We start from the raw sequence: 123,146 nt of genomic DNA on the forward strand, positions 1-123,146 counted from the left end.
TGAAGCTTTAAGATTAAGGGAGGAAAATTCAAACATTTTTCAATGAATTTCTGGTACTTACAACTCCATGATTGTTGAGAGACACATTAAAGGGGTCTGAGACCTAGACATGATTTCCATTCATCCAATCAAAATAGTATCAGCAAATACTACTACTACTCTCTATATATATATATATATATATATATGCTTTATTTAGGCTTGCTAGCTAATAACTCATCACTGTAGTGACCACTGAGTTCTTGCTAGTTGTTAGCAAATACTAAGTTGTAGTGTAGGCTTGTGTGGTGGCTTGGGAGTAGTTTCCTCAACTAGCTTAATATCAGTCTCAAAATCATATAACGGCAGAAAGGATCGAGTAATTAAACTACTTTTAAACTTTATGTGTGATTATCCGTACTGATCAGCTGTCGCTCACTCTTTTTTTTTTTTTTTTTTTGTTGTTCTAAAAAATCTCTCAAAGATCAAGGAAAGGGCCTGTTGGCCCCAAAAGATCAGTAAAGAGAGAGAAAAGAAGATCCTCGAAATCTGGGAGCGGAGTGCTCCCCCCCACGGACCTCATCTACCTGGCTTGCTTTAGCTTAAGGGCCCGTACTTTCATACAGCATCTCGACTCACTAGCCATTCTATCTTATATTATTTAATTTTAATTAAAAATTTCATTAGTATTTATAAATCATTTTAATTCATGTTATCTTGTTAGCTAAACGGATCCTAAATAACATGTCACTTTTTGTATTATTTAGAAGAAAAATTATTTATAAAAATTTTAATTAAATAAATTTTGTACAAATTTTTGCAAAAAAAATTGAATTTTATTTTAAAAAAGTGTAAAAATAATTATTTTTTATTAATTGAACTCACTTTTTATAAAAAATTTGTATGATCGAAACTTATCTATTTAGAATTTATAACTAACGTTACTCTCCTTAAAAACTACTTTCTTTGTGCACTTTCTTAATGATCATTTCACTGATCATGGAGCTCGATCGTAAGATTTACAATTTAAAACAATGGCAAATCAGGTAGCTAAAACTAAGGGCGGACGGTTTTTGATAAGAAGTTTCAGCAGTAACGTCTGCTTACTTTAACGATCCCACCATTCAATTTCAGTCTAGCCTTTCCATTTTTCCTTCATTAAAAAATGGGAAAACTCGTGGTATTCCCATGAAAATATTGTGAGCAACTCTATTCAATGGGCAATCACGCATGCACACGCACTAGATTTTGAGAATCTTGTTCAATATGGACAGCTCGTGCAGTCAGAACGGCGCGCTAGCCATATCGGCAAGTGAAAAAAAAAGGGTTTTACCACTCTGAAGTAGTAGTTCAGGTTCCAATTTCCTTATAGAAACAGTAGGGTTCAAACCCATCATCATCATCACAATATTATAACAAATGAATAAGGACTTGCAGCAATGCGATTTTCCGCAAAATGCATGATGTTTTTGCGTAATCTCCAGAACATAGATCGACGAATATATATTTATATCTTTTTGTTCGCACTAGAGATTCAGAAAGTTTGACTTCAAACAAAATCAAGTTACTTGGCTTACAAAGGCCATGAAAAAAATAAAAAATAAAAAAAAGAAGGAAGGAACAGAAGTAATGGACAGATTTAAAGTTGAAGTATATATGGCCGACACTGATTTGATGGGGCTAGGGCAACCGAGGAGCATCTGGGCCAGGGATGCACAGTCGAAGGTCTAAGTTTTCGTGGTCCTTCTGGGTCACTTGGCATTTTCTATACGATTTGTTGTCGGTAATATGGCTTTTCTCTACATTACAAACAAGCAGTAGTACTCTAGCTTTTCCCTCTTCTTAATTTTATAAATTTCCCTTTCTTGTTTTCGTCTGGTTAATTTGCATTTCTATACCTTTGATCAACTTGCATGTGGAATTTACAGACGGAAACCAGCTAATTGCTAAGTCAAGGGTTATTGTATCAAAATTTTCTTCTTCCTGGCATGGGTTAGAGCATGAGTAACGTGGGTTCTAGTTTTCTAAAAGCTTTTACTTTGATTACAGAATTTTGAGTGCGAGGAAGATAAATTCAGAGAGCAGATCACTCTATAAAAATCTATTAAATATTTAATGACATTTAATTATGAGAATTCCTATATAACAGTATTTAATTAATCCTTATGCATTCTCCTAGCTCTATGCTAATCAAAGGCCAACTTCACCCATCTCGAAAAGAAAAACAAAAGAAAAGAAGTACTTTTGTGGCATATATATATCCATCACCTTGGTGACTAAATGGTTGGTTTGTTTACACAAAATTAAACCATCTCATAAAATCATTATAATTGTTTTTAATTTTCACACAAAATATAATTAACAATTTAATTTTTTTAAATTTTAATACAAAAATAATATTAAAAATTTATATTATAATAATATTTTATTCAACTTTTAATAAAATATTTGATCTCATATCACCTGAAATGAATAACCAAACGAGACCTAAATAACTTGAAGGTTATGCCTTATCGTAGTTAATTAAAATCTCCTATATATATGTTCTCGATATGTAGTTCTAATCATTAAATAAATAAATAAATATAATAACTTTCTTGTAGTAGTGGTGATCTCGAACTCTATTATAAGGTAATCAAACAGCTTAATGCATATAGAAGAATATTTTAAGAGTGAAAAATAATAGATATTATCACTCTTTTCTGATCTGTATAATTAATAGGATTTGATATCTTCTTATCTCAACCAATTATATCATGATCAACATACATACATATATGTATGTATGATACTGATCTTGAGAAACGAGTCAGAGTACTCCGATCCTCCTCTGATCATTGTATATTAATTCTAGCAGTTTTTTCCTCACAATCCAACGTATAAAAATATTTAATTAAAATGAAAGAAATATGTAAAAAAAAAAAATGTGGAACTGATCTAAAGATTTCTATTTCGATAAGTAACCAATCATACATTCTCTCCACGTCTACTTCGCAATTCATAATTCCGCACGAAAAACGATGCACGTGTTTGATCAAGCTGCGAGTCTTTGACCTTGGAACGGGAGAATTCTCAGGCTGCCCGCCACGATATATAGTTTCTGATCAGGCAAGAAGATGAATTAGACAGAAAACAGAGTGACAAGACGGAACATAAGACTTGTACCATTAAAAACGTGAATTTGTGATGAATTATTTGTGTAAAAAATTATTTTGGAAGGAAATGATATTTTAACTGATCGTTTTTCTTATCATGTTAATTTTGAACTCGTTTAGATAATAAGAAAAAATGAAATAAGATGTTAAAATAATTTATAAATAACAGTAAAATTATTATATGGGTTAAGAATCTGATCTGTTCTAACTCAATTAGATTAATAATATACGGGAATTTATATCCGGTTCTGAGCAACACTACTTTCCACGAATGGTGGAGGTTCGGGAAAAACTCAAGAGATTTAAGAACAGAAAACAGAGTAAAAACCCAGGAGGTTCAAAAAGTCTCTGATTATTTCTTAGGACGGTGGAGAGTGCGGCGAATGCGCGCATAATGTTATCGACGACATAATTGTTTGTACAAGCTAGAGGAGGTCCTGTCGCTCTACTTGCTAGTCATATCTACGTGCCACGTGGCATTCCATCTACTCTCTCTATATATATATACCCCTCCACTACACCAAGATTCCAATCCAAAGTTTAAACCCTTCCTTCCTCTCTTTCTCCCCGACATTGTTTTGTTCTTTTGAAAAGAGCTAGTTCTCTTAGCTTCTTCTTCTTCTTCTTCTTCTTCATTGCTAGCTTGATCACACAGACACCCAAAAAAAAAAAAAATGAGCCTATTGTCTAGAAAGGCCATTTGCAACACTCACGGACAAGATTCATCGTACTTCCTAGGGTGGCAAGAATACGAGAAGAACCCCTTCGATGAGGTTCAGAATCCAAATGGGATAATTCAGATGGGTCTCGCAGAGAATCAGGTTTGAAAATTAAACCAGACTCGGACATTACATGCCATCTCTATCATTTTTGTTTTCTTCCTTCATTTTGATGTCCCTATCAAATTAAAGTAAGTGTACGTGGTGGCTTACGTCGTTTTTAATACAACTTTCACAGCTGTCCTTCGATCTTCTTGAATCGTGGCTTGCTAACAACCCGGACGTAGCTGGATTCAAGAGAGATGGAAACTCCATATTCAGAGAGCTTGCTCTCTTCCAAGATTATCATGGCCTCCCCTCTTTCAAGAAGGTATATATATATATCTCTCTCTTATATATGTATATATATACAGCAAATTATTTTTACTTATTCTCAAGTGTCAAAGCTAGCTATATATCTTGCTAATTCTGCTTTATGATATCTTTCTTTTAGGCATTGGTAGAATTCATGGCAGAAATCAGAGGCAACAGAGTGACCTTTGACCCCAGCCGCATAGTTCTCACCGCCGGCGCAACTTCAGCTAACGAGACACTCATGTTTTGCTTGGCTGAAGCTGGCGAAGCCTTTCTCCTTCCAACTCCATATTATCCTGGGTACGTATATATCTTCCTGTTTACTTTCCCTTTCTGCTAAGATATTTACTTCCACCACTAATATATTCCCAAACACTGACCCATTCTTCATATATATATATATATATAATAAATAAAATACATTTCCCTGATTTTGCTTGCACTCCGTGGCTTGCAGATTTGATAGAGATCTCAAGTGGCGAACCGGAGCTGAGATTGTACCGATACACTGCACTAGCTCCAATGGCTTCCGGATTACTGCATCAGCTCTCGAAGAAGCCTACCAAGAAGCAGAAAAACGTAATCTAAGAGTCAAAGGCGTTTTGGTCACGAATCCATCAAATCCATTGGGAACAACCATGACTCGAAGTGAACTGAATCTCCTCATCAAATTCATTACCGCCAAAAACATCCATCTTATTAGCGACGAAATTTATTCCGGGACTGTTTTTAACTCCCCAGGCTTTGTAAGCGTCATGGAAGTTCTAAAGGACGGAGACTATGACAAAACCGAAGTCTGGAATCGAGTTCACATTGTTTACAGTCTTTCGAAGGACCTAGGCCTGCCTGGTTTTCGCGTTGGAGCAATCTACTCCAACGACGACATGGTCGTTGCCGCGGCAACCAAAATGTCCAGCTTTGGCCTGGTTTCTTCCCAAACACAATACCTTCTTTCCGCATTGCTTTCGGACAAGAAATTCACGAAAAACTACATCTCCGAGAACCAAAAAAGGCTTAGAAAACGACAGAGAATGCTCGTCATGGGTCTTGGAAAAGCCGGTATTAGCTGGCTTGAGAGCAATAATGCAGGTCTATTTTGTTGGGTAGACATGAGACACCTGTTGCACTCCAACACATTCGAAGAAGAAATGGAGCTTTGGAAGAAAATTGTTTACGATGTCGGGTTAAACATCTCTCCGGGATCGTCCTGCCACTGCACCGAACCTGGTTGGTTCCGTGTCTGCTTCGCCAACATGTCCGAAGCGACTTTGAACCTCGCCATGCAACGATTGAAGAACTTTGTAGTAGAATACTCCACCGCCAACGGCCACAAAAGATTACACCATTCTCCCAAGAACTCGAAAAAAAAGTCACTCACCCAGTGGGTTTTCCGGCTATCGTCTCGTGACCGTGACCGCGAGTCCGATCGATGAACAATAGTCTGGTGTGAAGATCAGTATTAATTTACTGTCCCTTCGAAAAGATTTCTACATGACTCCTTTTTTTTTTTTTTTCTCTTTTGCTCGAGTTCCATTATTATTTTTCCCCCTTTTTCTTTTCTTCTTGAAAAGATTGTAGAAGGTGCACTCTGTCCTTGTGGATTAGTAGTGTCTCTATAGTTTCGACGTTTGATTGTACAAGCAGTGATGATCTGTGTCATTAATTAATTAATTATCCAGCATGAAATCTTCTTCAAAACATTAGTACTACTACCGAAGCGTGACGTGATTATTATCAACTAATTATCTTGATAAATAATTAGTAGATAATTTATGCATGGTTTAATTTAATTAATAAAAACTCTTGTCTTCTTTTAATAATTATGACGTGTGCGGATACAAATATTTTTTTGCCTTTGCAATATTGAAAGTAAGTAATACAGAAATAATATATAGGCTAGGCAATTGCGCGCGCCGGCGAGATTAGCGGCCAAAGACGCGCAGTGTACTTGTGCTTGATCTTGCCGAAGTTGGGCGGTTCATTAATTGTTTCGTAATCTCAACCGACCTTATCATTAACACTGTTTTAATTCATTTGTGGTTGGCTATAATATTATTTTCTTTAAGCCTTGTGAGTAGCATGTATGCAAGAAGATCGAATTAGAATATGCTGCATGTGGTGTTTTTGTGGGTCAGAGACCAAAGAATTAGCAAATTAAAGACGTCATTTGTGTGTGTGTGTGTGTGTGTTGGTATTAGGGTTTCAAACTACGTACGTACATTCCCTTTTTAAGTTGAGATATGACCATATATATATATATATATAGGGACTGCCGCACTTATCCCATATCTGTCTTCCACTGAAATTAAGATGAAAGAGAGAAAAGTTGACATTATCTGTTTTCTTAAGGGATATTCAAAAAAAGTAGCCACCAACGTCTAATTAATTATACGCAAGCTGAGAAAGAGTTACTTGCAAGAAATCTCAAGTTCAAAGCTAGGACTTTGATGAATTTTCTCGAGGCCAGGGCGCCGTAATAAAAGTTTTTTCTTGATTCACAGGTCACGCGGTTTTACTGCATGCGCAGGCCGGCCAGGCTGATCTATATATAATATATATATTTGAGATTTTAATCTTCCCATAATTTCTGGTAGCATTAATATATATATATATATATATGTGACCGGATCATGTTGATGTTCGATCTTTAAGTACTACTAAAAGTTGACCCTAATTATGATCATGGGGTTCGGAAATGATCTTTATATTGCTTGATTAATTAGTTATATTAATTTTTATATTATATAGATCACTTAGATATTTATATGGCTTAAATTAATTATTAACTAGTTAATAATAATACTATGTTCATCATGATCATCATATATATCATGTGCTCATATCCGATATATACCTACCATTAATCCATGTTGTGTAAATATTCCCTGAAGTCAATGGAAAATAGTTTTAATAAATAAAATTAGGCAATTAATTTACATATTTTTAAAATATATATGGTCACTAAGATTCGATAAGAAAATGCATGATTGATCCTTACAATTACAAAAAAAAAAAAAAAGGATATTGATCACCTTTATATATATATATATATTATACATAAAATCGCGGCCGAGCTTAGCATCACATGACTGATCACATATATTCCAATTTCTACGTATAAAAATTCACACATGATCTGATCACGCGCGTGCCTAATAAAAAATAAAGAAAAACATTTAAGTATTTAACAGAAGGCTAAATTAAAATTTGAGGAAAAAAAATTAAAAAAAAAACATAAAAGCTGACAAATATATAACGTCATAAAATTATAACATACAACAAAAAACTTTAAAAAACACTAAAAGCCAAATATATAAAAAGAAAAGAAAGTGGATAAAAAGACATATATTATTATTATTATTATGTTTGTTTTGACCTAATCGATTTTGAGCAATTTTTTTGTTTGAACTAAAAGCGGAATTAAGATATGTTCATCAAATCTTGGTCAAAACTCCGCGTACCATAGCACCAATTCGTTTCTATTTTTAAATACCCGGACCCCTATGAACTATGATGATATGATCGACATATATGATTTTTTAACAAAATAAAAAATGTCAACAAATTCTAACTTAACTACCCATGTCCAATATTGTCAATTAATGTGTCCAATTTATAGAAACTTCAACGATTCTTGTAGGGACCTTATTATAAAAAAAAAATCATTAATAATTTAAGGTACTCCAATAATTAAATCTAATTTATTCATAAATAAATAGATTTAAGTTTGTTTATAATGAGGATTTTCTCTAACGTCCCTTGATATGCGGCTTGTAACTATAATCCTTGCATGTGATCATGTAAGGATCATGAGTTTCGTATATAGCTAGCTCATGATCGATCCCTAAATATTAGTACTGGTAGGGAAGGAGATCAACCTAATTAATAAAAAATCGAAGTGAAATAAAATATTATAGAAGTGGGAATTTTGGTCGATGATCTCCACGTTCTTGTTGACTACATGCATGTGACCTAGAAAATTAATACAGGACCCTAGCTGTTGCTACGCAACCCACCATGTTCACTAATATCTGTCTGCATATAAATTAATATATGCATACATGTCTAGGGGCTGTAAACATCGGAATCGGAGCAAGTACTTAGTCTTACATGATGATGATAATCTTCTGCTAATTCAAATCGATCATGAGCTTCAACCCTTTCGAGGCTTAGTTTGGGCGGCGGATCATGCAGGATAATTATATGCAGATCATCCTTCACAAGTTTTGGATCGATCGAGGATCGTAAACTAGACGTTGTTTAGTTAACCAATCATGACTTGCGGAAAAAGAAAGGTTTAATTCTAGCTATATATATATATATATAATGCAGCAGCAGCACTCGTTGTGCGGGATTTATAATACTAATATATCAAGTACTAAACGAGCCGACGTCTTTTTCCTTTCGATCTATATAAAACAATCATGTATGGTTCCACAGAAAACGATGGAAAAGGAAATTTTCCTTCGATAACCTTATTAATTAAGCATGCAGTACCTATATATATATATACTTGGACTGCTTTAATTGCAGTACCTAATTTTAGACTAAGAAATAAAAAAATAAAAAAATATGTATGCTAGAATTAATTAAAGCATGGAATTAGTCCAATATTATATATATATTAAACCATGGTATAGTAGTGTTTAGGTCAGCTAATTAGAAAATTATTACTAAATGGCTTTTCATGCAGACAATGAATAAAAAACAAGACATGAAAGCTTTTGATTAAAAAAGCTGATTGTCGACTAATACTTAAAAACATAAACATCACAATGCGACCATAATCAGTACCCTACCATTAATGTCTTGTTCACAAAGCTAGCTAGCTGCATGCTAACAAGGACATCGACAAGATGAAATTATAAAGGCAATGACAGTACTCATGTATAATTATCCACGATATATTATTTATAAATTAATTAAGCACTTATAAAAATTAACCCTGGTGATCATCAACTAATTCACTGCTTGCCTTGATGATCTATTAATTACTAATTACCTGCTGGCACCAAACTAATTATCACCAAAACTTGAAGTAATTATATATATTTGTTCGGTTTTTTTTTTTCCCCTTCAAAGCAGGACATGATGACAATTTTGATTACGTGGTATGGGTGACATGTGGGTTTCACATGAGCTAGCACATGCTAGCTAGCTAGGAAACATAGAACACCTGCAAAAAAAAAAAAAAAAATGAATGCGCGTAAATGGGTAAGGTATTAGATTTTTGTTTTGGGGGCATCATTGAATTAGGGGCAACCTGGTATGTGATCCCTTTGGTGATGCTTTCTCTTACGGGGACAAAGAGGGCCATGTGAACATGGCTCATTGCCTCCTCCTGACAGTAATGCCATCCTTACCCACTTATTTTTTCCCCTACTTAAAATTGTTAGTATTCTGAATATTGGGTCCCATGCATGGAACTTATAGATTGGTGTGTTCTGTTGGAATTTTTATGTGAATGATTGAGCAATAAAAGTTATGTCTTCATCTAAGTGCCATGCTGAATTGGCAGGAAAATTATATATATATATATAGTAGCTTCCTTTATCTATATATATATATAATACCGATCCTTTTTCGTTTTGAAAAAATTAATGTTTCTTCTATTAATGATCTTAATTTGCTGCATTAATGGTAGAATCATGAGATTAATTAATGTTGGCAAAGGCTACATGCTGCATGCAGATCAAGCAACGTAAAAACAAAATTTCTTTCTCCGTTGTATATATATACGTACGTGCATGATGATCAGTACTACGTACAAGAAAACTAATGTATATGATTAAAATGGAGGACGCGCGCACCGCACGACCAATAATATTAAGCATTCAAAATAATTATAAGCATGATATATGAGCCGCAAAAAACCGAACTAGACAAAGCAAAACAAAATGTTTTACTTGAGATAGGAAAAACAATATGAGCCCTACCGCGCTTAAAAATTTCTACTATATATCTCTACTTAGTAAGAGGATCGGGACTACGTACAAGAGTAGTAGCTAGCTAGGTTCAATATATATTAATATAATTACAAGTAAAATTAGATTATTAGACACTATAAGCGGGATGGCCATATAATATTCTTGGAATATAATTATCAATTTAATTAGTTATGCATATCTATAATTAACTATAAAGAGAAATGATAGTTACAGTCGTGAATATGCAAACGCCGTGCAATCACTTTGAAAGTGCTGAGAAATAACAGAGCTCTATGAAGGCAAATCATTTGTTGAAATGCCTCAATGGGCATTAACTATTTCAGAGTTGGATTACAGAGTATATTTCCACTTATTATAGCACTCGTTGCTTGTACAGTATTTATAGACAGAGTAAAAACGAATCCAATCATTTTACAGAATATTTCTAGAGGCTTCTACAGTCTTCTTCCGTAGCTTTATGAGGTGGTCTCACATGATTTTTGTCTTTCTGTTATGAGGCATTCTGTTGGGCATTCGGTTGTGATACATTGACAGTAGGTGAGGGCTGTGAGCTGGTGTGCAAGGATGCAAAATAATCAGTTGTGCTAACATCCTCCCGCGATGTAAGCGGCACCTCCATGATGGTGAGGCTTGATCGTAAAAGAGAGAAGCAAGCTGAGGAGAACGGCTTTGTAAGAATATCTGTAATTTGATCTTTGCTTTGGAGAAACTTGACAGCAAGTGATTTGGCAGCAACACGATCGCGGACAAAATGATAGTCCAAATCAACATGTTTAATTCGTGAGTGCATAACATGATTAACAGATAGGTAAGTAGCACCAAGATTATCACAAAATAAAGTGGGAATATCAGTAATAACAATTCCTAATTTAGTTAATAAAGATTGTAACCAAAGTATTTCACAAGCCGTATTTGCCACAGACTTGTATTCGGCCTCAGTTGAGGACCTTGCAACGGTAGGTTGTTTCTTTGAACCCCAAGAGATTAAATGTGAACCAAAAAAGATGCATAAACTCCTAGTAGATTTACGATCATCAAGGCAACCAGCCCAATTCGCATTCAAAAAGACAGTTATTTTAAAGGAAGAAATATGAGACAGGTATAGGCCAAAGGAAGAGGTGAGACAAAGATAGCGAAGAATGCGTTTAACGGTTTGCCAGTGAGTGAGACGGGGACAATGCATGTATTGACATACTCTATTAACTGCAAATGAGATGTCGGGTCTAGTAAAAAAAAGATATTGAAGGCTTCCAACTACACTTCGATAAAGTTATGGATCCTTAAAGGAGGGTACTCCATCAACAACAGTGAGTCGAGTGGAAGAAGCCATTGGAGTAGTCACTGTTTTGGACTGGTGCATATTAGTGCGGTGAAAGAGATTAGAGACATAGCGATGCTAAGAGAGGAATAAACTAGAGGAATTTCTACAAACTTGAATACCAAGAAAATAATGTAGCACACCAAGATCTTTAACAGGAAATGATTGACACAAAACAAGAATAAAATCATTGATCAGAGAAGAATTAGAAGTTGTCACAACAATATCATCAACATAGACTAATACATAAATGGAAACAGATTCATTGAAAAGAATGAATAGAGAAGAATCAGAAGTAGAAGTATGAAATCCTAAATCTAACAGACGCGAACTCAACTTAGCAAACCAAGCCATCAGGGCTTGTTTCAAACTGTATATTGATTTTCAAAGCTTACAAATAAACTGAGGATAGTCAGGATTTACAAACCCAGTCGGCTGATGCATGAAAACATCCTCCTCCAGATCTCCATGCAAGAACGCGTTTTGCACATCCAGTTGATGAGGAGGCCATTTTCGAGTTACTGCAAGAGAAAGAATTAAACGAATGGTGACAGGCTTAACTACTGGACTAAATGTTTCAAAATAGTCGAATCCGACTTGCTGGTGAACCCTTTAGCAACAAGTCGTGCTTTCCGTCGTTCGAGGGTTCCATCAGCATGTTTTTTGGTTTTGAGAACCCATTTAGAACCAAGAATGTTGAGATTGGAGGAGGGAGGAACTAAATCCCATGTGTGATTCCGTAAGAGGGCTTTGAATTCAGTGGCAATGGAGTCACGCCAAGTCGGATATTAGGAAGCCACCGTATAGGATGTTGGTTCCTCAGGGATGGAGGTTGATTCGGTCAGAGAGGCAGAGTGTTTAGGAAAAAGGACAAAGTAAGGTACCATCCGTGCATTGAAGAGGACGAGAATGGTGAGTCTTTGATCGGGTAAGCATCGGATGAGAGGTAGAGATATTTTGTGAAGGAGATAAGGGAGGATTTGGTGAGGACGGCGTAGGAGATAATGAAGCATTTGGTGAGGACAGTGCAGGAGATAAGAGAGGGTTTGATGAGGACGCAGGAGATAAATGAGGATTTGGTGAGGACGGCGCACGGGATGGACTGATTTTGGGTAGGGTTGAAGAAGGTGAGTTGTTTTGGGCCGAAGGAATGGGAGAGATTTGGATCGAAGATGAGATAGGAGAATGGGTTGGAAAGATACGGGGACTAATAGGTGAGGAAGAAGTGATGGGAGAGGGACGTGCACTAGAATTGGGAGAAATAGGCTGGGAAGATAAACCGAATAAAGGGAGGTGTGTGCGGGTCGACTGAGATGAAGAATTAGATGTGTTTAAAGAAAAAATAGAATTAGGAAAAAAAAAAATTCATCAAAACGGACGTCCCGTGAGAGATAAATTCTACCTGTAGGAATGTATAAACAATTATAGCCCTTATGATTTAAACTATATCTAATAAAAACACAAAGTTGGGAACGCATGTCCATTTTATGACGATTGAAAGGGCGAAGATTGGGCCAACAAGCACACCCAAAAACTGGTAAAAATTTATAATCAGATTATTGATTGAATAAAGTTTGAAAGGGAGAAATATTTTTTAAAATTGGAGTAGGCATCCTATTTATTAGAAAGGTAGCCGTTTGAAAAGTTTCAGCCCAAAATTTAGATGGGGCCGAGGACTGGGCTAGAAGGGATAACCCAGTTTCTACAATGTGACGGTGACGTCTCTCTACACTTCCATTTTGAGCGTGAGAATAAGGACAAGTAATGCGATGAGTAATGCCAAAATTAAGAAGAAGAGATGAAAAGGGGCGGAATTCTCCACCCCAATCTGTTTGTACAACAATAATATTTTTAGAGAAAGTATTTTGTACAAATTTAATAAAAGCTAGGAAAATAGTAGACACTTCAGATTTAACATGTAAAGGAAAACACCAAATGTATTTAGTAAAATCATCAACAATGGAAAAGTAAAATTTAAAGCCACTAGAGGATAACACAAGCGCCGATCCCCGAACATCTAAAAATAAAAGTTGAAAAGCATGAGATGATCTAGAAGGAGAGAGTGGGTGAGGAAGAGTGTGAGATTTTGCTTGAAGACAAGCATTACAAAGAGAAAAATGAGACATAGAGGTAGTAGATAGATTATGTTGGTGGATAGTAAAAGTTGTAACAAGAAGAAAAATGTGGTCTAAGCGGGAATGCCAAATTTGAAGTGTTGTTCTTTCACCAATGAGGGCCTTATGTTGAATGGTACCAGTAGACCCAGAAATGAACTCATCATGTGATGGAAGCAAGTATAAGCCGTTCTTAACGGAGCCTTGAAGAAGTACTTCCCGGGAATGCAAATTCTTCACAAGAAAACCAGAAAAATTAAATTCAAAGAAAACAGAGTTATCAATACAAAATTGTCTAATAGATAATAAATTTTTAGAAATAGAAGGAACATGAATTAAATGACGAAGAAGAAATTTGCCAGTGGGTGTTGGAAGAAGGCCAGTGCTAGTATTCTGTATGGGGAGAGAAGTCCCATCACTAATAGAGACTTGATCAGGTCCATTATACGGTGTTGATGCCAAATTTAGATTAGAGAAATTAGACGTGAAATGATTCGCAGCAAAGTCAGGAAACTATAAATTGGAAGGAGTTGGAGAGATAGGAACAGAGGTATGGTGAGCTGTAAGGGATGGAGGTGGGGATGATTGATAATTGTGAGTAAAACGATGATAGCACTGAAAAGCTGAGTGACCAACCCGATTACAAATTTGACAGGTGGGTTTGGTGGAAGAATGGGAGGAAATGAAATTAGGGGGACCTGAAGATGAGTTACGGGCACCACCTCGACCATGGCCACGGCCACGAACTTGATTGAGAAAATTTGACAAAGGGCAAAAATGCATAGAGTTAGCCAAGAAGGACGCAGCAGATAGAGTGGTTTGGGTCTGATGCGAAAGACGTGATTCATGGCTTAGAAGGTAACTATAGACTTGAGATGAGGATAATGGTTCGGGTCTAGTAGTGGTGGAGGAAACAATAGATTCATAGTCAGAGCTCAAACCAGTTAAGAGATAAATGATGAACTCATAAGAAGAAAGAGGATGGCCAGCAGAGGAGAGGGATGAGGCTAATGCTTTGGCTTTATGGAAGTAAGTAGAAACTGTGTCTGAGCCTTTTTTTAGAGTAGCCAATTGATACCGCGTCTGCATAAAATGGACGGTGGATTGAGCAGAGTAAAGATTAGTGAGGGTAGACCAGATTTCGTGAGAAGTGGGACAGTCAACGATTTGGGAGAGGATGTTGTCGGTGAGGGAAGAATAGAGGCTGAAATGATCATCTGATCCTGTAGAAGGCAAGAGTTATGAGCTGGGTTGGGTTTGTCATCGATGGTGGGAGGGGGATGAGGAAAAGAGCCATCGACGTAGCCATATAGTTGATGCCTTTTGAGAAAAGCAAGCAGTTGAGCTTTCCAAAGAGGAAAGTTATCGTGAGAAAGTTTAATAGTGAGAAGATGGGCAACGGTATTGGTGAGAGAAGGAGTTGGAGGTGGGGGAGCCATTGATGAATCGTAAATGGACAAAGGTCCTGTATGGCTCATGATACTATGCTGAGAAATAGCAGAGCTCTATGAAGGCAAATCATTTGTTGAAATGCCTCAATGGGCGTGAACTATTTCAGAGTTGGATTACATAGTATATTTATACTTACTATTGCACTCGGTGTTTGTACAGTATTTATAGATAGAGTAAAAATAAATTTAAATTATTTTATTACACAATACTTATATACTCTACGATTATACGTAACATTACTTAACTATAAATATATTGATCCGCACCAATAAAGGTACCGGAAATATTGCAAAATATATAGTAAAGTCATCGAGGTTTCGATAGTACTAGTCTTCGATAACGTAGTACTTCACATTAATGGAGGTACTTGCGTTAGTGGGTGTTTCAGGAGATGTTTTTTTTTTCTTGTATACTAATTAACTCGATCGATCTTTTGCAACTAATAATACGTACGTCTTCCAATATATTGTTGAAGGCCTTTTTCTTCATTTCTTTTATTTTTTTCAACTTTGTGATCTCGATGATCCATAGATTCATGAGCTTGTGAAGACGAAATATTAATTTAATCTTTTTCTTTTGCGATGCGAGTTTGTGTTCTAAAGATCCAATAATTAGAGCTTGTCTCCTCTTTTTCGAGAGTATTCATGATCATGTTTGATCCGAGTCTAGGAGAAACTTAATAGAAAGGCTAGCTTTATAAGGTCTTAGATCAGTACTACTACTCTTGGCTTCTTTTTCCTCGAAGTTTAGTTAAGAGCTTAGTTGTATTATTGTCTCCGATCCATTAAAATGAAATATATAGGCTAATCATGTGTCTTCTCAAAGACAAACGAATATGCCATTAATGAATGAAGGAGTGGTACCATTACAACATGACATTAATAGCTTAATTAGAAACGACAAAGAAGGAAAAAAACAAAATACCGACGAAATGGCTAATGAATGAAGCTGGTGGCGTAAAACAAAAGATAAAGTTTGAAACACAATCAATGCAACTAATTAATTGAACAAAAGCTGATGCATAACGTAAATTATTTAGTTTATTAAAACCAAGTACGACTGGAAGAGAAATATATATATATATATATATATATATATATATATATATAGATCATCCTGCTTAAGATTACTGATCATCTAAATTAGCTTATTTAAGCAGAACGATCTCATGTATTTCTCTTTCTACTTAAGTACCGATAACAGATATCTATGCTTAAGTAAGAATCACAGACTTAAAGCGCCTTAATAAGATGGTTCTGCTTAAGCAAGCTTCTCTCTCTCTCTCTATTTTTTTGCCTAAGCAAGCTTGAATTTGTAAAGATCATGCAATTACAAATTAAATAGAAGGGGCTTGGAGGCCAAACCCTAATTACTACAATCATTACAAAGCATAGAGAAGATCAAGTAACTGCAGAGTAATGGTACTACCAATACACTTTTGTGCATGCTAGCTAGTAATATTCCTTAGTTGATCTATTTTATATATTAAGAATATTTTGTTATAAATATTGAATATAAGATTTTCGTAAGTAATTTTAACATCTTAGAAAACTAGAGTACGTAATAATTTAAATAAAATTTACACTTTTTATTTTTAATATAACAATTTATCTTATTACTATAATATAAAAATAGAAAGGCATGCACTGCAGTGCATTTTAAATTTTCGTACCATTTTAAATTTTCGTTTCAGCTTTAATGATCTAATCTTAAACAGCATCATGTGATCAGCATGCATGAGGGTTACGCACATGCATGAACCCGCGGCCCTTTGACATAATCGATCCAAGCCTCTAATTTCTAGCTTTGTTACTTTTTTTTGCCGGTCCGTTTACTTGTTTTATATATTGAACTCATGTTTCTCATCCTCTACTAATACTTTCTTTAATTTTGGCCGGAAAGAAAAGTCTAGATTCACTGCCGACTGCTCCTCCTCGACACCGCCAATTGCCCTCTCATTAGCCTAGAAATCTGCCGACCAATCAATCTCTATGCCACTAGACCAATAGTACGTACGACCAGAAAGTGGGGGATCATGTGCCACCCAATTTAGCGGTATTTCTTGGTTTTCGATCTATTCTTTTTCCGAGAGCCAAATCATGTTCTCTCTTTCGCCAGAAGTAGATGTTGGTTCTTAGGATATCATGGATCATACCATCCTGATCGAGGATATATATTAATTTGCATTAAACACAACCTTAATTTGGAGACCATTTCCTTGATGATCTAGACCAATGTTTTGGTTTGATCATGGTCGATCCCCTTATTTTTTTCTTTTTAACTTATATATATGCATGCTTTGTAATATTGATTGTAATGAATTAATGTTTAGTTGTAGCTAGCTCTCTATCCCTAGCTCCTTTTGTATCTCCCTCCCTTTTTAATTTTAATAAAAACTCAGTAGTACTGATCATTAAAAAAAGAAACAACAAATTGGATCAGACTGATCATCTTTCCAAGAAACTAATTCATTTCATTACTTTGATCAAGAACATGAAAAGGTGTTTGAAAGGTTCCAACAGAAATCATGGCTAACTCACTCACTTTAATTGGTTCCTTTCTACAACGTACGTACGTAGGTGATCGATCATAAACTTTTGTAAATATATTTGCTTCCTAAAGTGGCAGAGATATCCCAGGTATCCCGTTCCATTGCCGTGGGCAAGGGAGATATTTTTGGGTACGCTAGCTCCATTTACAATTCATGTTAGGTGGATTTCATGGAGAAAACACAGAATCGATCCCCCTCTCTTTAGCTGACAAAAAGTAGCTATCTAGGCAGTCCCTAAAGTAAATGTCTACGATTTGTGTCGTTGAAAGAAAATTGATGTTCTGTTTATTGAATTCGTGTAGGTCATCCCCACTGTACGACTGTCTGATCCACTGTCGCTCTTCATGACTTGATCTCATCAGAAATCCCAACAAGTCATGATCATCTTATATATAAATCAAACTTCAAAATTAATTAATTAATTTAATTAAGCAAGCACCTGCCTGACCTAGCTAAAAATGTTGAATCTCAACTCTGTTAATTAATTAAAAACTCCAAATTATCTAAAAAGCCAAGCCTCACAGCTGCCATTAATATATATGGGCAATCACCATCTGCATGCACCCATGCTGATCTTCTCGGAAATTGATATTGATTTTCCTCTCTCTCTCTCTCGATCGTCAACAAGAATGTATCAAAAGGGTTTCTTGTGTTCCAATTAATATCACAAAGTCAGGTATATGTTATCATGCTTGGTGAAGAAAATTGACAAGACAATTCATCATTCATTCTTAAAATTAAGGAAAATTAAGACAAGTACGTCTGTACGTAGCTAAAAAATAATAAACCATTGATACAGCTTCTTGGCATTAATTGCAAAAACGGCACATGTTACGGTGATATAGTTATAAACATAAGTAGGTCCACCTCTTCACGTCATTTAAGAGGTAAGTTTAGGGGTAAAAGAAAAGAGAAACGGTAGATATAGTTGTGAGTGAGTAAGTATCGTATAATTATTTTGAAAAAAATGAATATATATAGAATTTACATAAAAAAAAATTAATTAATTTTATAATAACAAATTTTATTCTTTTTTAAAATAATTATATGATATTTACATACTCTATAATTACATATAGTATTACTCAAAAGAAAAGAGAGAGAGAAATATATATAGATGTTCAGTTTTTTCCTTGTTTTGTTTCCTTTGTGTGCATTTCAGCCCTGTATGGGAGAGCCTATTACCTGAGGCTGAGACACTCTTTTATTAAGCCCACTATATAAAGGCGTAAGTTCAGGCCGGGCGGCCGATGTTCGGTAAAGAACGACGATTGGTTTGCGCCGACTGGAATTCTTAGGCCCTATTCAATCTTCGCAACCCACAATCTTGTGGGCCAATTGATTAAAAAATGTTACGGGAAACTTTTATTCAAATACCCAGTATATGATATGTATTCCAAGGCAAAGTTAGTATTAATGGTAGTTGGCAGTTGGCCCACTTCTCTTAGTCCCTAAACGACTGAAGTTTTATCACAATAGTTTCTAACCGCAGGCGAGTCTAGAAGTTGAGAAATATTATTATTACAATATATTATACGTTTCATAAACTCAACACGAATTAAGACATAAAAATAACGAGTTTGAGTTTTATATAAATGAATTTGGATAAAAAAGGATTGAGATAAGACATGATTAGTAAACGGGTGGATCAATTGTGGGTCAACATGCAAAACCCGCAATCACTCATTATAATACAAATAAATTATATTTTTATATTTTATAAATGTTTAGTTTTGTATGAATTTTTTTGTTGTTAGGATGTAATATTAATATTACTATTTGACTACTTAAGATCTCAAACTATTGAATTTTTTTGTTAATATGTAATTTTATTTTATGAAAATATTAATTTTCTTATATATTATTGGTTTGGATATTCATAGTAAAATATTTTATAATGAATCTAGTTGTAATTGTGAATGATTTTATATAATTATCCTTGTATATATTATATATGAAATTATATTGATTGGATTAAAAAATAAATATATGAGCCAGCTCAACCTATTTATATGAAATGATCAGTTAAACAGATTAAATGGGCCGTGTTCAAATGGGTTGTGTCATCTGTTATTTAAATTGGTTGTTGTTAGAGTTTTAGGATTTGACTCGTTTAATTAAACAGGTCATACTGTTCAAATTGACCTCTATAATCTAATACTCATGACTTGACATATTAGGAAAATGACCTGTGAATACAAATTGTTACCCCTATAAGTATTTTTTTCAATAGATGACCGGTAAAGCCGTTTTAAATATGTCACATCACGATGTGACCAAAGATGATAAGATAAAAAATGTACTAAAGTTGTTCTATGAAATTTTCAAAAATATTCAGCAAATTCAACTAATTGGGTCATGAATTTCACCTGAAAATTATTTGTGTTACTCATGAGTTGTAGCAATGGAGTGCGTTAGAAATCTCTGGCTGATTGGGGTCAAGGAAAGTGATTCGGCACCAACTTGAATAAGTAGTTGCACCTATATTTAATTTGTTGTTGGGTCTGCCTCTAGAAAATGTTGGAACCAGTCATGTATATCAAACAAGGTTGGTTGCTCATAATTATTTTGAGCTGATCATGAGCCTACTACTCATGATCAAGATCCACCATCAAGCCAGCCAATCTAGCTTGTAAGCTTTTTGAGTTGTGATATGCTAACATATAACTGGTTCTGTGCATGCATGACATAATGCTAATGATTCTAGTTTCTAATTAATACACATATATAGTTACTATTTAACCTAGCTAAAACACTTCGCAAGATATCAAGTTTATATCAACCAATGGCTAAGGAGGTTTACTATTAATTAGTATCATTATATAATTTGTATGGATTATTTTCTTTTGAACAGATGAAGTTTTTGCTCATGATTATGTTAGAAATACCAATTCAATAATTAAATTCACTTGTTCAATTTTAAACTTTTGATTAAGACAATTACTTATGCATGGTTTAATATGGTATAAGAGGGGTGGCCTCAAGTTAAAATCCTAAACACATATAAACGGAAATCTTTATTCTTATATTCTACGCTTTAGAAAAGGAAAATAGATGTGCTCACGTACGGCTACATGAACAAACATAACATTGGGGTTAAAACTAATACCCGTAAAGATAATAATTAGGAAAAGTACATTTTACACCCTCAAATTATCATAAGTTTTGCTTTTTATATTCCAATTAAACTATCAAAATTGACACATTATACCCTTAAACTATTAAAAAAGTAGGGATAATGATATGTGATACGACTCGTGAACTCAATACGAATACGATATGAAATTAGCGGGGTTTGATGTTAACAGGTTCGAGTAAAAATGGGTTGATTTGTTAACACACTATTTATAAACGGGTCAATAATGGGTCAACCTGCTTAACCCGAAATCAATCCATTTTGACACATTCAGATTTTATTTCAAAATTATAATTTTATAATTGTTGAGTTATAATATTGGTATTCTCAGCATGCTTATATTTTATTATTGAGATTGTAATTCTGGATTTATGCTCATATATATTATTGTAGGGTTTATAATATTAGTTTTATTATATGTTAAAATTTTAAAAATATTGATATTTTTTTTTAAGTAGGTAGTCATATTTTGTTTTTAAAATATTGTGACTACTAATAAATATAGATTTTAACTTTCATGTGAAATTATATTAATCAGGTCAAATAGATTATAACGTGTTAGTTCAACCCATTACATGAAACAAGTTTAAATGAATCGTGTCGTGTTGACCTATTTCTAATTAATTATAAAACGAAAACGGTAATACGATACGAACCGTTATCTAAGGCCTCGTTTGTTTTCACAAATCATCTCATATTATCTAATCATTATAAATTTTTTAAACTCTCACACAAAATACAATAAATAATTTAACTTTTTCAAATCTTAAAACAAAAATTATATAAAAAATTATATTCTAACAATATTTTATTCAACTTTCATCTCATCTCATCTCATCTGTGTAAATAAGTGACACCTAAATGAGTTGGATTAGGGTTTGAAAGTTTAACACGTTTAGCTTAATAGGTTGAGTTTGATTTAACTTATATAGTTGAATGTTAATTCATGACTTGACATGACACGAATACAATCTGAAAACATGAATTGCCACCTCTAAAAAAGTACTAAGATGCTGAGAGCAAAACGTGGCTTCAAGGAAATAGTACATATCCCAAAAACTCTTGCCATGCATATCTTTATCGATCATTCTTGATTGATCTAATTAATTCAAATTGATAATCAATTACATTGCTAAGATCTCCTTTGTGGGATCAGATCAACATGATTAATGGAAGAGCTCAACCCCTCTGCACAGATTAGAAACAAGTATGGAAATAATGAATCACCTTGACGTAATCATCTTGAAGGAAAAATTGACTCCCCAGGAACCCCATTAAACTTCACTGAGTAGCTAACAGTTTTGACACAAGTCATAATCAAACCAGTCCACTTTGTCCCAAAGCCTAGCTTAAGCAACATAGCTTCTAAGTAATCTCAATCCACCCTATCATAAGTTTTAGACATGTCTAGTTTGATGGTCATACTTCCCACTTTGCTCTTTAGTCTTGACTGCATAGAATGTAGTATCTCATAGGCAACCATAATATTATCATAAATAAGTCTATCAGGAATGAAAGCACTCTGATTCCATGAGATGGTTTTAGATAACACTCCCTTCATTCTATTAGCTAGAACTTTAGAAATTAGCTTATACAAGACATTACATAAGCTAATAGGTCTAAACTCATGCATAAAAGTAGGAGAATTTCCCTTAGGAACTACTGCAACATGGGTGTGATTAAGACCTGCTGACATGTTGCCACTTCTGAGAAATTTCAGCATAGCTTTGGAGACATCACCACCTACAACCTCCCAATGTTCTTAGAAAAATCCATCACTAAAACCATCAGGTCTAGAGACTTTAAAAAGGGACATTTGTTTCAAAGCTATCTCCACTTCTTCCCTTTGAAACTCCCTATCCAAACAGAGTTTTATTTCCTCAGTAATTCTAGGTTCAATCCCTCTTAAACAATGATCAATACTCTCCCTTTTAGGATAGGTAGAAAGGAAAACTTTTGAGAAATATTGCCCAAAACCATGAGCAATGTCTGTGTGTGCAGTCAATAACAAGTCATCTTCATCTCGGATCTACTTAATAGTATTTTTCCTAGCAACACATGCATGAAATATTTTGGTATTTATATCCCCTTTCTCAAGCTAGAGTCTCTTTGCCCTTTGTTTCCATTTAACATCTTCTTGTTCCATTAAAAATTCAATCTCTTTTTGCAGCTCTTTAACAACCAACATGTTACTTGGTCCCTCTTCCTTTTGTAATAGATTTAGAGCTACTGTCTTCTCCTTTAAAGCTTTTCTCCTATTCTAGTCAATATTCCTGCTCTACCTCTTGAGGCCTTTGCCACATAGTTTTAACTTTACTTGCACATAATCTAGTTGAGTCAGACCCCCTATATTTTTCTGCCATTCAAAATCTACAACTTGCCTGCAGCCTTCTTCACGAATTCAAGAGATTTCATACTTAAAACTACTTGGCCTTGAAAACTGGTAGGGGCTTCTTATATTTCATGCTGCAGCTTCTTGTTGATCATTATAATAATTGTTCAGCCACGTTAATAATATTATACGGTTTACTTGGTTATCAATTTTAACCAGTTAGCCAACTTGATCATTGTAAGCACCATCCATTTATAATGCACACGTATATATAAATTAATACATGCCAAAAATATTTTTAAGAACAACTCCATAAAAGATTAATGGCAATTAAGACACATAATCCTAGATGTTCTCATGATATATTTTAACGCTTAAAAATAGCGCAACAATCTGGAAGGAGAGAAAAATCAATTTTCGGCCCCGTTGAGATTGTTCTAGGCCTACATCGTTATTGTGTGGAGCCCCCGGCAGTAGTCCGGTGCAGCTATATGGTATTTGACGTACATCTATGGTGATGAATAGTAAATAAATGCAGAGAAAATAAAGAGAATGAGACACACAGATTTATGCGGTTCAGCACTGGGCCTACGCCCACTGGGGTTTGGGAATGAGAGAATCCATTATAATAAGCTTATTTTACAGTCTCTCATGGTCTCTCATTCTACTATACAATAGATCTCGAAGGTCTGTCTTATAGAGGAGATAATGTCGCTGGAACTCCTTTCGTGAGGTTGAAGAAACCTTTGAGGAAAAGCCTGGCCAAAAGGTCCTTAGAGTCATATGTGCCCTTGCCTTTTATCTTTCACCCCCTCTATTTTGTGTCACTTCCCTTTGATTTATGTCACATCACCACTAATTTATGTTCACTCCCATATTTTTCTCATGACACCCTTCTCAGCCTTTTGTCTCATCATTCTCTCTCTCTTTCTTCTCTCTTGATGAGTTTCTCCCATTGGACTGGGCTTAAGAAATACCATGAGCCTGTTATATTTTAATCCTTACAGATATATTCTGAACACAATACTTAAAATTTAAACTTTTTGGTGGAAATTCAAAATACAGTTAGAAGAGTTTAATTATATCATATGACTCATTATGAATTTATGATCCCACATAGAATAGCACACACTTATAGACATTTATAAATTCTAAGAAACAGCAGAGGCAAGTTTAATCCTTTGTGGTTATGATGATATAATATATAAATCTTCAAGTTTGGGTAAGAACTTGATCGTGAAATATTTTTTAAAAGATGAACACGAACTGACCATAATATATATATATATATTTAGGCATAAGTTTATTTGTCTGTCTCTCTATGTAAATATATGAACATATGCATTCTATATACATGAAGTAGAGGTGAGAGGAATTAACGTAATATTGTTTTATAGTCTTCCAATAACGGAGAAAATAGAATTTGGTAGTGTGCCCTAAATATGTGAAGAAACTGCAGTGTAGAAATGTAGATTCTCATTAAGTTCCAAAATAAGCACAGACTCCGACGTTATGCATCGATAGTAGCGCACGCGGATGCTCTGCCTGGCCTCGAGTCCTTTGTTATTATATATATATATATATATATATATATATTGAGTTGTTCATATTGCCTTTCTCTTCTCATGGTATGATGTCACTGCTTACACAAAATCATTTCATTAATCGAAACATATACACCTTTTGAACTGAAGAGATAATTTTTCTTGATCTTCAACGATTTTCCAGGCTACATGCAGCTTCTTTGAAGCTTCTCCTTCTGTTTTTTTACAGTCATTAATTCAAACTTTTTTAGGCACCATTCTAGATACAAGAAACCTTGATCTGACACATGGAGCTTTTTTTTTTCTACCCAGTCCCTATGTGACACATGTTGCATATATATATATATATCACCTTGATCATGGATGTCAGACTCATGCGCCTCTCTCTCTATCTCTCTGTGTGTGTGACACATGTAGCATATATTATACATATATATATATATATGAATAGTGTTATTCTGTCACTGCATATATGTACTCATTTTGTATGTTATCTAACGTAAGTTGTACTTTTTTTTATTTCAAATATCTTTTTAAATATGTTTAAATATGTTTAAATATATATAATAATAGTTAATTTCTTAATTATTAAAAAAATTAAATATATAAAAAGTCAAAATAACGAAACAAATTAAAGAGACATAATAGTATTATTCATATATATAGAATTAATTAAATAGTGATTAATGTTGCTTCTTTAAGAAGATTTTCATATTTGACTGGCAGACTGCTATGATCTGCCTTTGTTGAATTTGTTTTCTTGCTGTTGTTGAGAATGTCAATACGTTTATACAATACGGGTTTTTATTTAATTTATTTAATATTCACTATATTGTACTAAACATGTGAAATAATTGATCTTGCAATTAAGTAGAGATCGTTGATTAGTGGATCAACTAACTTTGTCAATGGACTTTTAATTAAAGTGTGTGAATGTAGAGATATTGCCTAAATCCTGATCTAGAAGCTCCAAATCATATCAATTGGCTCGATTTTATAAAGTTGGGCTACCAAACAAAGATAGAAAGAAAGTCAAGATCATGAAAATTAGTGATCTGATAATCCGACTTTTTTTAACAACCAGGATATCATGTCTGGCATCAACTTATTATTATTATTATATATATATATATATGAGAAATAATATTTACAGTCGTAAATATACAAGTATTATATAATTATTTTAAAAAAATAAAATAAATATAATACTTATATAAAAATAAATTAATTTTTTAATAATAAATTCTACTCTTTTTTAAAATAATTATATAATATTTACACATTTCATAATTATATATAAAATTATTCATTATATATTCCAAGTGATTGTGTCGGTACAGCTTTGACTTCAGAGCAAAAGTACTTATTTCTTGCTACTTTTATATGCTTTTTTTTTTATGATTTTTTAAAGTAAAATCATCTTGCTGAATAACATGCAACACAACCAATATCACTTCAGAAGTTCTTTTGTTCTTTTCTTTACTTGGCTGCATGCGAATTGTCAAGCGATGGGTCGGTATGAGCACTACTCGTACGTGTACCTGAAAGTATAACCCTAGCTAGCTATATATAATTTTATATATCCGGTATCTCGATCTGTCTTGTTAATTAAAAATTTTGAAACAGTAAACAACAGTGATGTGTTGTAACTTCAAACACGGATTTCATGATCTCGTGTTTTTAGTAGGTACTGAGCACGAAATCAACAGTACTGACGAAAACAGTATCAGAAGATTTTGTTAGCTGCCATGGTACGTTCATTCATGCTATCATGGCAATAATCATGAGAGAATTGATTTGGTCCCAAAAGAATTTTATAAAAATAAGGGTACAAATTAATGGGGCTTGGTATGTTATATCATATTTTAAAGTTATTTTTTATATTAAAATAGATCTAACTATTATATAATCTATATTATAAGTTTGTGAGTTTAGTTTTATAAAATTTATTTGTGATTGTAGTATTTTTTTAGTCACAATATATAAGGAGCACGCATAAACAATTAGGTTTCGATGATTGATCCGCATATTGCGAGCTAAATTTCTCTACTTTAGAAGCCAATAACATATAATATAAGAGAAATGATAGTTGCAATCGTGAATGTATAAATATCGCACAATCATTTTAAAAAAAATGAATAAATACGGAACTCATATTAAAAGAAAAATTAAATTTTTAATAGTGGATCTTACTTTTTTCAAAATGACTGCACGACGTTTACGCACTGAATGATTGTATATAGCATTACTTATAATATAAAGGGCATTCTAGCTAGGTTTAGCAATCCCTAATTAAGGGGACACTAAAATATTGCTTGATGCTTCTAATGTTCACTTCTCCTTCTCTTCTTCAGCTTATTGGTAAAAACTTTATGAAATAAATACAATTTACTAGGACTGGGCAATGGGGGTCATCCATGCTTCCTACCTGACCCGCATGGTATCCGATGGACAATTTGCCTAGTTAAACGGGCGAGCGGGCGGGTAGATATCTACCCCCCGCTCTACCCACCTATAAATAAGAAAACCCCTAATTTCTAACCCTACCACATGTCACCCATCTTCTTCTTCTTCTTCTTCTTCCTCGGCCTCTTTTTCTTCTTCCTCCATAATCGTCTTCATCTCTAGGTGATCTTCTTCTTCTTCTTATGAGAACCTTAAGACCACACTGAGCACGTGACTCAAAGTCACTGAACTTGGCTTTGATGACAATCGGGTTCTTTTGAGGTATGTTGTCTCGACATCTGTTGATAACTGGGTGGGATACATTTTGTTGACGATCAACATTTGTTGGTGGCTAGGTGGAGCACATTTGGACGGCGGTCGTATGCCAATCTACCTGCCTGACAATCGAGCAGGACCACCTGTCCATGTTGGACGGGGTCGAGGATCGAGTCCAACAAAAGGCCACCCCCCACCCAAATTAGGTGCGAGGGTGGGGTGGCCGGCTGCCCACCCGTATTGGGCAGGTAGCTGGGTTACATTTTACACTCTCAAGCTATCAAACAATTTACACTTTACTATCAATATTTTTCGCTATCAAATATTGATACGCTACCCTCTCCATAAACATATGATCACAGAGATTATGCCATTATCACCTATTTTCATTAATCTTAATATCCATATTTAATTTTCCTAAACAGTTAGTTTCACTTTAGCAGCTTCTTGATATCTCCTTTATCTTTAATTTGATCTGAGAGGGCAGATCGAGACAACTCTCTCTCCACTAATATTGTGTCCAATAGTAGATCGAGAGGACCTGTTTCAACTATTATGTCTACAATCTCACCAAGCAAAGGTTAAAAAGTTAAGAGCACACGATGAGTGAGCTAGCCACTTTGAGTATATATATACGTCGTGTTAATTCCCAACTGATCCGTACCTCATCGACTGTGCTTTCACACCTATAAACTTCCATGTTCATGCTTTCTGAGATTGAAACTACATATTTCCCAAGAAAATCATTGAGTTTTCACTATTTGGTTGAAATATAAAAATCATGAGTTTTGTTGGTATCATAAATCTTCCTCCACTACCTCACCGAAAAGATCAACCTAAACCCATAAACTGGCGGATGAAAAAAAGGAGCAAAGCTGGATTCTACCGCACACTACGGCCTACAACTCCTGAGAAAATCCAGAATTTGAATAAAAAACCAGACTAAACCAAACCAGTGGAGACTAGTGTATAAGTGCCATTATCTTATATCTTCCTCGTCTTTCACTGATCTTTTGCCTCTCACTTCATCATCAACATCATCTACTTCGACAAAAACAAAAATCCAGCCCACATTTCACTAACAACTGCTTTAGTAGTAAGTTCTTAGACTGCATGGGATTTGAAATCTCCAGCAACTCAAGTTCTTGATCTGAGATTCAATGAGGTTGAAAGAATTGCGTCAATAGAGAGGGAGATGTTCAACAAGTTTGATTTGCCAATCGTTTCAGGTTTGATTTGCCAGAAAATCTTGGTTGACATATCTTAATTTGTCGATCATCTTGCTGGCCAACAAGTTTCACGTATTGTTTCGGCTCTGAAGCCCCAACAACATCATGTCCAACCTCAGGGATCAGATCGTTATGATGAACATTTGCTAACAGAGCTCGGGTTACTCAAGAATTTGTCTCAGGAACTTTACTTTTCTAGCTAGTATAACTTCTTCATAATTTATGGTCGAGGGTCCACTTTCATGGAGGACTTGCAATGGCGACCACATTGTTCCAACATTTGAGTAGGTGCTCCTGCCGGCCGGGAAGGGGGGTGTGTTGGGGTATATGTGAAAACTGGTTTTGGAGCTGAAAAAGTGTTTGCTGAAGTTGGCTCGACTATTGGCTCAAGACAAGGTTCTCTCGATAGATCGCTTAAGCAAAGGCAAGTCAGAGAAGTTCGCTCGAGTCGCGCTCGACAATCCGCTCGAGCTAGATGCAAACCCTAGTGTTCGCTTGACAATCGCTCGACACTCTGTTTGAGCCAATGTTCATTTGGCTGTTCGCTCAAGCGAAGTACGCAGTTTTGCCAAATCAGATTTTCTAGCGCCACTCACTATAAATACATCATCTTAGACTTGTATTGGACGGACTTAAGCATATTTTAAGAGAGAACAATTATCTTGTGAGTGCATATTGTGTGAGAGAGCAAAAAACCCTAGAGTATATGAGTTGAGATTGAGTGATTGTAATCTCCTCTGGTTAATAAAGATTCCTACAGCTTCTGTGGACGTAGGCAATTTGCCGAATTGCGTAAATATTGTGTCGTGTTCTTGATTATGTTGCTTTTACTTTATTTGTCATTGTTAGTGTGTGTGCTTTGCATAGTATTTCACAATAGGGGGGGGCATGGGTCATTTTGTGTTGGGGACGATCATTTAATTTACTATCGTTCCATACATCTATACATAGAAGTGATAGGATATATACAACTATATTAGCAACATCCATGCAATATACTTCAAAAGGACCAATTATCACCATTACTGCTCCCTGTTTATATAAGGTAGCTTCACATAACATAGACAACTCGTGGGACTTGGATCTTAACACTTTTCCATCCACATTTGGATCTGATACACATTGATCAAGTTCTGGTGACTTTCATTTGGATTGTTATTATAAGCTACATGATCTAAATGAGAGCGAAAGCGCCCTTACTAAATCATCTCCATTTATGAAAAGAAAACTGTATTTGGTTATTTGAGTAATATGACTGGAACTATCTCTAATATGACTGGAACTATCTCAAATTGACTTCATTTTGGAGTATTCCGTCTACCCAATATCTTTCGTGGACAACCAGTACTTTCTGTCTAATCACGTCGGACAACCGTCATAAATTGAAGAAAAGAAAGAACCATATGTGGGTACAATATGAATGTGATTTTCATCAATGTCTATTCCCAAAGTAGTGGGAGTCTAAGACATGCATATATATACTGAACAAAGTCACAGATAGAGCCCCGGTAAAAGGAAAAACAAGATCATGAAAGGAGGATTGATTTGGATTGGTACGATTTGTTGAGATGGGACTATACATAAATGATCATTTTCCATAATAAAATAGCTTCAATCGATCCACCAGAAATACCCATTATGTAGAAAGTCCTAGGCATGCAATTTAAATTTTGCTCGTTCTTGTTGGATCTATATGATAAGATGTGCTTTCACTGCTCTGACTGCTATTTCAGACATGAAGAAACAAATAAGAGAAAGAAGCCACATGATTTTGATGCCCTACTGACCGCTAGAGTCGAATAAGTCACAGCCAAAACGTCAAAGCACGTTTCCTACTTTACTATCTTTTAATTCGTGCAGGATTCAAGGGGGGTATTGTGAAAGCTACAATTCAACCCATGTGTTGGAAAGAGAAATAATAAGCATGGAAGAGTAGTACTACCTTTTAAGTTATAATTAAGAAGTAGAGGATAAAGTTAGCGTGGAGGAGACACTAGTGTATATGGGATCGACTCGATCGAGATATATATCTAAAGAAGAGAGAGCGAACCCAAAGACCAAAGATCCAGGAGAATTGAACCCAAGTGCAGCACTGTTATAACAATACTTTCACATGCAGTTAACTTTCGTGCGTCCTATGATTCCTGGACAACACCCGCGAGAAACTCAGTCCCAAAATTATAGAAAAATAATTAAATGAAACTAGAAGAGTATAATTATTAAAGAACAACCATAGATGTGAAAGAACACATCAGGAAAAAAAATATATGAGAAAGAACAGTCAGCTTGGAAGTTTAAACAAGTCTCTGAGTGAGATTCCTGACAGCATAGATCTGCTGGAAGAAATTTACACTGCCCATGTACGTACAACGCTGCTAGCTATTGCGGCGGCGCAAAGTACCTCAAATTCTCAAAAGCAGAATCTTGTAGTTGTGGCAATCCTTGTTGGCAACCTTCGTAGTGATCAGAAACCAAAGGGGGATAAACTAAAGAGTTTATATCTCCCCAGCAAGCGCTTGCTCCAGAAGTACTGGTACTAGTCCCAGTGCTAGCATTCACCATCTCCATTTCATAAAGCCCCTCTAACCCATCTAATTGTGGTGGGTTGTCATATCCCAATTCACAAAGCTCGCTTGGGAAACTTTCAAGCCTTTGAAACATGTTAGGAAATTGAGTACAAGTACTGTCAATTGTATTCACGATCGCTGCTGAAGTAGGAATACTCAATGAGTTCACATAAAGTTGATCTTGAGAAGAGGATATAATATCAATGGGGAATTGAAAATTAGTGGTGTTTGGTTGCTGATTATCTGGAAAATTTCCTCCTAGTTTGATCAGCAAGCTCCTTATTGCTTGGTCCTCCATGGTAGGGTCTTGGGTGGAACCCATTACTGGCACTGCTACAGGTAGCTCTGCAGACCAGTACGGGCTCTGGTTTATGACCCCAGAAACCATAAAGGCCTCACAGCTCTCTCTCTTCATCTCTTGCTTCAGGCTGTTCGCTCGCCGAGCTTGAGCCTGTTGCTCTTTGCGCTGCCTGCCGAGGAGCTTCTTCTTCAGCCTTGTGTTCCAGTAGTTCTTTATATCATTATCAGTTCGTCCAGGCAATTGCCCTGCGATGATGGACCACCTACATACACCAAGTTGATCTTTGCTTATTCCGAGTTCCCATGATCTTATCACTGAGAAAAGGGCTAAAGATGTTGCCTGAACAAGAACAAGAGCAATTACCTGCTTCCTATATTTAGGTAGAGGCTACAAATAACGTTGTCTTCTTCCTCTGAAAACCCACCATGCTTAATGTTTGGCCGGAGATAATTCAACCATCTAAGGCGACAACTCTTCCCGCATCTCTTAAGACCTGAACGCAACAAGGAAATATGCAAATTAATTATCGTAAGTTCATCTGGGTTTTGATTCACAGAAGAGAAGTAATGGAAATTATAAAAAGTAAGAGGTTTCATCGAATATTTGTTAGTACCTATCTTTTGGGGCAAGGCTATCCAGTTACCGCCTGTGCCATGCTGCTCGATGTAAGACTTGAGTTTGGCATCTTCCTCAGGCGACCATGGGCCTTTCTTGACGTTGGTCTTGTCACAGCAAGGAGCTCTTCCCATGTTTTGATTTCTGTGTGTTGATGAGAGGTGTTTTTCTTTTCTCTCAGGTATAATTAAGCTGCTTCAATCCGCTTTATTATAACTTGACGATGATAGTGATAATGATAATGCAATATATATAAAAACAATAAAGACAGAGAGAGAATGGAGGAGGGATCAGACTATAATGGCTGGAGAAGAACCTGAGGCATGGCACGGTCACAGGATTTCAAAAGGGATATGAGAAAAATATGAGAATTTATGAATTAAATAATGAAATAATTTGGAAATGCCAGAATAGGAGACCAGGGTTTTTCTCATTTGTCTTGCTTAATCCAGAATCAAGACATATGTCCGCCATCCTCCTTGACTCTTTCTCTTTCTCTCTCTCTCTTTCATCAATGTCTGCTATATACAATATCTTTTTATTTTGTATATATGATGATCATGATAGTGCATTAAGTGGACCCGACCAGATGGTTGAAGAGATTAGACATTAGTTTGTCTGATATCTATCTATATATATATATATATATATATGAGTTAAAATGATTTTAGATGAGTTAAATAAAATATTATTAAAATATTATTTTTAATATTATTATTATTTTAAGATTTGAAAAAATTAAATTATTTATTATATTTTATATAAAAATTTAAAAAATATTATAATAACGAGATGAGATGAATTGAGATGAGTCTCGAATCTAACAAAAATGTAGATATGGAGGGGGTGGCTAGACCGGTTCACACTGGAGAGAGAATATTGTGATATCATGGATGTCCTATGAATTAGAAACGGCTTTAAAGCAAACCAATGAGTAGAGAGGAGACGTTGATTAATCATGCATGACAGATGAGTTGTTTACATGATTTGGTCTTGTTTCTTTCACTTCTTTTTCTATTTTGAGTCAAAGGCAATGAGGCTATATACAGCTAGCTGCATGCAGCTTATTGGGGGAGGAATTAAAAATTTAAAATACTAGATATTACAACTCCTCTTCTGTAAAATTTAAAAAACTAATCATCTTGAGATCAACACTTAAATAGAAAGAAATAATTCTCTTAGATAACAATTAATTTGTTCGACCAAAATCAAATTCTAAGAAAATTCGGAAATCTTGAAATTAACAGAATTGTCCAAATAGATATCTCATGTGCGCGCAATAGGAAAAAATTAGCAACAAATTAATACTGCCAAACTAAAGGGTCTCATGCATGCGAGTCTTGCAAAGGGCATTATCTCACTAGCTCATATATTATGAACTTTCAATTTGGATTGTTCAATGAACACTACTCGTACTGAGATGTTAATGTATAACGTGAGCGATTTTGGTATGTTTACTATAAGAAAAATGAGTATTTATGACGAGTTATTTACAATTAAAATAGACTCAATTTGACAGAAGATAATCATTTTGGCAGAAAATAAATAGTCACAAATATTATATAGTTTTTTTGAATTCAATATATATATATATCATCCTTGAATTCATGTCTTTTTCGAATTAATCCCCACGAAAAGGAATGAAGTGCTTGACATTATATAAACATAGTATATATCTTGTTGTGGCGTGGAAGATTTAACCAGCAAATTAACATTAATTAATAGATTCTTTTATGATCTTCTTATATAACGGATCTGATCTAATGGTCTGATCTCCCTAGCTAGCTCACAGCTAGCTTAGTAGAAATTGGTCATTTATCAATACAACCACGCAAAATCCCCAACCACAAACTCTACAAGTACTGATCGATTGTCACTAATTCTTATCTCCATCTACCAGCTTGCATGCATTTAGTAGTTTTATCGGCCTACCTCCGTGTCCCAAAACAACTCCAATCCCACCTTAATTAGCCTGATCATTGCCCGCATTGTAATTTAAAGGTCTAAGATATATATATATATATATATATATATTTATATATCTATATAAGAAAAATAATTATTAGTAACAAGTTATTTGCGACTATTTATGATGAGAATTAACTCATTTTAATATAAAATAATTATTTTCGTCACAAATAACTGACCATTTATAAGCTTGTTTCTTGTAGCTATAGCTAGCTAGAAAAATCTAGTAATACAAGCAATATTATAGTTAACCGATTAATTAGAAATTAGATTGTCTTGATAATTTGGAGTGAAATTCGATTAAAGAAAAAAAATAGTGAGAAGCTTCTGAAGAAATATATATATATATATATATATATATATATATATATGAAGTGGAGAAGTGTCAAGTAGTAGTAGTAGTACGACTATTAATAATGCAATCATGTGGAAATGATGAGGGACTTTTTTCGTTATAGTAGGTGACCAAATCGCCACTAACAAGAAATTACCTTGATATTGCCTGCATGACTTATGTCCTGCTGATGCTTTCAATGCATCATCAAAATACAAAATTTTTTTCATAATTTATTCCAAAACTTTCAAATTACAGCAACAATAATGGAAACCTTTTTCATAAATATACTTATTTAATATAACCCGTAGGGAGGTCCACTTTAAAAAATAGATTAATGCTCCTTTCAGGGTAAAGACTTCATGCCCTCAACCAATTATACATAAAGCACATGCAATTTGGGACCCATATTTTATATAATTAAGATGCAATTTGCAACTTTGCTAGCTAGTTACAGTCGAGAATGAGGAAGCCCGGCCAGTGTCACCTCAAAGCTAGAGATCTAGCAATAGGTTTTGTCGTTGTAAAGATATCTAGAGAGCCATGCACGAGTATGAAATATCGGAAGAAGATAAATTCAGATTCTTATTTGAATTGAAGAGTCTTAAATAGAAGAGAGATAGACACATATATAAAATAAATCTTATAATATTTAGCAGTATTAAATGTAGAATACATATTATAGGCCAGTAAATATATATGCCTTCAAATTAGAACACGCAATTTAAATATGAACTTAGGCGATGAAGCATCAAAGTCAAAAGAAAATAAAGAGAGGCTGACTTAATTGATCATAAATGAAACGTCAAGAAGTCAAAGTTGCCATTACATATATATAATGATCGACTGTTGATTTTTGTTTTTTGCTTTCATGCATATTTAATTATTTGCATACGAATTAAGTGGAGAAAGTACATTAGTACTACTTTTCGAACATGGAAAGAAGGAATCGGTCTTCTCTCTCCAGTCTGGTTTGTGAGCATAGCTAGCTTTGGTCGACCTAGCAAAGCTGCCTGCCTGCCTGCTTTGAATCAGTCTTTGGATCAACGGTTTGTTTAATTTGGGCCAATACAGCTGGCCTCATGATATCAATTTTTTGAGTATGTAATTATCTTTGTAGGTCGGTACGAAAGATACACTTTTTATTATTGACATGATATATAGAATCTCATTTACAAAAAAAAAAAAAAATTAAAATTGATTTTTTTTTTTTTTTATAAATCAAATTCTAGCATATCAACTGTTTGGAAGGTGTTTCTTTCATGCCAATTTTTTTTTTTTTAAAGTAAGTTTATGTAAAGGAATGAGATTAGAATCGCCAAATAACAAAGTTAATTACATATAATGTAGGGGAAGTTGAAAACCCTATGTGCCTCCTTTCCCCCCTTCCTCCCTTTCACAAAAAATTAAGTACTTTAGATCTAATTTTCGCTAGAGGGGGGAGGAGGCATGGACTTACTCCTCCTCCTCCCTCTCATTCCCTCCTTCCTCCATTCATCCATCTTGTTTATCAAGATTTTTTTTTTTTTTTTTGCTTAGTTTTATTTTGATTCTTCAAGGCAAAAAAAAAAAAAAAAACAAATTTATAGCTTTCCGGCAATTCGAGAGATACACGCGGCACAAACTGATTCACAAGTCGAAAATCGTTTAGATGAAAGTTGTGGTTTTGCAAAACTCACCATGTGTTGTTCTCACGCTCCGCCCACATCTGCACATGGTCCTCCTTCCGACAACTCTTTTCGACACACAAGCCAGATTATCGGACTCATCAACACTAGACCTTTCAAATTTGACTTTTGTGGTTGAAAAGAGATAAGTGTGTTGCCTTCAAACGCCGTCACAGATTTCAAAGTCTATCAGAGTTGGTCCAAACTGTAATCTGTTTTTTTTTTGCATTTATCTTATTTTTTTCCTTTTTAGTTTCCTTATTATTAATTAAAATTAAAAAAGAGTATATCTCTTGGACATTTGTCTGTATAGGTTGAGTCATCTCTTTCTATGAAGGGTGATATTGAGTCTCTGTTTAGGCAAAAAGTGTTGTCTCTTAGACGTTTGTCTGTAGAGAGTATCAATAATATTGAAGATCAGACTAGTCACAAAAGAAAATAATATACTGGTGGAGCTCCAAATGTATTATTTTGATTTATGATATCATGTTTGATATGAGAACATACCAGAATGTATCCAGACATGAATACAAATTTCTCTGATAAATAAATGATGATAGTTTCCCTTCCAAAAGAAAAATTACATATGAAGTAGCAATTCATGTATTGGCATTTTAATTATTTGATGTATTAAGGAATTGATGAGGATCATGCCCTGGTTGAGATTGAAAAAATAGGTATCTCACTTAAGAGGTAAGTTATCAATTTCTCAGGTTTCACATGTTTTAAGCAAGACTACAAACATGTTTTGTGCCTGTTTGGGATTGAGTTTTAAAGCTTAAAAAGTACTTTTAACTATTTAAAAACTATTTTAAAGAAAAAATTATATGTTTGATAAATTTATAAAAAGTGTTTTAATCACCTAAAAAAGCTGAAAGTCTACTTTTTTTTAAAAAATAACAAATTGAAGCTTTTATAGAAAAGCTCCTGCAGATAACTATATATTTTTAAAAAATTAATGTAACTAACTTTAAAAGTGTTTTAGATACATGTTTATCAAACAGCAAACAACTTTTAAACTATAGAGCTTATTATTTAAGTTATAAGCTATAAGCCCTAAAACTATAAGCTATATTTCTCACCACAATCCCCAACATGCACCAAGATTCTCTGTAATTATCTATCTTAAAATATTTTTTATAATTAGAAAAGAGATAGACGCAACATATAGATGTTATAATATTATGTATTGTACTTATCCGTTCGTGTGCATGTCTCGACTACAAATAATGTGCATGATAACTATATACCAATAATTATAAAAAGTTTTGATTAATTATAATAGGAAAATGCTAAATGTACTTGAGAAAAATGTACTTAAAAAAAAACTTACTTATGCACATGTCAGTTATTGATATGCTAATCAAAATCAGGAAATTTGAAATTCAAAATTTAAATTTTTTTTAAAAAAATTAACAAAATAAGTGTGATCAATAAAATTGTAAGTAAAAATATAAGTATATGGAGTAGTACTCTATATAATATTCTTTTATGCATGAATTGTTGAAGATACAATCAATAGGGATGCCTTAATTTTTGGTGCCTAGAGATGATGTAGTCAAAAATTAAAGAAAAATGCTAGTTTGTAGCTTAAATTTATCATCTCACTTTGACTACTTATATATTTAATTTTTTTTTTAATGATTAAGAAAGTGACTTTTAATATATTGATATATATTTTTTGATTTTTTAAAAATATATAAAATAATAATAATAATAATAATAATAATAATAATATAAGTATAAATTTGTGTTAGGCGACACAGCCAACTGTCTTTGCTGACCGGCAGCCTAGCATGACACAAAATTAAATAGGTGAGGTCAGACCATGCATAGACCTCATATCTAACCATATGATCAATTCAATTAGAATACAGGTAGGCTCCCTCTGCCTCTAATGTAACGTACAGGTCCTATAGCCTATAGGTGAAGTCGATTGAGGGGCAGGTGAAAAAGGCGGCTTCATGGGTAAATCAAACAATCACGTTGAAAACTTCTTAATTAACATCTAGAAACTTATTTTAATACATTCTCGAAACAATTTGAGAGACTTTTCTTGGACTGTTATTTATTTATTTTTTCTAATTTGAGTACTTTTAGGTTTGAACTATAGAAAAAATTAACCACCATGCCAACATAAAACGGTTTCACATTGAATTTTAGATGAACTTAAATAGCATATGAATTATTATTCTTGATGATCAATATTGTTATTTCGGCAATTGATGTTATATTATACAGTTGTGAAGTCTGTAAATATCATGTAATCATTTTAAGAAATATAGAGTCTATTATAAAAAAAATTAATTTTTTATTATATGAATTACATATTAATTTATATTTTTTAAAATAATTATATATTATTTACATATTTTACGACCGTAAATATAATTTCATATATATATATATTAATATAGTTAGGGTAAATTACTATTCAGGTTTCTGAGACTTTTTACAAACTAGTATTTGCGGTTTAAAAAGTTATAAACTGATTGATACCGAGGTTTAAGGTGATATTTCAAACTGATTCGTCCGTCGGAAATTCATTATAACTTCATGGACAAAAGAATGTTGATGTGACATATACTCGTTACGCTATAACCAATTAGAAGATGACACGTATCATATTGCATAGCCAGCATATTCAATTAGATAAGTAAATAAACAAACTTAAATTATAAAATAAATATATAAACTCGCTCGCAGCCATCGCATGGAGGTCAGTGGTCAAGCGGTATCCCGTTCATTATTATTATTATTATTGTTATTATTATAGGTAAAAAGGATAAAAAGAGATAGATTAGGATATATTTAAAAGGTAGGATGAGACATAAAATTTTTATCTCATTATTATATATTTTTTAAAATTTTTATATAAAATATAATAAATAATTTAATTTTTTCAAATTTCAATTCATCTTTTTTAAATTTTAAAATAATAATAATATTAAAAAATAATATTTTAAACTCTCTAACAAAATATAAAATTTTTATTTCACCTTCCAAACTTGCCCAGCCCCATTTGATTCCTCAACTGAATTAAGTGCAGTTCATTTTTAAGTATCTTCTACCATCCAAACATCACACCAAGTTGAGTTGCATTGTAAATAAGTTCTGTGGGTCTGTACTGTATATTGATATAACCGATTCTGACTCGTGGCAGAGATTTTGTAGTGGCATCATAGTGCCCACAAACCGAAGGCTGGAAAAAATAGTAACAATAGAGGAAAGTTATTATAGTAAGAGCACTGCTATTCCTACAGAAGTTTTCCACCGAAAATTTTTACCGAAAGGTAAAAGTTATTTTATTTTATTTTTTGCTTTTTTTTTAATCATTTTTTTAAACACTTTAAATATTTTTAAAAAATATAAAAAAATCATAAATTCATTTAAAAACATTCCTTAATCACTAAGTAAAAATAAAAAAATAAAAAAAAATAAAATACAATTTCGGTAGAAGTTTTCGGTGAAAAATTTCTGTAGGAATAACATTTTCCATTATAGTAATATATACTTTACATTTATTATGTTGCTGTTTTTAATTAATTGTTCTCAACATTCATTTAGAAAGATATATGATCTAAATGATGTCATATTATATATATAAAATAGATACTCTCAATAATAACTTTTATCTATATTTATTCGAAAAAAAAAAGTTATGTTTTATACATTTTGCCCTTACTTGACTTGAGGTGCTTCAAGTGCAGCTTGAAATTTTCTTTTTTTGCCATTTATAGGATTTGACACTGGCAATTTATTTTTCAGATGAAGAGTTGAATTTAATGATGGAATCTATTTATTTTATAACTTCTTATAAATATATTTAAATTTATTTTAATATTTAAATTCATCTTAAGTGGACTCTATAAAATTTACTCAATCATCTTAATTCATTATTATTTATAAAAAATTTAACTCAACTCAATGCAACATTCAAACGCAACTGTAAGGTTAACTTGATCATAATATTCTATACTTACTGAAAAGCTTGCTCCTAATTAAGAAGGCGGGGCATAGAATGCAGGAATTCACACCCCCTCAAGGTAAACATTGAACCATAACCGACTTCTACCCCCCGACAAGAAGAAAATGATACTAACATAAGCCTATGAGTTAAAACAATATAAATAAGTCTTTTGTCTTTCTTCAGGCATCGTGCTCATGGAACTCAAACTTTGCAAAGTCCCCGTCGACCAAAACGTACAAGAATAAACATCTTAGCTACGGTTTGTATGATGAGATGAAATGAGACAATTTAAAAAAAAAATTAAAAATTAAATAAAATATTATTATAATATTATTTTTGTTAAAAAAAATTGAATTGTTTATTATATTTCGTATAAAAATTTAAAAAAATTATAATGATGAGATGAGATAAAATATTTTCACTATCTAAACAAGCTATAATTACTATACCAATTAACATACATTATCGATAACATGAAGGAAAATGCTAGAGCTCCCGCTGGGGGCTCCCGCTGGAGCTCTAGTGTATTTTTTTATGTGTATTTTTTAATTCTTTTTTTTATGTAGATGTTTTTAATGATTTTAAATATTTTAAAAAATAAAAAAATTTATAATATTATTAAATAATACTTGCTTAATCACGAAGTAAAATATAAAATATTTTTATATGATTTTTTATTTTACTTCGTGATTAAGGAAGTATTTTTTAATAATTTTTTTTTTTACTTCTTGATTAAGAAAGTGTTTTTAATAATATTCTAAATTTATTTTATTTTTTAAAAAATATTAAAAAATATTAAAAAAAATTATATAAAAAATAACTTAAAAAAAATACATACAAAAATACACTAAAGTCCCAACGGGAGCCCCTGGCGGGGGCTGTAGCACGATCCATAACATGAAACACAAATTACTGTGGCTAAAGTTGGGTGTACTTTTAAAGTTGTAGAGTAGGCATGAGCGAAGAAAGAATGTGCATTCCCAAAATTGACCGCTACAAATCTTTTCTAAGAAGAAAGCAAGTGATCAACCTTTTATAGTTATCAGTTCTTAACTTTTCCTTACAACTAAAAGTTGAGTCAGCTACGCGGTTTCTTCCTCCTTTAGTTAAAAGCTAAAATGTTGAAGGGAGTAAAGGTCAAAGAACAAAGACAATGCAGATGGGGACAAAAATTTTGAAAATTTCAATGACAGTCCCACTTCTTACCCAAAACGACAGAACGATAATGGCACTGCCGTTTTCATAGAATATTTCTAGCTACTGTTCGTTCACCATTTTTAATTTTAATGGCATTTAAAGACCTGTGGCAAAGCAGATAATCCGGAGCTAAAGGCAAATTATATTTAGAATCATGGGCAATTTTTTTTTGATAAATTTAGGTAATAGACAACTATGCTACAGTACATTGATCGTCTTTAAGTTGACACACTTGAAGTTGAGAGAGAGTGTGCACGAAATCGACAGGGAGGATGGGACTCAAGTGGGCAAGATGATGCTCCACTTATTGGAGACACTACATCAAAATCTGGATGATCGATCCGGACAATCCTTGTCGTATTTTTTATTTATTTATTTTATTTAGGGCTACGCTAAGACGAGCGACGTCATATAACAATCTCTCTCTAACGCCTGTGCAAAACGACGACAACACAAAAACATTTTGTTAAGACATCTCCAATTTACATGTCATGACTTGTTAGATCAAAAGATAACTCTTAAAAGCAAATATTCTGTCGTCATAAAAGATTATGTTGCAAATCCTTATGATAAGAATATATGAAGACGACATTTTAATGTTTGAAAGGCAATGATAAAACTGGGTTTTCTGTATATGAGATCTCCTTCGTGGGTCTTTTTTTTTTTTTTTTTTTCCTTGATTAAAGAACACCTCCATTCCTGTTCAATTTAGAGTGGGATTGTTATTTAACACCATATTTAATTGGAATCCAAGGATACAGAACGTGCATGCGTGCCTAGCAGTAATGCATCTCAGATTAATAACACATGGGTGGAGCAAACGGGGAGAATATTTGAAAGCTGTGCACTTCATGACTGGGACGTCTGCATGCTCTATGTAGTATGTATGGTATGCCAAGAGCATCTAGAATTGCAGAAATTCCTTCACCGTATTTAATTTATGGATTTCTGGAACCGAGTGCTATACTACTGATTAAGCCCGAGAAGGCCATGTACAGAAACTAGTGAAAAAATAAACCAACTATTTTGTGGGGTTCCCACTTCTTTAACCCAGTCACCATGTCATCAATTGCTTTGTTTGCACAAGTGCAAATGCTATGTGTGGCATTTCAGAATGTCAAGAAAATTAACAAAAAAAAAACTAACCAGCGACCATGTAATTGCTATCTTTTTAGACAAGAACTACTACTGGGACTCCAAACTCTTTCACTTATTTCACATGCTTCAGATTTTTTTTTTTTTTTTGGGGGGGGGGGGGGGGTGGATTTTGAGAGATTTTGGATGAAGACAATCATGAGTAGCGTCATGAAACGCACACACTAGAAGAAAGAAATAACTCCGTAGAAAAAAACAAAATAAGATCACTGGTTGCGAAAGCAAACTTAACAATTTCTGCACTCCAATAGAGGTCACAAACTAAACTAGACATGTTCCTTCGAAATTGCCTACCTCACCTCCACAGTCCAATCCATCTTGTCTTCTATAAGTCCCATCTGTAGTCTGGTAAGCACAGAGTAGAGTTGTTGCGACACAACACCAACACCGCCATCACTATAGGACACCCTGAACAAAGAAAAGAAGATTGAAATTACGTGCCATTTAATTCACTTCACGGTCATTTGATTCACTGATCATTTTTCTTGATAAGCGTTTATTCCACATACACTTTATCAGATCCCCAACTATTTGCACAACATCCTCATGTTTGGTTTATACATGTTTTTATTATTATTATTATTATTCAAATTGCACCCTTGCTGTAACCCATCACCCCAATTCTTATGGGAGATGGAGAGCTGCCATTTGGTCAAAAGTCCTTTGCCCATGTTTGGTTTGTAGGGATCTTATGACAGAACACGCAAGGCCATCATGGTATTGTACCAAAACCTTGGTATTTAAGAAATATGAGCAAATGAACAAAAACAAGTCAAGATGGATGAGTGTCGACAGCATAAATTTTTCTTCCCTAAGCAGAGTCTAGAGGAATGATTGAAACAATAAAAGATGGGTAGTTAAACAGTGAAAATAATTGTACCAAATCCATTTCCTATTTTATTGCAAAGCAACAATCCCAACTGATAATTTGACTTGCCTCGATTAATCCATTTACAAAAGAGAAAAATTCAGAGGTATTTCACAATCATGCACAAATTAAAATGAGTCATCCAAGAATGCACGGACTTGTGTCACAAAAACAAATAACCGCACCAACGTGAACAGGCAGTTTGACTCAAGTTAAGGCAAGGAACTAGGTAGTAAAGAAAATGCCAAAAGGAACGCAGTAAGAAATCACAATGGCCGATGGCATGCCCAAAGAGCAAAGCAGCTAGAATGCGTGTAGTGGGCAGTGAGTAATAAAAACAAGAGGTTTTATGCAGTTCACAAGAGCTTCAACCCATGTGGCATAAAATCTGAACAAATCAGTAATTTCAAACCACACTAATAATTATTAACTGGTGCCACTAGACAAATTCCTATTGATACGTGTCACAGTAGATATATCAATATAAGTTGTGTTGTGACTCGTCAAAAGCACTGATATTTGCACTAGGCTCAGCAGACACTGATCTAACTTTCCAGCTTAACAAGTTCAAATCCGTCCCATAGACTGAAATGACTTTTTCGAAAAATTCTATATCATTGATTTGATCATGTTGCAGTTCTGTCATGCTTTCAGAATTTACATCTTTATTACATACATCATCAATTAGTATGTTAGTTCCACCATCTATTGTTATTAGCACAAGCTCAGATGGGAATGAATTATTGTTACTTTTTATTTCATTAAGGCGATCGGGCCTATAATTAATGGAATATGGTGATCAATCTTTCATTTATATAGTAGTACCTTTTGCCCATATAAGTAATGCTTCCAACAGGTGATACTACCACAGCTGTTCCCGTACAAAACACTTCATCAGCATCAAGCAATTCATCTACTGCCACGTGGCGTTCCTCAACCTGCAGGTTTTTTTTTTAAATAAATACCATTTGTATAATCTGGAAGGTGGAGAAAAGCTATACAATGGATTTCTTCTTGTTTTTTTAGAAAGACTAATGCAACAATCCAAAATTTGGAGAGAAATATTGGCTATTTGTAAAGAGGGATGCTACACATCATCCCACACACACACTTTATATATTTTAATTTTTTTAATTTTATTCTTGTTAAACTAATTTAGTTGTTCTACTCATCATCCATACACCGCATACTTGTTATAGGAAAAATGAAAAAAAAAATTAAAATAGGTGTGGTGTGTGGAGATGATAAGTAGAATTATTCATTTGTAAAAGTTAGTTTCAGTATATGCTACCAACAACGACTACTAACTACCAATGAAGCTATCCTTTCTAGAGGAGTCACATTTGCATAAACTTATCCTGCCAGTTTTCATTAAAGGAACATTGATTTACAAATTGGAGGTTTTCCACAAAATAGATTAATGCCTTTTACTTGGGAACCAAAACCTGGTAAGGGGATGGGAACAAAATAATAATGAAGAATTTGTAATATAATAATGCTCCATAGAATGAAATGAGTTCTATCATCAAGGGTTCCTGTCTATATGGAAGTTTGTAAACATGCCTATAGGATCAGAAAGAAGGAATATGGTTAAAGTCAACCCAACTCAACTGGGATTTGAGAGAAGTGTATTTGCACTCTAAGAACTTCTCACCTTAGTAAGCCTTCATACCTAACATAGGGCATAACACCCCACCTAAAAGTGTAATACAATGGAGATTGGGCAGGAAAAGCCACAATCTTCAAAACTGTACAGGTGCTGGGATGTATGAATAGGTGGCAGATTACTTAAGCTTTCAAATGGATTTTATCAAAGTGGTACATGATTGGTAGATGGATCTCTTCAACTCATTCTAAGTTCGGTTGTGTTCTACTCAGTTGAAACAAGTTTTTTTTTTTTTTACAAGTAAACGATTGTATTAATAAGAATTGGCATAGCCCAAGTACACAAGGGAGCATACAAGAGGTAACCCCTTTTTTTTTAAGAAGAAGAAACGGAAACAAGAAAGTCTAGGCCATTGAAATCTACAACTTTAGCCCATAGGAATAAAGTTTTAACAAACAGTAATCTAATCTCGAGACAAGTTCTTCCTTTGATAAGAAAAAGATTATATTAATAAGAATAGATATAGCCCAAGTACACATAAGAGTACACAAGAGGTAACACTAGTTAGGAGGAAGAAAGAGACAAGAAGGTCATGAAAATCTAGGCCATGAAATCAACGGCTTTAGCCCATAAGAATAAAGTATTAACAATTCTAGTATGTCGAGAAAACTCAGTTGAGACAAATTGGGGAAGACAATGCGTCAGGCCATGTCAAAACGAGAGTTTCTATAAGTGAAGTTGTTAATTATGCATTTACTCATCATGGTACTAGATTTCCATGGAAGTCCATCTAGAGGAGCAAGCTCCCACTCGAGACTAGCTTTCTTTTGAGTGGACAACTGCACTAGGGAAGATTCTTACCTTGGAAACTTGTGGAAGATTAACATGTAAAAGGGATGGGGAATTTGTGACCATATCTTTTTTATGACGAAAAGCACTTTTTGGACCATCTCTTATTCCATTGTGAGCAAGCACTTTGAGGCAAGAAGTTTTTGGTCTCTTTGACCTACCATGGGTGATGCCTAGGCGGGTGACAGATTTATTAGCATGTTGTAAAGGAAGATTGAGAGCAATCACAATAAGCTTTTGAGGAAAATGATCCCGATCTGTTTAATTTGGTGCATATGGCTGTAAAGGAAAGGAACGATCATAGCTTTCTATCAAATACCCATTTCTATTGGATGCTTTGCACTATGTTTCTCTAAGTCTAGCTCCCACAACTTCTTGATCTCTTTACCAACTCTAGTTAGGTCTATGATTCTATCTGTAGTATACTACCTATGTACTTTGATAGTGTAATTTGATCTTTCTTATGACAAATATATTTTTTTTCCTTTAATATTGCATGCAAATCAATGTGTCCATGGCTACTGATAAGTACCTGAAACCCTTGGCTTCGAGCAACATCAATTATGCTCTTTCGAGTAATGCCAGGTAGAATCGTCCCTTTTATTGCCGGCGTGGAGATAACATTATCCTAAAACAACATAAAAATGAGATTATATCAGCTGTGACCTCCTTTAATGACAACGTTCTTCAACATAGTTCAGATATTTAGAAACAACAAAGTAGTCTGCTAATTGCTCGTGTATCCAATATGGACCACGGTGCACACAACTTAAAAGGAAAACTAGATGAGGTAGATGCATAAATCTACAATAAAAGTTTATATCTAATTCTTCTTCTGCATTAATAATATAATTGATGCCAATTATTATTCTTGCCTCCCGGTCAGCAATGTCAGTAGTGGTATCCATAAAAGGTAGTTAAGGATCTGCTAAGTCACTAGTCACTTACCTTCACGACAAAAATATTGCAAGAGGAAACCTCCTCTAGATATCTTTTGTGGACACAATCAAGATAAAGCACATCAGAATAGCCTTTGGCTTTTGCAGCTGATTGCGCCTTCAGAACCTACACATATTTTGAAGGATAAAAAGAGAATTCAAAAAAAAAATTAAATATTACTTATAAGAAAAAAAAAAGAGAGATAATTCAGTCTTTAGGTATTGCCTAAGTTTCACTAACCAGGCAAATAATGGCTGGTAAAGGTAATTTAAATATTAAATGCACCAAAAAGTTGGGAAAGGGCTTTTACAGTGTGACTTCAGTCAAAATGCACAAGTTAAAAGAAAAGGAGAATTTAATTTGGATAACCCACAACTGTCATTGGCCTATTTCTAAGCACAATGAAGCCCTCTTCAAATTATAGCTCTAAATCAAACAGCATTACAGCACTAAAAATGATATACTAAATTTCATATACCGCATTCAGATCCTTGATGCATTATTATCTACTTTTACTTGCAAGTTTGAACACATCCAGTAGGTTGTGAACCCACAATCTCATGCTCCATTTTTTTGCAAAGAACGTGCTATCTGAGACAGAGCTCATTGGCTTAGAAACTATACTATAAAATAATACGACCATATAACCTTAAGAGACGGAAAAATAACAATTTGAGCCAGCAAGCCAGCACAGACATAACACTTAACAAGCAATTGCAAGGTCAACTTACGGCAGCATAGTTGCCTATGGTCTTTACACCTCCAGTACCACCAGGAGTCGCACGATGCAATTCATGCTCAATAATAAGATGTATTGGTGCCACACCTTCCTGGCATCAAACATATAAAACATATTAAAAGGTTTAACTGCAGAACAGGAATGCACCAAAACCATCCATAGAAAATGGAATGTATAAAAGATGGCATCGTGGAGTAAACCAGATACAAATGACAATACATTTGAACAAGAAGAAAAAAATAGAATACGATTTCCAAGATCAAGGAAGAAAGAAAATCATGCATAAACAAAAATATAAATCAAAGTACTAGTAAAAACAACTGCTCTCATGTAGAAGCGCAAGAACATAAACCTATAATTATTATCAAGTCATCATATTTCCAGTCTGTGATACCCCATATGATAAGGATAAACGTAGGTGGTATATGAGATCCCATATTGTTTGGGAATGACAAGTTCATGTGGTTTGAGCCTTCCATTGGGGCGTTACAAATGGTATCAGAGCTTATCCCAACCGGAAATATGAGACTTGAGCCGTGCCACCTACAACAAACAGGCCCGACGAGGACATTGAGAATTTAAGGGGAGGAGATTGTGATATCCCATATGATAAGAATAAGGGTAGGTGGTGTATGAGATCCCACATTGCTTGGGAAGGAGAAGTTCTTGCTCTTTATAAGGTTCCAACGGGGCTCCAATTGCATCATTGACTAGTCCTTTTGGAGTATAGACCATGTGGTTTGGGCCTTCTATTAGGGCGTTACACAGTCCCAAAGTGAAATGAGAAATTTCTCCGACTCCATAGTTCTCTTTTAACACAAACTAAGGAAGCAAACAGCTTCGCTTTTCATATTAACACCGGTTGACAAGAAACAAATACTGTTACATTGTCTCCGGGTGAACAGGGAAGGGGGGGAGGAATATAAATGTTAAGTGTAGTGCATGCAAATATTGTGTTGACACAAATTTTAACAAAATTTTATCCCTCAAAATTTAGCTAATGGGAAAATGTAATTGTATTTAGACTACACAATATATGAAGATAATCTCTTCTTTTTTTTTAACTTTTTGATAAGCAATATATGAAGAAAATCCAAAAAGCTGAATGTTACATCAAGTGTGTAACGATATAATCTCAAATCTTATCACTTAGCTACTTGCCTCTGTTGCTGATAAAGGGGCCAAAAGACATCATAGCCACCGTTGCAAGTCATACTTTCCTTAGTACACAAGCTTCCAAAATGATTGACTGGCCAGTGAGCGTAGATGGTTTGCATTAGTGTGGGTAATGCCTGAAGGTTACTAGACCTTCTTGTAAACTAGAGAGGATTATTTGGGAGTTCAAAAAAACTGCAGCAACATAGAAGATGGCTCTCATCTATTTACTGTGGTGCATTTGGAGGGAAAGAAAAGATAAAAATCTTGAAGACCAAAAGTGGACATTGGATGAGCCTTTTTTTTTAAATACTCTGTTCCTTTGGGCAATTGTGACTTTAAAGGACTAAACTTCGACGAATTCCTTGTATCTTTTTATATTATAATTAAGTGTTTATCTTGTATACGTCTTGTGCACCAGGGCTATGCCATTTGTTTTTATCAATAAAATTTTGCTACATATCAAAAGCAGGAATGTTTTTCAGAGTTTTTTTTAACCTTTTTACTTTTTTACTCTCTGGTGTTCTAATGAATAATTCTGTGTACTTGGGTAGCACCTTTTTGCTCATTAATATAATATCCGACTTACCAAAATATATATGATTTTCCACACAACCTTAAATTCATTAATTTATATTGCAAGTGTAGTAGGGCATAATGAGTAAAATATCAAGCATTTTATGGTAGCTTCAAATTGAAAGAAAGCTCTCATTTCCAAAAGTTCCACCTCAATTTCAACATCCCTATGAATGATAATTGAGAGAAGAAAACAAACCAATATTTCATGCGGAAAAAAATAAAAGATGTTTAAGATATGAAAAATATCACTTAGTCATTCCAGATCTTAGCAGCATTATGCATCCAAAAAGTAGACAATGTAAACAAGACTCAGCACAAGGGTTAGTGCTGAACCCACTCAATCTTGTTGTGATGTCGTACCCACCAATCCTATTGTGCCGTTGAACCCCTCTGTGCCATTGCTGTCATCGTTGGACCATAGGAAGTCTGAACGTGCAGTCCCCACACACAGTCAAGACAAGAGGTGAGAGAGAACCGAGATCTACCAGGCGCCGTCAAACTTAGCCACCACAGGCAAAACCGACGAGCTCCGATGACCCCTCAGAGGACACCCAACGATGGCCCTCCCTCTGGTGACCAGGATCCTCACAGAAAGCCTTCCTTTAGGCTTCGTCGAGGCAGATCTGGTGCGTGATGCAGATCTGGTCCGCCACAGACAAGGCCAAGCTATGGCAACACACTCTGGCGACAAGGCAGATCCTTCTTCTTCAGCCATATTCCTCTCGGTTTCCTCAGAGATGCACAGAAGGCTTGTGCATATAAATGTTGCATGTTGTTCTGGTATTTTCTAGAGCCGTTCTAATGGAGGGTGATCTGCTTTATATTGCCGTATAGAAAGCATATTGATCCTATGACTTGGGATCAAAGGATGACGACGTACGACGCGGATTCGTCTTTAGATGGATGGTGAGAGGTGGTTGAAGGTGGAATAAAAAACTTTCACTTTTACGAAAGAGGGAGGAAATAGTTTTCGGATCTCTGAACGTAGTAAAAGGATGAAGGGGATAGAGGATTGCTTAGAACTCATCTGTCATGAGGGATTCTTCAAAGAGCTAAAGATAGGTAATGGAGTTATCATCATTCAACATCATATTAATGGAAGGGGCAATTTTTTGCAACTCTTAGATTTTTGGAATGGAAGAAGGAAAGATTTGTTCGTAATCCCAGAAGGCGCAAATGGCATCGGATGGAAGGGTTTACTACATTCCATTCGAAGCATCACTGGGTCCAAAGCCTCTATTCTAAAGCATGCAAACAAAGGGGAGTTTGTTGATGGAAAGACAGTGGGAAGGTCTTCCTCGGTCAAAGGTGCCTCGTACGTCTCGGTGTTGAGATCACCAACGGGTTTTCCTATAGAGAATAGCTTCACGGTGGAAAGAAACGGTAAGGCACTTGGAGGAGACAAAGGTTATCAGGTGACATTGGGAGAAGTGGAAGGTAAGCACCATGTGTTGTAGGGTGGAATGGCTGCCTCTATCGGGTGTTTGAGGGTGGGAGAAGTGGAGGGGGTCTTGTGGACTGTAAGAGCTCAATTGACTGGAGTTATGGAGTATGTGAGAGATCTTATGATTAAAGTAGATAAGAGGCTGTACCTGGTCAAGGGTTTGGGTGGTGGGTCGAAAACAAACGAAAGGGGCCGAGGGGTAGATCCTACGGGTTTGAAGGCCTCAAGTGCGCCGACATAGGGCATTTTGACACCGTCACAGATAAGGTCATTGGACGCCAATATCAATCAGGACATCGGTAGCTTGCCGTCTGACCGCCATCAGTCACCAGTTGCAAATGGGGTTGGTACCTTTTTCCAGCGTTCACTTTTAGTTGAAGATGGGGGTCCTTCCAGAGTTTTGAGTACTTTGAAAGAAGCAAACAAGCCTCTTTCAAAATATGAAAATGGGGGTAATAGATGGTAGTGCTTCCCCTACCTGTTCTATGCCTCCTGAGGAAGTAGTAGGACAAAGTGGCACAAAAGGATTGTCAGGGGGTGAGGCACCTACAAGCAATGTCCTCATCGATGGAATGGCGATACCTATGCCGGAGGAGAAGGAACCTTTAATGGTGACAACAATATAACTGTGAGGAGGTTCAGGATTTGAACGCAGGATATGGCAGGGAGGAAATTATGGGTTTATTGTTGGTGCCTTATGAGGATGAATGTCTCGGGTCGGGAGTGCAGTTGGGAACTGTGTCTAGGGATAATGTTGTTCCCCTAGTTTCTCTCCCTCCGATAAACAATTTAGCGGGTTTACCATCGGATTGGGTTTTGCATTAGGTTAACGAGATTCAACATATTGTGGGGCTTTGATATGGAGGATGTGAAGACCAATTTAAAGCACTAATCACTGTGATTGAGGCGGGCCACTCGCTTCAAACCAAATCAAGTTTTAAGAAAAGCAGAGAAAAACGTCTTTCTTGGGCAATCAACTACGATGCTAAGGGAGGTAGCTCAAGTCGAGGGAAGACTAAGAGCATCCTCATTGGCTTGGCCAAAGTTGAAGGATGGCTAAAATTTAGATAATCTATACCAAAAAGACTCCACATTGGATTGGACATCTCTAAAACAATTTGGATTTTAGCTACAATGCTTCACCAAATATAGCTAACTATAATTGCTTCATCAAACATTAAAATATTAGTTTCTCACTCCAAGCAAATAAATTAAATTAATTAGAATATAATTAACATTTAACATTTAGAATATAATTATTATTAACATTTAATTGGTAGAACTACAAAATATGATAAAAAAAATTTAATTAATTAATTATTAAATTAATAATATTTTTTTATTATATAGAGAGTAAATGGATAATCCAATGTAGGGATTTAATTTAAATAGAATATGCAAATGTAAATTCATGTGATATTAGCTAAATTTGAATATGCATTTGGTCAATCCAATGAGAATGCTCTAAAGGAACGGCTTTATGAAGACGTTCTTGTAAAGGGAGTTTCGGGAGGAGTATTAGTGTTAAGGGAAACAAGGGGTTGGGGAATGGGGAGGTGTGTTCTATTCCAATTCGGGCTTGGTGTATTTCGGATAGATTTCTAATTTTCACAGGCTTTTTGGGTCATTAGGAGCTCTATAGCATGAGCTAGGTGTTTTTTTGTATACGTCCAATGTACTTGGTTTCTCCTATTGATATATATATATATATAATATTTTTACTTATAAAAAAGAAACAAGGGTTAAGACATCAGATTTTAAGTGCAAAACAAAGTATAATTGATATCACAATGCGAGCAAAGATTATAAACCTTAAAATAGTTTCCAACAGGTGACACATAAATCAGAAAGGTATACTCTGGAGCAGGTGCAAGACCAAGAACAGCTCCACTTCCCATTAGCAATGGCCTAATGTATAAGGAACCTTTGCCTGGAGGAGGAATCTGAAAAGAGACATTGAAAGATTTACCGATCCAACATATACAGCCAATCACTAGCAAGAAGATTATACTGCAAGTTAAGGTGGTATGTTACCCAACGTTTGTTTGCTAAAACAGTAGCCTTTACAGCTTCCAAAAACTGTTCAACTGTTGGTGATGGCATGCACATCCGCTCTGCACCCAACCTCATCCTCAATGCATTTTCCTCAGGACGAAACAGTAAAATATTGCCATCTTCTTTCCTGTAGGCCTTCAAACCTTCAAATAATCCCTACAAGTGCACGCCAGAGAAACATGGAAAAAGTTGTCAAAACTGAAGCAACTGAAACAATAAAATGAAATGGCATATAAAGGATATAGATCAGGATCCCGGGGATATACTACAATACAACATCCACTAACATAAAGCAAACAAATTGTCCACTAATTCAATGGCTATCTAGCTAATCCAAGACTGAATTATCGAACCTTCACTAATGCCCTTCTTCTATCTATACATTCTGTTCAAGTTCCTTTTTCTTTTTCTTTATTATAACTAAGAAAATTTATTAATCCACATAATTAGGCATAGCCCAAGTACACAAGAAGTATACAAGAGAAAGACACCTAATTACAAACTAAAGCTGGAAAAACAGCATAAAAGTCATTAAGACTACTATCATCCAATACAATAACCAAAGCCCAAAGCAACAACGTATTAAAGAAAAAATCTCTAATACCTCCCACCGAATGTTCTCTATTGTCAAAACAGTGTCCATTCCTCTCATTCCAAATAACCACACGAGGCATAGAGGCACCATCTTCCAAACAGCCACAATTTGTGGATTACCTTGAATACCTCTCCAATAAGCCAAAAGATTCACCACCCTCTTGGACATCACCCAAGCAATGCCAAGACTAAAAAAAACTCATCCCACAAAGCCTTAGCCACATCACAATGGAGAAGAAGGTGATCCGCCGATACTCCAAACCTTTTGCACATGAAGCACCAATCCATTACAACTACTTAGTGATCTGTCCAAGTTTTGGCATGTAGAGAATATAGAAAGCATCAAGGGCCTTGTCATCTTAGAGAAGAGGCGCCCAAGCCCACTAAGAGGCCCATCATGGGCTAGTGAAAGTTGGCCACTAAGGGCCTTGGCCCTAGGGAAAAATATCCTAATTAGGATTTTGGCATGGGAGGCATCTACTTGAAAGAGGAAAAGGCTTTTAGCTTTCCTTAGAATTCTCATCATTAGGAACCTAGGGAAGAAGCACCTTGGTTGGCACATTGATGCCACTTGGCAAACATGCTTGAAGGTTTCTAGAAGAACCTCAGGAGATGGAAGAGGATGTAGGGTTCGGCACACACCTAGGGCACACGCCCATCTCACCTACCCACCTGCCACATGGCCAACATGCAAACCTACATCTTGGGTACTTTGAACTTGGACATGAAAGTGGAAGAAGTGGGGGAGAGAGAGAGAGAGAGAGAGAGAGAGAGAGAGAAGAGGGTTTCGGAACCCTAAGAGCCACACGCCACACGCAAGTACTTGTGTGTGAGTTCCTAGAAGATACAATGATGTGGGGCGCCTAGGGAAGGTGCAAAATTAGAAAAACTCAAGGGTTTCGGCCAAGGGGTCTACACGCCCAACCACAAAAGCCAACCACCACTTTTGCCACTTGTCATGCATTGAGAGTTTCTAGGAAAAGCGCATGAGAGATGTCAAGAGTTACCTGCACAAGTTCCCAAGAGGCCTTAGGATTTGGGTCAAGGAGCTTCATGCCTACCTAGGGAAGACCAACAAACACTTAGCCAAGTGTCATGCATGCACACGGATTGGGACTTTCTAGAAGGAGGCAACGCATGGGAAAATGAAAAGACGCATGGGAAAAAGGGAAGGACGCATGGGGAACACATGCACACCCACCAACCGAGGTTCTAGAAGAATCTTTGTGTGGGAAGGGTAAGAGATGGACGGCAAAGGGAAAGAAACACACACCCTACACGCCACTTGCCACATGGCAAACATGCACACGTCTACAAGGCTCAAAGCTACGTTTAGGATTTATCAAAGGACGATTATGCCCCAGAGATTCAATGAACCTAGACCACATGAAGAAGCACGCCTAAGGAGCCTTTTAGGGTTTCGGATTTTGACAAGTTACCACGCCACATGTCAATCATGCAGAGGATCTTTTGGACTTTCCAAGAAGAGGCAATGATGAAAAAAACAAAATGGAGGGGCTTTGACACATGGCGCCCATGCAAGGATATTCTTAGATTTCCTTGAAAAGCAATGATGAGGAAGATGAAGAGGATTTCGAATTTTCAAGGACTCACACCACTTGGCAAGATTATTCTTTTCAAGAAAACTTTTCAGATTTGTGTACCCTAGCCTGGTGTGCAACTTGTCCCACATGCATCAACTAGTGCACCACCTGTCCCACATGCATCAACTAGTGCGCCACTTGTCCCACAAGCATCAGCTAAACGTCACTTGTCCAACATGCACCTGCTAAAGACCTTCCATACGCCACTTGTCCAACATGCAATAGTCAAAATCTAAGGCCATCCACTTGGTAATAAAACTAGAGCAAGAAGAAAGAGAGTTTGGGTTATTTTTAGTAAAAACACACCCATTTATCTTCTGATTTGAGGGCTTACACGAAAATCACTCACTCTTATCTTCTTTTCCTCTCTATTCACGCACACACCCAAAGCTTCGACTGCACCACATTCGAATCAAGAGCATAACATACACATAATGGTGAAAACCAAGAGCTCTTGGTTAGAACTAGGGGTGATTAACGGTCCGGTCGGACCGAACGGACCGACCGGACCGACCGTTTCGGTCCGGACCGGACCGGACCGAGACTTAGACCGGTCCGGTCCGGTCCATATTTTAGAGGACCGAAATCATTCGGTCCGGTCCACGGTCCACAGTTTTTTCGGACCGGACCGGACCGAATGAAAAATTAAAAAAAAATATATTTTTTATATATATTTTATATATAATAATTGTACAATTAACAATATAAATTTTTAAATATATTATTAATACTTGTTAATATTCTATAAATTAACAATATTTTATATATATCTTCATTTAACCTATCACTATTAACAATATAAAATTTTAAATATACTATTAACACTTGTTAATATTCTATGAATTAATAAATATATAATATCAATTAGTTAATTATATAGTAATTATATAAATTAATAATATAATTTTCATCTAATTTATTATCATTGACCATATAAAATATTTTTTTATTGAGTTTGTTACATAATCCACATTAATAAGTCACTTAGTTTAATTTAGTATTTTAAATAAATTTTTTTATTAATTATTAAAAAAAAAAAAAAAAGAGGGCGGACCGACTGGACCGGACCGGACCGGACCGGACCGATAGCTATCGGTCCGGTCCGGTCCCTTTGGGTGTTCGGTCCGGTCCGGTCCGGAAAAATAATGGACCGAAAATTTTCGGTCCATCGCCGGACCGGACCGGACCGGACCGGACCGGCCCGTTTGCAGCCCTAGTTAGAACAGTGCCAACCAAGCCTCCTCTTCAAGATTTTCGACTTTGTGAGTAATCTTTCTTCGTATATTTTCTTAATAGATGTTAGAAGGTTGTGTTAGTGTTCTAGTGGAAGCTTTTTCTACAAGAAATAAGTCGAATTATGGTGTCTTTGATGGCTGTGAGTTTCGGGTGACAACAATGCATTTGGTGTTGTTAGCCGAGTTTAAGTTTGAAAAAAGTTGGATTTTTATGACTTCCATGGTATATACGAATCTTGTATAAGCTTGGAACAAAGTTGTTATTTGGATGAAAGGTCCTTGCATGAAATTCAAGGTATTAGGGTTTATAATGCCATCTAGAGTCAATAATACATGTCATGGTTAGTATCTTAATGATTGAATATTTATTTGAGGTTGATCTCCTAATAATTGGATTTTTGGATAATGTGATGCTTCAAGACTTAGAATAGGCTTGGAAATGAATTGCTTGGTTATGATCTATGAGGAAATCAAGATTAAGAATTTCATATGTTCAAAACTGTCAAAATGCATGTCTCGGGTTTTCTCTCTAAAGGTATGTTGGTTTATGTGGACTCGATATCCTAGGATGTGATCTTGATCATGACCATGTTTAGAAGAACTTTCGACGCTTTGATGTTTTAAGAATCATAAGTACAAAGGAAGCAAGATACCTTAAATAAAGTCCCGATTTTTAAGGTTTGATGACCAAACATGTGTTGGATGGTGTTTTCTCTTAGATTTGGTCATGTGTCGCGTGAATCAAAAGGATGAACACACTTTGGAGTTCTGTCCTAGAGTTAGATCGAGTACTTAATTTTGGGTAAGGTGATTTCAAGTATGACATTAGGCCAAGTGCAGTGAATGATTTTAGGCTTCTTCTAATGAGGTATTTTCTGTGGTAAGATGACTGAGGAAACATATTTTGAGATTGGAAACAAGTCTAGAATGGATACTAAATGAAGTTGTTAAGCTTGGAGAAATTTGGGATTTGATGGCGATGTTGAAGGTTTAAAACTTAATGTTCAATGTTTTAAAGTCAAGGGGTTAAAATAAAACTCTTGCTAGATTTTATAAGTTCATGTTTCAATTGAGGATCTCTCTAATGTTATTATGTTAGTACGCTTTTATTTCAGCTCATGTATTATACTCTTTGTAAGCAAGGAAAAGTTTGTAAGTAGACCCTCAACTTACCTCGGATAATATTCATATATGTTGTGTAAACTTTGCATCTTTGATTGCTATTGTGTATGCTCATTATTTCATGTTTCAATGTGTATGATGTTTTGGATTTATATTGATGACCATGCCATGATAAAACGTGTATGATGTTTCGGTTTTATATGATGACTTTGCAACATGCTTTCGTAAGTCTTGAAAGTTTCGGCCAAGTCATGTTCTTCTATATTAAGATGATGATTTGCAACATGTTTTTGTAAGTTTTGATATTTCATGTGTTCTATGTTATCGTGCCATGATTTGAACATGTTACACTTGATTATTTCATGCACGGCAGTTCATGTGTCACATGTCAAGTGTAAGGAGTATGTCTTAAATCTGTCACATGCATTTGGGAACAAAAGGTTTTCCAAAGAAAAGTATTTGTAAATGTTTTATCATGATCCCAAATGCTAGGACGGGGGAATGTCCTAGTGGAACTCCTCTGTCCATTCTGGAGTACTTAAGAACAGAGTAGTAACCCATGGGTCAACAAAGAACCGTCGGCATGCCTCGAATGGAACTTTTTAGAAATGATGCTGGAGCGAGGTAGCACCTAACGCTAGTAAGTGCCATGACTACGGCAAGTAACTTGATGAAGTACTGTCATGTTATGATGAATATGAATAAGACGTATTCACCATAGTGTATAGACCATTGGTGGTGCGGTAACTAGCAGGAACACGTGGTGCTTAGGGGAGCCGTGATGTATCCGCCAAGTGTTATAAAAACAAGACAATGAGCTCACATGATACGAATCACGTGATATAATATGAATCACTTGATAAGATAAGATATGATATGAATGTTTAAAGATCAACACAAAAATGATGTCAAAGATGTTTTCTGAAAAAATCTACGGATTCTGTTACATGTCTTTTGAAAAATGTCAAGTTGCATAAGTCAAGTTTTACGTCAAGTACATGTTCATGCATTCATCTCATGGTTTTACCATTGTATGCTTATGTTATATGTTGTATGTTGTTTATTTACTTACTGCGATTTCTCGAAATCTCACCATGGTAGTTTCTACCACCATTCACAACCCAGAATAGTAGAACCTTTAGCAGGACCAGGAGTAGCGAGTCAGGATGATGATGAAGGCTAAGGATAAGCTCAACCTGGAGAAAAGAACATAACCTACTTGGAGATAGCTGAGATTAGAAGGATGATTTAATGATTTCTTTGTTAAGATTTGTTTAGACAATACGTGTTATGTAAGTGTAAACAAGGAGTTTGATATTACATTACTAAGAGCATTAGCATTGGTCTATGCATATGCATATGCAAAGTCATATTTGCATAATATGACCCTAAAATCTTCTACATTGGCTTATGCATATCCAAATATTTAGCTACCTATGAATAGTGCTTATCCAAATTTGGATAACCACTATTCACCCTATAAATCATATTTAAATAATTATTTCTCTCTCCTCCCACTCTCTCTCACACAATCCTTTCATTTTCTCCATCCTTCAACAACAAAACAAACCTTCACTTGCACATTCATTTTATTATTATAATATATTATATATATTTTTTTCATTTTATTATATTTTTAATATATTATTATTAAAAAATTATATTTTTTATTATTACATTTGTATTATTAATGTCAAATGTATGTAGTGGATGTTAATTGCAAAATATATATAAAAAATTGATTTTAGCAAAATAGTAATAATAATAAAATAATAATATTTTATTATTATTTTGTCTCAAATATGCATAAGCCAATGTGGAAATTTTGCTTAAATGGCAAAGTAGATATGCAAAAGAGGTAATTTTGTATATGCATATGCATAAACCAATACTAATGATCTAAGAAGTGTGATTCAAAGCAATGAATGAAGAAGTTGGGATATTAGTTTTATTCTGGTACAACATTTAAATGACTTATTCCACTGCGATTTATTACATACTACTAGTATACATAGGTGCATTACATCTTATTTGTCATGTACAAGGAGTATGTATTCTTGTGTTGCATGTCCCAGCGTTTCGGACATCATCCAATGCCAAGCAGGGGGTGGGGCCGCCATAGTATGTATCACCATGACCTTGTACAAAGATCTAACCAAAAAATTCTTATTTCCAGGATGAGTCCAAAGCAATATGCCATCCCCTCATGACCTTATGTTTAGAGCATATAAGAAGCTATAAAAATATGTGATGCCCCCCACCTCTCAATCATGGACATCTCTAATAAATCTTTCTGGCCACTGAATAAAACCAGCATAATTATCCATATAATCAGCCACAAAAGCACCTTTATCGAAGGCAATCCTAAAAAGACAAGGGAAAAACATTCTTCAAGACATCATCTCCACACCCTAAGGGTGTGGAGATTTTTTTTTTTTTTCTTATCAAAAAATCTCCACACCCTAAGTCATGCCAAAATCTGATCAGGGTACCCCTACCCACCTCAGATCTGAAATTTCTGGAGAAATCCCCCATCAATTTCAAATGAATTTCCACACTCCCACGCCATATGCCCCTCTTATTATGTTTGAGTACCAACCTCTCCAAATACTCTCATATTTGGCATCAATTACAATACTCCAAAGGGCATCCCCTTCTTGATGGTACCACCACAACTATTTTCCTAAAAGTGCCTAATTATAGAAGTTCTCAACTTTTTAACCCCCAAACCTCCAAAAGATAAAGGAGTACAAATCTTGCTGCACTTAAGCAAGTGGAATTTTTTCTCATCCTCCAAACCTCCCCACAAAAAAGCACAGAAGATCATTTCCATTCTATTGGCCACACCTACAGGCAAAGGGAATAAAGATAGGAAATAAGTTGGAATGTTCGATAAGCTACTCTTGATTAAAGTGATTCTTACCCCTTTAGAAAAATAAATCCTTTCCAACTACCGAATCTACATTCAATCTTCTCGATGACCCCGTCCCATATTGCCTTGGATTTATGAGATGCCCCCAATGGAAGACCAAGGTACTTCATTGGCAAATTATAAACTTTAGAACTCAAAATTATCAGCCAAATCCCCTAAGTTATTAACCAAACCAACAGGGACCATTTCAAACTTAGACAAATTCACCTTTAAGCCAGAAACAACTTGAAAACATAGCAATAGTGCCTGTAACGAACAAATCTAGTCAAGGTTCAGCTCACAAAGGATCTAGGTGTCTTTAGCGAAGAGTAGATGAGAGACATTAATGATGCGATGCGAAGAGCTACCTACCTAGAAACTCGAGATAAAACCTCTATTTGCCGCCTTCATTATTATGCTCAAGACGTCCATTACAAACAAAAAGGAAAGAGGACAAAGGATCCTCTTGTTTCAATCCCTGGGAGCTATTAAAAAAACTCGCTGAGGTACCATTAACCAAAACCGAAAATCTACCAGTAGAGATGCAGTTCTTCATCCACTTACACCACCTCTCCCCAAAACCATACCTGCCAAGAATGTACACCAAAAAAATCCCAATTAACATGATCAAAAGCCTTCTCCATGTCAAGTTTACAAGTTCCATTTTCTTTATTATTTTTTTCTGTAAGTATGTTCCATTTTCTTTAAATTATAGGAATCAATCTCACCAAAATTAGGAAATAAGCACTATACACAACTATTTTGGCAAGCCCACAAATTATATGATTAAGAATCTATGGTAACATTTGGTTGACATCATAGTTCAAGAATTCTGGGAAGGATTTCCAAGTATTTCCTCTTTGGTTGAAAATAGTTTAAGGTAATCTAGGTGCCCTCCCTCCTGACCGCTCTCCCTTTCCCCCTGTTGAAGCCAAGCACCACCACCAACAACTTCCACTCGAAAGCTTAACCTCTGGTGCTCTTTTATGAGTTTGAACATTGGATTCCAGGCCCTCTCAATTTTGGTGTATTAATTATTATGGATCGTGTAGTGTTGTGTTGGGGAGGTCTATGAAGCGGGATTCACTTTCGAGTACTTGAGTCAATTGATAGCAACAGAACTTTTTCACTGTGTGTGGGGAGGTGCTTTCTCTTCTTTGTTCAATTGCTTCTTTCTATATGTTTACCATGGGTTTTGTTTATTTTTCATTGTTCATTTTTTTTTTTTTTTTCGTCTTAATGTTGGTTGAGGGGTGGAGAAATACAAGGAATAGGTTAGTGTTGTTATGAGAGGATGTGCTTTTTGGGACATAGGGGAATGCAATTATTATTTTTTTGGTGATCAATAAACAATAATTTTATTGATGATATTGATAGGCATAGCACAGGTACACAAGACATATACAAGAGCAAAACCTAAGCATAAGTGTCTAGTGATACAGGAAAGTCATGAATATTCAGGCCATTAAAATCTATTACAATCAACCAATGGAATAAAGTACTAAAAAGAAAATTCTACACTTGTCTATTGATAGCTCGTGATCCTCAAAACTTCTTTCATTCCTCTCCTCTCCCTCCAAAGACACCACCATAGTCAAATTGCGCATAATTGGGACCACCTTCCGTATTGATGCGAGTTGCGCATTACAACATAGGCCTTTCCAGTTTACTAGGAAATCAATCACCCTTCTTGGCATAACCTAACTAATCTCACACTAGCAAATAATTCATTTTGTAGTGTCATGGCAACCTCACAGTGAAGTAGCAAGTGATCAGCAGTTTCCCTAATATTCTTGCACATGCAAAAAATTTATTATAACAATTTGACCTTTCCTTTGATAAATTAATCACCCTTCTTGGCATAACCTAGCTAATCCCATGCTAGCAAATAATTCATTCTACAGTGTCATGGCAACCTCACAATGAAGTAGCAAGTGATCAACAGTTTCCCTACTATTCTTGCACATGCAACAAAAATTTATTATAACAATTTGACCTTTCCTCCAATTATCTAAGGTGAGGATCTTCCCCAAGGAAGCCGTACATACAAAGAAAGTTCCTTGAAATGGTGCTTTAATCTTCCAAATACTCTTCCATGGGGAATGAAATTATAAAAGGACTTTAGAAACTTGTGGAGTAGCATTGATGCTGAGAGGATATATTATGCACAAGTTTTTATTGTGGAAGAAATTCCCATATTCAATATTGAATTTCTGTTTCTTATTAATTTTGGTCCACGTGATTTCACTTCAATTTTTAATTTTATAGTAATATAATATTCTCATCAAAATTTCATTTTTTTTATTAGTAAATAAGAACTTTATTAATCAGAAAGTAGGCATAGCCCAAGTACACTGGACATATACAAGAGCAACACCTATTCGTGACTTATCAAAATCTCTATTAAGGCTATTTGTCAACTCACGATTCATATTTTTCTTATGTGTTTTTTTTTGTAAGTATTATATTAAAAAAAAAAAGGGGGATTTGGCAAGGTGTTATTCACTGTGCCTAGGAAATGCTCTACTAAGGCAAAGTGACTCAACTCCCTTGCACAAGACTATGCCTCTTATATACTCCACAATAAGAATGGAAGGAAACACCCTGAATCCATGGGCTATCAGATCAAAGGCATCCAAATAAGAGGCATCTTCATCAATCATAAACAAGAATACATATAACAGAGAGAGAGAGAGAGCTTGGTAATTTTTCTTATATATGTGGATTACCAATATGTTATATTGATACCTAGTTATAAGATAGATGAAACAAATTATTTGTATTCAGACTTGCGCGAAGCAAAGATTTAGGGGTAACAAAGTACGTTTAACTACTGATAATTAAAAGAAAGTTGCACGAGAATTTCGGTTGCAAACAACTTAAGCAATGCCCATGATTATAGATGCTGGATTAAACTAGTAGTGTACATAAGAGGTGAAAAATGCTTTTTTGTGTTTTCTCGGTAATGGAGGCATGTATACTATATTACTATAACGTCTTGATTTGCCTTCCCTTGTTACATAATACTATAAGTGTTTTCAACCATCATTTAAATAGTTCCTCATCCAAAAGTGGATAAAGTTCCCAAACAGCATGCATTTTAAAGTAAATAAACATAAAAGTCTTCCTAAAATATCCTTCAATGTTACAAGAAAGGTAGGTTCAAATTTAAGGGTAACAAGGGAAGTTAAATGGTAAATACTTATTTGGGATTGTCGCTGTGCAGGAGCTGCTGCTGTGTTTTGAAGCAGTGTTTGGTTTAAAAATGAATTATGATAAATCCGAGTTGGTACCGATTGGAGAAGTTCAGGATATAAGGGAGTTGGCCGGCATACTGGGTTGTAAGATAGTGTCTCTTCCTATGACTTATCTGGGATTGCCGCTGGGTATAGCACCGAGGGCACGCTCGATTTGGGATACAGTAATTGAAAAAGTAGAGAGGAGACTAGCAGGGTGGAAGAGAATGTATTTGTCGAAAGGGGACTGGACTACATTAATCAAAAGTACACTTTCTAACCTACTCATCTACTTTCTATCATTATCACCTTTACCGGCAAGTGTGGCCGGTCGATTTGAGAAGTTACAAAAAGATTTTCTGTGGGGGGGCTTAGGAGATGAGTTTAAATTCCACTTAGTCAAGTGGGAGATGGTATGCCATCCTATCTCCAATGGTGATTTGGGTGTTAGAAATTTGAGGTTGTTTAACCGGGCATTACTTGGCAAATGGTTATGGCGATTTACCAATGAACCAGAGGCCTTATGGAAGAATGTGATCAAGAACAAATATGGTGATGTAGGGGAGGGGTGGTGTACTAGAGAAGTTAGAGGAGCTTCTGGAATGGGGCTATGGAAACATATTAGAAGAGGATGGGAGGTCTTTCATTGTTATACTAGATTACAATTGGGGACAGGTTCCAAGATCAGATTTTGGAAGGATGCTTGGTGTAGTAACAGTATTCTACAAGATCTGTTTCCTTCTCTTTTCTTGATTGCAAGCGCCAAAGATGCCATAGTGGCGGAGGTCATGGAAGTCTCTGGTAGGAACAGTCATTGGAACATCAATCTGAACCGTGCGGCACACGATTGGGAGATGGAGAGTTTTGTAGATTTTTATAGTCTCTTGTACTCTGTTCATCCAAATATCCAGCATGAAGATGAGTTGTGGTGGAGTCCTGCAGGGAAAGGGGTGTTCTCTATTTGTTTTTTCTATAAGGTTCTCACACAAATTCCAGAGATACAGTTTCCTTGGAGAAGGCTTTGGCGTCACAAGGTTCCTCCCAAAACCTCTTTCTTTGTGTTGGCAGCATCTTTGGGCAAAATTCTCACCACGGATAATCATTGCAGATTGGTGTTGTATGTGTAAAAGAGGGGTGAGTCGGTGAATCATTTACTTTTACACTGCGAAATAGTCAGGACTCTTTGGGACGAGGTGTTTAAAAGAATGGATTTCGCATGGGTTATGCTGGAAACCGTTTTGGATGTGTTGGCTTGCTGAATCTCAATTTGAGAGGAGAGACAGATCAAAGCAGTTTGGAAGATGATCCTTATCTGTATTATGTGGTGCTTATGACAGGAGCGCAATGAGATGACTTTTGAAGACAAAGAGAGATCTTTAGAGGAGCTAAAACTGTTATTTTTTAGGGCTGTTTGTACTTGGGCCATTGCTGTAGACTTTAATGGCATGGACTTTCATAACTTCTTAGTTTCTAATGCTCCTACATAATCAGGGCATTTTTCTTTGTAATTTGACACTTGGTGATTTAATAAATTCTTGTTTTACTTATCAAAAAAAAAAAATACTTATATTTTTAGAATCATATGTTTTAGGGCTGAAAAAATAAGAATCAATTTTTAGATTGCTTCCATTGGAATTTGATCCCCCTATGTCTCATGTGGTCATTTGGCTTGAAAGGAACGACCGAGCTTCGGAGATCTAACGATCATTGGATGAACTTATATGTTTCTTTCCTGATGAGTATGAACTTAGATGTTTCTTTTTCCATAACTTATTTCTTTGGGTTTTGGCTATTGTATTAAATGACTAGCATTCATGATTTTCTGGTACCTTTTTCAAGTTCCTAACTTAAAATTCAGTTTTCGCTTTCATATACTTCCTATGTACTTGGGCTTTGCCTATTACTAGTTTCAATAAAATCTTTCCTACTTATAAAAAAAATAAGCATCCAATTTATTACAAAATGACAGGAATAAATCTCATATTCCAAATTTATCTTCCATGGGAATATTTTTGGGAAAAGTAATTCCTCCAATATCCCAAGAATCAGACAATATGAGAATCTAATATTCCTTGGAACCTAATCAGATTCTTTATCAAACCAAGCATTGCATTTATAACATACCAATCATTAGATTCTCTGGCATCATATTCCTAAAAATCTAATACCATTTGGTATATTGGGTTCCATGAATCAAGTGTCACCTAAAAAGTATAGAAAACCAAAAGTGAGATTTCTTAACTACATCCTTAAACTACGATAATGTGCTACATGCTCAAAATTGAAACCAGTTCACAATGAATACCACTGACATTAACATCATTATTTATCTAGTAAAGAGATAAATAGAATATGCATATGAAGATTTAAGATCGCACCTGACCATAATTCAAGACTCCGGCTGAGGGGTTCATTTCAATGTTCCCAAAACGCTGTAATTCACCTTTAGAGAAGTCTCCATCTCGAGCACATTTCATGATATACATATAATCAGTAGGAAGAAATGCAAATCCAAGGTTCTCCCAGTCTATGTTGGCTAATTCGGCTGTTTCACTGACGTTTAAAAAAGCATGTCAATGGCCTAGAATGAATTCAACCAAGAGAGAGAAAGATTGCCGATGTAACTGGTGTGAAACTAGCTTATGGTTATGGCTTTCAAGCTAACTCATATCTCTGTGTGTTTGTCACTAAAAGTTACCTGCAGACACTTGGCATGTACTATAAAGCCCATAACAAGTTAGATCATCATGAACTCGAACTATTGTCTCTAATTTTTTTATATTATGTTAAGAAAGGCCAAAACTCAAAAACTATAACGTCATTCAAAAAATGAACGGCCAAATTTAACAGAGCATATGATTTCACCACGATAACTCTGTTTTCATAGCAATAGTCGGCGCGACTCAGTTTTGAACGACGACAATAATATTATAATACCACACAAACCTGTAAGTATCAGATAAAACGGCATCACGCATAGAGGGTGAACGTGCTTGAAGAGCTGTATAAGAAGCCAAGGGAAGCTGCTTTTGGAGCTGCAAACAAAGCCATTTTCTCACAAGGAACCAAAACTCAAAAGCGTTTTTTCGATAAAATTTGGAACTCAGAAAGTGAAGCATGCGCAAGAGAAAATGAACCAGGCGAAGGATGGAGGGAAAGGAAATGGAGAGTTTACCTTGAGAGAGGAAGGAGAGGAAAGTGATCCGTCGGCGAAGGGGGACGGGGAAGGGACATAAGTGTAAGAATTGCGGCGGAAGAAGGGGCACGATAGGTAATTTGGCTGAAGCCCAGCAAAGGCGGCGGCGCTTCTCTCCATTTCTGCTATGCTCTGCTCTGCCCTCTCTCTCTCTCTCTCTCTGGGAACAGAGTGCCTCTCTAGTCTTTGCGCGTGCGTGATTCTCTCTCTATCTCCTCTGTCCGCTATATTAAAGTGGGAAAGGGGTGGATGCTGATTGCTGACCAATGCTCTTCGTTAGATTCCCAGTGTTTACCCTAGGCTTTTGGGTTGAAGATTCTACGCCTAGAACCCCAAAATCTATCATTTTTCACATAACATGTTTTAAGTAATGATATTTTTATAAAGTGAAGTTAATTTTATAAAATATTTTATAAAATTATTTTTTATTTTAAAATATAATTGTATAATATATTGTAAAAAATTATGAGTATTAATCATTTTTCATATAATATAATAATAGTTTTATATTATTATATTAATTGTATAATATAGTAATACCTTTTTCCTTTTTTGTCATTATTTTAATTTGGATGATAAGATAAGATAAAATAATTTTAAATAAAAAAAATATCATGATTTAGAAAAAATACAGATTAATATACCTTTTTTTGCATAATTTGAAATATATAAATCAAATCAATTGTCTACCAATATTATTATTGTTTTAAAATTTGAAAAGTTAAATTATTTATTATATTTTATATAAAAATTTAAAAAAATTGTAAGGATGAGATGAGATGAATTGAAAGTATTTCTGTATTTAAACGTAACCTTAATGAGAAATAAAATAATTAAAAAAGAATTTGTATAAATGAAAATTAATATTATTGATTAGCATCCTAAATTACAAAATTAATGTCAGATCTTCAACAATAATCCCTATACTTTACTCTGATTGCGATTGAGCCTTGTGTAATTGTTTTTTAGAATTACACAAGTTTTGAATATAATTTTTTTAAATTGACGGAAAACACGTGTCACACTCTACCGCTACCACATGTTGAGACCTTTTTTTTTTTAATCAAGTAAATCGAAGGATTGGTAAATTACCACATGAACCGAACCAAACTCGACGAGGTCGGATGTCTCCTCTGCCCACCCGGCAATCAGAGAATCATATATTTATTCACTGATATACGCTCACCTTTTCTATTTATGCTTCTGGGGAGGGAGGGAGGGATGGGGAAGAGAGAAGGTGAAACGGAACGGACTGAAAATTGCACCCCACAAGAATTACACTACCAGTTCACAATACAGCAAACCAGACAACCCAAAAGCCATAAATGGAGACCATCTTTCAGAAGCCTAAAACACCACCCCTATGTTAATGCAAATATTCTCCCAACAATCACCTGCCCCTGATGAAAGCTACACTCACAAAGCCGACAAAAGATGCACAAACATATACAAATTTCTCAAATGATCACAGTGAGTGGAGTCATTTACATATTTAGCCCAGCTTTAAGAGACGTCACCAGCCAAAACTACACAAAAAAAGAGTGAAGAAGACTGGTGTAGTAAGTAAACAATGGATGCATCCATTAAAAAGCCAAAAATCTTTTAAGTTTTGACCTTGTCCTCTACTGCTGTTTATGGATAAATTTCTCTTCAGAACTTGGCCGCACCATGATGTTCAACTTCTGGTTTACTATATTTTGACATCTCTCTTCATTGAGGCTGCAAAACGATGTGCATAAGAAAAAAAACGAGAATGCAGCAGTATATATGGCTAATTACTCAAGGAAAGCACATTCCGTGGCATCGGTAAGGACAAGACATAAGCAAGAATAAGCAATCACAAATATCATAACCCGGTAGCCATGGAATAAAAACCACCCATAAATTGAGACTTTCAGTCTTACAACTACAAACAACATATTTATAACAGGAAATGAAAATGAAAATGAAAATAATGAACGCGAAACAAAAGTTTCTGAGCCACCTGAATGAAATGAAATGAACAAAAACCATAACAGTCTTATATACCAGCATGCAAAAACGTCAACTCAAGCAAGATTTGAGATAACAGCAGTCACCTGATAATGCCCAGTATCTTGTCCAACATTGTGTACTTACTGTACATTTTCTGGTGCCTTGGGGCCACAGGGAAAGACACCATTCTTTACATGTGAAGAATTCGTAAGACCATTTATTCCTTCATCTGGAGGAACATCCAGCTCCATTTCTGCAACAGGATGCAACAGACTGTCTAATTCGTCTTCATTCGTGAAGTTGTGAGTCTCCGTTTTCTCCAGAGTCACTTCTGAGACTTGTATGATTTTATCTAAAATAAGCGCACCAGCCTCTTCAGCACCTTCTTTAGTTTGGGAGGATGACAACGATACATGCCGATCCTCTGGAGCATTTTGTTGGGTGGAAGTTGCACTGAAACCAAATAAATAAACATTTAGCAGAAGTGCTTCGGCCCAAGAAACACAATACGATCACTACGCCATAAAAATGACAGGATTTAATTTGCAAAGTTTAACCTCTCAGTAGAGGCCCCTTGAGCTGCCGCACCATCATCTTGTTGCCTCCTTTTCTTATTGCTCCGCCTTTGCTCTAGTTGTAAATTAACACCATCATTGGATATAGAGTGTATATCTCTTCTTTTCCTTCCAGCCTGAAGCCCTTGCTCAGAAATTGAAGGGGCACATTTTTCACTGGAATGCCCCTCAACTTCAGATGCAGTATGATGTGTTGCTTTTACAACCTCGCCTACAGTGGGCACTTCGACTATCACTTTTGGCTCACCAAGAGCATATCTCACCTGCTGTCGCTCGCTGAAAATTATGTTCGACTTCTCTCCCACATACTTATGCCCAATGCTTGCATTTTCATGGTCAGGAGGCCTTTCTTCAGACTTCATTGGAGTCTTATCAGGAGAATGTTTGAATATTAATTCTGTGCAGCGTTTAATCCAAGAGAAACGAGCGGAGTTATGAGCAGAAGCACCATTCATATCACCCATAGATGGAGAATTGAGCCCATTGCTAATGTCGGTAACATCTATCTCTTTGTGCGAGTCCACGGCATTTTGTACAAGAGCTTGCTGCTTCAAAATTCTTTTTGCAGAAACTTTCCGCTGGCTTCGTTCGGGATCTGAATTTTGCAACTCTGCAACAATAACGCTATCTGAGGCAACATTCAAATCCCGCAATTTCTTAAGGTCTTCAATTTGGGAAAGAATCTCTCCTCTATCTGCATGCAATAGCTCTCTTTGCTCTTTTAATTTCTCTCTTTGGACCTTAAGATCCTCAATGCAATTATTTAACTCTTCCCACTCCCTGTTTCTTTGCTCACGCTCGAAATTTATGTCGATTCTCTCAGTTTCGAGCCTCTTCATTTCTAAGGAAACCTGTTCCAGCTCCTTCTCTGCTTGTTCCTTAAGAGAGCTTATATACTGAAGTTCAGTTTTCTTTTCTTGCTCAAAGGCTTTCTCTCTCTCCCTCAAATCATTCTCTAATTCTTCGCGTCTTTTCTCAAAGCAATTCTCCAGTTCTCTCTTACGCATCTCAACATCTAGTAAGAAATCGGCATGTTCTTGCTGCATCTTGCCGAACCACTCAGTGCGATCATGCACCATCTTATTCATGAAGTCTTCCCGCTCACGGCTAAGTGCCTCCATTTCAAGTTTACATTGATCTCGCATTGCAACTTTTTCCAGTCTCAGGCTATCACGCTCATCCTTAATAAATCTGGAAAATGCCAATCTCTCTTCAGCTATGTGTTCTGCTTCTTTCCGTAGCCCTTCTCTTTTCTCATCAATTAACTCCCATTCAGCTTCAAACTTAGCCTTCTCTATTTTCAACTTATCAGAATCAGCCAAAAGCTCCATTTTTTGAGCCCTAACAATGTCTATTTCTTCTTTAAGTTTCACCTCTAGAACTGAAAACTCCCTTGTTTCAGTTTTCATGGCCTCTAACTTCTCGTGTGCGCAATCAACCAACTTCTTTTCATCACCCAAAGAATCCAGTGACTTTTGAAGCTCTGCTTTCATTTTTTTAATCTCTTCCTTTTCTTCTAGAAAATGAGCTTTCTTCAGCTCAAACTCCTTCTCACGAGCACTTAGGTGCTTTTCTTTCTCATCTAGTAGATTTAATGTCTCTGCCACGTCTTTCTCCCTATCTGCCATTCCCCTTGACTGAACCTCCAAGTCATGTTCCCTTTCCAATATTAGGTTCTCCCGCTGCCTAAGATCCATTTCCTTTAACTCCCAAGCCCGTCTCTTAGCCTCAATTTCATCTTCAAATGTTTTTTGCTTCAGCTGCAGCTCAGCATCAAATTCAGACTTCCTTGTTCTCAAAGCAATTTCCTGATTGGCAATAACTTTGTGTAATTCATCCTGCATTGCAAAAGATCATTACATGAAGGCTGAAAAAATTCCAAGAAAAAATACATACACAGAATGGAATAAAAACAAAGATATAGCTGACACAATCTTCCGCTTTATAACTTTTTTAATTTTCTGAAAACAAACTGCAAGATAAGACACAACAACTCACAGATTCTTTACTCGCAAGTTTTTCCTGTAAAACGAGTAGGTCTTGCTGTTGCTTGTTCAGCAAAGCTTCCCTTTTAATGACATCCTGCATGAACTTAAAAGAGAAACTACATAAATGAAGTTTTCCATAAACGGAGTAAAAATTACATAAATCAACATAAAATCAAGTAAAAATACGAACCTGCTCCCTTTCTGACAGGGAAGCCTTAGTCAGCTCTAGATCGGATCTCTTATGATTTAGAGCTCCAAGTTCCTTCTCAATATTTGCCTTTGAGTCCTCTATCTCTTTTTCAAGTCGATTTAGATCCTGAGATCTACTGAAAATGTAATCCTCCCTCTGATTCAGCAGAACTTGTGCATCAAGTAATCTTTCATGTTCAAGCTGCAAAGCTTTCTGCCTTTCACTTAAAGATTGCCTCTCAAGACTGATCTCTTTCTCTTTTTCATCACAGCTAAAACATAAAGACAACAAAGAAATTATAAAGCTACAGAAGCAGGTTCCTTGCTGCAAATTTATACATCTGAAGCAGCACGTCCTGAACAAAAACTATGACCATTGTATGACTATAGCTATATATGAAAGACAACAGAGAAACTTCTTCTGTGTTAATGCAAAGTTGAGAGCTTCTGCTTTCATCAGTAAGTCAAGATAAAGGTTAAGTCCACAAGAAGAGCAACCGCATGGTCTTACATGGAATTCCGTCATGAACTAAGTTATGAATGGCATGGGGACTAATGCTAATTCCAAATCTACATATAGCACAAGGTTTGATTACCAGAGAATAGAAAAAGGATAATAATTACGACTCAAACTTCATCTCAGAAAAAGGGTTAGCACCAAAACATAAAAATGTGAAAGCTACATTTTTCTTTGAGTATCACTCTGCATTCTTCAATACTGATGAAAAGAACATTACTCTTGATCAAAAGAGTGAAAGGGCCTCTGGTTGGGTAAGGTGGCATTAGAGCAGTTTAAAATGTATCGTTTGCTCAAGTGATATATTGAAAGGCTGAAAGCTGTAAGGCAGCATAGATTAAGAGAGTCAAAGAAGAGGTGACATGAAACTTGACTAGGGAATCTGAGACATTTTAATCAACTTAGCCACAAAATTCAAAGGAAAACACCATTATGCAGCTCACTTACTAATCTTTTGTGGCTTTTAGTGTGGCTTTGAGCATCATGACATTATAAGATAAGAGCTCAAAGATTTTAAGCATATTTCTTTGGCATATTTCCCTAGTTGAAACTAACCAAATTCCACTTGTACACAGGCAGTCTACAAAAGCAGTTTCAAAAACACAATATAAATGAGTATGAAACATACTCAGTCTTGAAAGATATCATTCGCCTCCTAAGATCATCTTCACGTGCTTCAACTTCCTGCAGTTTTCTTTCTGAGGCATGGTTATAGCGGCTCACTTCTGCTTGCAAAGATTCTGCCGCATGCAGCTTTGCCTCAGCCTCAGTTAATTTCGTCTGAGCTTCCTCTACCATATCGCGTGCTTCAGCCAATTTGCTCTCAGCTGCAACCTTTATTTCAGCAGATTCTGCACGCATCTCACTCAAGGCCTTCTCAAGCTAAAGAAATCCATTGGACAACCACCAAGAAAACATTAATAATATTGGGGTCATATGGAAAGGCAAATTTTCTTTAATTTAAAGGACAGCCGCAATTGATAAGCTTACACTTGCTATACACTCGTCTTTCACTCCTACAGCCTTTTTCAGATTCTCTTCTCTTTTCCTTGACCCAGCTAAAGCAGATAGATGCACAGCTTGATCACGCATATGCATTATTTCAGCTGTGTCAGCAGAAATTTTGATTTGCTCATACTTGGAATCCAGTTCCTTTCTTTCCAATAGGAGAAGGCCCATGTGGTGTTGGTGGTCAAAGATCTAGATAATATTATTAGTTAGATATACTTTGATTACTTATCAAAAAAAAGTTAGATATACTTCGAAAAAAATAAAAAAAGCACAGCTAGGATGCTTTTTTTTTTTTTATAAGTGGGTATAACTGGGATGCGACTCATGGTAGAGGTATAAATGTAGTAAAGAATAGACAATAGGGCCCAAATTGAGTAGCAACATTCGATGCGTAAGCCCAGTAAAACTGCACTTCACAGGTACATAAATTTGCATATAGAGGGAAGTGAAATGAGATCAAAAGCAACTTAATTACCCAATAACAAACAATTCCACAGGACAAGCAATATGAGAATAAGCTAATTGAAAATCATATGTTGCAAACATTAAGGAAACACACCTCGTGTTGATAAGGGCAAGTATGGCCCAAATCACAAGCAAGCATGGAAAACTTTAACAACAAAATATAGGGTAAAATTGTTTGGAGAATCAATTAGACAGTATTTTAAAAACATCACAGAATATTAAGAATGTTCAAGTACTGATATTTGCTAGCCCAAGATGACATCATAAAATCAGTGCAACAAGTTAGAGGAACCATCTAGAAAGACAATCCACAGTTTTAGAACCACAAACACCAGCATTCACAGACCCGGTAACTCTTTGATGGACTTCATGTACCACAGTAGCAACCAGCTACACAAGTTGATACCCAATAAATGCACATACTTATGTGCACCAATACAAGGTATTCATTTTCTGGTACCCTAATCTCCCAAACAACAAGAAAATTGTCAAGTTATTCAGGCAACCATATTGCCTGAAAAAACATCAGCATTTAAAAAATATGCATCTGCCTAGTATCTTATACAATCAACGCCATCAATGGGAAAGAGATCTAAATTCAGCTTCCCAAATCCAAAAAGTATAACCCACCAAAAAACTACATGTACAAATATGTAAATAAAAAGGCACCATTTCCATCGTCACTCATCTGCAATCAATGAGATACCATCATAAGGTCCACTTATGATTACAAATGGAACTAGGCAACTATATATATTATATACATAAATTTTAATAAAGAAACCTCTATTTGAAATTCTCTGCCAAATAATAACCAACTTAAGCGCAAGCGTAAGCGTGCCTAGAGCCTAGGCACAAAGCACAAAGCACAAAACGGAAGCACGCACCTGATTGGAGTATGGCCCACATTATTTTTTGGTAAGTAATGAAGCCCACTTTTTAAAAAAGTAATGTATAATTAAAGAATATTCAAAATTACGAAAAAAATCTAAAGAATTAATATAGTAATATATTCAGCACATTAACTCAATTTGTTAAAGAGTATTAAGCAGCGCAACAATCAAATGATCAACAGATTACATTAAACTTAAACATAGCATTTATACAATTTTCTTGTGCTTTACAACATAACACAACCATGATATTGCATAGACATAATCAAAATAAATTACATGGTTGAATCAAAATTACCTAAAAGGTAACAACCAAAAAAGCACTAGAATTGTAGGTATTGACTTCTATGCAAACATAAGCAATAAAATGAAAGTCTAAAGCATATAGTCCTAGATATTTACCGCAAATAAATGGTTCTGTAAAACAGTGCAAAGCTCAAACTGATATCTTATATTTTTTTCCAAAAAACTATAAAAGCACACTTTTTGCGCTTTAAGCTCACTAAAAAAGTACCAATAAGTGCGCTCTTACCGGCGGCAAACACCCCGTCCTATATATGTTGATTTCCACCCACGCACTCAAGTCACTAAGAATTTTTTAAACTAAATGTAAACATGACGTGCTAGAATCATTGATATTAACGTTATTTCTTGTTAAAATTATTAAAGATGGAAATTATGCAATTTCAACATTTATTTACAAGGAATTATTCAAAATCAAATATATAATTATTGAGTGAAAAAAGTTGTACACGTACTTAAAGAAGTGAAGCACAGATAACGTTCATTTCATTTTAATCCAAATACCTTCGCCCTATATTTCGATGACACAGAATAAAAGGAAATGGAAAACAAAAGAATCAACCCAACAAGTCCAAATAGTATGCAATAACTCGGAAGAAACACATTCATTCTGAAGTGCTAATGAGAATTTCAGATATATCAAGACTTGATATATTTCCACGTCGTTTCAGTAACCAAGAGAAAGCCAACAACCCACAAATCCCCCAAGCCCACCTAAACGAGCAAATAAAAATTCCAAAATAAACAGCGAATCGAAATTAAATTTTTCAAAAGAAATAAGGAAACAAAAATTAAATTGAGAATAATAAACAAATGAAGTAAAAAAGATTTGAGAAGGGGGGAAAAAAACCTCAGCTTCAAGCTTTGCAATATAGGCTATGAGGGCAGCCTTGTCCGTCCGTTTAATGGATTCCTCATCCAAGCCGGCCCCTTGAAGGCGCTTCCAGATGGCTTCGTCGCTGAGAGGGGTTTTCAAAACCCTAGAACCGGGCGTTATCGACAAAGGCCGAGAAGAAGCCGGACTGATCGCGAGGCGTTCCGATCGCGGAGTGGCCATCTCCGCTTCCGAAACACCCTTAACGTTTCTGAGCTACGGCTACTGTTGATCTGCAAAAGTCCTACTCCCACTTCGGGAGTTCTTGCCTTTTCGGAGCGTTCTCTCTCTCTCTCTCTCTCTAAAACACACGGTGGTGTCTGTGAGAGTAAAGTCGCTAATTATGCTTTTCTTTAGTTCAATTTACGGCGTTGAAAGTGCTTTTACTTCACTTCGAAGCCTGAGAAAATATCGATGATGATGGCCACTTTTTATACGACGACGTTTGCACGGGGTTTTAAAATTTAAAAATCTAAGCCGCCATTAATGAAGGGGAGACATAACCTCCCAAAACATAATAGTGATTGTCACAAATATTTTTATTCTATTTTTATTAAAATATAGATATTTTTGTAAAATGATCTTATATTTATGACTTATTTTATAAAAATGTCTCTTTTATTTAAATAATTGTAAAAGGGATTTTGTGTCAATCATTTTCCATACTGATTTTTAAAAATTTATTATGTTATCGGATTGGGCGATTTATCATCTTATTGTGTATTTTGTGATACAATATTAGTATAAGTAATGTTAGATATAATTTTAAGATATATAAATTTTACGTATTCTAATTGAAAAAAAAAATGAGGTCTATTGTTAAAAAATAATTTTTTTATAAAGATTTCATGTTTATTATTTTTTAAAAAGCAATACACTAAGATTGACTTATTTCTCAATTAGTATAGCATTTTTGTATTATAAGATTAGTTAATAATTATTCTGACTTCGTTAGAAATAGAAAACTACAATTAACGAAGGTGGATTGTGACATCCATCCAATATAAAATTATATACATATATACTTTATTTGTTTAATTAAATAATTTTACCACTCAACATTTATCCTTTTTTGAGACCGAATGCAGATTTTTCTTTTTATTGCCCTGTCCATAAATAACTTAATTCTATAAAAAGAAAAAAAAAAAAAAAACTGTGGGCCAACGTGCATGATCCATCTTTGAAGAGGGGTGCATGCTCACAAGCTTTATAAGACAAGACAATAATAGTCCTAGTGTCTTAGCCACTCTGTCATATATATAATTGGGGTTCCAACATTCATGTTTTGTCATGATTTGAAAATGATTTATAATTAGTTTTAATATTATCTGTTTTTACATTTTATTTGAATATAGAAACAGTTTCATCTCATCTCATCTTATCATTATAATTTTTTAAATTTTTATATAGAATATAATAAATTTTTTAAATTTTAAAAGAATAATAATATTAAAAAATAGAGAAATTCTATTTGCAGTTCTCAAGTGGAGACCGCATGTGCAAACACATTATTAAATAAGAGAAAACATCATTTTAGAATGGATAATTTTATAATTTTAAAAAATTTTAAAGTTAAAATAGCCTAGACTTGCATTGCAGTCCCCATTTTGAGACTATACTTAGTATTGTTCTAAAAAATAATATTTTATTCAACTTTCATCTCTAAAATTATCTTATCTCACCATCCAAACCATACATAATATTTTACACCTTGAGAGTAAGTTATATTTCTTTTGACCTTTGTAATTGAAGAGGATGTCGAGCATGTAATTCAACTGGATAATTAAAAGTTATAAAATAAAAGATCTTCGCGAAAAAGCGCGCTTGAGTATTTATATTAGATTCAAAGAAACAATGTGACATTAGACGAATCTAAGCCATTCCCCAAAACCAGAATGCTTGATAATACATATATATAATTAATTTTTCTAATATTAAGGCCATAATTTCATTAATTATAATGATCAATAAGGCCTCTCTCCAAGATAATTCCCAGGAGGATAATAATTACAGGTGATGAAGACTCCTCCATTAGAACAAAAGGATCGAGCACAGCCTAACTGAGTAGTATCCTTCCACACCACCTGCGTGTAATGCAGACATTGGTTTCCCATCAAGCAGTCATTGGTCCCGTAATCGTAAAATGCCTTCTCGTCAACCCACGCTTTCACGGCAGCCACCGCATCCATGAAGCCGAAGCCGTAGCCCCAGAAAAGGTTCTCTCCGTAAGGGCCATTGGAGTGGATCATCTTGCAGCCCATGGATCTCTGATGCCGAGCGTACTTCTTAGCGTATGCCTGTAGGGTTGTGTTCCACTGCAAGGGACCGACCCCGACTTCCATGCGCGCCATGTTGTGGAAGGCGATGAAGGCTGCGGCGCTGTGGTGGGCGTGGGAAACAAGAGCCTGCAGCTGGGCTATACCCAGAACACAAAGGAAAACGCAGTTAATGGTGTACTTTGACATGGTAGCAATTTTTTGTCTGCACTGCAAACCATGTCACTGGTTTTATTGGGAATATATATACACACATATATATATATAGGGATTGGTTTGCAGTTTTGTCTTTTGGAAGAGTTTATTTCAATACACACATTGTAAACAGTTTCGGCTGATTTTTCTCCACGCAATAATGGCAGTACGTTGGAAAAAGGTTTATTTTCAGAATAACTATTTTTAGAAATCTTGATAATTACTTAAAGCCACAGACGGTATTTGCTATCTTCTATAAATTTTCGTTATCGTCGGACCAAAGGGGACTACAATGCTTTACTAGAACAGGACAGCGTCCTTCCCATGTTGTTGGCTTATATATATCTTTATAATCCTTCTCTTCAGTTACTATTTACTACTTTACACCTCACATCTTACAAAAATACCTCTACATCCTATAAAAAACACTCTCGTACTTTATGAAAAAAATCATAAACTTTTATATCATGTGTGATAAGTGTGATGTAAACAGTTGCTGATTTATAGCAAAACTATATATAGTGCTGTCTAATTATATATCCGACCCTCACATTGACTGCCATTTCCAACCATTTTTCACACTTTATTCTATTAGTTCACCGGCTTGATGTCGAAGTTTTATTGTTTTTTATGTTAATATTATGAGCCCCAAAAGATGGAGAAAAAAGTGCATATTGAGAGAGAGAGAGAGAGAGAGAGGCTACCGACCTTCCATTCTGTCAGCCCAATATCTCCGTGGCTGCTCAATTTATAGCTTTATGATTGGAATCCCGTCCAAATTTTCTCAAAAACAAAAGAAATCTATCTTTATGGATGATTAAAATTCATCTCTATTTCATCAGTGAATCGAAGTACGAGAAATTATGATCATTTTAGTTACTAATCTAATCACTTTTAGAAATGCAATAATTAAAATCTCCCATATTTTTCATTACATAGGACCCACTTCAAATAAAATGAAAGATTCTATTCCGCCTGCGTGGTGGGTAGTAACCTCCTTTATCGTGTAGAAAGCCAGAAAAAGTGTTTTGCAAAGGCTTGAACAAGCCAAAAACTAGCTCTGCATATTCATCATGTCCGACTGAATATTAGCAAGAGAAATATTTTAACCAAGAGAAATATTTTAACCATAAAGAGATCCCACAAAAATATACTCACATACTGACTTGACTTAACGTAATAAGTTAGATTGTAAAATTATTTTTATTGTAAAATAGATCTAATATCTTTATCATATAAAATCATATCAGTTTATAAATTTACTTTAACAGAATCTCTATGTAGTTGTAGCACTTTTCTAATAACAGTGAGCTGAGATGTCTTGTCAAAGTCAATGCAGAAAAGGGCACACCCTATACCAACCAAATCATCAGATACAATAGCCCAAGTTTAGCCGGTGAAAAGGCAACTTCACCCTAACAATTGAGGTCACCGTTTGAGAAGGAAGTGACATGATAATACTGGGTAGGAAGCTAGGAACTTCATGAATCATGACTATTACATTTTAAATCTTTGCAACCCAACGCACAACTATTTACACCTATTTACACCAATATTTCAATAAACTATTTATCCAAAAAATATAATATCAAGAACCATTATCCATTACCAGCTCCAAGTAAGAGTGAGGAGAAATAGTTAACGGGCAAGTGATATTCAGGAAGTACAACGAGGCATACCACGTAGTTGTTTGGTGCACTAAAAAATCCAGTTACACTTAAAATTGCCATCTCATTATACACATATATTTACAATGTTCCCCACATTTTTAGTGGAGACGGTACTTTATAAGAGGCAATGATAAAGTTAAGGGCACTGACATGGAAAAGGAGAGATCTTACACTGTTCATTCAATGATGTCCGAAGGAAAAACACAGGCAAGTTCGAACTGTATACAAGAAAGATCTTCATACACCAACTACATGTCGATTATTGCTTTCTTTTCCTCATAGTAGTCACTTATCCAGCCTTTAATCAACTTGATTTCAGTTGCCCTCTGCTCTAGCAACCAATCAGGATCTTCTGAGCTTGAAGCACGTAAATCTATGTGATGGGCACCTGTTAATCAAATGATAAAATGCTTTTAGCATCCGTTCATTCGTAAGTCCTTAAATATCAAACCACCTCCAAGAGTCCTTCAGAAGCTAACTGAGAAACCTAATCTAGTACTGAATTCCTAAAGATCCTACATCACACACACACACACACACACACACACACGAAGACTTTTTTTTATATAAGTAATACGAAACATGCAGAATTTAGCAAATAGTTGTAGCTAATAGGGATGTCATGAAACAAGTTTGAACATTCTAGCAATCACTTCTTTAAAACAAATAGACATGGAAGCAGACAGATTACATCAAATTTGAAAGAGACCTCACAGGCATTGAGATAAGCAGGCAGACAGAATGTTGGAGATCACCAATGCATAAACTAAATATGTCTGGTAATATTATCTAGAATGATCTAGATTACGTGCTTTGTAAGAATTTCCTTGAAATGGGAATATCAAAACCAAGGTAAAAGTTGAAAGGATAGTCTTATTTCCCACCATATGTTGTTTCTCTGTACCATCATCTCCCAAGGAGCATCCCATCCTGTGAGAGGATGGCACAGAAGAAACAAAAACCGGTGTTGAAGAACTATATGAAGGTACACATATGGAGTTGAATTTATTCTAATTGGGAAGTAATTAGTGGACGAGGGTGGTGCAGAAGAAACAAAAACTGGTGCATCCCAAGTCATTTAAGGAGTATACGTCATATGAAACAAAATGTGAGGGGAGTTATAAAAAAGTTTCATAACATAAGACAAAGACTTAAGGATTCAACTAACATAATATAACTCAAATTGAAGGGCCAAGAAAAAGATAATTCCAAGTCAAAAAGACGTGATGTACTCCTGCATTTAGTGAAAAGGAAGAATGCAGTTAAATAGAAATGGTAAGTGAGATGGTTTTGTTTTAATTCAAGTGTGTACAAAATCTTTAAACGTGAGAAAAGAAGCCAATCAAACCAATGGACCTGAAACCTGACCCTTTTAGTTGTTTGGGCCAACTATATTGAAGGCCCAATGGACCATTTTTCGTTTCCCGGCTGGTGCATCAATTATTATGTTTTTTAGAGCTCACCGGAAGGGTCTAGGGACTTTTTCTTTCATACATTGCAACTTTGAGCATCATCTTGTATTGAATGGAACAAGTTTTAAAGACTTTTATGCTGCTTTTTGCAGGGCTTAGCTTGTAATTAGGCTTTTCTTGTGTACTTCTTGTGTACCTGAGCCTCGCCTAATTACGTGGATTAATAATCTTTCTTACTTATCAAAAAAATAATATTTGAATTGAGACATGCATTGGAGCTCAAAGACATTAGGATGCCTCGGCCAGTAGGCTTTTATTCTTATAAATTATCTGTAATGCCATATCTTTTGACAACTACTACTTGAAAGGAATCGACCAACCATGATTTTTTTTAGAAAATGAAAAGTTGCAAGGCAGGTTTTAGATAAATTCCTATCCATCCAAGATGTAGATTAAAAGTAAAAAAAAAATTTTATTGGCACTGGGTGTCTAGGAATAGTGTCCCGACTAATCCCGGGAGAGCACAGACCCTCAACAAGGAGTTTCCTGCAAGTGCAACTCGGGTAATTCAAGGGAGAAATCCCCCAGTCCGATGACCCCTAGAGATTGTTTGCACCCAGGGGATTTGAACCTTAAACCTAGGAGAGCATACCCCCGAGCCCAAGGCCTTTACCACTTGAGCCAACCCCTAGGGGTTAATGTAGATTACAAGTAAATCCTATCAAAAATGTAGATTACAAGGGTGCCATGGTATTTTTCTGTATATGACATAAAACCAATGTCAACCCACTAAATAGCCCTATCGGACTGGGGGATTTTTCCCTTGAATTATCCAAGGTACACTGGTGGGAAACTCTTTGCCGAGGGCCTGTGCACCCCTGTGCAAAAATGTAGATTACTGGGTTTAGTCGGGGGGCTGCTCTTGGACACCTGGTGTCAAAACAAAACTAGCCCTCACACAGATAAAAGAGGAAAAGAATATAGTTGGTATCAGTTGAAAATTACCTTCCTCAGTAACAAGAGCAACAATAGTTTCAGATACGTTCTGCAGAACACTGCAATAGATGTCACTTCCAATGATTAGCATTCAAACAATGATTTTTTTTATTGGTAAAGCAAGGATTTTATTGATGATATAAATAGGCATAGCCCAATTACATGGGACATATACCCAAACAATGAATGTTTAAAAACAAACATAAGAAAAGCTTAACAAAGATGCTACCTTCCACCACTCCAGGGATCCAATAGGCCATTGGAGAAAATGATATTACTTCCAAACTTTTTCAGGGCTGTCTTGACATCCTTCACAACGAAATCCAAAGATGCAGTCATTATATCGCATTTGAAAGGTAAAGCATTATGCATGAAAGGATTGTAAGACATCAGCCAGGAATGGACAATGGTGTTGCAACATGTTACTGGTTTCTGAAATTTCAGCATTTGATTTGAACGTAGGAATCTCTCATACAATCCACTGAGATTAATAGGTTCTACGATTCAAGTACTTAAACCACTTTTTTCAGTTGTAAATCCTAGTTAGGTATCTCATGTATATGTCCTGTGTACTTGGCTATGCCTTTTATTATGAATAAAACTTCTTGATTACCTATCAAAAGTACTTAAAAGCGCAGGTATCATTCACTCACATGTCCACCAAATTCCGTTGTTATCCATCTGGGTCTTGGTTTCACCTTGAACTCCTTCCAGCATTCCTCTTGAAAGGAAGAGTGATTATAATCATATGTTGGATACATGCTCGCATCCCGGCTACTAGACATTGGCATAACCATCTCGGTGCAAGCCTATATTATTATAAGGAAATAGTGGGAGCAATTTAATCCCCAAAAAGTATCATTTAAGATAAAACAATGACATATGAAAATACTACAAAACTCTAGACCTGCCAGTTCCAGCCATCCATGCCATGAGGATCATCATCCAATTGAAAGCAGTCAACACCTCCAGTATAATTGTAATACACACTAACTCCTTCAAATATGCGCTCCAGAATGCTAGTGCCATGAGGACAACCGTCAATCTTTCTGCAAACCTACAAGAACAGTTAAATCATATTTAAATTTGTTAAAGAAGCAAATGGTTTTTACGCATACCCTGCCAGTACAGAAGTCAGGATGATAGATCAATATAGAGCGGATGCAGCTATGGAAGAATAGACTCAGAGCATTATGAAACAGAAATAGTCGATAAGCATACAGGTTCTAAATACAGGGTAAATTGAACAGAAGAGGGACAGTGAGAGATTCTAGCCTACAGTACAGCTGGATCTAGAGAAATCTAAACTATACTGCAGAACATTGGCATTTTTTTTTTTTTTTTTATAAATAAGAAGATATTTTATTGATATGGAAATAGGCATAGCTCAAGTACACAGGAAGTATACTTGACATCTTTTTTATTTTTATAAGTATAGTTAAGGCTCAAACAAATGAATATAGGAACGTCTGAATGCAAAAGCCTAACAAAAATAGGAGGCAAATGCCAGAATCTCAGCTCCCAGATCGCTTTTGGCAATGCGAAGATTGGCATCTTATACATTGCAAATTATAGTTATTGGAAGGAATTTAATTTAGACTATCAGATCTTCCCTATATGTATGTGCACGTGAGAAATTTTACAAATTGTATTATAATCCCAACTAACCTCTCTTATTGGATGTCCAGGTAATGGCATCAAAAAATCAGAACTGTAAGGGTAGTTCACCATTGCCAAATAACTATAAGCAGAGTCCAACCAGTCTCTCAGATCTTCAGTCCTCTTTAAGGTCCTGTCAGCTGCCACTGATCAGTTAAGACCCAACAAACCAAATTGAAAAAAATACCCTGTATAAAACAAGTTCAGTAATTATCAGCTGATACAGCAACAGCAAACATATTTCTTTCATTTTTTGTTTCCTTACCGACACAAGTGGAATGTTTTGGTCAGTTGCAGGAGGCCATCATTTTTTAGACTCTCAGATATTAAGACGTCCCAGGACTCCTTAATAGTATTGAAACAGCTGGTACTTTCACGCTAACAAAGAGAGTAACCTTGTTATAACACGGGACATGTATATCTGTAAGTAATATACTACAATAGAGATGGCAGTGAAAGATGAAGACTTCCACACCTTGAAAGCACCAGAAACGATGTCATAAAATGTTTCTGGTGGCACAATATCTTCAAACTGAAGAATCGGAGCAGAAGAAGCAAGCGCACCAACTGCAACGTGAGGATACTTGAGCCTCATCCATGCCGCTAACACTGTTTCAATTGAAAAAATACGAGAACATTTAGGCCCTATTTGGATTCAGAATTGATCTCAACTTATTTCATCTAATCATTATAATTTTCTCAAATTTCTACACAAAATATAATAACAATTCAACTTTTTCGAATCCCAAAACAAAAATAATATTAAAAAATAATATTCTAACAATATTTTGGTCCCGTTTGGATACAGAAACGGTTTCATCTCATCTCATCTCATCATTACAACTTTCTAAAATTCTCACACAAATTATAATAAACAATTCAACTTTTTTAAATCTCAAAACAATAATAATATTAAAAAATAATATTCTAACAATATTTTATTCAACTTTCAATTTTCATCTAAAATCATCTCATCTCATCTCACTATCCAAACGGGGGTCTTTATTCAACTTTCATCTCAACTCACTATCCAAACCTCACCTAGACGGCATTCATGTCACAACAGACAAAATGTCACTAGTCAATAAACTAACGCTATTCATGTTGCAAACTTTTTTTTGATAAGTTCCTATGCAAGACAAGGTGACCCACTATCACCCCTTTTATTTGTCTTAGTAATGGAGGCTCTAAGTCGCATGGTAATAGCGGCAGTAGAAGGGGGATTCTTTTCAGGGTTCTCGGTGGGAGATATTCATGGCTCAACCATTATTTCTCACCTTTTGTTTGCAGATGACACTTTGTTATTTTATGAGGCAAATGCAGGACATATCAAATCTTTGAAGGCCATTTTACTTTGTTTTGAAGCGGTATCTGGTTTGAAGATTAATTTGGCCAAGACGGAGATGGTTGCCGTTGGCAATGTTAGCAATATTAGAGGGTTGGCGAATATTTTGGGTTGTGGGGTTTCCTTATTGCCGTTGAAGTACCTTGGACTCCCATTGGGGGCTTCTTTCAAAGCTAAAAGTATTTGGGAGGTGGTGCTGGAAAAATTTGAGCGTAGGTTGGCCGGGTGGAAGAGGTTGTATCTTTCTAAAGGGGGGAAAATCACACTCATCAAGAGTACCTTATCCAATCTCCCCACATATTACTTATCTTTATTTCCCCTACCCGCTAGTATTGCTTCTAGAATAGAGAAGATCCAACGTGATTTTTTGTGGAGTGGGCTAGGAGAGGAGTTTAAGTTTCACTTAGTAGGATGGGATCAGGTATGCTCTCCTTTGAGAGATGGTGGATTGGGGGTTCGAAATGTGAGGGCGTTCAATAAGGCACTATTAGGTAAATGGTTGTGGCGTTACAACCATGAGAGGGGAACTTTATGGAAAGGGGTGGTTGATATGAAGTATGGTAGGGAAAGGGGGGGTTGGTGCTCTAAAGAAGGGAGGGGGACGTATGGTGTGGGGCTATGGAAGTATATACGAAAAGGTTGGTGCTCCTTTGTTAGTAATACTCGGCTACGTTTGGGAGATGGTAGTAGGATTAATTTCTGGCAAGATGTGTGGTTGAGAGACACGGCCTTGAAGGATGCTTATCCTATGATTTTTAGAATTGCACGGGAAAAGGAAGCTATGGTGGCAGATTTGCGGGTTATTAATCAAGGTTCACAGGAGTGGAACATCAGCCTTACTCGAGATGCACATGACTGGGAAGTGACGGTGCTGATGGAATTTCTGAATTTGCTGTACAACATCCCTGTTGCTGTCACAATGGAAGATATGATGGAATGGCGACATTCTAGAAAAGGGAAATTCTCAGTATGCTCTTTTTATGACTCTATTACTATGCATCAAAGGCACAATTTTCCTTGGAAGAATATATGGAGGACTAAAGCACCTACAAAGGCTGCATTTTTTGTCTGGACGGCAGCTCTAGGGAAGATCTTGACCATTGAGAATCTTAGAAGACGCGGCCTTATTATTACGAACTGGTGTTGCTTGTGCAGAAATAGTGGTGAATCGGTGGACCATTTACTACTACATTGTGAGTTTGCCCAAGATATTTGGACTTATTTTCTTAGTAGAATGGGTATAGCATGGGTGATGCCGGGTAGGGTGGTTGATTTGTTAGCAAGCTGGAGAGGGATCACAGGGACACTACAGATTGCAGCCGTGTGGAAGATGGTTCCTATATGTATTTTCTGGTGTATTTGGAATGAAAGAAACGAGAGACTCTTTGAGGACCATGAACGTTCCTTGGAAGAGTTTAGGAATTTTTTCTGGAAGACTTTGTTTTTGTGGGCCATTGCTATTGATTGGAATGGTCGCAGCTTCCATGATTTCCTTGTAACTGTTCCTAGTGCTTAAATAGGTGTAATCACATGTATACTTCTAGTGTACTTGGGCTATGCCTACTTTTATTAATGAAATAACTTATTACTTATCAAAAAAATAAATAAATATCTGTACAAATAAACACAAACAAACAAACATCATTTTTCTTTCCAGCCAAAAAAGAAAACCAGACCATAGTGGTTCATTAATTTCAGATGCATGTCTACCACATCAATCTGTCTTACTACATAGCAAAAGCCAAGTTCAGAGTGGCCTCTGATTAACAAGCAATGTGTCTGCAACACTTACTTCCCCCGTAGGATCCACCAAACAACACCACAGGAGAAACCTCGGCAGACAAATCTCGCTTCAGTTCCCGAAGCAACACCGCGAAATCCGCAAGGGCTTGCTCGGCCGTAAGATAGGATAATGTGGTGGCATTCTTGTATGCCTCATCTCTACTTCCATATGGCATCGACTTGCCATAGTATCGGTGCTGCGCATCAATCAAACAAGTTTGGAGCTCAATCACACATTCCAGACTCACAATTTAATCATTTTCCTACTCGTATGAAACCAATAATGTAAAAAGTAAAAATTAACATCAGTCTACGCCGGTCTTAAATTAAACCTAAATTTGCATTGATTAAGCTGTTAAACAGCAACCAAAGAAGAAGACGAAGCACTTACTTCGGGAAAAACCACCATGGCGCCGAAGCGAGGGGCGATTTCCCAGACGAAACCAGTGTTGGCGGCGAACCACTCGATGTCACCCTCATTGCCGCAGTAGAAGAAGATGGGGCCAAGGCGCTGCGCCCCCACCCAGTGCTCGGTGCTGATGAGGTACCGCTGAGGGAAACTCGGGAGGTCCGAGAAACTGAAGTGGTCGAGTGGCTGAGAGAAATATCGGGTTTCGTACTGGTATTGTGGTTGCTGCTGCCGATTCTGAATCAATGGTTTTGAGTGTCCGCCGAGAAAGCGTGGGGTCCATTTGGAGGAGGTTGGGCGGGAGGTCTGTAATGCGATCGAAGCTGAAGATGAAAAGATACCGATGATCAGGAGAGATAAGGCGAGAACGAATAGATTGGCTTTTATCGCCATATCCACGAGGTTTCTTCTGCTTGTGGGTACTGTGCTTGGTTTTCACGGCCGTAATGGATTGGCAAGTCGAAATACTCTGACCTAGTCTTGGGTCGGGCTTATGCTCGCAACGGTTTAAGGTTCAACCTTATCCCATAACAAGTGTGGGTGTTCAAAAATTGATATTCTTTTGCTATTTTACAACTCTATATTAAATAGAAGATGTTGTTAATACATGGATGACCATTAGAATTTTAAATTATTCATGTATCCTCTTGATTCATGTATTGTCATTTTTTAAGTTCATTATTCGTATAAAAATATATCTGCAAATGCACAAAATCGTAATAAGCAGTAAAGTATTTTAAAGAAAACGGTTATCGAACCTATAAGAAATAATTATGTTATTGAGAATTGAAATTAACTAAATTTATTACTATTTGGAAAACTGAAATGTGAATAATGGTTTATCTAAATTAAACTAAAGAAAAGAATATTAAAATTAAGATTTTAAAAATAATAAGAATAAATCTAGAGCATTTGATTTCACATAGCAAAATCTCACACAATTTATTCTTCTTTTTTATAGAATCTCAATTATCTCAAGTTGATGATAAAAATTACTTAACTATTCAATATTTTTTCTCGAATAATATTAAAAATAAAAATCCTTCTTGCAACAGCCTGGTGCAACCAGCTTGCAACTGGCGCCCCTATTTAATAAATTTTTTCATTTCTTTCTCCCTCCCCTCCATTTCGTTTCTTTTCTCTCTATCAATTTTATCTGTTGTAATCATTCCCTCTATTTTTCTAATCAAGTTTGAGTGTTTATGTACGAGCATGGTTTGAACGGCTAGTTTAAAACATCCTAAAAAAATATCAGCAACGTTAGGTATCAAAACTTTGTGATTTTGCGTTGAAAAATTGTGGAAGAAATAGTGGAGCTGGTGAAGGTGAGAAGGGTTGTTTGTTCTATTTTATATCATGTTCGGTACTCCTTATGTAAAGAAGTGAACCCACATTATTTCCAGAATGGTTGAGAAATACTGGAAATGTTACTGGCAGTGGCATTTCAGCCAACCATTCTGCGTCAACTGCTGCTCATTCAGATACTTTTCAACTTGCTAACTTGTTATTAATGATGCTTAACAAAACAAAAACAATTCAAGAATAAAATTACATGAGATAAACAAAAATCAATGCTTGGACGAGAGTAGATCTGCTGCAACTGGGTGAATTGGGATTATGACGGAGACATTGAGAGCCGGGTTGCGTGAGAGAGTTAAGAAATGAAAGTTGAGAGAGAGAAAAGAAAGGTTGCGAGAGACAGCTAAGAGAGAGAGAACGTTGTTTGCGATAAATGCACGAGCTAGTGGACGAAGAATGAAGAAAAAGAACTTATCTAGAAAAACTATATGCCGAAAAAAAAATGATGAGAAAAGAATAAACGGAAGAAGAAAGAGAACCATAGAGATCTATTTAAGATGAGCTCTCTTTCTTTCTTTGTTTTTTTTCTTTTTACTTTTGTCATTTCTATTATATTTTATTCCACATAATTTGTCAGATATAGCCCGATTACCCTCGTTTGAACATCCCGGTTGTACCTAGCAAAACTCTATAAAAAATATCTCCAACTAATAACTCCATATCTCTATGTGAATTTAACTAATTGGATACTCATTAAGTTCTTTGAATTTTTCTCGAAAATCACACTAATCGCAGTAAAGTATATCTGTTTTCACTCAACTAATGGTATTTAATCCTAGAGCTTTAATCACAAATCACTTCTCAGTCTCATTGCAATCCAAAAGATCGAACAATAGTTAGCTAGAGAATTGTAAGCATTAAGAACAAAGAATAAACACTCAATCATGAAAATATTAAAAATAAAATAACTTGGAATATCAATTGTGTTCAATACTAGATTACATCAAAACTCTAGAAAATAGAATTAGTTCATAATGGAATTGAAAAGAAAAAGAATAAAACTAGTATTTTTCGTTGAAGTCGGTTGATGAAGCATGTGGCTCTTGCCTCTGCCCTCTAGTTCTGCCTTCTCGAAAGAACACTTAAAGAATAAATTATGAAACTCTAAACTCAGACTCTAAAACATAAAAACTCTTGACTCTGATTAAGAGCTCTCATCTATTCATCCCACAAGTCGAGATTAAATAGATGTCGAAATTCAAATCTAGAAATAAGATAACTACGGCTACAATTTAACCTAAATATCTGGAAAATAGTTTCTAAAGATAAATATTAACATAAAAGAAATTATTCTAAAAATAACGGGATTATCTAAAATGGAAAATTCAGTGATATGTGGCTTGAATTACGAAGCTCGGAAGGATTCGATTGCCAACAGATTGATTGCGGAAGTCGGATTTGGTGGTCAGCAACAGATTAATCCCGGTCGGGATGAATTATCTCACCGAGTAGATGTCGTGTGCACTGAATATAACTGGTATGGAGGTCACAAATGAACGTGTGTGGAGGTCACAAAGACCACACAACCCTCTCCTCACCTACCAAGTGGAAAGACTCCTGACTGGAATGAAAAACTCATATCGTCTTTTCTAGTTGTTGCCCACAATGTCGTTTAGGTTGGACTTTTAAGTTAGTCGTTTAGACTAGTCACCCAATCTAACCACCTAGAGCCTTGTCGCCAAGTCTTCGCGTCTTCTGGTCGTGAGTCTCCTCACCCACTGAGAGGTAAGTCTTCTCGCCTTTGGGTGAAAGAAATCTCTTTGCTGCCCACAGTACAAAGCTCATAGCCCAAATCTCATAGACTCTCTTTAGATCTCATTGTCTATCATCAATCTGGATCCGTAGTCTCTTCTTTTGTACCAAAATACTCTCATTTTACACTAATGTCTCGTTTGTTTTTACAAATGAGATGCGATGAGATGAGATAAGTTGAGATTAAAGTTAAAAAGTTGAATAAAGTATTGTTGGAATAAATTTTTTAATATTATTGTTGTTTTGGGATTGAAAAAAGTTGAATTGTTTATTTTATTTTGTATTATAAGTTGGAAAAATTGTAATGATTAGATAATATGAGATTATATGTTTTCTGAAAACAAACGAGGCTTAATCTTCTCATTCCTTAAAATCCAAGAAAATAAATAAAAATATGTAAAAATAAAATAAAATCAATAGTATTTAAGGGAAAATGACAATTTTCATAAATAAAATAGTGATAAAAATCACATAAAAATAGCACTTATCATTCATGTATCTATTTAATGTAATGTATCCTCCCATGTCTGTAAAAGGGAGTCTTGAGCATGATTTATTGTAGACAAACAGTAAAAATGTTGAGAGAAATAATATTGAGTTCCTGAAGAACTAGTTTCATATATTCTAATCCTTCAATTCTATTGTTACTTTTATTTAGTTTTACAACACGTTATCAACACGAGACTCTAGCCAGCCATTGTGTTCTTGATCTTTGGTAAGATATTTGTAAACCATTTCTCGACCACTATAAGTTTTTATTCTTTAAATATTGTTTATTGCGAAAAAAGCACTCTATAAAATTTTGATATGATCTATGTGATATTATGTAAAATATAATATTATCATATCAATGCGATGAATATTCTTGTCTTCTATATGTTGATTCAATTTTAAATATTTCTTTCTCATTCAATACAATTAAGTAAAGAAATGAAGCATCCCTAAAAGATCGCTCTAAATCAATAATTTTATTGAAATTTGAGTATTTCATAAAAAAATATCCGTTGATTCTATGAGGTAGTTTAAGAGAGTAATACGTGTATCAGAAGACCGTGATGATTAAATACAAAAACTTGTGATGATTAAATACACCTGAAGTTGTACAATTGAAATTCTGTAAAGAAATAAAAGCTCCCAATGATGATATAATTGAAATGAAACATATAACATATTCATGTTTCAAATGTGCTCTCGCAGTAGCAATATCAAGTGCGAATATTTACTAAGTATTTGAACTAATATCTATTTTACTAGTGGCTAAATAAAACGATCTGTCAATAAAAAATCACCAGTCTCGTCAAATCAGTTCTATTCCATTCCCTGAAGTGAATGACATTTTCATCAAAGAATTATGTGGTTAAGGACGTGGACTTGATTATAAAAAAAATAAAACAAAAAACAAAAATAAAAACAAAAACAAAACAAAACTATCTAGATCATAGACAGTGTACTCAATATTTCTCAAAGAAATGTGCTTCATACCACTAGAAGTGGAACTATACCATAATAAAGCAAGATGAAAATAAAGACTTACAGAATAAGTCTTTAAAAAAATATGAAGCTAAATATCAATAGTTTGGTATGAAATGACATTGGTTACGTACTTGTTATACGTCCAAACATTTAGTAAACCTATATCAAGCATCTATGAAGAAAAAAGAAAAATGGGTCAAAATGACTTTTCCTAACCACAAAAATTCAGCAGATTATATAACTTATTTTGATAATCTAAATATGATGGTCCTAAATCTTCTCGATATTTATGATCTCTTTGTAGACCCAAACAGAAGAAATTCAAAGAGGATGATATTGAGCTCCTGAAGAGCTAAGTTTACATTGCTATCTTCCAAATCTCATGAAGAGAAAATAATATTTTAATTAGTAATACATATGACCATGACAATTAATTTTATTTCTTTCTATATTATGTTTGAGTCGTTATCTCTTAATACATCATGTTATACTTTCTTTTGCATTAATAAAGTTTTGTATATATTTTTGTTTATAAAGAGGCTAATTCTATTAATGCATTGATGAATTCTAAGATGATTTGTAAATATATGTGAATGACAGACAGTTAAACAAGCACAATTCTTAAGGATAAGAAATATTTCCAATATTTGACATTATATAAAGTCAACGTCAATACAATATCTAGGTCATCAAAACTAATTGAAGGCCCCAGAAGAGCCGACATCCTGTTGCAAAAAGGAATAAGATTTTGTATTGATGATGGTTTGTATTCTTCGAACTCTAGAAGAAATTTACTGAATTTTAAAAATATTTGTTATAATGGTTATCATGTTGAAACCAAGAATGAAAGCAGTGATGAATATCTTTAAATTAAAACAATAAATTTAGACTAGAAGCTCATATTTGAGAAACTGTTATCTTTCTCTTTTGGGTTATATTATACAACATTAAAAATCATTGAATCACATGTTGTAATGCACCAAAAGTGCTCTAATCTAAAAATCTTTATGCTTTGGCATAATCGTCTTGGTTATTCGGGATCAATCATGATGTGTCGAATAATTGAGAACTCATATGAACATCCTTTAAAGAACCAGAAGAATCTTTTATCAAGTAATTATCCATGTGTAACATATTCCAAACGAAAGCTAATTGTCAGAATATCTCATTCCAAGGTAATTATTAAATCTCCATAATTTTTACAAAGAATTCAATGAGATATATGTGGACCTATACATCCACCATGTGGATCATTTAGATTAATATATGCATAAATTAGATGGTCATATATTTGTCTACTTTTTACTCAAAATGTTGCATATGCTAGACTTCTTGTATAAATTATTAGATTACTGACTCAATTTTCTAATTATCCAATTTAGTCTATCCGATTGGATAATGTAGGATAATTAAATTTAAAATTTTTATGATTATTGTATGTAAGTTAGGATTAATATTGAATATTTTGTTGCTCATATACATATTCATAATGGTTTAGTTGAATCATTTATTAAATGTCTGTAATTAATTGCTAGACTATTACTTCTAAAAATAAAACTACTTATCTCTACTTGGAGAAATGCAATATTGACTGATGCATCATTATTTTGAATAAGACTAAGGGCAGGTTTGGGGCCGCGGACGAAACCCAGAATTCTTGTCCCATTTCAAGTCAGAGACGATATGAAATATCCAAACATAATGTTTCGTCCAAAACACAATCAAGAATTCTTGTCTCAGTTTCCTTTCACTGTTCATAGACATGACCAAACACAGAACCGGACAGTACCAGTTCTGAACACTGCATTAAAGTACTTTTCCGTTTGGCATTAGATGTTTCGTCCCTCTTTCAACGACCCATTGAAGACGTTTGAATGAGAGTAACGTTTAGAAACTGCTGAGACGCTTCAAAAGTCTACCTGGTTTCCAGTTCGTCCTTCGCTCAGGTTTCACTCCATAGACTCGATTCCAGTTCCGGCATCACCCCGAGGTGGGATTTCTCCTTCATGCCCTAAATTGCAAGAATCATCTCCGCTACCTCCGAGCTGCCTTGTCTTCGTAAACTGTATTCACGCTGTTAAATCTCAATCGGTTCCCGTCAATAAGCTGTGCTCGAACCAGCTGGAGCCTCAAATCACTCCTGCACATGAGAATCTCTGCCTCTAATCTCTGCATTGGCAGTGCAATGTGTACCCCAACCCAGCGAATCTCTGCCCCTAAACCATAGCCCCTGTTCTGCATCCTTTCCACGAATAGAAGTGACCTCAATAGAGACCCGTGGGCAATCACGTTGTTCAAATCTGTACGAACCCCATTCACTGTTTGAGTTCTTCGTCTGGTGCGGAAACTCTGCATAATGGTGTATAAAGTCCCAGTTTCCACTCCAACCGTCTTCACCCCAATGAACCGGTGCAAGTCTCGCAACGAAATCCCCAAACGTCGCAAGAGATGCCTCGCCGCTCATAAGTCCATCACCACGGGTCCCAAGACACGCTCCTACCAGGTAAATTTCCTTCGGTTTCTGAATTTATATGATATGTATGAGCTGTGATGGGTCGGTTAGAAAATCAGAGGAGGCATTATTTCACTTCGTTTAAATTTCGCTAAATTGCTTCAAATGCTCGCTTAAACTCGGGATTTATTTTTTTGCCCATTAACATGGTTGCTTAACTGAAATATGCTCTGCAACATATAGAGTGGGGCGAGGAATCCCACTCCGAGAAAACCTTTGCAAAGGGCATGTATGCATTTCACACTAATGTGGTTTGAGATATGCTCTAGTGTTGAGGTATAATCTGATTAACATGCTTATTGTTTAGTTGGTTAACAGAAGATTCACGTATGATGCATTGGGATTTCAGAGAGACATGGGAACTATAGAGTCTGCAATAAGGGACTTATCTGTTCGATTTAAACATGTCAATAGAGAAATTAACTTCATACCTTATTTTCTTGATATGGGGCTAAGGGCGTTTCAACTTTCAAGAGTGTGTACTGATAGATTTTTGCCACAATAACTTGCGGTCTGATAGTATTTTAATATGAAGTTCTTAACATACAGTGATATCTACACCCCAGACTAAAATCGATAACAGCCAAAGGTATTTTAATGCAGTCTGAGAACCAATGGTTGGGAACATGGATGCATTTGGCAGATTGCATCCAAGTGAGTTCATTGGATTTCTGGGCTAGCTATCTATCTAGCTTTCCATCCCTCCTATTGTAGATTTCTGATCCAGATGTCATATGTGCTAGTGCTGCAGCCGATGGTAAAGATAGATAGTTGTCATTCTTCGTATATAGGTTGTGTTTGATGGGACCAAACATAACTCATCTCAAACTACTCTTTGATAAGAATCATTACTTTTTAAAAAATGATTTACACAATATTTTTTACAACACTTTACACAACAATGCTTTAAATTAGGAGTATTTTTGTAAAATACCTTATAAAAGTAATATTATTTTACAAAAATATCTTTGTTTTATAACATTATTATGCAATGTATTGTATAATGTGTTGTGTGTATATCATACAAAGTGACACCACTTTCTTGCAAGCGCTGCAAGATTTCTAAATCATTTCTTCATTTTCCTCCCCAAAGTACACTCCACCCAATATGGTAGGATTACAGAACTAGATTTAGTTTTTTTCGACATACACCAGGTTACTCATTTATCCATCAGAAACAATGTTTTCTACTATCAAACCAAAAAATATCCACATTGAGAAAATCCACAAACAATGTCGATCCAATTCTCCACCAAACTTATGATTAACCATCTCAGAGAATCAATTCTCAGTCCCGGCCTCCTGAAAGGAGAAAAGGAATTCATAATAAGCACACAAGTTTCTTCTTTAAAGTTGAACATGTTGAACATTATAGTGGTGCCGAGGTTTGGAAAAGTAGTAATGGGAAAGTAGTTGAACATGTTGCACTACTAAGAACACACCCCAAAAAATTCATATGGAACTTAGTGAGACTGAAAGTTACAATGATCTCTTCATCTTTCAAAATAACATCACACCTACTTTAGGATCTTGGAAAACAAATTTTTCTGTAGGTAGGCAGGAACAGTATCTCCCAAATGGCCATCATATATGGCAAACAGCCCTAATTCATGTCTCTTAATCTGCATGAATTTAGCAACATGATAATCCTCCATCGGATGATTAGCCTTCCCTTTTACTAGGCTGAAACCATACTTTATTACCCCGTCATGGCTTCTTCCTTTACCAGAGCTAGATGAGGAACGCACTCCTACAAGCTACATAACAAAATTATGAATAACAAAGACCACAATATAAATCTAGCATGGCTTAGATGCAATTATAAGGCACGGAAGCAAACAAATGGTAGTTTGCAATTTTCAAACCATTTATACAGCAGCAGGAAGAAAATTAAACACTTTATTACTATTCATGCTTGCAAAACCACATCATCACAAACAAATAAAGCACTGAAAGTTATCAACATGGGGACCTTTTCTGTGACCTATCAAGATGGGAAATTGGTTCTTTGTTTTTCCTCCAATTCCATCTTTATTTATTTTTTTATACTTCTTTCTTTACCCCCTTCTTTTGTGGTCTTCAAGGCTCTGTGTTGTGTGCTGTTTGAGGGATGGGGAGGGACGAAAGAGGGGCACCATAAGTATAAGATCCTCCACCTCATCCACCCCACCTTGCTACTTCGGAAATAATATGGGAAGCCTTGCTACTCTGAAAACATGCAGTTGGTTCAATTCAGCGCATCAGGCTGTCCTAAAATACGTGGCTTAATAGTGCAACATGTTCACTTTACACAACATTATAGTGGGGCCGAGGTTTGGAAAAGTAGTAATGGGAATCCATGTGCTTGTAAGCTGCTGCATGCAAACACTCTGCTGGAAACTGCTTCAATATTCTGGGAGACATAAAAAAAAATAAGCATAATCTGGATCAACCAGCCATCAGATGCTTGGGTTTTTTTTTTGGTTTGAAGACTACTGGCGTTAAAAACCAATAGACTACATCCGTATATTTCTAACTTGCAACAATTGCCTTTAATTTCTTGATACTTTTAAATTCCAGGAAAACTTGCAACACTTGCCTTTCATTTCATATTTTAGTTAGGTGTATGGCTTATACCAGAAAATATGTTTGCATATTACTAAGGTCATGTACACATATATTAGCAAACATTGTACAAAATAAAATAGGAATTTTAGTAATTTTCCAGACAAATAGATGCCTGGGTTTTTTGTTTTACTACAAACATTTCTATATAATTGTTGATACATGAATTATATTACCGAAGAAGGTCTCGCGCTTTTGCCCTGAGATGGAGGTCTAACTTATACCATTTCTTGATGTAGCGTTACTATTTACGCTCAACATCCAGGTCATCCTCTCATAAGGTACGAATGTAGTCGCTTCATTCCATATTTTAGCATAATAACCAAGTTTTGTACCTTCTCTCTTCGATTGTTTTTTCATACTTACTTGACGATAGATTTCATATTACTACAATTTCCTGTCATTATTTCCCAACTTCCTTAGTTCATAAACATGTCATTGTGTGTTCACCATGTAATGGTGAATTGGAACAAACCCAATATGGGGTGTTTGATATCTCACTTCATGTGCAATCAGTGGTTTCATTTGAGCATATATTAGATTTATATGGAGAATGAGACAATCGATTCGACCCGGGATGCAAGCTTATGGGCAGATGGATTTGAGGTTATACTTATAGACATGTTGTACGAAGATACCCTGATGGGTAGCCTGAGGGGAGGGAGGATCACGAACAGTGATCATGTAAGGCTTGCTGAAAGGTTGTCTGCAGTAGGGCCAAGAAAATTTAATTCTGATCAAGTTAAAGGCAAACTAGCTCGTCTCAAACGCAGACAACAGGAATTTACGGATCTTATGAAGCAAACTGGATTGGGGTGGGACCCAGAAAGGAAGGCACCAGTAGCTAGTGAAGAACACTGGGCGAATGCCCTTCAGGTACTACAATCTATTTAAGTCACTTTCAAATGCTTCAACTACTATATACATGAGTCGATATATTCAATAATGTGCTTTGATGTTATTTGTTTATTCTAACCACTTTGTTGGGCCCTTAGGTTAGACCAGCATGGAAGAATTTCAAGACGATGGGATGCGCAAAGTATGAACAACTTTGCGCAATATTTGGCTATTTTGTGGCGACTGGTACAATGCATAGGGCTTCGACAGATCCGGCCCCAGACAGTGACGATGGGCGCTTGCTTGATGAAGAGATGGGGAATCGTGGGACACCCCTCGCAGATGATCATCTCGACCCCTCGATGGATCCCCAGGTTCAACCGAGACCATTCTCCGCCTCCTACGCCAGCGGGTCTCATAGACGACAGAGGGGAGGGCCCACCCAAGACGCATCCATTCACTAGCAAATGAGCGAGACCCTCGATGCTATCAGACGCAGTTTCGACGCTAGAGAGAAGGCAGCATTGGAATCGATCGAGTATACAAGGTTGAAGAAGCGCAGTAAAGGCGACACTAGCATGGAGTCATCTGGGGCGTTTGATCTCCAAATGCATTGTATGAAATTGCTTGAAGAAGTTGAACCTCCCCTACCGCCCGAGCAATTTAACAAGGCATTTGACCGATTGTTGAGCACAAAAGTCCAGAGATCGTTTGTGTCAATCTCTGATACTCGCAGAAGTCAGTGGGCTTGGAGTTTGAACTGATCGGTCATGGCGGATGATTAGTTTCGGTTATGAAGGCCTAACTATTGTTTTCTTTATTTAAATTAGTTTATTTGCGGGACGTTTTTGTTTTTTCAATTGGTTGAGGGATGAGCGATTCCAAATGCCTTTGTATTTGAGTACGTTTAGTTTGTTAATTAGCATTGAACTTTATTGTTTTTCCCTGCACTTTGTGATATTATATTTCATGATGAATTTATGTTACATGCTTATTGTGATTATGCTGGTTATGATATCTACATACTTGAGCATGATGTATTTGAATGTGACATAATTCCAAAATGTTCCGGCCTTCATATATGTATAAGCATGAACAACATCAATTTTCATTAGTAAGATACTAATATACTGTTTTTTGTTTTTGGAATCACAAGCAATCCGTTACGCATAATGGAAACCAATAGTAGTTCGGAAGAAGCCCAATCGATGGAGACAAACAGCGAGATGGAGGACACATGCTCAAGTACGTCTCAGAGGAGCGAGGCGGATGATGGAATCTACCCATCTCATTCGAGTGGAGATGAATCCGCAACGCAAGAGGTGAACATCGTGTACATGATGTTCATGGCATCACAGTTGTCTGGAGGTCGAGTTCGTATGCCCGAACACAATGTTGGCCTACGAGGGGATCAATATATTCAAGCAGTCTTAAGTGGTAACCCCAAAACTTGCAAAACAATGTTTCGAATGGAGGTGCAAGCCTTCCGTTATGTTTGTGACCTTTTACGAGACTCATTAATTATGGACCGTACGGAGAGAGTGTCTGTCGAGGAATCAGTAGGAATATTTTGCCTTCTTGTTGGGCATGCACAGGGTCAACGAATCGTTGGGGACCGATTCCAACATTCAAGCGAGACAATTAACCGCCATGTGAAGACTGTGATGCGGGCACTACATCAGCTTGGGAGGACAGTGATTAGGCACACTGAGAGTGATGGGGTCCATCCTTACATTACGGAGAACCCCCAAAATTATCCATGGTTTGAGGTATGAACTTTTCTATATATGCCTTATGGTTATCATTTTATTGTGCACGTATATTTTATATGATAATTGTTATGTAGAAATGTCTTGGTGCTATGGACGGCACAATGATTAACGCCCGAGCACCATCTAGGCTGAGTAATGCATATAGAAATCATCATGGTCAAATCGCCCAAAATGTACTATGCCTATGCGACTTCAATATGAAGTTCACGTATGTATATACTGGCTGGGAGGGTACAACACATGATGCAAGAGTATTCCTGGATGCCTTGAGTCGACGTCGGAATCAATTCCCATGGCCACCCGAAGGTAAACATTGTACTTTATATATTAGTTAGGTTATTTTAATTATAAAATAACGTAGAACATAATTTGAAAAAGCAGTTGTCTTTTTCAGGTTGTGCCTTGATTTCATATTAACTTTTGCAGGCTATTATTACCTTGTCGATTCCGCATTTCCATGCATTGAGAAATTTATGCCTCCATATTCGCGAGAGAGGTATCATCGGTCTGATCGTTATAGCGGTCGTCAATTCCGAGGATATAAAGATTATTTCAACTTCCGACATTCGTCGCTGCGCAACATTATTGAACGTACATTTGTGTTATTAAATAATCGATTTCAAATATTGAGTGCGATGCCTCGCTATCGCCCTACGAGGCAAGGGATGCTTGTTACCGCATGTTGTACGCTGCACAACCTTATTAGAACGGTAACGCCAAATGATGAGTTCATTCAGGCAGCATTGGCGCTTTAGTTTAGTGAAGAAAATATGACTGGGAACGATGAGGCAGGCGAGCCCTCTGAAGTGGTTGACATGTCCCATGAGTCAGCCGGAGCTATGGCAGCACAGAAAGATGCGATTGCGATCCCCATGTGGGAAGATAGGTTTGGAGCATGAACGTGTACAAGTTTATTTTAAAACACTTTATGATTTGGTCTTCACTTAGGTAATGACAACTATTGGGAATGTTAATGCTTTGGATTGATTTACATTTTCCATTGTTTGCAAACTTATCAATTGCGGGTGACCAAATTTGACGGCCTATAGTAAATTGTAAATAAACAATATATGAGGCTATAATATGATATATAAAAAACAATATATCATTTTATATATTATGATATATGTATATTTTCATACTAATAAAATAACACCAGATATTCATATAATATATGTATAATAACCTAGTTTATTGTTTTTTTCCCAATAATTGACGTTGCCAACGTTCAGCATATTTATATATATAAAGATAATGGCATAAAAGAGCACATATGTTCAGCATGAGAACAGAATAAAGTGTCAGTCGATAACAACCGTTCGGTTTACATTTGACACTATTGTGTGCAGGGAAATGTTTAAGGTAACATTAACTGACTTACATTATCATTAAGTTTATACATTTTAACATGACATAATAAGGCAATAAATAAAACTCAAGATATGATCAACGCACATTTGTACTTCATCTTCATTGTTTGAAACTTGCTATCCTTTTTTTTTTTTTTGTTCAGCCGCTAATCTTTGACTTCTCTATTCTGCTAATTGCAACGTTCGCTCACAACAAACTGGTAGAGAGATTGAAGCATCAACCCATTGAAAAAATTCGCACTGGTTTTTTGCCTTATAGTATTGACAATTAAAAAAACGCCTCCCAAAACTGATGGGCTTGGCCGACATCCGCAGTTTGCATGGCATGCCACAATAACATTGTGGTATTCGTCCCACTAGCAGCTCCTCTTGTAGCCTGATAGGATCGGTTGAATTTATGGACACACTGCTTCTAGTTGCCATAGTTCTTGAACATAAAAGTTAAAACGAGAAAGTCAACAGGTTTGGAAGAAAATGGTTTTTCACATTCCTCCCAACATATGCATTCCAGCGGGTCTGTATGTAAGCAAAATCAAGAGATGAAAGAAAATGGTGGGCTACCTAGGTAGCCATCTGATCTTTATTTGAGTTTTTTGGCCTTCTATACTACTCAAGTGGCAAAAGCAGAGAAAGTGTTCTTCAATCGAAGGGTGTTACCGACATGAACTTGTGGGCTAGCTAGCTAGCTACCTAGTCTTTATTTTCCTCAAATTATCTTCCTTCAGATTAGTTAAGATAAAGAACAACATATATATTGCTATATGTATGTATTGTAACGTCGAGAGGATGCAGTTCAGTTAAGATTATTTTGGAAATTATTTCTAATGGTATTACAAAGAAAGATTAACGTCGAGCGTATATATCATAATTAGCATGGGGAACAAATTATAAGTCTGTGTGAATTGGAGTACGATTATGCAGTTTGACATGTCATAAAACAACAACAAAAGGACATAAAAAATGGTTTAAAGTTAAAAAACTGCAAATAGATGCATGAGATATTATCACAGAAATCGCAATGTGTTCGTAAATATGGTATTGTTTAAGATTCCGCAACATTAGGGACTTTTATTAATAATTGAAACGTAATTTTAGTGCCTAATTCAATTGGTATAGAACTTCATCAAGCAATGCAATGCAATCCCATTGAAGTCCAATAGATACGTCAATCATCAAACGAACAATTGGATGAGAATACCATTTGTCAATATATATACTAATTCTAATCGTATTTTAATGTTCATTGAACCCATCTTGAATACTTTTGCTGCTTGTTGGTACAGTTTTAGGGAGTATGGAGTAAGTTTCAGAGTAATTTGGTGAATGAAAGCATTCACCAAGAAGCCAAGAGACAAACAAGCACCGACTCAGCCCTAAGTAAAACACTGCTATATAATTAATTGCAACCTACATCTGGTTATTTTTAACCCCGTAGATTGGTATATAATCCAATCTCTGAGTAGAAAACCAATACATCCCCGACGGCAGAATACCAATGGCCTTGAATGTGTGTAGGTGCAAATGTATGTATTTAATTAAAGCAACAAAAATGGAAAATAAGCAATCAAGAAAACACTGGGAGACGTAAGGAAGACCACAGCCGAAGTACATGCAAGACAAAAACAAATAGAAAATACAATGAATTGAGATACCCTGCAGGTTGATATGAAAGCAGTGAAGAGAATTTATGAAAACCAAAGAGGAGCAAAACTTTAATCTTTACTTTCGAGAATCTAAATTTCATGACAATAGAAAAGTAGCAAACATCTTGCACAGGTTCATCAAACTTTTGTAGACCAAAACAATCAACAGAGCCTCATAAACCTAAAAAAACCATAACCTAAATGCCGATGTCAAGCAAACCAATTGCATCACAATTGACAGCCTAGAAAAAACATGCAACCCAAAACTGAAAAGAAATTGATGGGTTTTTTGCACAGCATGGTCTAATGGAGCCAAAAAAATTTCGAATGCCTTAGTGCTTCAGACACTGCTTCAAGCACTAACTTGACACAGAGAAATCCATTGTTGCTAACGAGAAACATGTGGCAAACTCTATTTTTGGTAAAGACTAGCATAATAGAGTTTTCTAATTGTTTGCAGGGAAATCCCACTTGCTTAGCAGAGCTTCCCAGTGAACATACTTAACAACTTCCCTGAGAGGGTGTTTAAATAGGGCCGATATTACCGCAGATAAAATGGAAAGCAAATAAAGGATGGCACAACTCAGAAAACGCAAACTAAAAGCTCGGGAAAGTAAAATAAAAAAGGAACAGATACGCTGGTTCAAGTCCAGGAGAAAATCCAATAAACACCCAAAATAAATAAGTTGAATATCTGAGTTCATTGACCGAGTCCAATGAAGTGCCAGGCAAAAAGGGAATTTTAACAATTATACTACTGACCCGTAGGATATGTGACACCTAATTTGGGAAATGGTGCGCGAACACAGACCAATTAAGCATCCGCCATTACAACCGGAACCCTAACATTTCGAGTATCCAATGTTCAAATTTCCAGTTGTTTAAGACGCTCAAGAAAGTATGTACAACAACAACATGTTCAAATCAGATGAGATCACACTGAGCTCCCAACAAGTGTTTGCATTAAATCCAATCAAATCAATGTTTCAACCGAGATTCGAATCAAATTCAGAAAACCCTAGTGGGTCGAGGACAAGAGATTTATAGCATTAGATCTAATCAAAAATAGGGGAACTTACCTTGTTCCCAGGTGATAGTTGTGTCGGAGAATGCTTGAACTCGAGACTCTGCAAACGAATCCCGTGGTTCCCTCCAAGGATTCAGCTGGAGAGGGAGGGTCTTCAAACCCCCACAATCACCCCAAGGTTGAAACACTGGACTCGCGGCACTCTTCAAGATCGTTGCACAAACCAGGTCTCACTTGTGTTTAGATGAGTATTGAAAATATGGGGCGCGGAAGGATGATCTGGGACAGTAAGGGGAGACAGACGAATGGGCGAGGAAAGGCGTTTCCAGAATAGTGGGGAAAGAGATGGGCTCGGTGAGGGGAAAGAGATGAGACGGGAGATCATCTCCCGAGGTGGGTTTGCCATTAATGCAAACACGGTGGGACCCACAAAATTATGTTTTTGAGGAAGACAAAATTCTCATTTAACTTTACTTCCAAACACATCTAACTGTGGGACCCATAAAAATTCTTTAACATATCAGAAAATTTTCACTCCTAACATCTTCATACTATTTACAAAAATTTCAAAATTCTCGTCTCGTCTCACTCCCCAAACCTGCCCCAACTGTTTATAATAAATACTTTCCATTTCAACTTGCATTTGACCAATTATCAAACATTTTTCGTCCTCATATTTTTTGTTGTGTTATTTATGTTCCAATTGCACATCCCCAATGCACTAAGATGGGTTCTTAATATAGACTTCGAATTTATGTTGGTTTTGATTCTCCCTCTATCATTAGATACCTCGAATCCTTAATTGGAGATTTTAAGGCTCGTTTTGAAGATTGTGTTTTTTATGAAATAGACTTACTACCATTAAGGGGAGAAACGTTGTCAAAAGTATAAAAATAAATAACATGGAACATTTTGACGGAATCTCATCACGATTCACATACAAATTAATATGAACTAGAAGTTAAAAAGATCATTCATTTGCAAACTATTGTAAATAAATTATCGGATGTCTTTACTGACAATAGGAAAATAATAAAGTCTCACACTTCAACTACTAATACTACAACAAAGATCAATATTCTGGTAAAACAATCAAATAATGCAACAGTTAAGTCTAAAATAAGTCTGAAGCGTGGAATACCTATTTGTGCAAAATATAACACTCACTGGAAGAGAAAAACACAAAGAAAAGAAATCAGTGCTCCTAAATAGGTCGTACCCACAAAACAGGCAACAATAGCTATAGATCCATCCAAACTTTCTGTCTTTTTGTACAAAATTCTCCTAAAATATAATCCCTTGAAGTGGAATCCCCTGAAGAGGAATTCCCTAAAGAGGAATCTCCTGAAGTGTTATCTCCTGAAGAGAAAATGTACCTTAAAATAACGAGATCTCAATATATTATATAAGTACGAGAGAGTTATTTGATAAAAATAAAATTGTTGCAGACAACATATTTTCATTTAAATTTTCTATTAATATCACAAGAAGTGATGATGAAAATAAACAAAAAACTGTCGATATAGAAATGATTGGCCAAAAAGTAAAGAATCAATTCATGCAGAATTGATGTTGCTAGCAAAACATGAAGTATTTTGACTTGTAGTCCAAACACCTAAGAGTGTGATGCCTGTTATATATAAGTGGGCATTTGTTTGTTAACGTAATGACAAAAATAAAATTATGAGATACAAAACACGACTTGTTTCATAAGGTTTCTAGCATAAACCCTTATTGATTATGAAGAAACGTATTCCCCTATAGTGGATGCAATTATATTAATATTTTATACTAGCTTGATAGTTATAGAAAGTTTGGATATGCATTTAATGGATGTTTTTACGGCATACTTATATGGATCACTACATAATGATATTTCTATGAAAATCTCTGAAAGATATAAAATGCATGAAGCATGTAATTCAAAGTCTTGAAGTATTTATTCTATAAAATTACAAAGATCTTTATATGGATTAAAACAATCCGAACGCATGTGGTATAATCTTCTAAGTGAATGTTTAATAAAAGAAGGATTTGAGAATAATCCAATTTACCCATGTGTTTTCATAAAAAGTAAAGTTCAGATTTGCTATTATTGCAATATATGTAGATGATTTAAATCTGGCTAGAACTCTAGAAGAGCTAATAAAAGTCGCAAATTATTTAAAAAGAGTTTGAACTGAAAGACATTGGAAAAATAAAATTTGTCTTGGTCTGCAAATTGAGGACTTTTTAACTGGACTTATCGTCCATTAGTCAATATATCCAGAAGAAGTTCTGAATTACTTTTACATGGACAAACCTCATCCTTTGAGTACTTCAATGGTTGTTCGATCACTTGATGTGAAAAAAATATCAATTTCACCCTTGAGAAGATAATGAAGAAATTCTTGGTCATGAAACATCATATCTAAGTACAATTGATGTTTTGATGTATCTTACAATTTGCACACGACCAAATATTGCATTCTCAGTTAATTTACTAGCAAAATATAATTTTGCACCAACTCAAAGGCAAATAGAATGTGGTCAAACATATTCTGTACTACCTTCGTGGAATGGTTGGCAAGTGATATTTTAACTCAAAAGGATCAAATATTTAATTAGTTGGTCATGGAGACTCGGATTACCTTTTCGATTCGCATAAACAAAGATCACAAATATGATACTTGTTCACTTGAAGAGGTACATCTATCTCATGGAGATTTGTCAAGCAATCATTAGTTACTACTTCTTCTAACCATTTAGAGATTATTGCAATGCATGAAGTTAGCAAGGAATGTATTCGGTTGAGATGAGTAATTCAACACATTCAATATAAGTGTGAATTATCCACAAATCAAAAGAGGCTATATGAAAGGTGATAAAATCAAGCATATTTTGCCAAAATTATTTTACACACGAGCTCCAAAAGAACAGTGATATTGATGTCAAGCAAATATGATTATGTGAAAATTTGGCAGATCTATTCACTAAAGCATTACCAACTGCAACATTTAAAAAGTTGGCGTACAAAATTGGAATGTGTTAACTCAAAAATATTTCATTGTAAACAATGAAACTCTACATACTTTTGAGGAGGAGAAAATTATCATACAAATTGTACTCTTTTTTCTTCATTAAAGTTTTTTCCACTAGGCTTTCATTTGCAAGGTTTTAACGAGTCAATTATAAAGCATTCCAAGGTATACAAGAATATTGTACTCTTTTTCCTTTGCCATTCGTATTTTTCCCATCGAATTGTTCCTTAGCAAGGTTTTAACGAGACATGTTTTTTGTGTATGGTCATCCAAGGAGGAGTGTTGTAAATACATGAATGTAGTAAAATACATTCCATGTATTTGATGGATGACCATTAGAATTTTGACCCATTCATGTATTTCTATTTTCAATGTTCATGTATCCTCTTGATTCATGTATTGTCATTCCCTAAGTTCATGTATCTATTTAATGTAATGTATCCTCCCATGTCTATAAAATAGAGTCTTGAGGATGATTTGTTGTAGACATGCAGTAAGAATGTTGAGAGAAATAATATTGAGTTCTAAAGGACTAGTTTCATATATTGTAATCCTTCAATTTTCTTGTTACTTTTCTTTAGTTTTACAACAGAAGATAATGTTATAAAATTAAAATTTATTTTTAGTTAAATAGAATGCTTGCATGGATTATTTTAAAATAACTTATAAGATAATTGTAAAAAAGTTATAGGTATATCATAAAAATGTTACAAATATAATTTCTCGTGCAAAATATATTCACACTTGGAAATTTATGAAAACATCAATTCATTGTCATATAGTGGTGTTGCATGTGCAAAAAGAATGAAGAGTTAGTTGATAATTTATTACTTCACTGGAGATTGTCGCCACGACCCAATGGAATGACTTCTTCAATAAGATGAGACTCACGAGGGAGATGCTGAGAAAGGTGATCGATCTCTTAGCTTCTTGAAGAGGCATTCAGGATAACTCTTATATTGTAGCAATATGGAAGATGATACCAATATGTTTATGGTGGTGCACTTGGAGGCAAATGAACGATAAGAAGTTTTGAAGATCGAGAGAGATTAATGAAAGAGTTTAGGAAATTATTTTTCAATACTTTACTTTATTGATCGGCTGTGATTGGTTTCAATGGAACAAGTTTCCATGAATTTCTTATATCACTGAACTAGCACGCTCAGGCGACGCTCTTATATATGTATCGTATACCTGGGTTTTTGCCTATTCTTAAGATTAATAAAATATTGCTTATCTATAAAAAAAAATATAACTAATAAAATATCATAATTTCTTTGATAAAAAAAAAACAAAAAACAAAAACAAGAGTTTTTCCCTCTTAGTCTTTGATCAACAACTTTATGTTTAGCACTAATAAGTACAAGTATGGGTGTAATCGGTCATTTTCAGTTCGATTTTTGACAAATTTTATAACCGAACCGGTACACACCGATTTTTGAAATTTAAAAATCGATATGGACCAAATCATCACCAAAACCGAACCTTTAAGTTTTTTCAGTTTCGGTCCGATCCAACTTTTCTAATTTACCGTCTATACGTGTGGCATTACATAAGTTTAGTATTATAGTTTTTTCAGCACTAAACTTAATTGTTAGAATTTAGTTTTTTTATTATGAATTATTAATTTATTAGCGTCTAATTATATTAGTATAGTATGAGTAGTCATGTCTAACTTATGCCAAATGTTATATTAATTTTATGTTATAAGATTAATAGATTTGGATAATAAGATTAAAATTTAATGTTATATTAATTAACAATTTAGCATATATATAATATAATATAAAAAATTATACATAATAGAAAAAAATTAACAATATTAATTATTAATTTATTAGTGTCTAATTATACTAGTATAGTATGAGTAGTCATGTCTAACTTATACCAAATGTTATATTAATTTTATGTTATAAGATTAATAGATTTGGATAATAAGATTAAAATTTAATGTTATATTAATTAACAATTTAGCATATATATAAAATATAATATAAAAAATTATATATAATTGAAAAAGATTAAAAATATATATACATATACTAGTTCGGTTAAGTTCAAACATGTTTTCAAAATATGGAAATCGGTATCGAATCAGTTTAGGATCGGTTTTGATTTTTAAGAATCGATACGGAACTGGACCGACTATAAACAGGATCAAACCCATTAGTTCGGTTCAGTCTAGTCTGGTTTAACCCCTTTTTTTAACACCCCCAAGTAAAAATATTAAAGAAAACTGAAATGATTATTGATAAAAACTCATGTGCAGAGTAGCTAATTAGTTATATAAGAAACTTAAAAAATAAAATCTTGGAAAAGGAATTAACCTAGAGTAAGAAAGATTGCACATTATGAGTATTTTATTTTTGGAAAAATATATTTTTTTATATTATAAAATCTTTAAGGATAAACTTTTATAAGACTAAGCAAAAAATCGAAAATTTGAATCCGAAAAAATTGAGCCGGAGTCGGATTTTCTTTTTTTCATTTTATAGTCAGAGTCAGAGTAGAAGGTGTCGCTGGACTAACTCCGACTCAAATCCAATCCGACTCAGATCTGACTTTGACTCTAATATTGAACATATATTATAAAAATATATGTATTTATCTATATATTGATAATATATACTAGTATAGTTATATATTTATATAACTAGAACTTATATAGTTTAATTCAATAATATACTAATATGATCTAATTATTTTAAAATAATATACTTATACTATAATATAGATTGACTAAATTGACTAATAGTAGTTTAGTATATCATGTAAACATCATAGTATTACTACCATGTAATATTAATGTATAATAACATTAGTATAATAAGTTACTATAGTATAATAACATATAATTAAATATTATAATACGAGTCTATAATAAAAATAAGTTAGACACTAACATAGAATAGTATAATGAGTTAATAACATGTACTATAGTATAACAACATGTAATTGTTAATAATCAATACTATAGTACAAGTATAAATACTAATAGTTTTATTTAAACACTATAGTACAAGTCCATTTATAATAATGTATAATAACACTAGAGTACATGTAATACTAATGTATATTGTATGATAACATTAGTATAAAAGTCTAGTATATAATTAAATTAGAAATAAATTAGACACTAGTATAGAATAATTACTATTATAATGAGTTAACAACATGTAATAATATAGTATAATAACATGTAATTATTAATAATCAATATATTTAAATACTATAGTACATGTCTATTTATAAAGACTAACAATTATATTTAAACACAATAGTAGAAGTACATTTATAATAATGTATAATAACACTATAGTACATGTAATACTAATATATAATAACACTAGTATAATAAATTTTATTTAAACACTATAGTACAACTCTATTTAAATAGTAGTTATTAATAATCAATATTAACAATTAGATTTAGTGATAAAAAAGAATTATAAAAATCAATAATAAAAAAACCTTATGGCTAAAACAAATATTAAAATTAATTTAGGATTTAGTTTATGGTTTAGGAAAAAAAATACCCAAAACCCCGACAGTCCAGCCAAAAAGGGTCAAAGACCAAGTAACACGATGCTCTTTTTAGTAGATAAAACAACACCATTTTATGTTGTTAGGGTTTTAAACCACCCCCACCTCCTCGTTGCTGGCTCATTCCCCCTCCCTTCAGCACGATTATTTCTCCGACGAATCTAAGTCTAGTCTTTCAGAAATTCCATTTTGGAATTTTCTCTTATCCCACCATATTCACCACCGATCTAAGTCTAGTATAGGGTTTTTAAGTTTCAAAACTCTAAGGCTGGGTTTGTTTAGTGAAACCATCACAACTCACTATCCAAACCTGGCCAGTCTAACCCAAAATCTCTCACCCTCGTCGACCACCACTACCCCTTACTGTTCACCACCAATTCACAGTAAGTGCTTTTTGATTTTTTTTTTTGGTTGATTGTTCATTGTTGGTTGATTTTGCTTTTGTTTATGTAACTAGATTTGAGATATGCTTGCATGCCCAAAGGCTTCCAAATTTTTGGATCACCACGGTCTTCAGTAAATCCCTCCATTGCCCCTCTCCATGTTTGCTTATGATTAGATGTTTGCTATCTTAGTAATCTATAAGCCATAGTAGGCAGCAGGCTACTTTCTATCACATCTCATCTCATATCATTTCGTCTCATCTCCTTCCCAAACATAATTCAGATACAAACATTTTCAAATTAATCATTACAACTTTTTCAAACTAATCATTACAAATTTTCCAAACTTTCAAACAAAAAATAAAAAACAATTCAGTTTTTCAAATTTTCAAACAAAAATAATATTATAAAACTATATATTAACAATATTTTAACTTTATAATATTTTTTAGTCAACTTTTTCTCTCTTATTTCCCAAAACATAAAAAATACTCAACTTAAACTATCTCACTATTATTTACAAACTATCTTATTACTATTTACAAAATTCTCATATCATATTACTTGTCAAACGAGCCCTAATTAAGGTCGTGTTTGTTTAGTGAAATCATCTCAACTCACTATCCAAACCTGGTCAGTCGAACCCTAAGTCTCTCACCCTCGTCGACCACCACTACCCTTTACTGTTCACCACCGATTCATAGTTTTGGTTATTTATTTACTTATTTTTTTGTTGATTGTTGGTTGATTTTGCTTTTGTTTATGTAACCAGGTTTGAGATCTGCTTGCACATCCAAAGGCTTTCAAATTCTTGGATCACCACGGTCTATAATATAAGTCCCTCCATTGCCAATTGCCATGTTTGCTTGTGATTGTGTGTTTGCTATCTTAGTAATCTATAAGCCATAAGTAGGCAGTAGGCAGTAGGCAGTAGGCACATACACACAAGAAAATAGATTTATGCTACCTCCAAGAATGCAATTGTTTTTTTTTTCCTTATAGTTGCCTCCGAGTATGCATATAGAAGTAGTTGATAACTTCTAGCAATAGGATTTAGAGTTAAGTAGATAACACCAAACTTATTAATGTGATTTTTTGTAAACTTGTATTATATGAACTTTTTTAAGCTGTTTTTTGTGTTGTGTGAACTTGTATTATGACCCAATTTGCTGTTAGTTGATAACCTGAAAGTTTGGGATTGTTTTTGTGTTTTGTGGACTTGTATTATGTGAATTTATTGTTAGTCGATAACCTAAAAGTTTGGAGTTGTTTTGCATAATTAACCTAAAAGTTTGGTTTTTTTGTATTGTGCGAATTTTTATTATTTGAATTTGTTGTTAGTTGATAACCTGAAAGTTTGGGACTGTTTTGTATGATTAACCAAAGAATTTGATGTTGTTTCTGTGTTGTGTAAACTTGTATTATGTGAATTTGCTGTTAGTCAAGAACCTAAAAGTTTGGAGCTGTTTTTATATTGTGTGATTAACCGTACACTTTTTATTTGTGTATTGCGTTTTAGTTTTTAAATTATGAATTGTGAAGGCACAAACACTCATACGTCCACCTCTGCATCTTGTCCAAAAGGATCACAACTACAAAAGCCTATCGAGGCTTCCATAATCGAAGAGTCAAGTGAACCATTAGACTCTTCGGTAGGCACTCCTACTACCTTCTGTTCTAACCCTCGCTTTCCACCAAGTGGTAGAAACCCCAAAAGTATGTTTGAGGTATGTGATCACTTCACAAAAGTGTCTGATTGTGATCCTGAAAAACCTATAGGAACTTGTAACCATTGTGAGAGGTTGTGGAAATGTCATAGATGATGGGATGGTTGGATAATTTGGGAGACTAGTTGTGTTTCAGCACACCATGGAATGGGAAGAAGCCCACAATATTTGGTTTTTGTTTGTTGTTGGAATAAAAATATGTAATTGATTTTATTTTGTGTTGTCGGTTATATACGTTATGTTTTAGTTTTGGCTTGTATTAATTTTTGAGTGAATGATATAGGTTTTTTTTTTTTTTGTAATTATTATTATTATTTTATGTTTTAGTTTGGCTTGTAAATTGCAGTAAAGAAGCAGTGATTAGTTGTAGTTTTGGTTATGTTTGTTTTTTTTTTTAAACTTGTAGTGAATGATTTATTTTTTCAATTTTGGTTATTTTTTAGTAAAATTGAAGTAACTAGTAGTGAATAATTTAGTTTTATATTGTAATTTTTGAAAATTTTAAAATTTGAAAGACCACAAAAATTTATGTTTTAAAAAATTGGCCAAATATGAAGTTAAAAAAAAGTAAAAAAAAAAAAACCAAAATTAGCCAAAAAGTAAAAACGTAAAATTATGTTTTAAAAAATTGGCCAAATATAAGGCTCAGAACTTAAATTTTAATGAAAACAAAAAACAAAAAATATATATGCATTTAAAGTTTTGATAATATATTATTATTATTATTATTATTATTGTTATTATAAATTCTTGTATAGATTATAAGATTGTTTAAACTTCTTTACGGGACGAAGAATAATGTTATGATTTTTTAAGAAGTGTCAAGAAAGAAATGGAGGTTTTTTCTATGCCACGTTTTTTTTTCTAGGCCAACTGATATAATTTAGCTAGTTAAGTAATATATATATATATATATATATATATGTATATATAAATGATAGAATTTCTCTCCACAATAGATTGGAAGAATTTTTTTTCAACATGATCTACATATAATATTGTTAAATATCCTGCAAACGTGTGCATGTCTTTAAAAGACACATGTATTCCAAGTGTGCTTGTGGGTAGAGAGAGAGAGAGAGAGAGAGAGAGGGTGGTGGAGGAAACTTTGTAATGATTGAGGTATTGTGTGCCCCATACAAGAGGCAACTAGAATGAGAATATTCATCTCACAAAATTTGAAGAATATATTTAGATCATAAAGGGTCGAACACATACAAACCCTTTCAAAGTGACTAAAATAAATATTCGTAATCTCCTTGAATGTACCTAAAGAGATATATAAAAGCATCATTCCTTTCCCACATGATTTTGAAGGAGGAAAGTATACCAAATTGCCGTGAAAATACCAAACAGCGCTGCAAATAATTAATTCCGTCCAAATCCAATCGTCGCAAAGTAGATGCAACTAGAGCGTCTCAAAAGGTTTATGGCAGCGAAACTAATGTAGGTCACAAATAGCTCTAATATCTGTAACAAATACTATCGCCACAAACATGTTTCAATTTAGACGCAAAAGAATGAGTTGATGGTAAAAAAACACAATTGCGGCAATATTTTAGTGCCATAATTGAAAAATATCGCCACAAAAAAGGATTATTCCCGAGTAGATGCAAGTATTTAATATTTGTGGCGAGAAAGATCTTCATAAATGTGCTATTTTTGTGAGGCAAAAAGACCGATTATGCAGTCAAGAATACATTTGTGACTAACTAGTAGTGTCGCAAAGATAAACAATTAGCCAGGAAAAATTTATTGCCAACTTTGAAACTATTGTCACAAAATACATAAAAAAAAAAAAATTACACATCTTACATTATATTACAATATATAAAGAAATTACATAAAGTACTTACTTTTTATTCTAACCAATTATATTATATTACAATCCATAAAACAATTACATTATATACTAGGCGTGCAACTTTAGACTTTTAAAGGCACATCAAAGTATAAAACCTGGCATGATCATCCAAGGCCCTGTTTAGTTGTTGCTGACTGGTGTGCTTGAGCCCTTCAATTGTCATCTAAGAAAGAATAAAAATAGAGCATTAGCACACCAAAATAAAGGGCAAGGTGAGAGACAGAGAAACCCAACCCAACATATAGTGAAAGTAAAAGCTTTTAAGGTGAAGAAGATTACAAAGAAAAGTATAGGATCATCGGCAACATAAAATACAATCTCCATCAGAGATTCAGAGCTACACAAAGAAATTATTTAAGAAAAAAAATCCATAATGCTTATGCTTGTGTTTAGAGTGCAGAGTAAATAATGAGTGAAAATAATCACTTTCTCCCAAGTACCTTGATTTAATATCCCTAGCGCTACTTTGCCGTTGCAATGTGCCCTGTAGTAATATCTTCAATTAAAGTCAATCAACAATCTTACAACTCCATGAAAAAAAGTAACATTAGGATAAGGTTTATAAATGTAGGAGATTAAAACTCAGACTATAAAAGGCATTCAATTGATCATGCTCATACTTCATTAATCCATTTAGCTTGCTAGATAAGAAAAAAGGCAAGTCTTGCTGTAATCTCCATTGCTCTCAATCCATCTACGTGGCTAATAAGGCCATGGATATCAGCCACATAGATGTTGGACACACAGCTTAAGCATTATCTCAACATGAACACTACTGCTATTAGGACAAAATCATCTCCAATCACCCACTTCATATGCTGTATTGTGTCTAGTTTTTCAATCAAACTTAAATTCCCACAAAGGTAACCCAAAACTCAAATAACGTGTACAAAATTAGTTATCAAACTCCATTCCACCCACTTCTTAGTCCTCAAGGTTAGAATCTTAATAAATTGTGAAAGTCCTCAACAAGTCACAAGACTCACCATTAAAACATTGGAAACCATTTTTAGCATAATAGATCGGGAACACCATAGAGCAAGAACATATGAATTAATATGAGAAATAAGAATAGAAACTCACAAGGCTACCGAATCCAATATAAATGTTGTCTCACCTAATCAAAAAGAAAAAAAATATAAAAAGACGGTAAGAGAATATACAAACTAAAATGGAGGAAAGAAGCAACATGCCTAAATCAGAAGAAAATGAATAATAAAAATCCTCATTGAAGAACAAAATAAGCATATAGCACAAGAGAACACTCCACTCACCATATCCACCCCATAGCTCAGTCCTAACCAACTTTTTAAATCAAATTTGTTTCATTAAAAAAAAAGCCTCTCAGCAATGCAATCCTATTATTGCCTTTGGCCGTTCGGTAACAAGAGAGAGAAATCCATATATGATTTTGAAGCATGTTTGACAAATCCATTTGCACAATATCCACATGAACCCAGAAAGCTAGCCCAAAACCCTCACTGAAGAAATTTCGAAACAAACAATAATCAAAACAAGCTCCCAAATGGTAAAAGAATACAACTTTAAAAAAAAACAGCAAATAAGTAATGGAAGAAATTACGAGAAAACTAAGAAAACGCAGCGAAGAACAAAGCCCAAAAATCCTCTTCCAAATTGCAGATGAACACAAAAGAATACCTCATTCAATGGAGATTAGGACCTAGGTCGCAAGTGGAGATAAACCAATAAAGATGACCTCCGTCCATAGTTTTTTTAGAAAGAGAAAAAGGTGGAGAGTGAAATATAGAAAGAGAGGTGCCACAGAGATTAGGGAGAGAGACTGACAAAGACTCAGATTGAAAATATCCAAATTAAATTTGAAAACAAAATAAAGTTGAAAGAACAAAAAGGCCAACGAAAGAAACCATCCCAAAAAGGGAGAGGATGGCTTACTGGTGTGTTGGAGCACGTCGGTGGCATACAAGAGAAATAGAGAACGTCGAGATGGAATTTGAACGACAGAATGGGGGAGAGAGAGAAAGAAACAGAGACACGGACCCTGTGGCGGGGGGGAAAGAAGAAAGGATTTTCTGCTTTATTGTTTTTAAAATCGACTTATTGCAGCGATATAATGTCGTCGCAAATAATTAAATAGTCGCAGCAAATAGTTAAATACCACATAAACCATTTAGCGGCAAATTAATGTCATCGTAAAATGAATCAAAGTGTCAAAATTAATTTTTCCCAATCAAATTATTTGCAACGATAATTTTAATTTGGTCGTAAAAAGTAATTTTTAGCGACAATTTTTTACTCGTCGAAAATAAAACAACGGAAATGCAAAAAATTGACTTTTTGTAATCAAATTAAAATTGTCGCAAAAAAACTATTTTTCTTGTAGTGATTTTTGCAGCGACCAAAAAACACCTCAAAAATTTAAAATTTCGCCACAATAAAAAATATACTATTGGAATCGTTGTATGACACTATTTGTGACAAAATTTAGCGTTGAGTTTAATTTCGCCGCAAATGATATTTTTTAGTGTCACTTTGAGTGACGACAGAAATAATTTAGACACTAAAGGCTGTTTCTATTGTAGTGAGCAAGGTCAGATCATTTGGTACTTGAGAAATGCTATAAAAAAGTCTTATATCACACACTTCTACCTAATTAACCAATACGTGGTTTTTTTGTCATTTTATTTAAAAACACATATATTTAAACATTAAGATAGAATGACAAAAATGATAAATCACATATTGATTAGATGGATGTGTGTGATGTAAGGCTTCTAGGTAGAATTTCTCTCATTTGGTTTGATCATTATTCCTCACATATACTAATAGACTTAGGAATGCTTGGAGAATGAGATGAGATGAGAAATCTTTGAATAGTAGTGAAATGATTTGTGAATAGTAAAATGGTTTGAGTTATGATGTTTTATGAAATTTTAAAAAATGAGAGAGAAAATTTTGAATAAAAATATTATAAAATTAAAATATTGTTAGAATATAATTTTTTAATATTATATTTGTTTTTAGATTTGAAAAAGTTGAATTAGTTTTTATATTTTATTTGAAAGTTTGAAAAAGTTATAATGATTAGTTTGAAAGTGTTTGTATTTGAGTGATGTTTAAGAAGCAAATAAGATGAGATGAGATAAAAAAAAAACATTAACAAATATTCCCTTAATTAATTTGTATCAAGTTTTTGTGAGGATTGGACTCGTCTGATGAAAAATATGTGTTTCTAATTATCTTACTAAGACCTGATATTTATGCTGAAAGTTCGACAAAAAGGAAATAAAATGGGTCTTGCAAGTTACAACGTCTATCGTATAATATGAAACTAAAGGCCGAAATAACTATCATTTGTCGTACGTGGATTCCAACCCTTTTTTTTTTTCCAAGTACTAATTAATGAAGAAGTAAAGAAAACAGAGCATTACAACCATTCGAAGAAATGACTCAACGAAAGGTAAAGTCTGATTCAAACTCATCTCCTCTTGGTATATATTTTCCACACCTTATACAACCACAACAGTGCAGTATTTATAGGCATTATATGTCCTATATTTACATAAAGAAAATGATAAGAAAAGACTAGTATTCAGTTACAAAGGTATTCGAGAATCTTCCTCCATTCCAGCACGTTCAAGGTGTGAGTTGGTTAGGAATGCAGTGCAGAATATTCCAGTAATGCCGAGTCACTATTTGCTCCTTTAATTAATGACACTTATTTAATATTATAAGTTGTTTTATTGTATCTTTCAAATGATCTTATAATGATTCAAAGAACAACTAAGTTACTTTTAGGCCTAGTCTCTATAAAAATTAGTCAGTTTTAGAATTGAAGTTATTTGGAATTATTATAAAGAAAATAGTATACTCAAGTTATATATATCTAAGACATTAATTACGGATCCAAACCTTTATATTATGTAAATCGAATTTAATTTGCCTGTTTATTTCATGTCACTAGCTTTCTCCTTCTACAAATCGAACATGACCTTGATCATGACAACCATGCATCCCCTTATCAATCGATCGACCAAGTGGTCGTCCTCTTTATGAAAAAGGGCTCAACATAATTACGGAAGAAAGACCTGAAAAAGATTCCAGCTTCTAAAAGTGAGCCTCACCCATGAGAGAAACGTCTCTACTTTGTGCTCTCTCTTCTGTCATGCATGCAGCATGGCAATCTTGTATCTCATCCATATATATTCACATCATCTGATGATGGTGATTGTCATTAGAACTCGATCGACAACTTTTGATACCATGCAGCATGCAATATCACGTGGCAGAATCTTGGCATGAATCTTGAAACCAAATTGAAAACAATTCCTTACAAATATTTTCTTTTCAACTACGGACAATATCATTGATCTAACATGTCATGATACATATATATATATATATATATATTATGAGATTAAAAAGCTGGTTAAAGACATGATCGATGATCAGCTCCAATTTTTTAACTAAGGGTAACTTCAAACCCCAAAATTAGCTTAATTACCAAATTCGCGTATGTGGGTATAGATTGACGAGATCATTGGATCATGTATGTGGTAAAGAGATAAATTTGAAAATATCAGCTCTATAATATCGTAGAGTGATGATCATGTATTGTATATATATCATAGTTTGGTACAAGAGTTCGATAACATAAATATTGAAAGATAAAGCAGTTACATAAGGTTATGATAAGGTTAAGATGATAAGATTGATAGTAATGAACAACCGATGGACTCTAAGTGTTCATTATCCCCCCTCAAGCTGAACTGTATTGGAAGATCGTTGAGCTTGCTCCTGAGAAAGCTGAAACGTTGAGATGACAGTGGCTTTGTGAGGACATCAACAAGCTGATCTTTGCTGGAGATGAAGCGCACGTCTAAGGCCTTGCATTGGACTTGTTTTCTTACAAAATGATTGTCAATTTCGATATGCTTCATACGGGCATGAAACACTGGATTAACCGCAATATATGTAGCACCCACATTATTACATCAAAGAGTGAGCCCATAACCCACAAGTCACGTAATCGGAACCTGTCTCAAATACCATAAAGAGATAAATCTGAAAATTTCATCAATACGTGGGGCTAAAGTACTACTACTCACGTGGACATGAGTTGTCTTCTCTGACTCTTTCTTGCCGCCCATGCGTGCGTGCGTGCATGCCTGAAAATGAAAATGAAAGCTGCAAAATTCTCGACCCAAAAGCAGAAAGAAACTATAAATATATTTATAATATATATACCCTGAGCACTCTGATCCATTTGAGGGCATTATCCTTGTATATAAAGTAGGATCCAAGATGCTTCTCTTTCATGGCTTCCTTTTAATGACTTTTCTCCTACATGATTGTTATATGATTTGATTGTTACGCGTTTGGCCGTAAAATTCAGTTAAATTTAATTTAATTTTAAATTGAATCTAATCTTTAAATATTTAATTTTTAAATTATAAAACTCATTTCAGGTCGAAATTTCTTTACACGTGAGATTTACAATTTTTTTTAACTTAACACATTTTTATACGTGAGACCCATAATCTTTTTTAATTTTTTATAAAAAATATTAAACTCATGTTAATATCTAAATATATTTTAAATTTAATTTAAATAAACTCTGACTTTTTTTATTACTTAATTCATTATTATTAATAAAAATTAAGCTAAACTCACATCCGAACGCTCCTAGAAGCACTGCATGCAATAATCACGAATTCGATCGATCTCATGTACTTATGACTTATCACATCAATTGATTTTGGGTTCAAATAATTTCGATGCGATCAAAGTTGCAGCTCGATCGGATATGACAGATATTCAGACAAATCACATGTACGTGGATCATGATGATAGATAGGGAGAAATATTATTATTCTAGAAACAACCCACGATGACGACGCTTAATTGTCTTGAGGGGAAGAACTTCAACAATAAGAAATGATCAGTGGAGCACTTTCTGATTATTCGGGCATACACCGATCGAGGAATTAAGTGACATCTATATAAATATATATATATATATATATATTTAATTTGGCTCTTAATTCATGTATATTAAATATAAAATTAAATTCTATTCTCTTTCTTTCATAAATTTTATTCGTTTTTCTTCTCTTTCATACACGGTATATATAACTGGCATCCAATTAGTGGTATATTTGCGGCCTATAGTGCAAACACTATAAGATGGATTGTTCTTAATTAATTTATGGTATCAAATAAATTGAGAATTAATTAATAATGGAAGATCAGTACTAACATATATATTATGAAAATTATGTAAATATATTCATGATATAAATTTTATCATACAAACTACGAAAATTATTATAAAGGGATCGTGCTGTAAAACACTATGACGGTTAATTAAAAAAAAGAAAGAGTAAAGAAATTTTTTTTAAAAAAAAATAATAATCATAAAGAAAGAATTTTAAATAGTATAGAGAAATTATAGTGAAAGTACTACTGCTGTAAATTAGTTCATTTTGAATTGGAAATAAAGCAAAGAGTAGTAACATATTCCCTAAATTTGGATCCATCGAGGTGCTAGAAAATTATTGTGAGTGCTCTATTCTAGATGGCGAATGAGATACCACAGAATTTAGGATAGAAGTTCTTGCTATGGATTCATAAAGACTCTAGAAACACGTACGGCCTCCAAATAATTGAGACATGCATAGAGCATATTAATGCATGCGATCTTTCTTAAAATATTCGTCCGCTACGGTCCACAATCTTTTATAAATTATGAGTTAATTATCAGAGAGTACTACTCAACTATCGGTACTATATAATATAGATCGCCACCGCTGATTTCCCAGCTTATTTTCTAGGCAATGCAGTGTCTCGATATCGGACCTGAGCTACAACCAACCGTACGCGTATCAACGTTATGCATATAATATGCCTTCATCTGGTATCTAGTAGATATAGACAAGATGAAGTGGGGCCGTGCTTATATATAATCCACAAAGCCAGGGCAACGTGGAGATCACCTATGCCCATCATGTCATTTATAATCAAGATCATGACGTAACTAGTCTTTTAGGATCAATATCTTGCCACCTGCCGCAGTACTTGCCGCTTTGCTAGGCACGGGAGCCTGCTACACTCAACTCTACCATGAGCAAGAAAGTGTTTGTGCATATAAGCCCCAAGGCAACCAAAAAACAAATACTCAAACAATCTCAGCCAAGGAGGGATTGAAAGCAACGGCTAAATGATCTTGGTTTGCTACTGATCTTAAACCTCTATTTAATTTTTTTTTACTAATAAATTTGGTTTTTTGAGGCTCTCCCCACAAAAATCCTTGATGTCCCACGTGAATCCCAATGGTTGCACGCCTTTGGAGCATATTTCTTTAGAAATCATTCGCGTAGCGTGAAACATCGGTTACAAAGTTTCACTTGAGCACCGCCTGGACATCTTAATCTGTTTTCATTAGAATAGACCGCTTGATCACATGGGCATCCTGGATCTTCATCATTGCAAAAGCATGGTTGCCCACGAGTCTCGCTTATATGCCTCAAGCCTTCACCATACTCTAGCAAAACCGTTCAGGTTGGCAAATCTCAAACTTTTAGATTATCTACACTAACCTGTTTGGTTTTTAGCAGAAACCTCTCAGTGCGATTGAGCTTCTTCTCCCGCCCCTGCGACACAGTCAAGCTCTGCCTCTCGCCTACAAAGTTGAGTCCCTCGACTCGCATGCAAACTGCAGGGATGACAGTCCCTTGACTGCTTAGACCCTCGCCCACAAAAGCTGAGTCCTTCAACTCGCAGGGCGAATTGCGGGGATGACAGTTCTTTGACTGCTTTGACCCTTGCCTACAAAGCCAGTTCCCTTAACTCACACGGTGAACAACGGGCGTTGGGCGATGACAGTCCCTTGATTACTTTGACCCTCGCCCACAAAGCTGGGTCTCTCAACTCGCACAACGAACAACATGCTATGACAATCCCTTGATTGCTTCGACCCTCGCCTTTTAAAGCCGCATGCCCTTGCATTCACACCTAGCCATCAACACCAGCATAGACGAAAGCCGCCCTTAGCAAATGTCGAGTGCCGAAATTTGTGCCACAATCACTGCCAACAGGTTACTTCTGGGAACGAGCCCCTGAGCTCCACAACCGCCTTGCATGGGTTACTTTCGAGAACGAGTCGACATGCTAAAAAATTGCCTAAGATAAACCCAGGGGGTTGATGAGCAGCAGAAAATTGCCTTAAGGGGCAAAAAACCCACTAACGGCATAAGAAAACTAAAAAATTACTATCAGTAGAAATACACGCTCATTACTCGTGATAGACAGTCACGTGCAACCATTTGAGCACTTGATTAACAATTATTTTTCCATGCAAACAAACTTCCTGGAATTTGTTTTTTTTTTTTGTTTTTTGTGTGCAGATTATTGACTTGAAGATTCTCAATGTCTTCTTGTTGAGCAAATCAACCTTAAGAATCTCGGGCATCTGTTATGGATAAAGTTGACTGGGTCCAACCCATTAACAACCTACTACTAATAATAAGGGGAAGAGATAAAGTCAAAAGATAAGGTAAGTCAACTCAGACTTCTATAAGAAAATGGTTTCATAAGGCAAGTAGGACTCAATTACTCTAAAGAATGAAAGAATCATTTATAAAAGGAGGAGATCTTTACAAATCTAGGGGACTCTCTACGACTTCTCTAGGCACAAACTCCAAGCACACAGTGACTCCAAAGGATCTTCTCTCAAGGAGGTTGAAGATCATCCCGAAACCCTAAATTCTCACATTGAATTGAGAGATATGTGAGACTATGAGAGATTGTAAAATCGTTCATCATAGTAGATTTCGCCCCCAAACGACCTGTGGCAGACTTTTATGTCAAACCATGTAAATCTTCGTATGTGTGTCTATTTTATCTTTTATAAGCTTATTTATATTTTTCATATTATTTACTGCCATGGATGATTGTTCAAACATTGTACCGACATTTGAATTATCATTGTGGGCCAGAAATAATTATTTCCTCCATTCCAGCCTGTTGTGCAAATTTACACATTAATAGACACATTGCATGTGTAAAAGTTAGAATTAGGATCAGAAGTGACTATATATGTATGTTTTGCAAACAAAATGATGGTTATGTAAGGAAACACAAAATATAGAAAAATGGCAACTCAAAAAGTGAGTTAAGTAGTCTGCCTCTGTTTGTATTTATAAGCTAATGATATTGTTTGTTACAACTGAAATGATAAGATAGGTATAGATGATAAGTACATATGAGATAAGCATGACTTTTTAAATTAC

The 123,146-nt window shown here is 35.0% G+C and overlaps 7 protein-coding genes across 7 annotated transcripts; 2 read left to right on the forward strand and 5 right to left on the reverse strand.

Moving 5' to 3' along the window:
- Positions 1–3,808: 3,808 nt before the first annotated feature.
- Positions 3,809–5,686, forward strand: LOC109007326 (1-aminocyclopropane-1-carboxylate synthase 3-like). The gene is made up of 4 exons (XM_018986957.2): positions 3,809–3,955; positions 4,092–4,223; positions 4,347–4,507; positions 4,665–5,686. The coding sequence occupies exons 1-4, from the start codon at positions 3,809–3,811 to the stop codon at positions 5,638–5,640; spliced, it is 1,416 nt and encodes a 471-aa protein (XP_018842502.1). The 3' UTR covers positions 5,641–5,686.
- Positions 5,687–30,626: 24,940 nt separating this feature from the next.
- On the reverse strand, positions 30,627–32,499 carry LOC109007323 (transcription factor RAX3-like). Its single transcript, XM_018986953.2, has 3 exons — positions 32,034–32,499; positions 31,784–31,913; positions 30,627–31,682 (listed from the first exon to the last, which is right to left on the reverse strand). The coding sequence occupies exons 1-3, from the start codon at positions 32,167–32,169 to the stop codon at positions 30,932–30,934; spliced, it is 1,017 nt and encodes a 338-aa protein (XP_018842498.1). The 5' UTR covers positions 32,170–32,499; the 3' UTR covers positions 30,627–30,931.
- A 9,900-nt stretch (positions 32,500–42,399) lies between these two features.
- LOC109007327 (branched-chain amino acid aminotransferase 2, chloroplastic-like) lies at positions 42,400–66,807 on the reverse strand. The gene is made up of 10 exons (XM_018986958.2): positions 66,438–66,807; positions 66,209–66,297; positions 65,641–65,815; positions 52,540–52,716; positions 52,317–52,448; positions 47,320–47,418; positions 46,598–46,714; positions 46,182–46,277; positions 44,020–44,132; positions 42,400–42,734 (listed from the first exon to the last, which is right to left on the reverse strand). The coding sequence occupies exons 1-10, from the start codon at positions 66,576–66,578 to the stop codon at positions 42,617–42,619; spliced, it is 1,257 nt and encodes a 418-aa protein (XP_018842503.1). The 5' UTR covers positions 66,579–66,807; the 3' UTR covers positions 42,400–42,616.
- Positions 66,808–67,693: 886 nt separating this feature from the next.
- On the reverse strand, positions 67,694–75,588 carry LOC109007328 (protein CROWDED NUCLEI 4-like). Its single transcript, XM_018986959.2, has 8 exons — positions 75,224–75,588; positions 72,692–72,901; positions 72,330–72,583; positions 71,186–71,456; positions 71,006–71,089; positions 68,990–70,845; positions 68,537–68,885; positions 67,694–68,177 (listed from the first exon to the last, which is right to left on the reverse strand). Exons 1-7 carry the CDS (start codon positions 75,428–75,430, stop codon positions 68,573–68,575), a joined length of 3,195 nt encoding a protein of 1,064 aa, XP_018842504.2. The 5' UTR covers positions 75,431–75,588; the 3' UTR covers positions 67,694–68,177; positions 68,537–68,572.
- A 1,464-nt stretch (positions 75,589–77,052) lies between these two features.
- Positions 77,053–77,755, reverse strand: LOC109007324 (pathogenesis-related protein PRB1-3-like). The gene has a single exon (XM_018986954.2). It carries the CDS (start codon positions 77,710–77,712, stop codon positions 77,212–77,214), a length of 501 nt encoding a protein of 166 aa, XP_018842499.1. The 5' UTR covers positions 77,713–77,755; the 3' UTR covers positions 77,053–77,211.
- Positions 77,756–79,348: 1,593 nt separating this feature from the next.
- LOC109011326 (lysosomal Pro-X carboxypeptidase-like) lies at positions 79,349–87,481 on the reverse strand. The gene is made up of 10 exons (XM_035695685.1): positions 86,974–87,481; positions 86,593–86,779; positions 83,931–84,064; positions 83,721–83,833; positions 83,465–83,588; positions 82,704–82,853; positions 82,450–82,605; positions 82,026–82,105; positions 81,806–81,855; positions 79,349–79,776 (listed from the first exon to the last, which is right to left on the reverse strand). The coding sequence occupies exons 1-10, from the start codon at positions 87,382–87,384 to the stop codon at positions 79,637–79,639; spliced, it is 1,545 nt and encodes a 514-aa protein (XP_035551578.1). The 5' UTR covers positions 87,385–87,481; the 3' UTR covers positions 79,349–79,636.
- Positions 87,482–98,700: 11,219 nt separating this feature from the next.
- On the forward strand, positions 98,701–100,055 carry LOC109019662 (protein ANTAGONIST OF LIKE HETEROCHROMATIN PROTEIN 1-like). Its single transcript, XM_035695790.1, has 3 exons — positions 98,701–99,297; positions 99,375–99,606; positions 99,727–100,055. Exons 1-3 carry the CDS (start codon positions 98,701–98,703, stop codon positions 100,053–100,055), a joined length of 1,158 nt encoding a protein of 385 aa, XP_035551683.1.
- The last annotated feature ends 23,091 nt before the right edge of the window (positions 100,056–123,146 follow it).

This window comes from Juglans regia, chromosome 11 (genome assembly GCF_001411555.2).
Source record: "Juglans regia cultivar Chandler chromosome 11, Walnut 2.0, whole genome shotgun sequence".
NCBI classification, from domain to species: Eukaryota; Viridiplantae; Streptophyta; class Magnoliopsida; order Fagales; family Juglandaceae; genus Juglans; species Juglans regia.

Excerpts from the sequence above, each read along its gene's own strand:
- LOC109007328 (XM_018986959.2), bottom strand. The coding sequence starts at position 75,430 with ATGGCCACTCCGCGATCGGAACGCCTCGCGATCAGTCCGGCTTCTTCT. Across the intron at positions 72,584-72,691 it reads AAGACGAGTGTATAGCAAGT|CTTGAGAAGGCCTTGAGTGA; the intron begins GTAAGCTTATCA and ends GGATTTCTTTAG. Across the intron at positions 70,846-71,005 it reads AACTTGCGAGTAAAGAATCT|GATGAATTACACAAAGTTAT; the intron begins GTGAGTTGTTGT and ends TTTGCAATGCAG.
- LOC109007323 (XM_018986953.2), bottom strand. The coding sequence starts at position 32,169 with ATGGGAAGAGCTCCTTGCTGTGACAAGACCAACGTCAAGAAAGGCCCA. Across the intron at positions 31,914-32,033 it reads AGCCTTGCCCCAAAAGATAG|GTCTTAAGAGATGCGGGAAG; the intron begins GTACTAACAAAT and ends TGTTGCGTTCAG. Across the intron at positions 31,683-31,783 it reads TACCTAAATATAGGAAGCAG|GTGGTCCATCATCGCAGGGC; the intron begins GTAATTGCTCTT and ends TGGTGTATGTAG.
- LOC109019662 (XM_035695790.1), top strand. The coding sequence starts at position 98,701 with ATGGAAACCAATAGTAGTTCGGAAGAAGCCCAATCGATGGAGACAAAC. Across the intron at positions 99,298-99,374 it reads AAAATTATCCATGGTTTGAG|AAATGTCTTGGTGCTATGGA; the intron begins GTATGAACTTTT and ends ATTGTTATGTAG. Across the intron at positions 99,607-99,726 it reads ATTCCCATGGCCACCCGAAG|GCTATTATTACCTTGTCGAT; the intron begins GTAAACATTGTA and ends TAACTTTTGCAG.
- LOC109007326 (XM_018986957.2), top strand. The coding sequence starts at position 3,809 with ATGAGCCTATTGTCTAGAAAGGCCATTTGCAACACTCACGGACAAGAT. Across the intron at positions 3,956-4,091 it reads TGGGTCTCGCAGAGAATCAG|CTGTCCTTCGATCTTCTTGA; the intron begins GTTTGAAAATTA and ends CAACTTTCACAG. Across the intron at positions 4,224-4,346 it reads GCCTCCCCTCTTTCAAGAAG|GCATTGGTAGAATTCATGGC; the intron begins GTATATATATAT and ends TCTTTCTTTTAG.
- LOC109007327 (XM_018986958.2), bottom strand. The coding sequence starts at position 66,578 with ATGGAGAGAAGCGCCGCCGCCTTTGCTGGGCTTCAGCCAAATTACCTA. Across the intron at positions 47,419-52,316 it reads CTGTTGGAAACTATTTTAAG|GAAGGTGTGGCACCAATACA; the intron begins GTTTATAATCTT and ends GTTTGATGCCAG. Across the intron at positions 44,133-46,181 it reads CTCGAAGCCAAGGGTTTCAG|GTTGAGGAACGCCACGTGGC; the intron begins GTACTTATCAGT and ends AAAAACCTGCAG.
- LOC109007324 (XM_018986954.2), bottom strand. The coding sequence starts at position 77,712 with ATGTCAAAGTACACCATTAACTGCGTTTTCCTTTGTGTTCTGGGTATA.
- LOC109011326 (XM_035695685.1), bottom strand. The coding sequence starts at position 87,384 with ATGGCGATAAAAGCCAATCTATTCGTTCTCGCCTTATCTCTCCTGATC. Across the intron at positions 86,780-86,973 it reads CCATGGTGGTTTTTCCCGAA|CACCGATACTATGGCAAGTC; the intron begins GTAAGTGCTTCG and ends ATTGATGCGCAG. Across the intron at positions 81,856-82,025 it reads GATCCCTGGAGTGGTGGAAG|TGTTCTGCAGAACGTATCTG; the intron begins GTAGCATCTTTG and ends CATCTATTGCAG.